Source organism: Dendrobates tinctorius, unplaced genomic scaffold (genome assembly GCF_039654945.1).
Source record: "Dendrobates tinctorius isolate UK_male_01 unplaced genomic scaffold, ASM3965494v1 ptg000022l, whole genome shotgun sequence".
Lineage (NCBI taxonomy): Eukaryota > Metazoa > Chordata > Amphibia > Anura > Dendrobatidae > Dendrobates > Dendrobates tinctorius.
The window spans coordinates 43522415-43657797 of NW_027361690.1; the positions used below are offsets into that span (position 1 = coordinate 43522415).

The 135383-nt window shown below is 44.1% G+C and overlaps 1 protein-coding gene across 1 annotated transcript; it reads right to left on the minus strand.

Moving 5' to 3' along the window:
• Positions 1-38051: 38051 nt before the first annotated feature.
• LOC141084406 (uncharacterized) lies at positions 38052-116204 on the minus strand. The gene is made up of 41 exons (XM_073569133.1): positions 116042-116204; positions 114593-114731; positions 114359-114491; positions 114045-114210; positions 113791-113892; positions 113449-113571; positions 113185-113294; positions 112791-112885; positions 112418-112485; positions 110998-111087; positions 110618-110721; positions 80904-81005; positions 79755-79848; positions 79274-79344; positions 78811-78896; positions 78177-78232; positions 76814-76952; positions 76580-76712; positions 76266-76431; positions 76012-76113; positions 75670-75792; positions 75406-75515; positions 75012-75106; positions 74639-74706; positions 73219-73308; positions 72839-72942; positions 46356-46457; positions 45207-45300; positions 44726-44796; positions 44263-44348; positions 43629-43684; positions 42266-42404; positions 42032-42164; positions 41718-41883; positions 41464-41565; positions 41122-41244; positions 40858-40967; positions 40465-40559; positions 40092-40159; positions 38432-38516; positions 38052-38199 (listed from the first exon to the last, which is right to left on the minus strand). The coding sequence occupies exons 1-41, from the start codon at positions 116202-116204 to the stop codon at positions 38052-38054; spliced, it is 4410 nt and encodes a 1469-aa protein (XP_073425234.1).
• Between the last annotated feature and the right edge of the window lie 19179 nt (positions 116205-135383).

Sequence of the window (135383 nt, forward strand, 5' to 3'; positions counted from 1 at the left end):
CAGGCAGTCAGAGAGCCCTGGACAGGAGCCATCACAGTCTCTACTTCTGTACTCTGAATCTGTTGGCTTGGAAAGAAGGGGCCAGCCAAGCAGCATTCAAGAATGTGAAGAAGAGGGAGTACGCAGTGATGCGCCACTGCTTTGTCCCTCTGAATCTGAAGAGGCAGGTGGGCCAGTGCCTATGGTCAGCACACCTCAGTACGCATCAGATGATGACGAGACTCAGGTGCCACTTTCTGGTGCGTACGGTGCTGGCGAGACAACCCAGGAGAAGCAGGTGTTTGAAGAGGGGAGTGTAGATGATGAGGTCCTTGACCCATCATGGCGTGAGGAACAGGAAGGTGGTGGGAGCAGCTCTGAGGAAGAGATTCCCCGAACGGCCAAAACAGGAGGGAGAGGGAGGGGGCAGACTTGGTTGCCTGTAGCCTCCACTTCGGCACCCGTTAGGAGCATTCCTCTTCCAAAAGCCAAAACGGGCGCTCCCAAGACTTTCAGTGCGTGGTCCTTTTTTGACACAGTTGCAGATGACATTTGCTTTTTTCAAATGCAAGCTGTGTCATCAGAAAGTCAAAAGAGGGAAAAGTGTCAGCAACCTCAATACCACAAATATATGGAAACATGTGCGGACCAAGCACGTGGTGGAGTTACAAAGACACACTGAAGACGTAGGCCAACCTACAGCACTACCTACCACCTCTTCAGCTGGTGTTGTAGCTTCTTCCTCCAGCTCACACACAGCTGGTTCGGCATCCTCACAGGATCGCCATGGAAGAACCTCTGGCACTGTTGTCCAGAGACCCAGTGACATTCCACCCACAGCACCACATTCCCGTTCATCCTCACACTCCCAGGCCACTTTACAGCCATCGGTAGCACAGGCATGGGAGAAAAGGCGGCCATACTCAGCAAACCATCCCCGAGCACAGGCTCTGAACGCTGGAATTGCCAAATTACTGGCCCTTGAAATGCTCTCATTCAGGCTGGTGGAGACTGACACCTTCCGGAGCTTCATGGCATTGGCAGTCCCACAATACACCGTGCCCAGCCGCTTTTATTTCAGTAGGCAAGCCGTCCCTGCCCTGCAAAAGCATGTGGAGGGAAAAATTAAACATGCGCTACTAAACGCCGTCAGTAGCACGGTCCACCTGACCACCGATGCGTGGGCCAGTACCCATGGACAGCGACGATACCTTTCACTCACTGCCCATTGGGTCAATGTTGTGGAGCCGGGTACAGATCTTGAGAGTGGCGCTGTACGTGTTCTGCCAACTCCAAGGATTGCAGGAATCCAGTCTGTACACATTGACTCCTCCTCATACTCCAGTTCCTCAGAATCAGCGCTGCAGGAGCCTGTTATGACGGATATGAGCACAGCCATGGCCAAACGTCAACAGGCCGTACTGAAATTAATTTCTTTGGGGAATCGAAGCCACACAGCGCAGGAGCTCTGGAATGCCATCAAGCAGGAGAGCGATGTGTGGTTTCTGCCAGCGAATCTCCAGCCAGGCTTGGTAGTTTGTGACAATGGCCTAAATCTGGTGGCAGCTCAGGGCCTAGGCAACCTCACTCACATCCCACGTCTGGTACATGTGCTCAACTTGGTCGTGCAGAGCTTTCTGAGGGACTATCCGGATCTTGATGCATTGCTGCACAAGGTCCGCATAGAGTGCGCTCACTTGCGGCGTTCCAGCACGGCAAGATCACACATTGCAGCTCTGCAGCGCCGATTACGCCTTCCAGAACATTGCATCATATGTGACCTACCCACCAGGTGGAATTCAATGTTACATATGTTGGAGCGGTTGTGTGAGCAGCAGGCAGCAGTAATGGAGTACCAGCTGCATCAGGCGCAAACAAGTCGCACTGTGCACCAGTCACACTTCAGCCCCACTGAGTGGGCCTCTATGAAGGACATCTGCCTCGTTTTGCGTGCCTTCGATGATTCCACGTGGATGGCGAGTGCAGATGATGCACTAGTCAGCATGACTGTCCCCCTTATCTGCCTGCTTCAAAAATCACTGCAAGCACTAAGGGAGGAGGTTTTGGAAGAGGTGGAGGATGAGGAGTCACAAATGCCATCTGCTTCTGGACAGTCTGCGCTATGTGGTTCCTCACAAAAGCCTAGGCAGGGGACACTTTGTGAGGAGGATGAGGAGGAGTCAATGGAGGAGGAAGACATCTCTCCAGAGGAGGGAGGTACACAATGCTCTAGTCAGTATGTAGAGCGAGGGTGGGGTGATGCAGAGCAGGCAGACATGACGCCTCAAGCAGGGGACAGCGTTTCTTGGGCAGTTGGGAGTCTGCAGCACATGGTTGATTTCATGCTGCAGTGCCTGAGAAACGACCACCGCATCGCCCAGATTCTCAACACGGCTGATTATTGGGTGTACACCCTCCTAGATCCTCGCTACCGGGACAAGTTACAAAGACTCATAACACCGTTGAAACGGGAGTGTAAAATGCGTGAGTACCAAGACACACTGGTGCAGTCCATCATGTTCTCCATTCCACCTGAGAGCAGTGCTGCTAGTGCTTTACAAAGCAGCTCTGTGCATCGAGGCAGTGGAGGAAGCTCTGCACAAAGAGGTAGCAGAGGCAGCGCCTCAGCACAAGGCAAGACCAGTATGGCCCAAATGTGGCAAAGTTTTGTGTGCCCGCCACAAATGTCTACACCATCACAGACGGCTCCAGTCAGCAGGAGGCAACGTTTCCGTCAAATGGTGACAGACTACATGTCTTGCCCTGTCAGTGTACTCCCAGATGGCTCTTCCCCCTTCAAGTTTTGGGTCTCTAAGCTGGATACATGGCAAGAGCTTAGCCAGTATGCATTGGAGGTGCTGGCTTGCCCTGCTGCCAGTGTATTATTGGAATGCGTCTTTAGTGCCGCAGGTGGTGTACAAACAGACCGTCGCACGCCACTATCCTCCGATAACGTTGACCGGCTTACTTTTCTGAAAATTAACAAGGCCTGGATCTTGCCAGAATTTGCCAGTCCTCTTCCAGAATAAATAATTGGTTGGCAACAGTATCCAGGTCTCCTGTTGTGCTCATGTTTCTACCACCTGAACTGTAATACCTGGGCTTCAACACAGCCAGTTGTTGCTCAGAAGTGCCGTCTGCACAGAGAAAAACACTAGCTCCTGTGCTAGTGGGGTTCAGAAACGCCAGCTGCTCCCCTGCTGTGTGGACGGCAATGTCTTCTGCTGCCTCCACATTCACACTACTACTGATTTCAAACTTGCTCCAGCTAGGCCTCTGGCTCCACTCTGTCTCTAGTATTTCCCCTGGCCTTCAAACCCCGCCAGTTGCTGCTCAGAAGTGGCGTCTGCACAATCAACACTTGTTCCTGTGTTACTGGGGTTCAGTAACGTCAGCTGAACCCCTGATGTGTGTCCGACTTTCTCCAAGTAGGCCTCAGCCTGCTGCATGATTGATCCTGGGCTTCAACACAGCCAGTTGTCGCTTGGAAGTGCCATCTGCACAGAGAAAAACACTAGCTCCTGTGTTAGTGGGGTTCAGTAACGTCAGCTGCTCCCCTGCTGTGTGGACGGCAAAGTCTCCTGCTGCCTCCACATTCACACTACTACTGATTTTTAACCGTGCTCCACTTAGGCCTCTGGCTCCACTGTCTCTAGTATTTCCCCTGGCCTCCAACACTGCCAGTTGCTGCTCAGAAGTGGCGACTGCACAATCCACACTGTTACTGGGGCTCAGTCACGTCAGTTGATCCCCTGATGGGTGTCTGGCAATGTCTCCTGCTCTGTCCACATTCCCATTACTAGCAGTGGGAATGTGGACAGAGCAGGAGACATTGCCGGACACACATCAGGGGACAAACTGACGTGACTAAGCCCCAGTAACACAGGAACAAGTGTGGATTGTGCAGATGCCACATCTGAGCAGCAACTGGTGGTGTTGGAGGCCGGGGGAAATACTAGAGACAGTGGAGCCAGAGGCCTAAGTGGAGCACGGTTACAATCAGTAGTAGTCTACAACCTATATAAAACGTGCTGCAATTAGGCCTCAGCCTGCTCCATGACTGATCCTGGGCTTCAACACAGCCAGTTGTCGCTCGGAAGTGCTGTCCACACAGAGAAAAACATTAGCTCCTGTGTTAGTGGGGTCAAGTAACGTCAGCTGCTCCCCTGCTGTGTGGACAGCAAAATCTCCTGCTGCCTCCACATTCAAACTACATCTGGCTTTCTACTTGCTCCAAGTAGGCCTTAGCCTGCTGCATGATTGATCCTGGGCTTCAACACAGCCAGTTGTCGCTTGGAAGTGCCGTCTGCAAAGAGAAAAACACTAGCTCCTGTGTTAGTGGGGTTCAGTAACGTCAGCTGCTCCCCTGCTGTGTGGACGGCAAAGACTCCTGCTGCCTCCACATTCAAACTACAAGCACCCCCTGTAGGACTGTGGGTTTCGGTAACTGCGGCCGGCTCGCGGCCTTGCAACTTTGATTATCATGGGTACCTTCTGCTACCCATCCGGGTTCCAGCACCGTCAGCTGGTTCTCGGCAGTGCCTTTGGCCGAGGTGCCTCCTTCTCGGTATCCGAGTTCCAGCAACGTCTGCTGGTCCTTGGTAGTGCTTTCTAGCACAGGTACCTCCTGCTTAGTAACCGGGTTCCAGCACCATCAGCTGGTCCACGGTTGTGCCATTGGCTCTTGTTCCTTCTGCTGCCCCTTCGGGTTCCAGCACCATCAGCTGGTCCTCGCTAGTTCCAGTTGCTCTTGCAGCTTCTGCTGCCCTTCCGGGTTCCAGCACCGTCAGCTGGTTCTCAGCAGTGCCTTTGGCCTAGGTGCCTCCTTCTCGGTATCCGAGTTCCAGCAACGTCTGCTGGTCCTTGGTAGTGCTTTCTAGCACAGGTACCTCCTGCTTAGTAACTGTGTTTCAGCACCGTCAGCTGGTCCACGGTTGTGCCATTGGCTCTTGTTCCTTCTGCTGCCCCTCCGGGTTCCAGCACCGTCAGCTGGTCCTCGCTAGTTCCATTTGCTCTTGTTCCTTCTGCTAACCATCCGGGTTCCAGTACCGTCAGCTGGTTCTCAGCAGTTCCTCAGCCTTCTTGTACCTTCTGCTACTTTTCCAAGTTCAAGCTTGTGGAAATGGTTTTTGGTTCTCACTCTGGATCTCCCTGACGACGACCCTGAAGACCACACTGAAGAAGACCAAAAAGATGACCCTGAAGAAGATGACCAAGAGGTCAAAGAACATGAAGACAACCACCAAGATGCAGAACAACAAGAGACAGAAGACCAAGAAGCAGACGAACAAAAAGCAGAAGAACCAAAATCAGAAGAACATTAAGCATAAGACTAAAAATCAGAGCAAAAGATATTATCTAAATTATAAGCAGAAGAAGACTAAGCAGTGTATGGGGGTGAGTCCGTTCCTTCTCGTGGTGCCCCTGGAAAATGCCTGCTGCTGCAGGCCAAACTGAACGCGGACAAATCCTGTTGTAAATCTTTTGTGATAGGCAGAACGGAAGGTGTAATCTTCAAAATTTTATAGATAACAACTACAGGAATGTCTGTCACAAATAAGAATATGATGAAGAAGAAGAATAGGAAGAAGATGAAGAAGTAGAATATGAAGAAGAATAATCGTTGAATAAGAAGAATATGAATAATGTACAAACAAAGAAAAATAGGAAGAAGGTGAAGAAGAAGAAGATGAATAAGGTGAAGAAGAAGTTGGTGAAAAAGATGCTGCTGCTGCTGCTGAGGATCATGAAGGAGAAAGTGTGGGAGAAGTAGAAAAGAAGGTGAAGAGCATGGAAGTAGTGAAACATACATATCTGACAAAATATAAAAGAGGTTAACATAGTCAATATCTTTGTAACTTCGAACGTCTTAAAAAAAATAATAATAATTCCTGCTATTCCATTTGATTGGGCTAAACCTCTATGCCTTTAATGTCTCCTCCACCTCCCCCAATACATTCTACATTATTCTTAGTTGTTTTTCTTCATGTAGAATTAACCTACAAGTAAAGAAAGGGTTTTTTTTAATTCCGATATTTCGGTCCCATTGACTTGAATGGGACTTCCGGGATCGGAATCGGCGATACCCGATACTTTTTGGATATCGGCCGACCCAATCCGATCCAATATTTCTCAATATCGGATGGTATCGCTCAACACTAGTAATCACATTTGATTTACTGATTGGTATGCATTGACTGTTAATACTATACATGTGGTAAATCATGAATTTTCTTTACAGGAACCTTCCAGTGCGTAAGATTAGGAGCAGTCAAGTGGAAATGAGTCTTCCCAGGGATGTCGGCCTCAAGTTGCTGAGGAGCAAAGACGGGGTGTAAGTAGCCTTTTTCAGAGCTGTAATTGACTTTTTTTCAGTTTTACTTACAAATTCTTTTTTTGTATTTCATCTATAGGTTCCACAACGTGAGGAAGGACAGCGTGTCGTAGATACAGTAACAACCTACTTATTCAAGCTGTGCAAGAGGGAGCAGCGTTGTGGGACCCCCATGATCAGAATCATTCTGACTCAGCCTTGATCCGACGACTCTGGGAAGAAGTGGCAACATCGATGGTGGATGATTGGGACCATGCCATACCACATGCCAGAGAGGATTTTGGTAAGTATTGCAATGTGGTCTGATGTGGGAGTGAACCTGTAGGTGCATTGCTTTACAATTAATTTTTTCCTTTTTACCCCCTTCACAGTGAGGAGAATGAAAGTCCATTGGCGACTGATGAAGGATCGCTTCAATAAGGACATTACAGAGGACATTTGGGTTCGAAGTGGTGCTGCTCGAAAAATCAGAAAATATAAGTACCATCAGCAGCTTTCTTTTTTGAAGACTGCGCTTGCTCAGCAAACGTGAGCATGTTTTGTGTTGTCTATGATTTAAACTTTTTATTTTTTTTTACTAATGTTTTTCATTTACTTTCCACACAGAACCTGGAGCAGCACAACAGAACCTGGATTGTCCTCAGTTGGAGTGGCCCTTCATCGACCAGCCAACGAACCAGCACAATCCCAAACATCCACCAGTGATGGAGCAATCAGGCAGGCTTCACAGGCTGGGGAACAGGCAGCCGGTCCAGCAGGTTTTCCCCTCTCCCAGCCCACTGCCTCTACTTTACTTGGGTCTACTCACCAGCAGCAGAGGTCCTGGGAGAGTTCACTCATTCCTGAGTTTATTCACTTAAGCTCAACTTTCCAGGATGGGATGAAGGCGGTTTTAGAAAGAATGCATAGTGGGTTCACTCAGGTGAACACACTCTGCCAGGATTTCCACAAACGCCTTGACCATCTTGAAGCTGACCTTAATAGACTGGCGTGACATTTTTTTCCTCAATAAAGCGGTGCGTGATGGAAAACATACCGCCTGTTCTCCAGTGGACGTGATGCAGACCTGCCAGGCTGCTTACAGCCAGGCATTGCAGCAATCCCGATATCAGCAGCAGGCACAAAGTTCTTTCCATACAGGTCAACAAGCTCCAGCACAGCATCAGTGACAGAATCCGCCAGCACCTTTCCCAACATCACATCACATTGGGAGCGAACCATGGCTCAGCCAAAGACAGACTTGCGCTGTGGGGACTGGTGAACAATGAAACTAAAGGACTGGTTCCCATTCGGCCAGCCAGAATGGAAGATTTTTGGGAGCTAGGACACCGGGGACTCTGTGCAGCTGGAACTGGAAGGGGAAATAGAGATGCTGGAAGCCGTACAGAAAGGAATCGTTGTGGCCATGATTCCGAGCTTGCGTGGCCGCCATGGAGGATCCTCACAGCTGGCTGCAGCGTCGGTGAGTGAAAGACCTGCACCCACCTCAGTTGCCGCACCGACTCCTGCCCCGTCACCTTCCCCGGCCCCCTGCGTCCTCCTGCAATGCCTATCCTGACGTACCCCGGGCTCCCACGACAGAGGAGGCCCAGTGGGTGAGGAACATAATCAAAGAGAAGAAATGGCGGGAGCACCGAAACCTAAAGGAGCTGCGGCACCCTGGTGGGGGAGCCATATCTGGCTGGATGACAGGCGGCCTCATCAAATACTTTAGTCCCACCTGGGGGTATGGATTTATCCAGAATGCCGAGACCGGGGACAAGGTATATGTAAACGTAGGGTCCATTGATTTTACCAGTCCGTTACAGGAGTGGGACCAAGTAACATTCATAAAGGAGCAAGGGCCCCGGGGACCATAAGCAGTGGCAGTGAAGATGGTCTCCAGCATTGAGGGGAGATGGGAACGGGAAGCACAGTATTGTGTGTGGCTGCCTGCAACGGTCACAGCCCCTGCAGTTAGCCAGGGGGACACAGTGGCCACAGTCGGGTCACGGGAGCAGGAGGCTCCGAGTACACTGAATTTGCTGCTGGAGGAGGGGAGGAGCAAAAGGAACAGTGGAGAGTCCTCCTCCAGTGGGTCATCAGGCAATACTTTTATTATTGTTCAGGGCCAGAATGCAGCCCACTACACTGGTCAACGGCCCTGCATTGATTAGAGTGACCCCTTGTATTGTGTTGTGGTAGTTGCGAGGTTTACAGCAAGGGAGAGAGACTGTTCCATGTCTCCGGAAGGGCAATGAGCCCTGGACGGCAACGGGACTGGGTGCCAGTGGTGGCCAGTACGGTCACATTTCAGTAACTTTTTGTTTCTCCCCCTCATCCAAGTTTTATATGCACATGTTTGCGCACCCCCTGCTGGATTACAGGACTGAAACCCTGAAAGGATTACTTACCCTTGAAAATGAACTGTGTGCGGCTGCTTTAAATACTGAAACTGTTTAACCCTGAACTTACCAGTTTTAACCCTGAACTGTCCTATTATAAAGCAGCCCATTTGTGTTTAAATTGTCCGTACTCCACTTAAGGAGGGAGTGGGAAGAACCTATGCAGGAGGAGCAGTGAGGGGGGTCAGGAATACATGGACTATTGCTGAATTGTCCACCAGGCCAGTGTGTTTTTTATCAGTCTTCTAGAGTAGGGATGGAGTGACCCACGGGCCTGAACTGTTGTTATTTTGGACCTTGTGTGCACGGGTCCCAGGACTATGGTCAGTCGGACCCATGTTAAAGGAACTTGAACTTTATGGTTCCAGGGTTAAACTTTATGGTTCCAGGGCTCCAACCAAGTGGAGCTGGGGTCATGGTTAACCCACAATAAGCATTGAATTGGGACTGTATTAACTTTATTGATGTTTTAATGTATGATGCTTTACAGTTTACAGGTGCTGCCATGGTCGAGGTTGACAAGATTCTAGGAAGGAAGAGTGTAAGGAGGTGGCGGGGACCCTCATGTGACTCCTCTCCCCTGGACACTGTTCACACAATTACATGCAGCACCTCATTGTTTATTAATGTGAAATGTAATACTTATCTACAGTAATGTCATGTGTCTGTGAGGTACTGTGCATAGACTTAGGTCTAGGATAGGATCTTAGATAATATAGGACAATAGGGGGATTAGAATTGAATAGTGTTAAGGGGGTTTTACACTAAGCGATATCGCTAGCAATATCGCTAAAACGTCACTGGTTTTGTGACGTTATAGCGATATTGCTAGCGATATCGCTATGTGTGATACTTACCAGCGACCGGCTCCCCCGCTGTCCATCGCTGATCGCGCGAGAATGTCCGGCTCCATTTCTCGTCAGGCGCTTCCTGCTGAGACTTCCTGCTGTGAAGACGAGCGACGCTGGAGGCGGGCGGGAGAACGCAGGATCGCTGTGTGTGAATGGTAAGTATCGTACGCTGCGTCGCTGCTGCATCGCTATGAGATCTTTCTGTATGAAAGCTCACTAGTGATCATTTAGCGATGCACCAGCGATCCTGACCGGGTCGGATCGCTGGTTGGATCGCTGGTGCATCGCTAAATGTAAAAGGGCCTTTAGTTAGCAAAGGGGTTAGCAGCTGGGAGGAGTTACAGGGCAGTGGAGTGCCGAGCCAGGGATATAGGAAAGGAACTTCCTGTTTAGGCAGCAGAGCCCGTGCAGGCTTGCCCAGGGTGAGGGAAAAGCAGCAGATGAAGCAGACAGCCGGCCATGAATGTAAAGCTGTTAAGGCAGTAAGGGGCCCAAGCGGTGAATTGTGCATCAGGTACCAGCTCTATGACCAGGGTGGGAGCAGCTGAGATGGCACTCCCGGCACCTTTCCCAATTGGAACCAGACAAGGGGCTGATCAGGAGCTGGTAATGGTGGAAGTGCGAATGGGACACAGATTGTCCAGAGTGGCTGCCTGGATGGCAGGAAAAAGGGAGACAGAGCTGCTAGTAAGGATCAAGGCTGCCCAGATGGCAGGGAGAGATAGGAAGAAGATGTGTCTGTGTTTGACCTGTGCTGCCAGTGTAATGAATACCCTCTTCATTAGTAAAATTCAACTGTTGGAAAAGAACTGTGACTCTGCGATGTTTTGTGGAACTTGGAAACGTGTGGCCGGAGTGACAGAACCGGAAAGGACTCTGACCGTGACCGTAAGATTTCTGCTGCGAGCGCTGCACATGCAGCTGGAAAGACATAATGTTTTATCTGTAGGGCGCTAGGGTGTGGACCGCCTGATACGTACAGTGTGTGGACGAGGTGGTTTATGTAAAGTGTTAACAGGTGTGAGTTTTATTGATTGGCGTGTTGCGTTGTTTGGGATTGGGGCGTGTAGTTGTGTGAAAGATAGAGTGTTATAGTTAATTATAGCCTTGTGATGGAGAGTTCATGGGATGTGAGGAGCACTTTTCAAGAGAAGCATGTACCTGTGAATGAGTGTGTTAGGGCTCATACTCACTGGTGCGAAAATCGGATGAGTGCAATCCGATTAAAAATCGGATTGCACTCTGACCAATGTTAGGCAATGTATGACATCTCATTTGCGATTTTATTCTCAGCCGAAATCGGACTGAGAAAAAAAAATCGCAGCATGCTGCGATTTGCTGCAATTTTCAGGTGAAAATCGCCAATGCAAGTCAATGGGTGCGAAAAAATATCAGACAGCACTCACACCATGCGAGTGCTGTCAGATTTATATGCACCGGTGTCCTTTGAAAAAAGCCAGCAATTCATATGCGGCTACTGTACAATCACACTGACATGTTAGAATAGAATAGATAGTATAGATATATACACATAGAATACACAGATATACATGTGTGTGTCACTGACATGTATATATATATATATATGTATTCTATGTGTATACATCTATTCTATCTATTCTTTTTTGAGCTGTCAGTGTGATTATAGCCGCATATGAATTGCCGGATTATCTATCTATCTATCTATCTATCTATCTATCTATCTAATATAAATACATATATATATATATATATATATGTGTGTGTGTGTGTCACTGACATGTATATATGTATTTATATTAGAAAGATAGATAAATAGATAAATATTAATATATTAAATATATAAAATACTAGCTGAAGAGCCAGGTGTTGCCTGGGCATAGTAACCAACTGTGGTTAGTTATAATAAATTATAATGATTATATTGCACATACAAACTGTGTATCTAATCCTATCCAGTGTGATACTGGGCTCCCCCTGCAGTCTGTGTCAGAGGGTGGTCTGTGTTGACACGGTAATAAATTGTGTTATTTCCAGCTTTACAGAAGGACGATAACACCATAGAAATGATAATAATTATAGGCCTCAGTTACCACAACTGTCTACAAAGAAAACTGTTGCTGATAGCAACCAATCACAGCTCATTTTTCATCTTTTAAACAGCTCTGGGACAGCGTGGCGAGTTTTGAGCGGCGACTTTTGTGTTTCGACTTTTATGTGGCGAGGTTGGTGTATGTGTGGTGAAATGTGTGCTGAGGGTGGTATATGTGGTGAAGAACGTGGTAGTGTGTGGTGCATTTTGTGTGTGTGTTCATATCCCCGTGTGTGGTGAGTATCCTATGTCAGGGCCCCACCTTAGCAACTGTACGGTATATACTGTTTGGCGCCATCGCTCTCATTCTTTAAGTCCCCCTTGTTCACATCTGGCAGCTGTCAATTTGCCTCCAACACTTTTCCTTTCACTTTTTCCCCATTATGTAGATAGGGGCAAAATTGTTGGGTGAATTGGAACGTGCGGGGTTAAAATTTTGCCTCACAACATAGCCTATGATGCTCTCGGGGTCCAGACGTGTGACTGTGCCAAATTTTGTGGCTGTAGCTGCGACGGTGCGGATGCCAATCCCGGACATACATACACACCCACATTGAGCTTTATATATTAGATATAATATACATTAGATATATTAGCGATATATATATATATATATATATATATATATAGTATATGTAACTATATATATCATATATCATATATATTATATGTTACATATGTTACATATATATAATATATATATATATACATATATATATATATTATGTATGTATTTATATATATTATATTACGGTAGATATATTAGATATATATATATATATGCAGTATGTTTGTGTCACTAACGTGTGTGTATATATATATATATATATATATAAATATGTACTCTATGTGTATATATGTACATATAAAAAACTAAATGAAATAAAAAGGTTTACTGTATGTCTCATATTTTGCAATTATTTTACAAAAGCCGACAAATGAATTAGTGACTATTCTGCTATCTTTCTTTATCATATATATATATATATATATATATATATATATATATATATATGTGTGTGTGTTTTGAAGGTTTTTTTTTTTTTTTTTAACGATGTGTACAGTGTTAGCTTGCAATGCTATTTTAACATGAGTTTTTACATGGAGAGAACTGCTCTATGTAAACCCTCATGTTAAAATCGCATTGCATAGGGATGTCATACTCATGTCATATTGAAAAATCACACTGAAATCGCATTACAATCGCATGACACTCGCATGACAATTGCATAGAATCGGTCCGTTTTTTCCATCCAGAAAACGGACCGGTTTTATTCTCGCAAATGGGGATGAGCCCTTAGGCTGTTCTTTTCTAGGTTATTTTTGATTTATAAATTAGACAGCAAAGGCGTTGGTGGGTTTGATAAAGAGGGCATTTAGAAGGTGAAAAAATGGCAGCACCTGATCAAATATCAGTGAGATTTATTGATGTTTAGTGATAGGGCTTTTTTCCTAGAGATTTTAGTATGACGTTTCTGTGTATGCAGTTGTGCTTAAAAGTTTACATACCCCAGCAGAATTTTTGCTTTCTTGGCCTTTTTTCAGAGAATATTAATGATAACACCAAAACGTTTTCTCCACTCTTGGTTAGTGGTTGGGTGAAGCCATTTACTGTCAAACTACTGTATTTTCTCTTTTTAAATCATAATGACAACCCAAAACATCCAAATGACCCTGATCAAAAGTTTTCATACCCCATTTGTTAATACCATGTGTTGCCCCGTCTAACATCAATGACAGCTTAAAGTCTTTTGTGGTAGTTGTGGATGAGGTTCTTTATTTTCTCAGATAAAGTTGCCCACTCTTCTTGGAAAAAAAAAACCCAGTTCCTGTAAATTCAGCAACAGTGTGTCACATCCTCCCGGGAGATCTGGGGTTAGGCGATCTTTACGTATTGTGAATTGCAGGTCTTCCATTTAGCCTGTGTTTTTCTTTTTCCTCTTATTAAACCTAGCCAAACCGTCTCATCTCTGTCTGTAAGGCCGGCATCACACTAGAGATAAATACGGACGAGTGAGAGGCGCTAAAACCATGCATTGCACACGGACCAATGATTCTCTACGGGGCAGCTCCCAACAGGCGTATATTTCTCGGTAGCATGCTGCAATTGTCAGCGTCTTCCGGCTGAAATATGCCAATGCAAGTCTATGGGGGTGCAAAAATATGGATTACACATGGACCAGACGTGTGACTTGCGAGAAATACGCACCCGGTGTCCTTTAACAAAACCCAGCAATTCAGTGCGCGATTCAGTAAAATCACACTGACATGTTTAATAAAGAAACGAAAGAATAGATATATACACATAGAATATATATATATATATATTTCATTGAGACATATATATATATCTACATTTCATAGAGTTCTACATAGCAGAATAGCCGCAAAATCAATTGCCGGCTTCTTTAAAATCATTCTAAAACCCGACATGAAATGACACATACATACAGTAAACCATATCATTTCATGTATTTTTTTATATGTCCCTGACTGATAATTACATTAGGGTTTGTGTGTAAAATTTGGGATGTCCAGGTGATAAATTAAGGGGTTAATTTGTTGGAAAAAAATGCGTGGGCTCCAGTGGCAAAATCGCAACCAGAGAGATAAAGCAGGCAGATTTTAATAGCCTTGAGAGAGACCATTGTTTTCGCCCCCCCCCACACACACCCGGGGACGTGACTGAGCAGCGGAGAGGTAAGGATATTGTTGCTTCTTTGTTTTATTTTTGTTACAGGTCGATGGTTTATTTTTTGGATTAGCAGAACAATAAATCTTGTCAAAAACTAGGTGTCTTTATTTCATGAAAAGAATTTTTAATTAATGTCTGTGTGTGTTTTTTAACCGTTTAATAGTCTAGGGTTAATAATGGATAAGAGTCTAATTGACACCTCTCCATTATTAATCAGCTCAATGTCACCTTCCCATTGCAAGGTGACATTAACCCATTAATATTAACCCATTAGCCACCACTACAGGGCAATGTGAATAGAGAGGATAAGTGCCAGAAAAAGCACATCTTATAGATGCGCCATTTCTGGGGTGTCTGGGGGCAGATTTTTTGTAGCCGGGTAGGGCCAAAATCAATGGTCTCTCTCAAGGCTATTAAAATCTGCCCTCACTCACCTGCTTTACCGCTCTGGTTGCGATTTTGCAACTGGAGCCCACGCATTTTTTTCCAACAAATTAACCCCTTAATTTACACCTAGATGTCATAAATTTTACACACAAATCCTAATCTAATTATTAGGGACATATAAAAAAATACATGAAATGAAATGGTTTACTGTAGGAAATTGAATTAGCGGCTATTCTGCTATGTAGAAGTCTATGAAATGTAAAAATATACATATACAGTATATATACTGTATATGTCTCAATGACATGTGTATATATCTAATATATAAAGCTCAAGTGTGTGTATGTATGTGTGTATGTCCGGGATTGGCATCCGCGCCTTCGCAACTACAGCCACAAAATTTGACACAGTCACATGTCTGGACCCCGAGAGCGTCCTAGGCTATGTTGTGAGGCAAAATTTTAACCCGCGCGTTCCAATTCACCAAACAATTTTGCCCCATCTACATAATGGGGAAAAAGTGTGTGTATCAAGCCTCGCCCCTCATTATGATGTCATAATGGTTGCCATGGCGACGCTGATGTTATCATAGATTGCAAGCCCCGCCGCTCATTATGATGTCATAATGGTTGACTATGGGATGGAGGATGTGTGATGGGTATATGGGCATTGGACTATGGGATGGAGGATATGTATGATGGGTATATGGGCACGGGACTATGGGATGGAGGATGTGTGATGGGTATATGGGCACTGGACTATGGGATGGAGGATATGTATGATGGGTATATGGGCACGGGACTATGGGATGGAGGATATGTATGATGGGTATATGGGCACGGGACTATGGGATGGAGGATATGTATGATGGGTATATGGGCATGGGACTATGAGATGAAGGATGTGTGATGGGTATATGGGCACTCAACTATGGGATGGCGAATATGTATGATGGGTATATGGGCATGGGACTATAGGATGGATGATGTGTGATGGGTATATGGGCACTCGACTATGGGATGGAGGATATGTATGATGGGTATATGGGCACGGGCCTATGGGATCGTGGATATGCATGATGGGTATATGGGTATGGGACTATGGGATGGAGGATAATTATAATTTGCTATAACTAACCACAGTTAGTTAATATGCCCGGGCAGCGCCGGATTCTTCAGCTAATATATATATATATATATATATATATATATATATATATATATATATATATATTTATTCTATGTGCATATATCTATTCTTTCGTTTGGGTTTTAACCTGTCATCGGCATCCATTATATGTCCATTTTGCAAGCCCACGAGAAAATCTCGGCATACGGATGCCATACAGATGTCATACGGATGCTTACATGCGCAAAATACGCGGCCACACCTTGACAACAGATGACATACGGATCACTGTTCAGGGAACATTTCTGCGTATCACGACCGTACAATATGGTCCGTATTTTTATACGTTAAGTGTGACTCCAGCCTGAAAGTTTATTTCCTGGCTTGCTGGAGTTGGTGTGCTGAAGTTCGAGTTCATAGTTGCTGCTGAGGATTGTTGTCTGCTGTTTTTGGGTGTATGCTTTCTCCATTATTCTAATCCCATTTGGTTTGTACATTGCTGTTCTTCCCCTTATTCCACTCTACCCTTGGTGAGTGTTTTTGAATGTAAGTTGCTTTTTGTTATCCCTGCTTGTCTTACGTGTACATACACTAACATATCTGTCCCAGATCTTCTGGAGGAGGCAGAGGGGACAGGTTAGAACATTAACAGGAGTATAGTAAGGTCAGAAACTTGGGCCTCTGTACCCTCAAGAGTACCCCTGGAACAGGGATAGTTAGGGACCCAGTTCCAGTGATAGTTTGAGCCCCACCCTTTCATTACCGAGGACCGTCACAGCGTGACACAGTGGAGCAGTGCTTTTTTATTCAACTCAAAACCAGCAAGCTTAAAACAACTTATAAAGAGAAGATTCTCACATGGAGACCAAATCCTGGTCTTTTAGGGCAACAGTAGTGTAGTATGGGTTAAGCATGTGTACAGCACCCCCTTACGCTGGGTTCAGATTGCATTCGGGTGCTGCGTTTAACGCATCCGTTACATAGCGGCATTAACGCTATGTAACGGATGCGTTACCGCACCCATAGACTGATATAGACGCATCACTAACGCATGTTATAATCGGCATGCGTTAGTGATGTACCGTCATTCTGTGACGGACCCTCGGACGAGGTCTGCAGCATCCAAGGGTCCGTCACTGCTAGAGCAGATGAAGCATCTGCGCTAGCGCGATCACATAACGCCATCCAAAAAGGCAGTTGCGCTAGCGCAGTCCGTTTAACGCATACGTTAAACGGACTGCCCTAACGCAATCTGAACCTGGTCTTAGCCTGCGGACCATTAGCATAAAGTACATGTATGGTATTTTAAGAAAATACTGATGTACTTATAGATTAACTTTATTTATATAATTATTTTAATAGTCTGGCCGTATGTTTACATAGGTTAGAAAAATGCATATAATTTATTATTTTGTGATAACAGACAACAATCAAACCCTATGTAGTCTTTTTATCCAGTAATCTTCCTTTTCTCTATTCCCAGTTTCTTCGTAATGTAAGCTTCAGTTGATTATCAAGGAGCATAGAATACATTTATTTGTACCAAAATACATACAGTGCCTTTAAAAAGTATTTATACCCTGTGGATTTTCTATATTTTTTTCTCATTATAGCCACAAACTTAAATATATTTTATTGGGATTTTATGTGCTATACCAACTCAAAGTAGCAAATATTGGTGAAGTGTAACGGAAACATGTTTTTCCAAATATTTTAAAAATATATATTTGAAATTGTAATGTGGATTTATATTCAGCTCCCTGTAGTTAGCCTGTTATCTCAGTAGGTGGCAGCATTGTCATAATCTTTATTATGCTATATGTGACATGGTCATGTTACCATGTAAATACCAGTCTGGTGCCTGACAATATAAATGCACCTTTGCTCAGTTCTAGGTAATATGTTATATATTGTTTAACTTGGTAAAGTTATAAACTGCTTAAAGTGAGCCTGTCACAAGTTTTGCCAATATAAACTAAAGCTACCACCTCTAATTGCTCTATTACCATGGTCCATTCACCTGTATGCCCCTTCAAATGCCAAAAAATACCTTTTTAACGTCTGGCATATGGCATGGTTCGGTCTTATAGTTATTTTTTACTTTTTTTTTCAGCACCTTCTCAATCCTTGCAGCTTCCATTCTCATGTTTTGATTAATGTGAATGAAGTGTCCTATGTAATATACAGATCGCTGTAAGCAGGGGCGCACCTACCATGAGGCAAGTTGAGCACTTTGCCTCAGGCGGCGGTGTGTGCCTGAAGAGAGGGGGCGGCAGATTTTGCCGGTGCAGTAAGTGAACTTGCATTGGAGACACAGGTTCAGTAACTACTCTATTGCCTTGTGGACCTGGGCCCGCATGGCAATGGTTAAAGCTGCCAGCCAATCGGAGGCTGGCAGCTGATGTCAGTGCGCACGTCACTGGCGTATGATGTCATTGACATTCCCCAGCGAGTGGGCGCTTGAAAAGCCTGGAGGCCGGGAGCATTGCCGCAGGAGCATCGCCAGGTAAGGGGAAAGGTTTTCTTTTTTAAATTGAAAGTGGCAAACCTCAATGCGTTTCAGAATGGAGCACAGGGGGTAGAATGGAGCACGGGGGCAGAATAAAGCATGGGGGCAGAATGAAGCACGGGAGCAGAATGAAGCACGGGGGCATAAAAGAGCACGGTGGCATAATGGAGCACAGGGGTAGAATGGAGCATGAGGGCAGAATCGAGCATGAGGGGTAGAATGGAGCACGGGGGCACAATGGAGCACGGGGGCAGGATTGGAGATGTAGGGGGCAGGATTGGAGATGTAGGGGGCAGGATTGGAGACGCAGAGGGCAGGATCATGGGGCAGGATGGAGACAGATGGGGCAGGATCATGGGCAGGATGGAGAAAGATGGGGCAGGATCATAGGGCAGGATGGATACGATGGAGACAGATGGGGTTGGATCATGGGACAGATGGGGCAGGACGGGACATCACATGGGGGCAGAATGGATACTCATGAGGGCAGGATGGGAGAACATATGGCTGGAGCCAGGAATTTGACACACGGGGGCCAGAATATACTATAGGGTCTAATTAAGGGATTATCAGTGTAGCAAGGTGGATATTAAAACTTAACCTTTGTTAGGTAAAATTGTAAAAAGCCAACTTAGTCAAGCAACAAAAACAAAGGGGTACCATAGTGAAGGAAATGCCCTATAACCAATGAACAGAAAAGGGGGGGTTGTTAAAAAGGTACTACTGGCCTCTCAGATCCTCAATGTTAATCTGACCTGATAGCAAAATGAATATAGTTGCCCATAGGATGACTAGTGTATACATGATCTCATTTATATGGTACAAATAAGTGATGCTTATAAGAAAAGGATGTTATACCCATACATTTTATTGTGACTTACTTGGGCAAGTGGATGACATATCCTATGGGCAACTATAGTCATTTTGCTATCAGGTCAGATTAATATTGAGGATCTGAGAGGCCAGTAGTACCTTTTTAACAACCCCACCCGCCCCTTTTTCTGTTTGTTGGTTATAGGGCACTACCTTCACTGTGGTACCCCTTTGTTTTTGTTTGACTAATGTGGCTTTTTACAGTTTTACCTAATAAAGGTTAAGTTTTAATATCCACCTTTGTACACAGATAATCTATTTTGTGGATTGTTCTATGCCTGCTTTATATGCTAATTAAGGGATATTATTACTGCAGTGATGCATTTATTTTATTTTTTAGGATACTGTTTTAAATGGAGGAGCAGTCCTGTTACTGTGCAGAGCGACACAGTCACTTTTTTTCTTCATCTGGTGTAGTTTAGAATTTGGGATAAAATTAAGTAACGTGTTCTGCAAGCGGTGCTCTAGATAACTGTGTTATTTCCTGCAGAGACGAGTACTGGCTGGAAGACGTGATGGCGGTCTGTGCTGAATGAAAGATGAAAAGCAAAGATGAAGGACTTCACCTAGAGATGTCACCTGTGAGTCAGTGTGTTACCTGTACACTAACACTATACACTGCATACTATATAAAGTGGTCTGGTGTATAACGTCACCAGTGATCACTGTATTACCTGTACACTGACTTTGTATACAGAGCTCCTGTGTATAATGTCACTGGTGATCACTGTATTACCTGTACACTGAAACTATATACAGAGCTCCTGTGTATAATGTCACCGGTGATCACTGTATTTCCTATACACTGACACTATATACAGAGCTCTTGTGTATAATGTCACCAATGATCACTATATTACCTGTACACTGACACTGTATACAGAGCTCCTGTGTATAATGTCACCGGTGATCACTGTATTACCTGTACACTGACTTTGTATACAGAGCTCCTGTGTATAATGTCACTGGTGATCACTGTATTACCTGTGCACTGAAACTATATACAGAGCTCCTGTGTATAATGTCACCGGTGATCACTGTATTTCCTGTACACTGACACTCTATACAGAGCTCCTGTGTATAATGTCACCGATGATCACTATATTACCTGTACACTGACACTGTATACAGAGCTCCTGTGTATAATGTCACCGGTGATCACTGTATTACCTGTACACAGACACTGCATACTAAGTACAGATCTTCTGTGTATAATGGAACTTAAGGTGAAATAGTATTGTGGGTTTTTTGTTAATGATTAGTATTGTAGTATTCAGTCACTATGTGGTGGTAATATGTTGTCCGGCCAAGGTGTGGCGATATTTGTTCCTTGTATGTGCTATTATTTGGTCACCATGTGGTGGTAATATGTGGTCTGGTCACACTGGTGGTAATATGGTGTCTGGTTATGATCTGGCGGTATTTGTTCCTTGTATGTGATATTATAGGACTCTATGTGGTTGTAATATGTTGTCTGGACATGGTGTGGTGGTATTTGTTCCTTGTATGTGCTATTATTTGGTCACCATGTGGTTGTAATATGTGGTCTGGTCACATTGGTGGTAATATGGTGTCTGGTCAGGATCTGGCGGTATTTGTTCCTTATATGTGGTATTATAGGTCACTATATGGTGGTAATATATGGTTTGGTCATTGTGTGGTGGTATTTGTCCCCTGTATGTGATATTATTGATCATTTTAAAAATTGCAAAATAAATAAAAATATACCTAAATTGTATTGGATATTTTAACAAATGTTTAATAGGTTAGAGTAGAATAGGGCCGGCCAAAAGAGTCTACCTTGTCGTTGTGGCTGCTTAAAAAAATACTTTGGCCAAAACAAAAGCTGCTGAATATATGTGTGATCTGGTGATGGGAACTGTTAATGTGTGATAGGTGAGAAGTGGAGTTTTTCCAAGAGAGAGCGGTGGCACTGTGAACAGTTCGAGGAGTGGAGGCACTAATTTATAAGATTTATCACCAGTTTTATTCCCAAGTAATTTGTGTCAGCAAAATGGCCCCAAATCCTACACCTTGGGTACTGCCGATATATCCAGGTTGTCTGCCCCCTGTGCCATGGTCCTAAATGCAGAAATACCGCATTTTTCCACATTTCGTCTTTAATATATATATTTTTTTTTTTTTTGTTCTTAACAATCTGTTCCAATTATTGGGTCATTGCTGTATTTTTTAGGTATCCCAGTGTATGTATTTTTGGTGTAGATTTAATGCTGGGATTCTGCACTCTAAGCACCACTTTTTGTTTGGGGGGGCTGCCCTGGAGTGGTGCTTCTAACCTAAGGTCCCTGTCCTGCTCCTATACTCCCTGCTGCAATCTTTACCTTTCATCGGCGCCATCTTGTGACAAGTAGCAGAGACCCTCTATCAGGCCACATTCACATGTTCAGTATGTTACCTCAGTATTTGTAAGCCAAAACCAGGAGTGGAAAAATCAGAGGAAAAGTATAATAGAAACACGTCACCACTTCTGGATTTCTCACCCACTCCTGATTATGGCTACAAATACTGATGTGAAATAGTGACCAAATACTGAACATTCATCCACTCAATGCTAACTTTTAATCCCCATTGACTTGCATTGGGGTCGGGTTTCGGACGAACCTCCGACTTTTTTTGCCCTAGTCGGACCAGCTTCATCTGAAACAAATTTTGTTTCGTGAAACCCCATCCGACCAAAGTCGCTCAACTCTAGAAAAGATAAATACCAATAAAAAAAAAACAATTATATATTTTACAACTGTTGGTAGCTTGGCGGAGGTGATGGCGGGAGGCCTTCATCTGTTTGTTGGGGGTTGGGGTACCCAGCTTGAACATCACCCTGTTGGGGTGGATGATCTTGGCCCTGTGGGAATATGTGGCCATGTTCCTGCAGCTGCGCACCAAAGAGACCATAAGGATACTGTCGATTATAATCCTGCGGCTGATTGTAGCCACGTCCATCATACCCCCCAATATGACCATGTCGTCCAAACCCAGGTTGGGGCCAGCCTCCAACACCAGGTCTGTACAAGTGGCCATATTGGGCAGGTTGGTTATAGGCTGCTATTTGGCCATGTTGTTGCCAAGATTGGTATGGGTGGGGAATGGGTGGAGGTGTAGGCACACGTGCAGGCGGACACTCAGATCCTAATTGAGCATGCACAGCTTGTTGTCGGACAAGGTGGAGACGGTTGCGGGTTGAGAGCTGCCACCTCTCAAGATACTCAAACAACTCATATGCGTCATTAAGGTGTGTAAATGCATCAATTAGGATCTGAATGGATCCTCGCACACGTAGCCTCACCTCACGGGGTAGGGGACGGAGGTACCGGGCCAGGCTTCGGGAATATGCCTCTTCACCCTCATCCTGGGCAGCCCTGGACAGGTAATTTAGGACACCTGTGTCTACATGCCTCCGGGTATCAGAGTTGTCCCTTCTCCGTCTCCCACAGTGGCCTACGGCTGCAGGCTGGGGGGACCCCTCAACACGGCCAGTAGGGCTGCTGCTGTTGCCAGGGTCTTATAAGTTGCTGGCTGCTGGTGGCTCTGCTGGGTCTGGACCAGGTGCAGAACCTGATGCTAGTCCTGATGCTGGTGGAGCTTGGGGGTTGCAAAAGCTCTTGTCAGAAGATGTGCCAGCTGTCATGATCTGCTTAGTTCATGGGATTAGGTAGTTCAGAGGTTAATCTGGACGGCCTCACTCTGAGATTCTGGGAGGCTTTTTATAGCCTCATTGTGGGCTCATTCCTCGTCGCTTATACTCAGACCCTTGGCCTAGTGTGTGTGTGACCCTGGTGTGCTTTGTGACTGTGATACTTTATGCTTATTTGGTTTTGATCCGGTTCTGTCCCTGTTACGAGTTCTGCCTGTTCCTTTTGTACTGCTCTGCTATTCCCGTATATGACTTTTTGCCTTGGACCTGACTACTCCTTGACTGCCTCCCTTGTACTGCGTTGCTATCTCTGTGTATGACTCATTGCTTACGTTCTGACTATTCTCTGCTTGCCCCTCCGGTACCGCGCTGCCCTCTCTGTGTATGACCCCCCCATTTGTCTGACCTGAGTTTCCCTAGTCTTTACTCCAGGATTCCTGTAATAGAATCCTACAGTCATCTCCTGCACCAGGACGCTAAGCCACGCCCCCTGTGGTCACATGATCATAGGTGTTATGAGTGGCGGAACACACTAAATAAAAAATATAAATAAAGTGCGTTTGCCGCTCGGGGTCCACCGTGCGGTAGTTGTTAAAACCGCTGCTAGGTGGTGGCAGAGCAATCTGGCGGTAGTGTGCACAGGGTTAGATATCACCCAGGTGCACCAAGCAAACTCTGTTGTACTCACAGAGCTATTATAACACAATGGAAAATTATAATGACGCTGAGCCTGTTAGAGGCACAGGGACTCAGCGACGCACACGCGATAATTGGTCACAGGAGAAGCCCTAGATGACGGCACTAACTCTGTCTAGACCTACCGTAATACTCGTGTGCCCAGCGTTGCCACTGCAAACGCACATTAAAGCTGCTACAGCAGCGCCGCGTAGAGAATACCGCAGTGTAACACCGCAAATAGCGCAGGCGCGATGTTGGACGCTAGCAGGTGTGTCCGTGGAGCAATAGCGCGCTGGCGCTGGTACTGGCTAAACACAATCCCTCACACATTCGTATTATCAAAGGAATGGGGTTTCAAATGAGTCATTCACCAGAACATGCATCCATCAACATACACACAGCAACAAGTATGACTATACTACACTTTTTATAGCTAACAGGATCTTCCGGAAGTCTCCAGAACTCCGAGCTGAACCAATGGAATCAGGAGCAGGACCTGAGCACCTGACTCCTGAACTCCAATGGGAGATCGTCCCACAAGCATGCTCAGAGGATGGAACGAAGGACTTAGCCTCCGGAGAGAGTTGCTGCAAAGCAATCTCCTCTGCAATCTCCTCTGCAGTAGACAAAGAGCAGGAGACTGCAGAATGTGAGGGTCTTGATTCCTGCATAGCGAGGGCAGAAATCTGACTCCTAACAGTAGGTCCTTGTACACTTTTCTACCTTTAGTGTCGTAGGTCCTGTTCTCAGAACTTTCCCTGCAGTATCGGACCCCGGGCTCTCCCGTAGTCTGGGTGAGTTACCTTGCTCAGCCGCAACAGTCAGCCGGCGCTGACAGGATCCTGATACCAGCCACCTCTTCACATCCCCCGTCCGGGTCTATAATGGGCTCAGTATCTGATCCTGTCTCCCTCTCTGTGAGGTTGGACTGAGTTCTGCTAGGAAATGTACAAAAAACAAAATGTAGCTCTGACCCTAAAAAGCATATGTGTCATGTGGTGTGATGTCTGTACTTACGGTCTGAGATCCATACTGGGTGCCAAAAATGCCAGGTGGTCAAAATATATGTATTTCCGCTTGGTTGGTGCTGCTGCCCCACTCCTGGCCCTCTGCTGTCTTTCCCGCCGGTACTGGTCGCGGATGCTGCGCCAGCGTCTCATCACATCCTCAACTGCAATGTGAATTGAAAAGGGACTGTAACCTTTGTGAATTGTGCCAAGCAATATTCCTAACATTTCACAAAGTCACGTGGCCTAGTAGGGGGTAGTGTTATCAATGGGTCACCGAGGAGGAAAAAACCTAAACATGCTAAGCCCAGAAAAACCAGAGAGGTTGGTAACTATGCAGATCCCTGATCCTACCACACAACTAGCAGCAGCCGTGGAGCGTGCCTACGATGAACCTAGACGCCTCTTCACGGCCGGAGGACTAATTAAGCCTAAAGCAAGAAAAGGGAAAACTAACTGCCCCACAGCAGACCCCAAAGGAATAGACAGCCCCCACACATGTAATGACGGTGAAACAAGATGAAAACACAAACACAGGTAGGAAAATAGGCTGAGCAAACGATGGGGCCCAAACTAACTAGACAGGAGAGGAAAGGAAAGACACTGTCTGCAATCTGCCCAAAACCCTACAAAATAATGTCCAACACTTCTGATAGCAAAATTAACCCTGAAATCACTAGACTTCTCCCACTATATCAGCACTCTGAAATATTCTGAGACAGAGCAAAAAGAGACCAAACTAGTAAGGGACAAAAAGCAAATTGGCAAAATACTGATAAATAAGAGCGGAAATTCAGCACAGCCCCCACCCGGAGCTGGCTAAACACACAAAAAACTGAATAGACCAACAAAATCAACTGTGAACATTAGCAGAAAAAACTTAGCTTTAGATAATTGGAACAGAGCTGAAAACCAAGAGCTGACAAGCCAGAATGAATCACCAGCAACTGAATAGGGCTTCGGCTGTCTTAAATCCAATCTGAGATTCCTGAGGTCCAATCGTCATCCTCATTCTCAGGTGGCAGATCTCCACCGATCAAATCAGCCTCACTACCTCCTGTTACCACCAGAGGGAGTCTGGAAGGAGAACTCACAACTGGTGAACCAGAGAATGAACTCACAACAGTACCCCCCCTTGAGGAAGGGTCACCGAACCCTCATCTACGCCACCAGGCCGATCAGGATGGGCCCGGTGAAAAGCACGAACCAATCTATTGGCATGAATATCGGAGGCAGAGACCCAAGAATTATCCTCCTGACCATAACCCTTCCATTTGACCAAATACTGGAGTCTCCGTCTAACCAAACGAGAATCCAATATTTTCTCTACCTCATATTCCACATTGCCTTCAACCAACACAGGGTCAGGAGGTGCTGCCATAGAAACCACTGGCTCAACAAACCTCTTCAACAGAGATTTGTGAAATACGTTATGGATCTTGAACGTAACTGGAAGAGCCAATCGAAACGAAACAGGATTAAGAATTTCCAAAATCTTATAAGGACCAATAAATCTTGGCTTAAATTTAAGAGATGCAACCGTCATAGGAATATTCTTAGACGACAACCAAACCATATCACCCACTTTAAACCGGGGACCAATGGTCCTATGCCGGTTGAAAAATCGCTGGGCCTTTTCCTGAGAGAGTGACAACTTATCCACCACTTGGTCCCATATCTGCTGCATTCTCTTAACCACAGTGTCCACACCTGGGCAGGACGAAGATTCCACTTGCCCTGAAGAGAATCGAGGATGAAACCAAAAATGACAGAAAAAGGGTGACATCAAAGTGTCAGAACTAGCTCTATTGTTCAGTGCGAATTCAGCCAAGGGCAAAAATGAGACCCAATCATCCTGATCAGCAGATATAAAACATCTCAAATAAGACTCCAAGGTCTGGTTTGTTCTCTCAGTCTGTCCATTGGTCTGGGGATGAAACGCGGAGAAGAAGGATAACTGAATTCCCAGATTGGAACAAAAGGATTTCCAGAATCTGGAAACAAACTGGACTCCTCTGTTGGACACAATGTTCTCAGGAATCCCATGTAACCGAACCACCTGTTGTAAAAACAAGGGCACCAACTTTGGGAAACGCGAAACGCGCGTCAGTGCTGGCACATCCCGGGGACTAAAGCAGTTAAAGAGGCATAGCACCGTGCTTGCACTTTTTGTTTATTTTGATAGCTTTATTTACCCTAAAAGTGCTGATTCACTTTATTATTTGTTGTACACTGCACTTTATTTGTGGCCATATATTTATTGCCTGTTGCTTTGCACTTTATTTGTGGCCATATTTATTGCTTTTTGCACAGGTCTAACTGCACTTTATATGATATTATGAATTATTCCTACTTTGCTGTTTACACATAGATGTTATATTGGCACTAGCACTTTCAATTTTTGTTTTATTTAGCATTGTGTGATACTATCTTTATATATAATATCAGTGATTATTATTGTCCCCTGGTTGTGCCTTTTCCTTGGCATTGGCCTCCCTTATTACTACTATTTTATCTATATATTTTTATTGGATATCTAATAAACTTTAAACATTGGACATATTTCGGTTCTTTCGTTTGTTTAATTAATATAATTACTCTAACGATATGTGCACACGTTGCGGATTTGGCTGCTGATCCGCAATGGATTTGGCCCTGCGGATCCGCAGCAGTTTTCCATGTGGTGTACAGTACCATGTAAACCTATGGAAAACAAAAACCGCTGTGCACATGCTGCAGAAAATTCAGCGCAGAAAAGCAGCGGTTTATTTTCAGCAGCATGTCAATTCTTTGTGTGGATTCCACAGCGCTTTTACACTTATTTCATTATAGGATTCCGCAGGTGTAAAAACGCAGGCGAAATCCGCAGAAAATCTGCAGAAAATCGCAGGTGATTTTACCTGCGGATTCTGCAGATTCTTTGCTGAAAAATCCGCACAGGAATCCGCAAAGTGTGCACATACCCTTAGGCTATGTGCGCACGTTGCATATTTGCTTGCAGAAATTTCTGCAAGGTTTCTGCATCTCTTGGCAGAAAAATGCAGCGGAAAATATGCACGTTTTTATGGGGTTGTTTATGGGTTTTTGCATGCGCTTTTGCATGCGTTTTTTTCCTGTCCATTTAATGGGTCAAAACGCAGGCAAAACGCAAAAAGAATTGACATGCTGCAGAAAACAGCACACTGCAAATACAGACTGAAATTTTCTGATCACGTGCACAACACTTCAGGATTGTCATTGAATTACCTTGGATAAATATTCCATTGCGTTTTTGGACCATTTACGCACGTAAAAAAACGCAACAAATATGCAATGTGCGCATATATAACCTTAATTGTAGATATTTTTCTATGCCTGTGACAATATTTTAACGAAGTCACAATAAAAAAATGTTTTTGCTTTTATTTTACTGTGATGGATTGGAAAACCTTTATCATCACTTTGAGCAAAGTTGCCTGATAGTTCACAAGTAGAGTTGAGCGACTTTAGTCGGATCGGGTTTCATGAACCAAAATTTGTTTCAGATGAAACTGGTCTGACTTGGGCAAAAAAAGTCGGAGTTTCGTCCGAAACCCAACCCCAATGCAAGTCAATGGGGAATAAAAGTCGGCATTGACCAGATGACATTCATCCACTCATTGCCGACTTTTATTCCCCATTGACTTGCATTGGGGTCGGATTTCGGACGAAACTCCGACTTTTTTTTGCCCTAGTCGGACCAGTTTCATCTGAAACAAATTTTGTTTCATGAAACCCGATCTGACTAAAGTCGCCCAACTCTACCCAAGCATTGTCTGGGCACTATGGAGTGGATTGCCCAAGAATCAGATTGAACAACACACATACATTGATTGGAGTGAGCTGTATCCACAACCTATCTGATATTACTGCTCTGATTAGTTATACTGCCTTATTAAGACTAAGATAGTGTATGCCTGGAATTGAAGGCATTCATTCAAGGGTTGTACAACTGAATGCGTGAAATTCCCACAACCATATTTAGTGTGACCAATCTGACTATACTTTTCATAAAAAGGATAAACAGAAACTGGAAAGCTAGACCCATAATCACTCTGGCGAACTTTCATAAGACTAAATTTTGAAGGTACCAAAAAATCCTATAAGTACCAAAACATATATGAAATACAAAAAAATATCAAAATATATTCAAAATTTATTATAAACAATCAGTTTATACAAATCCAAAAAAAACTTGTTTTTAAAAAAACAAAAAACTCACATAAAAGGACAAAATGAACCATGTGGTCAAGATAATAAATAGCATAAAGATATATCCATATGTCAAAATAATGGGGGCATAGGGAAGCATGCAGTGATTATAAGTCATAGAGACTTAAAATTACATAACAGTATAAAAAGTACCAATATAAGGCTAGGTTCACATTCGCGTTGAGGAAGGCTGTAAATGGCTGCCTACTTCCTCCTTTCTCCCTCCCTGAAGCTCCGCCTACTTCTGTATGCATCCTGCGTTTCCCTGCTTACCTATCTTTAACATTAGGTATGCAGGGACATGCTTTGTATGCGGATGCATCAGCATGCGGTGATTTGACATGTGCAGCGACCACACGTAAATGCAAAATTTTTGACAATACAGAAAGGCTGTACTAAGGGGCCAATAGTTGCCATAATGACATCCGAGTCACCAGAGTTAGCAAACTTGCTAAATCATGCTCAGAGCATGATGTAGCAAGTTTGTCTGTCAGCGCAGCGCTGACGTTTGTAAAGCATAAAAATTGTAACAATTTTTTTAAAAAATCACAACATAATTCAAAAAACAAAAATATATTGTACCCATCTCTATATATAAAAGTGAATAAGTGTGTGTGTGTGTATCACCAACCAATCACGAAGCATCTTTCATTTTACCAGAGCTGTTCAAAAGAAGCTGAGCTGTGATTGGTTGCTATGAGCTACAGTTTTCCTTGCAACCAATCACTAAGCATCTCTCATTTCACCAGAGCTGGTTAAAAGTAGCTGAGCTGTGATTGGTTGCTATGAGGAAGTTTTCCCACTTGACAACATCTCAGCAGACACTGACATGGTGGGAGAAATCTAGCATCTTTGGTAACATAAGCTCCCAGCCATTGTCTGCCCCCCAAAACGGAGCAGAGAGCACATTACAGAAATGAATCCCCCCTCCCTGAACATATCCCCATCACTCATCCTTCATCCCGTAGGCACATCTTCCCTCTTAAAGGGATGATTGGTATAGAAGTCAGAGCAAATCCATCCAGGGCTTTGGTTTTGACCCTAGGCCTCTTTTAAAGGGATCCCTGGTATGGAAGTTAGGACCGTTCCACTCAGCTCTGTGGTTCTGACCCCAGGGTCTCTTAAAGGGATCATTGGTATGGAAGTTAGGGCAAATCCACTCTGTGCTTTGGTACTGACCCCAGGCCTTTCTTAAAGGGATCTCTGGTATGGAAGTCTGGGCAAATCCATCCAGCGCTTTGGTTCTCACCCCAGGCTCTCTTAAAGGGATCTCCTGTATGGAAGTTAGGGCAAATCCCTCAATGCTCTGATTCTGACCCTAGAGTTCTATTAAAGGGATGATTGGTATGCAAGTCACGGCAAATTCACTCAGCGCTCTGGTTCTGATTCCAGTCACTCTTAAAGGGATCCCCAGTATGGAAGTGAGGGCAAATCCACTCTGCGCTTTGGTTCTGACCCCAGGCCTCTCTTAAAAGGATCTCCAGTATGGAAGTTAGTGTAAATCCCTCAGCTGTGATGGTCAACGTGTGACTGGACTCACCGCCTCCAGCAGGGCGAATCTATCACACACGTTACCCTGGATACACTGCATCCAGTAGGGCAAATTTAAATAATAAGGGGAAACACCAGGGAAACCAATACAATGGAGGGCCCTGTGATAGGGAACGGGGACGTGGAGACCTCCTGCACTCCCCTGAGCCAGTCTCTACACTCCTAACAGTCCCTATATAGGCTCTGCACCTGTCGCCAAGCTGGAACCTAAGAACCCTAGCTTGCCCTGCACCTAGCCCTTTCTAATGAAATGGACTGTGCAGAAACTAATCCCACCACTGCACTGAAACACACATAAGGGAAGTCACAAACAGGGAAACACCACTTAGCTTTGCTCTGTTGCTATTGCTCCCAGCAACAGAGTCCACCACCAGAATGCAGCTTTCCTCTTGAATAGCTGCTGCTTCACCAAGCTTTGTCAGAGCTGCAAGGAACTCTCTCTAGCTCCTTCCACACCAGGACTCTGACTGAGCTGCCAGGAACTCCTCTCAATAGCTCCTTCCTTCACCAGACTTGGTTGGAAATGACCAATATCACCAACACCTGCTCATAGACCATGTGACCCTATATAGGAAAAGGGAATGGTCAAATGACCAGGGGCCAAAAGCTGCTATAATCCCAGTGATCACCGGGGGCAAAAGGCAAAGCAAAGAAAACATCAAGTGCAATGACCCTAACGGCCACCGGGGCCAAAACTAGAACTGAAACCACCAGCTTAAGGAAAAAAAAAGGTTACTAGTGCTTTTGTCTGTCATGATCCTGCATGGATCATGACAATAGTGCTCTGATTCTCACCCCAGGCTTCTATTAAAGGGATAATTGGTATGGAAGTCAGGACAAATCCACTCAGCGCTCTGGTTCTGACCCCAGGCCTCTCTTAAAGGGATCCCCGGTATGGAAGTTAGGACCATTCCACTCAGCGCTCTGTGTTATGAATGAGTCACCGGAGGAGGAGAAAACAAAAATACAAGCTAAGTCCAGAAAACCGGAGAGGTTGGTAGCTATCGGATTGCAGACCCCTGATCCTATACACCACAACTAACAGTAGCCGTGGGGGTTCCTACGGTGCCCTAGCCCCCTCGTCACAGCCGGTGAACTACCTAAGCCTAAAGAAGGAAAGGGGAAATCTAAACTGCCCCAGAGCAGACCCCAAAGCAATAGACAGCCCCCAACATGTATTGTCGGTGAAAACCAGATGAAAACACAGACAGAAAGACAGGCTGAGCAAACGATGGGGCCCAACTAACTAGATAGGACAGGACAGAAAAGACGCTGCCTGCAATCTGCAAAAAACCCTACCAAAAATGTCCCAACCGTCTGATAGGGAAAAAGGCCCTGAAGTCGCTAGACTTCAAAATCACTATATCAGCACTCAGGTATATTCTGAAACCAGAGCAAAGGGATCAACTGATCAGAGACAAAAATGGAATTCAGCCAGTCCCAACCAGGACTGACTGAATACAAACAAACACTAAGGAAACCAGACAAAATCTCATGGAATAATAGCAGGGCAAAAACTTAGCTTTTAGTAGACAGGAACTAAGCTGGATGCAAGAGCTCAGAGCAGAAAGGATCACCAGCAGCCCTGCAGGGCGTCGGCTGCCTTATATCCACTCAGAAACTCCAGATGTCCAACAACACTCCACCTGTTCAGATGACAGGTTCTTCCCATCCCAATCAATTTCACTACCTCTCTTCACCAGCAGAGGGAGTTCATCAGACATCAAAGGTGAAGGGGAGAATGAACTCACAACAGTACCTCCCCCTTGAGGAGGGGTCACCGAACCCTCATCTACGCCACCAGGGCGATCAGGATGGGCCCGATGAAAAGCACGAACCAATCTTTTGGCATGAATATCGGTTGCAGGGACCCAAGAATTATCTTCCTGGCCCTTCCATTTAACCAAATACTGGAGTCTCCGTCTAGCCAGACGAGAATCCAGTATCTTCTCAACCTCATATTCCACATTACCTTCAACCAATACAGGGTCAGGAGGTGCCACCACAGGAACTACTGGCACAACAAACCTCTTTAACAGAGACTTATGAAACGTTATGGATCTTGACTGTAACAGGAAGAGCCAATCAAAAGAGACCGGATTAAGAATCTCCGAAATCTTGTAAGGTCCAATAAATCTAGGTTTAAACTTTGGAGAAGCGACCTTCATAGAGATATTCTTTGATGACAACCAAACCATATCACCCACCTTAAACCGGGGACCAATGGTCCTATGCCGGTTGGAAAACCGGTGGGCCTTTTCCTGGGAGAGAGACAACTTATCCACCACTTGGTCCCAAATCTGGTGCATTCTCTCCACCACAGTATCAACACCTGGGCAGGCAGAAGACTCCACCTGCCCTGAAGAGAATCGAGGATGAAACCCAAAGTTACAAAAAAAAGGTGACATCAAAGTGGCAGAACTAGTTCTATTATTTAAAGCAAATTCGGCCAAGGGCAAAAATGAAACCCAATCATCCTGATCAGCAGAAATAAAACATCTCAAATATGACTCCAAAGTCTGGTTTGTTCTCTCCGTCTGCCCATTGGTCTGAGGGTGAAACGCAGAGGAGAAGGACAACTGAATTCCCAGCTTGGAACAGAAAGTCCTCCAAAATCTAGAAACAAACTGAACTCCTCTATTAGATACAATGTTCTCAGGAATCCCGTGCAAGCGAACCACCTGTTGCAAAAACAAGGGCACCAACTCTGAGGAAGATGGCAACTTAGGGAGTGATACAAGATGGACCATCTTAGAGAATCTATCACAAATCACCCAAATAACAGTCATTCTCTGAGAGACAGGCATATCAGAGATAAAAATCCATTGAAATATGGGTCCATGGCCTCCTGGGCACCGGCAAAGGCATCAACAACCCACTAGAGCGAGAACAAGGTTTAGACCGGGAGCAAGTCCCACAGGACTGCACAAAATTCCTGACATCACGAGACAAGGCGGGTCACCAAAAAGACCGACTCACCAAATCTCTAGTACCAAAAATACCTGGATGACCAGCCAATGCGGAGCAATGAACCTCAGACATCGCTCTCTTCTTCCACTGGTCAGGAACACACAATTTTCCAATGGGACAACGCTCAGGTTTGTCCTCCTGAAACTCTTCCAGAACACGTCTCAAATCGGGCAAGATGGCAGAAAGAACTACCCCCTCACCTAAGATGGTAGCAGGCTTGGTCACAATAGGAGAATCAGCAAAGAAACTCCTAGAGAGGGCGTTTGCCTTGACATTCTTAGTGCCCGAAAGAAAAGAGACCACAAAATCAAAACGTGTGAAAAACAAGGCCCACCTAGCCTGTCTAGGATTCAAGCGTTTGGCCGACTCCAGGTAAATCAAATTCTTGTGGTCAGTAAGGACCACGACTTGATGTTTAGCTCCCTCCAACCAATGTCTCCACTCCTCAAATGCCCATTTCATGGCTAACAGTTCCCGATTCCCCACATCATAGTTACGTTCGGATGGGGAGAACTTTCGGGAAAAGAAAGCACAGGGATTCATTTTAGATGTTACAGGATCTTTTTGGGACAAAACAGCTCCTGCACCAATCTCAGAAGCGTCCACCTCTACCTGAAATGGGAGTGAGACATCAGGTTGCCGCAAAACCGGAGCAGAAGTGAACCTTTGCTTCAGCTCCTGAAAAGAAGAAACAGCCTCCGGAGACCAATTCAGCACATCAGCCCCCTTCTTAGTCAAATCAGTCAATGGTTTGGCAATACCAGAAAAATTAGCTATAAATTTACGATAAAAATTCGCAAAACCCAAAAACTTCTGGAGGGCCTTCAAAGAAGTGGGCTGAACCCAATCATAAATGGCCTGTACCTTGGCCGGGTCCATTTCAATACTTGACAGAGACAAAATAAATCCCAAAAATGAAATCCTCTGTACACCAAAAAGGCATTTCGATCCCTTGGCATACAGGGAATTCTCCCTCAAAATTCAGAACACAATCCGAACATGTTCCACATGAGAGTCCCAATCCTTGGAAAAGATCAAAATATCATCCAGATGGATGATCAAAAATGTATCCACAAAGTCTCAGAAAATATCATTCATGAAGCACTGGAAGACAGAAGGGGCATTAGTGAGCCCAAAAGACATCACCAGGTACTCAAAATGTCCCTCCGGAGTATTAAACGCCGTCTTCCATTCATCCCCCTGCTTACTGCGATTAAGATTATACGCCCCCCTAAGGTCAAGCTTGGTAAACCAGCAAGCACCTTTAACTCTGGAGAATAGATCAGAAATCAGGGGTAACGGATACTGATATTTAACAGTAATTTTGTTGAGGGAACGATAGTCAATACAAGGCCTTAATGAACCATCTTTCTTGGCCACAAAAAAAAACCCAGCACCTAAGGGTGAAGAGAATGGTCTAATATGACCCTTCTCCAATGACTCCTTAATATAGGATCGCATAGCCTCGTGCTCGGGTACAGATAAATTGAAAAGTCGACCCTTGGGAAATTTACACCCAGGGCTCAGCTCAATTGCACAGTCATAACTCCTATGAGGAGGCAAAAACGCAGACTCATTCTCACTAAATACATCATAAAAATCAGCCAAATAGTCAGGAACATCATGCGACTGGGGAGAGGTGGAGAAAATAGGAGCGTCACTAAGGGCACACCAACAACCCCAACTCACCACAGACACAGATTTCCAATCCAAAACTGGATTATGGATTTGCAAACAGGGAAACCCCAGAACGATGGTATCATGCAAATTATGCAACACCAAAAATCTGCAATTTTCTTGATGGTCTGGGGCGACCCGCATTACCACCTGGGTCCAAAACTGAGGTTGATTCTTCGCCAAAGGAGTAGCATCAATACCCCTCAAAGGGATAGACATCCGCAGAGGTGTCATCGGAAATCCACAACGTTTAGCAAAATCCAAGTCCATCAGGTTCAATCCTGGGGATCGTGGTGCAGCAAAGAGATGACAATTTTAACCTGCTGCGCGGAGCTTCCCGATGAGTTAGGCTTCAAGGCAAAAAATAATTTACAATTATTCTTAAAATTCAGAAATTTAGACCGATCCCCAAAAACACATCAGGAGTAGGGATCTTTGGTTCAGCAGCATGTGTATGAGCAAGATAGGGGGAAATTCCCCACACTTCAGCAGTAAGCTGCTCCACACGATCAGACAATTGCTTAATCTCCATTGAGAAAAAATTCCCCCTACGGCCTCAGAGAAATAGAGGAAAAAATATACACACACAAAAAAAAAAAATTCTAACACTTTTTTTTTTATTTTTTATTTTTTTTTACAATTCTAAAAGATCATGTTTGTGGAAAAAATAGGATTTTTTTTATTTTCATGCCCGGGCATTGTAAACTTCTGTGAAGCACTTGGGGGTTCAAAGTGCTCACCAGACATCTAGGTTCCTTGGGAGGTTTAGTTTCCAAAATAGGGTCATTTGTGGGGGTTTCCACAGTTTAGGCACATCAGGGGCTCTCCAAAGGCAACATGACACCCGCAGACCATCCCATCAAAGTCTGCATTCCAAAACGTCACTATTTCTCTTCTGAGCCCTGATGTGTGCCATACAGTAGTTTTCTCCCACATATAGGATATCAGCATACTCAGGACAAATTGTACAACAGCTTTTGGGGTCCAATTTCTCCTGTTACCCTTGGGAAAAGAAAAAAATTGGGGACTAAAAGGTCATATTTGTGGAAAAAATATGATTTTTTTATTTTCATGCCCAGGCGTTATAAACTTCTGTGAAGCATTTGGGGGTTTAAAGTGCTCATCACACATCTAGATAAGTTCCTTGGGGGCTCTAGTTTCCAAAATGGTGTCATTTGTGGGGGGTTTCCAGTGTTTAGGCACATAAAAGGCTCTCCAAATGTAACATGGCGTCAGATCTCAATTCCAGCCAAAAAAGTCAAATGACGCTGCTTCCCTTCTGAGCTCTGCCATTCGCCCAAATAGTGGTTTACCCCGACATATGGGGTATCAGCATACTCAGGACAAATTGCACAATAACTTTTGGGGTCCTGTTTCCCTTGGGAAAATAAAAATTGGGGGTGAAAAATTCATTTTTGTGGAAAAAATATGATTTTTTTTATTGTACGGCTGTACGTTATAAACTTCTGTGAAGCCCTTGAGTGTTCAAAATTCTCACCACACATCTAGATAAGTTCCTTGAGGAGTCTAGTTTCCAAAATGGGGTCACTTGTGAAGAGTTTCCACTGTTTAGGCACATCAGGAGCTCTCCAAACGTGACATGGCTCCCAATCTCAATTCCAGCCAATTTTGCGTTGAAAAAGTCTAACGGCGCTCATTCCCTTTCGAGCTCTGCCATGTGCCGAAACAGTGGTTCCCCCCACATATCAGGTATCAGCATACTCAGGACAAATTGCACAATAACTTTTGCAGTCCATTTTCTCCTGTTACATTTGGTAAAATAAAAAAAAAATTGGATCTGAAGTAATTTTTGTGAAAAAAAGTTAAATGTTCATTTTTTTTAAACATTCAAAAAATTCCTGTGAAGCACCTGAAGGGTTAATAAACTTCTTGAATGTGGTTTTGAGCACCTTGAGGGGTGCAGTTTTTAGAATGGTGTCACTTTTGGGAATTTTCTATCATATAGACCCCTCAAAGTGACTTCAAATGTGCTGCGGTTCCTAAAAATAAAATGGTGTTGTAAAAATGAGAAATCACTGGTCAACTTTTAACCCTTATAACTTCCTAACAAAAAAAATTTTGGTTCCAAAATTGTGCTCATGTAAAGTAAACATGTGGGAAATGTTACTTATTAAGTTTTTTGTGTCCCATATCTCTGTGATTTAAGGGCATAAAAATTCAAAGTTGGAAAATTGCAAAATTTTCAAAATTTTTGCCAAATTTCCATTTTTTTCACAAATAAACGCAAGTTACATGAATGAAATTTTACCACTAACATGAAGTACAATATGTCATGAGAAAACAATGTCAGAATCACCAGGATCCACGGAAGCGTTCCAGAGTTATTACCTCATAAACGGACAGTGGTCAGAATTGTAAAAATTGTCCCAGGCATTAACATGCAAACCACCCTTGGGAGTAAAGGGGTTAAAGTGTCTCAGTTCTTATAAAACCAGTGAATCAGAACATGTTTCCTCTAGATTGGTTGCCACTCTTATGGTCTGTGCACATGGATAACGGAAATGATTGCTCATTCTGCTGGTTGCTTCTTTTTAGAAGACGTTCCCTACTGTATATAGTTAAAAAAACACCAACTGCAAAAACTACAAAAAAAAGACACCTGAGGAAAAACACTGCTTACGTTTTCCTACAGTGTCTACTTAGAAAAAACTATGTGGGCATGCTGGCATCTGTAAAGTGCTATGTACATGTACGCTTAGGAATAACGGAATATGTGTTACTCTCCTCCACTATTGGCCTGAGTTTAGAGGGTTAATGGGAAATATAGAACCAATCTTCTCATGTTTTGGTCCTACCCTTGAGACATTTATGATGTGTATCGTATTGATATGCCATTACTATCACCATTATAATTAGATTCAAAATGACATTAATCAATTTTATATTTTTATTTATTGATATTTTTAAATTAAGCATTGAAGGAAAGGATCAAGAGATATTCTTGAAGATGCCTTCGTCTTTTGAAGTTGTTTTGTGCTGGTCAGAAGGCCACAAGTAGATGTACAAGTCCTTCCATATAGGTACAGCACTGATGGTGGACATGCCGCACTTTCTTCAGGGCTCTAGATGTGGGGGTCTTCTGTCCATGCGATGTCTCTGGTGCTCTGGGAATAGCAGGCAAAAATGCAGCTTTCTCTGACAGCGCGAGCAGCCCTGGAGAATCCACGACGACACGATGATATCATCCGGCGGAAGATCGAACCTATGAGAAAAGATGTAAAACTCATGTAAGTAATGGGACTCCATTTTAGAGGATACCACTGTGGTGTCACTGAGAGAGGACGGTAGAGGGATGTTCTCCATACATGGGTAAGGGGATCATTGTCAGTCGTCATACATGTGACAATCCCACCACTGACAGATGACATCTGCTCCACATGAATTCTTCTCACTTACATAATAAAACATGGACCCTGTTGTCACACTTACCTCGCCTCCTTTCCCCCTCTTCTACTATCTCTGTTTTTTGTTGTTTTTTCAATTTTCGTGCAGATTTTCTTCTCTTCTGAGCAGGAGAATCTAATCAAAAATTCAGAAACAGATGTTGATGATAAACTTCTATAAGATTAGCTTTGTACCTTTATAGATTATGCAAACTGATTAAGGCCTGTTTCACACATCAGTTCTTTCCCGTCAGTCAAGATCCGCCAATTTTTTTAAAAAACGGATCTGCCAAAAAAGGATCCGTTTTTTACACCCATAGACTTACATTATTGGCGGATCTTGACTGACGGTCGTCCGGCACACCCGTTACTTTACGGATCAGCCAAGATTTTGGTTGCTCCCGGGCGGATGAGACGGACCCTGCAACGTTTTTTTGCAGTGACCGTCCGCTATTTTCTCTCCGGGAAGCATTTTAACCCTTAACTACCGTCCCGGGAGCCGCTAAAATCTCTCTGTCTCTCCACACCGGCACCAACATCCCGATCTTGAATACCAGACCGGCCTGCCACAAGCGATCGCGCCCATGGTTGGAGTCGCCTGGCCTCCCGTGAGATCGATGGGGACGCCCGGCCTCCCATGAGATCGCGACCATGGGGACGCCCGGCCTCCCATGAGATCGCGACCATGGGGACGCCCGGCCTCCCGCGAGATCGCGGCCATGGGGATGACCGGCCTTCCGCGAGATCGCAGCCATGGGGACGACCGGCCTCCCGCGAGATCGAGGCCATGGAGACGACCGCGGGCACTTTAAATCAAGCCGCATTGCTTCTTCCACGGATCCGTTCTCCTACGTGGTCCAATGTCATCCGACAACGCTAAACGGAGACGGATCAGTTTCTTTCCACCTTTGGCGGATTTCAGCTGACCGCCGACGACGGAGGTATGAAACAGGCCTTAATATGCACCTGTAGCTTCTCTGTGTGCCGCCATGTGGGGTCTCCCAAAGGAAATATGTCCCCTTATTAACATGACATTACTTGCAGCTAGCCACAATGTTATTATGTAATCAGTTAGATAAAACGTCAGAGTAACTTCTACGAGGACCTGTCACTAGGTCAAAAGTGTCCAGGATTCACTCTACTTTATTTCCACTGATCCCTTGACTATTCTGTTTCTTTTAGATTTGTTAAAATCCCCCATAGGGTTCTGAAGATTTGGGCCTTTTTATTTAGTGCTAATTGTAATTATCTTTACCATGGAGGCGTGACTCACAGGTAATTTTTGCCTGTAAACATGCCTCCAGAGAATCCCGTGAGCCATGCCCCATTGGTAAAGGCCGTAAGTGTTAGCACTAAATAAAAAGTCCCATATCTCTGGAACCATATGGAAGCATTTTAACCCTTAACTACCGTCCCGGGAGCCGCTAAAATCTCTCTCTCTCTCCTCACCGGCACCAACCTCCCGATCTTGAATACCGGACCGGCCTGCCACAAGCGATCGCGCCATGGTTGGAGTCGCCTGGCCTCCCGTGAGATCGATGGGGACGCCCGGCCTCCCATGAGATCGCGACCATTTTAACGAAACAAAAAACGGAATACTAAGGGGGACAATGGGAATAAAGAAAGTAATTTTCTGAGTCTTTAAGAGCTGATCCACATTTTACTTTTTTATTATAGCTTATAATAGTATGGCCTATAAATCTGTACATACCTGACAATGAGAGCGAGGATGACTCGCTGATTTTGTCACCATCAAGTTTGGAAGAAGACTCTCTCTGCCTGTTTGGTAGAAGAAAGACAAGTAAATTCAAAGTAAAAACAATAGAAAAATGGAAGAACATCTGTCTGTAATCCCAATTCTACCAGCAGGAATAGAGTGTAACTAGTAATATTGGTCTGTAGTGAACTGGAAATGAATGGCTGGTCACATTGATCAGTTATTACTACAGTGATATCACAAGCCAGACCCACAGAAATCAGAAATCATTAAGAGCTGGATGCTGGACCTATATTTGTGTTCTCGTGTCTTATATTTGGATCTGAACATATATCAGACCTAAATCTCATGATAATAATCTACTCACATGTCTGGGCTTTTTTCGCTATTCTCTGGGAAACACTTTGAAGATAACATACGCTCTTCTACATTGTTCATCATCCCGGTACTTTTTGTATATAGCTGAAACAAGCAGAGAAATATAAAATTTGTATGGAGTTTGTATGTTCTCCCCTTGTTTGTGTGGGTTTCCTCCGTGTACTCCAGTTTCCTCCCACATTACAAAGACATATTGATAGGGAATTTAGATTGTGAGCCCCATCGGGGAAGTGTTGATAATGTGTGCAATTTGTAAAGCGCTGCAGAGTATGCTAGCGCTATATAAAAATAAAGATTATTATTATTTATTTTTATAAGATATCTTATATTTAAACTTTTTTCTAATTATAGGTTTTATACATTTTATTGTCCACATACTTACTTTAGAAAACCTTTGAGAAGATGACACAAAATTTTGGACTTCTGGACAGTCATTGTCCTCACTTGTGTTCTCCTCATCTGAATCCATATGTTGGTGTTTCTTAAAGCTAGCTGCAAAGTACAAAAGTTATAAAAGATTATTAGTATAAGACCATGGTCAGACAGTCACCATGCTATGACTAATAATAATGGGAAATAATTGACACATAACATGAAAGACAAGACACACTGCAGTTTCAGGCAGATGACGTCTCATTTTACTTACTATTAAAGTAGCAGGTGTCCTCATCTGATGCTAGATCAAGACATAACAGGGGCTTCTGACTTGGAAGGTTGAGAAAACTTAAGCAACATAGAAATGGATGAATTTTTATCTCATTTGCTCCTCCTGGAAAAGGAAGACAAGAAAGAAAGCAATACAGTCATTGTCAAAGAAGCTGGTCCAGATCTCTATTGTTTATATTAAAAACTGACGATGTAATGTAGCCGACATGAAGGAATTGTACTGAAAGTAGGAAGAAAACCTCAGTGCTGATCCTCACAGACACAACCATTTGTCCGGTCAGAGAGGTATAATAAGTCATTAATAATACTATTATAATATTACCTGTCCCAAGTCTCTGTGCTGGATTTTTTTGGAGCAGCCCAGTTATCAGGTTCCGAGCATCATGTGGAGCAATGTATTCATTATATGTCCAAGTTATGTCATCTGTTATATAAAAAGCAAATATTACAGGAAATTCAACCTTTACATTTAATTTCATATAAACCATTTTCCTTAACAAAGCTAGAAACTAAATCACAAAACTAAATAAACCAAATAACTGTGACATCACACAGCATTCAGAATATTTTACTTACCCCTGATGACACTGAGTAAAATCTCCCTTTGAGAATCTCCATAAAATGGTGTAAATCCATAAAGAAATTCATATAGGATGATCCCTACTGACCACCAGTCAATAGGCCTGCCATATGCTTTCCTTAAGATGACTTCTGGAGCCATGTAATGAGGGGTGCCACCAGTCTGGAATACAACAGAATAATTAGATGATGATCAATAAATATAAATGTGATACATAACATCAATGGAAGCATTTTCCAGATGAGAAATTATCAGAGAAGGAGAAAGAGATGAGATTTCTGAAGTAGAAGGTCCGGTAAGTAAAGCTGACCTCATTATCATCGAACTCGCTGGTGATGTCCTCAATTGGAGCTCTGTAGATGTCTGATGTTGGTCTCATGATGCCGAGTGTTGAAAGTCCAAAATCCGTGACTTTAATATGTCCTGTTGATGTTATCAGGAGGCTGTGAAAGAAAAAAATGAAGTTAGCCCCGAGTAATAACCCATATACTGTAAGAGAAACTTTAACCTTCTTCCCCATTATTATACTATAAGGGTCACTTACTTCTCGGGCTTCAGGTCTCGGTGGACCACACCATAGCTGTGCAGGTATTCCACAGCAAAAATCGTTTCCGCTATGTACATACGGGCCAGGGGGACAGGAAAACGACCTATGTCCTTTAAAAGATTGTCACAGCCTCCTCCTACAGTAGAAAGCAAATATGACAGGTGAGGGTTTGTTACAATGCAAATTACACATGATTAAGGTGAAAAAGAAATAGGCGGACACATTGGGGCAGGATCTCATACATAGAGATGGACTGAATAATATAGTGTGTATACTGTGAAACAGTGCCCAGGGTGGTAGCCGTAGGCGAGTGTCATGAGTCAGACACCTTAGCACATTACCGAAAACAGGGGCCTGTTTCCAGTGTGCGTGATGCTGTTGTAGCTGTTGACACCTCTCGGCTTCTCTGGTCTGTCACACAGCGTGGCTGGGGTTCCCCGTGACTCCACGAATGAGAGATCACAACGGTGTATAAAAACAAGTTTGACTTTACTGTTCATTTCATTGATCAAAAAAAGCACAGCAGGAGACACAGACATCTTTCTTTAGGTTACAATACAGTGGCATGTCTTCAACAAACATTTTTCACCAGCACAAGTGGTGAAACTTTTCACTATCAGAGTTAGGGGCTTTTACATTTCTTAGATAGCTAGAAATCTTCAGCTGCATCTTCCTACTTTCTCTAGCATTAGCCCACTTTCATGTACCACTTAGAAAAAACGTCTGTGGCTAACTTCTTTACTATATGTGCCCCCAGCCTCGCCGACTTGTCTCTTCTTAGACCCACAGCTCTCAAGCCTTGGCTAACACTTTGCATTCCCGGAGTCTCATAGGATCTCTCACAAGTTGCTGAACCAGAGTTCCCTTCACTAACTGGCCTACTAGGAGTATTCCACCGATGAGCGAGCCATGGATGCGGGCGGAAGACGGTCATCATCGCTGCGTCTGACAGGTGAGTATCGACCACCAAGCACTGCTGCGTCACTTGTGAGATCTGCCTATTTGGCAGCTAACTAGCAACCATTTAGCGATGCACAAGCGATCCTGACCTGGTCGTATCGTGGTCGGGATCGCTGGTGCATCACTAAATGTAACGGGGCCTTAACCCACAACTGTATACTACACAGTGACCCTACAAAGAGGCCTAGCCGGACCTCATCTACTATTCTCTAAATTATTTCTCTGTGAAAGTTCCTATTTATAAAAATTGTTCAAGTAAAGAGAAATCTTCCGTTTATCCATAGTGGAAATTGCTGCCATGCTCAGTGAGGGCTTACAGGGGAGACGTTCACAGAGATCAATGGTTTTTCCGGCATCTTGGTAACAGATACATTATAGTAATTGCAGTGTGGACATGTACCCGTCCTAGTGGGCACATTCTGGTTATATATAGGTTCTAGGATTAAGCCATTGAGGCTGGATATAGATACAATGGATGTGTCCTACCTGGCAAATACTCCATGACCATACACAGATGAATTTTAGTAGGAAAGGAGCAGAACATGGAGGCCACAAAGGGACAATCAGCGAAGATTGAGATGTCCCTCTCCAGAAAGGCTCGTTCAAGTCTCCTTGGCTCTTTAAGGTTCTGTATGTCTATTTTCTTCATAGCACATACTTGGTTTGAGTCTTTATGGCGCACTAGGTGGACGGCCCTGGAGAAAAGTAAAATCCAAGATTTATTATGAATTCTTACTAATAATGTGTCTATAGACCCCATCTAATGATCTCCTGACCAAATGGTTAATACTAGATGTGAGGCCATCACTAGAAAGCCATGTCTAGAATTACATAAAATAACACTCCATAAATGAACACTAGTGGGGGTCCTCTTCCCCGTCACATCCTACCTGACCTGAATATTGACTGATGTGGACAGTGATGTGGACTCATATAATTTCTCTATGGGAGCATTGCAGGGGCAAAGCACAGAGACATAGGCATCGTCATAAGGAGCCCTGGGAAATAAATTATTATACCAAAATAAAGCTCACCCAAAAGATCCAGAGCTGATCAGTTTGATCGGCTTATAGTCGTTCTTACAAGGTAACCTCCAGGGGTTATATGATCCGATCAAGGCCTATAGAGGAATAAGAAATGACAGTAAGACACAGAAGCTGGAGAAACATGTCAGCTCCAGATGCAGGAAGGTCTCACTTCTACATTATGTCCCTGCTCATTACACTACAGCAGATGTAGAGGAGGTGATACAAGCCGGACCCTCCACAGACACTATTATATTATAGGGGGATATCCCCCATACACATATGTCATTGTACTGCAAGGTAGGATAGGGGACATCACACAGAGGAGGTAAAATAGTAACGTCATCATCACACACAATAGGTCTGATCTACATGAAAAACAGCGATATCCCATTATCATATGGGGTATAATATGGGATGTGTAATTCACACCCGTCATCAGATGATACACAGACGTCCCTCTGATACTTACACTGTCAGATTCCTGGATGATCTCTGGTGTCTCACATATTCCTCCATCAGTATTTGCCGACACAGTTATTCCTAAAGTAATGATGAAATAATGAAGAGACGTCATGTATTAGTCTATATCAGCACTTATTATATAACATCCATATAGTGAAGGAAATGCCAAGACCCCTGTACATGGAGTAATACAAGGTGTATGGATATTCTGCACACACTGTGTATAGTTATGGCATATCTATATACTGTATACTGTACCATAAATGTGTGCTTCTTCAGGATCTAATCGAGTCACATCAATGACGTGATTGGGGGCTGAGAAAAGCCCAGAGGGGAGAAGCCAAATTACATCAGCCCCCTCCATTATAGTCTATAGGGGTTCATGAGCCGTCACCGGCCTCATACAGAGGATGAGGAGTAAATCTCCATATTCTCTACCGTTCTCTATAACTTGATATTGAATGTAAAATATTAGATGATCGGCTTACCTTCCATCAGATCAGGGTTTAGCCCCAGCTGACGGGTATCAGGGTCAGCAATATGGAGGTTTTGTGTCTCTTTGGAGTCATCTTCTGATGTTTCCTGATGGATATAATATATACAATTAATATAACATTTCACAGACACTAAATGACTGTATATATAAGGCAGGAAGGAGTAATACTGGATTTACATGATAATTTCGGTATAGGTCGGACTATACACGGCGAATCTCTCCAGTAAGTCCATATTAATATATAAGGGACTTGTATGTACCACTGTTCTCTAATAACGTCTATCAGAACTGCAGCATTTACAAGAAGGAAGATTGAGATAATCGCGTGAGACAGAGGCGGAAATACAAACTCTGCACTGCTGAGTACAGACTGTCATCACAGATGATGGAGCCGCAGAGACAGGCTGCCATAAAATATCCTGTGTCTGCCTGGAGCGGACAGAGAGGCGTCTGATATCACACATCTGACCTTCTGCTATATGACTGGTAATCTGGGGAAGAATAAAACCAAGAATGTGTGCTTGTGCTAACTGATGTAGACGGGTTATTAACCACATAATACAGAATAATGACAGGATTGCAGGTACAATATAGATAAAATACCATATTTTTCGGATTACAAGGCGCACTTTTTCAAAAATATGGTGCACATGTATGAGGACAGGAGCAAACAATTATTAATAAGCATGAAAATCAGATGCCGCTGATAGGAACAGTTGCCGCCTATAGTCGTCGGAGATTGAGCCACAATTCAATATGTGTCAGGTAAGGGGTAAACTGCACATATAGCGATGAATCCGGGACGTGGAGTGTGACAATAACTGCAGGTATATTCTCCTGCTGTACTGATGGCTGCTGGAAATATAGAATCTTATCTACGGTATATAACTGTTTGCCTCTGTCCTCATATACGGCATTTATCTACATTACACCTGCACTCCTGTCACCATACTTTATTATAAGGCTAATAACCCGCCTATGTCAATTAGTACAAGTACTCATATTTGGGGTTACTCTGATTTACCGCATTATTCGCTGCTTGTGCAGTCGGCAGTTTTTAGCACCATTGTGGACATTTATTGTTAATCTGGAGACGATCAGACAACATGGACATGAGATGAAGAAGATGACGGATCCTTACCAGACGCTCCGGTGAGTAGGCCGGATACTCCAGTACTAGCAGGACATTTTGGGCCAATTGTTTAATAAAGGCCAATTCTCCATTGTGGGATTTTTCTTCGGCCTATAGAAATGAGAAGAAACAAGAAAAGAAAATCATCAGATAAAGTGCAGAATGGAGGAGGCCATTTATGTCACCATGTTACCCCTGCTATCGGCACTACAAGTACTACATGACCGCTGCCGATGGAACCGGTCGCCTGAGAACCTTTACATTTCCATGTCCTTCCTCCGCACCCAGTGTATGGAAATAACGCATATGGCTGACTGGGACTTGTGGAAAATGGCCACAGCAGCCTCACACTCCAAACACGGGGTGACTGCAACACCGGACCAGAAAAAAACAAAACCTAATTCAGAATTAGCCCCTACACGCACCACACAGGCTCAAGGAGTAAGGAGTTAATATCCCATAATAATACCTCTATCTTCCCAGGACATAAGTCCACTCATTATATTGGGATGTATCCGAAGTCACTATTTCCCCAGCAGTAACCTCCGTCCAAAGGACCTCACATTTAACAGCCCCATACCCAGACCCATCCCCCACTTCTGTGATGATAGGAACACAATCCTACCTCCCCAAGACCCCTACTTATCAAGTACCATCTTTTACATCCTGCTTCCTTTCCTCCCCATCTCTTCATATATATATATATAAGGGCTGGTTGGTTAGATGCTGGAACATGAAACTGCAAAAAGTAGGAATATCCCCAACCTTCTTCCATTTATTGTCCTCCATAACTCCTTCCCGTGAATGGAGTCCTCCCATGTGGAGGGGGGTCCAGAGCTGAGCTTCCTAATCACACGGAATATACAGGTATATTACATAACGGCAGCCGTCTGTAATAGCCGCGGACGGAGCTGAGTTCTGGCAGCGGCTGTTTTTCTGCTAACCATTTAAATGATGCAGTCAATGTCTGACAGCAGCATTTATATGGTGGGCACACCGCTGTCTAGCTCTCATCCACCCTCTATGATGTGATCGCAGGGGACCACTTACTGTGACACCTGGGGGTCTGCTGAAGATCCCCATCACTTTAATACAAGTCCTTCCATGTCTATGTCAATGGGAAAATAACAGTTATGGCTCTTGAAAGAAAGTTATGAAAAGATGAGAGCAGAAAAGCAAAAAATAATCCTGATCCTTAAATTGTTATCTATCCAATCCCCCATGTCCATAATCCACAACCTTCTCACCCTACTTCTATTAACCCTTTATATCCCACCTTTTCCCTTGTCATGTAGCTTGTAGGCCCTATTTCATCTCCCTGGTTATTCTGGGTATTGCATTCAGGTTAAACTTAATCTTGTATTCCATTATTATTATATTTATATGATTTGTGCAGATTATCTGCTACTTACCTGTTGGACCAATGTCCAGATGTTCTGCTGTAAATGCTCTAGGTATTCTAGGCTTATGCGACCTTGGTGGTATTTGGTCAGGCAGTCTCTCACTAGCTCCATAACCAGCCGGTAAGTGAAGCTGAGGACGCCATCGGGTAGTGGTAGCACAATGTCAGGGTCATAGGTGGTAAGAATCCCCTGGAGTAGTGCTAACACCTGAAGTTTGTCTGAAGAAATTCCAGACATTGAAAATAAATCCAATCGCAAATAGTGTATGACTCGCTATGCAGCTTATCACAAACAGCAATGACAACAGGTTGTCAAAGTGATGATCGGAGTGTAAACACTTGTGTAAGTAGTGATGGTCAATTGTGATGTCATAATGATGTCACAATGGAATCTTGTGTTCTGATTCTAAAGGGGCCTCTTACCTTATAAGGAAGTTGCCTAGTATCTCTTAAGGAGGCAACAATATAGGCTCAGCATCAGTACCAGATGCAGGCGTGGAGGAAAGGGCAATGGGTGCTTTACTTTTCTGATCAGTTAGTCTATTTTCATGTTGTAAGAAATTATTTATATTTGTTAAACAGAATAAATATTATAACAATTTGTGTCAATAATAAATTCAGATTGCAGTGATAAATTATGTATCTTTATTGTGGGAGCAGGGACAGACTGGGACTGCATCCAGCCCTGGCATATGAAGCACACAGACCCATGCTGCTCTCCCACACCCACTACTATTACAAAGATGACCCTGCCTACCATTGGAGCAAATCAAAATGTATTACTATCAATAATACAAATATATGAGCGTTCTCACTAAGGTCTCTTTATAATATTAATATTACTGGGTCTCCTTATAATATTAATAGTTCTGCTATTAGTCTCCTTATAAGGGAATCTGTCAGGAGGATCAACCCTCCTAAACCATCTATAAGGGCTTTGTAGGGAATCTCTCAGGTAGTGCTTGAGGTCGGCATTAGGTCGTGTTCACACAGGCAACAATTTAGTTTAGCAAAGAAGGGTTTATTAGCTCCAGAATCCCAGGTAGGACACAAAACAGCCATGCTCCAACCAAAAGGTAAAAACCGCAGGAAAGTATAGTACATAAGGCAGGTGAATACTCCAGCAGTCGTACATCCAGTACTCCGGCAGGTATATGTCCTATACTGCAGGTATACTTCCAATACTCCAGCAGGTATACATCCAATATTCCGGCAGGTATACATCCAATACTCCAACAGGTAAACGTCCTAAACTCCGGTAGGTACTTGTCCAGGGCCGTACTGGGACTGAAAATCAGCCCTGGCACACAAACCAAAGCAGCCCACATACAAATCGCTATTCTTAACCCCTTTCTGACATCAGATGTACTATCCCATCCATGGGACCGGGCCCCTATGCCCATGGACGGGATAGGACGTCTAGCGCGATCAGCGGCGCCCACGTGGTGAGCGTCGCTTATCGCGGCTGGGTGTCAGTTGATTATCGCAGCTGACACACGGCACTATGTGTCAGGGGCGTCACGGACCGCCCCCGACACGTTAACCCCTTGCACACCGCACTCAAACACGATCGCGGTGTACAGGGGGTTAAAGGGAAGCATCGGCAGGGAGGGGGCTCCCTCCGTGCTTCCCTGAGCCCCCCACAGCAGCGCAATATGCAGCGCTCCTACGGGGGGCTCTTTCCCTGCAGGTCACCGGATCCAAGATGGTGACGGGGACCTTCGGGGGCCTGCAGGGAGCTGGCTTCCTCAGTGCCTGCAAAGCGCAGGCACGAGGAAGCCTTGTGCAGTGATCTGTGATGTGACAGGACAGTGATGTCCCCCTGGGACAACCTAATAAAGTAAAAAAGAAAAAAAAATGTAAAAATAATTTTTAAAAAATCGCTAAATAAATTTAAAAAAAAAAATATTCCCTAATAAATTCATTTTTTGGAAATAAAAAAATTTAAAAAAATAAAAGTACACATATTTGATATCACCACGTCCGTAACGACCTGCCCTAAAAAACGATCCCATTAGTTAACCCCTTTAGCGAATCCCTTAAAAAATAAAAATAAAAAATGAAGCAAAAAATAATAATTTATTATCATACCGCCGAACCAAAAGTGCAATAACGCGCGATCAAAAAGATGCATATAAACATCCATGGTACCACTAAAAACGTCATCTTGTCCCGCAAAAAATGAGCCATGACACATCATCATCAGAGAAAAAATAAAAAAGTTATAGCTCGCAGAAAAAAGCGATGCAAAAATAATTATTTTTTATATAAAATTGTTTTTATTGCATAAAAGCGCCAAAACATAAAAAATGACATAAATGAGGTATTGCTGTAACCATACTGACCTGAAGAATAAAACCACTTTATCAATTTTACCGCACGCGGAACAGTGTAAACGCACCCCCCAAAAGAAATTCATGAAACGCTGGTTTTTGTTCATTCTGCGTCCCAAAAATCGGAATAAAAAGCGATCAAAAAATGTCACGTGCCCGAACATGATACCAATAAAAACATCAACTCATCCCGCAAAAAATAAGACCTCACATGACTCAATCCGTCAAAATACGAAATATTATAGCTCTCGATATGTGGTGATGCAAAAACTATTTTTACAATAAAAAGCGTCTTTTAGCGTGTGACAGCTGCCAAAAATAAAAACCGCCAAAAATAGTAAATCAAATCCCCCGTTATCACCCCCTTAGTTAGGGAAAAATAATAAAATTTAAAAAATGTATTTATTTCCATTTTCTCATTAGGGTTAGGGCTAGAGTTAGGGCTAGGGTTAGGGCTAGAGTTAGGGCTAGGGTTAGGGCTGAGATTAGGGTAAGGGGTGTGTTGGGGTTAGGGTTGGAGTAAGAATTGGGGGGTTTCCACTGTTTGGGCACATCAGGTGCTCTCCAAACGCAACATGGCGTCTGATCTCAATTCCAGCCAATTCTGCGTTGAAAAAGTCAAATGGTGCTCCTTCCCTTCCAAGCTCTGCCATGCACCCAAACAGTGTTTTACCCCCACATATGGGGTATCAGCCTACTCAGAAAAAATTGCAAAATAATTTTGGGGTCCTATTTCTCCTGTTGCCCTTAGGAAAATAAAAAATTGGGGGCCAAAATATCATTTTTGTGTGAAAAAAATATGATTTTTTTTATTTTCACGCCCGGGCGTTATAAACTTCTGTGAAGCCCTTGGGGGTTCAAAGTGCTCACCACACATCTAGATAAGTTCCTTAGGGGGTCTAGTTTCCAAAATGGTGTCATTTGTGGGGGGTTTCCACTGTTTAGGTACATCAGGGGCTCTCCAAAGGCAACATGACACCGGCAGAGCATTCCATCAAAGTCTCCATTCCAAAACGTCACTACTTCCCTTCCGAGCCCCGAAGTGGGCCCATACAGTAGTTTTCTCCCACATATGAGGTATCAGGGTACTCAGGACAAATTGCACAACAACTTTTGGGGTCTATTTTCTCCTGGTACCCTTGGGAAAATAAAAAAATTGGGGACTAAATGATCATGTTTGTGGAAAAAATACGATTTTTTTATTTTCACGCCCGGGCATTATAAACTTCTGTGAAGCCCTTGGGGGTTCAAAGTGCTCACCACATACCTAGATAAGTTCCTTAGGGGGTCTAGTTTCCAAAATGGTGTCATTTGTGGGGTGTTTCCACTGTTTAGGTACATTAGGGGCTCTCCAAAGGCAACATGACACTCGCAGACCATTCCATCAAAGTCTGCATTCCAAAACATCACTACTTCCCTTCCGAGTCCCGACGTGTGCCCACACAGTAGTTTTCTCCCACATATGTGGTATCAGTGTACTCAGGACAAATTGTACAACAACTTTTGGGGTCCATTTTCTCCTGGTACCCTTGGGAAAATAAAAAAAAATGGGTACTAAATGATCATGTTTGTGGAAAAAATACGATTTTTCTATTTTCACGCCCGGGCGTTATAAACTTCTGTGAAGCACTGGGGGAGTTCAAAGTGCTCACCACTAGAGTTGAGCGATACCGTCCGATACTTCAAAGTATCGTATCGGATGGTATCGGCCGATCTTTAAAAAAAGTATCGGTATCGCCGATTCCGATACCGGAAGTCCCATTCAAGTCTATGGGACTTCCGGTATCGGAATAAGAAAAACCCTTTCCTGCCCTTGTACAGCCTCTCTGGGGTCTGTACGGGCCTTTCGGGGGGCTGTGCCGGCCTGCCAGGGGGTCTGTGCAGGCTCCGGTGGTCTGTGCCGGCCTGCCGGGGGGCTGTGCCGGCCTGCCGGGGGGCTGTGCAGGCTCCGGGGGGCTGTGCCGGACTGCAGGGGGGCTGTGCCGGCCTGCCGGGGGGCTGTGCCGGCCTGCCGGTGGTCTGTGCAGGCTTCGGGGGTCTGTGCAGGCATCGTCCGATGGGACTACAAGTCCCATCGGGCGATGCCTGCTACCATGACAGTGATTGACACATTAGCCAATGATGGGACAGTAGTAGTCCCATCATCCGGCTAATGTGTTGAATGTAAAAAAAAAAAAAAAAATTACATGCTACATACATACAACATGCATACTACATACATGCTACATTCATACTACATACTACATACATGCTACATTCATACTACATACTACATACATGCTACATTCATACTACATAAATACTACATGCAACATACATACTACATATATACTACATACATACTACATATATACTACATGCATGCTACATACATACTACATATATACTACATGCATGATACATACATACTGCATGCTACATACATACTACATGCTACATACATACCACATATATACTACATACATACTACATACATACTACATGCATGCTACATGCTACATACATAACACATATATACTACATGCATGCTACATACATAGTACATGCTACATACATACCACATACATACTACATGCATGCTACATACATAGTACATGCTACATACATACCACATACATACTACATGCATGCTACATACATACTACATGCTACATACTACATATATACTACATGCATGCTACATACATACTACATGCTACATACATACCACATATATACTACATACATACTACATACATACTACATGCATGCTACATGCTACATACATAACACATATATACTACATGCATGCTACATACATAGTACATGCTACATACATACCACATACATACTACATGCATGCTACATACATAGTACATGCTACATACATACCACATACATACTACATGCATGCTACATACATACTACATGCTACATACTACATATATACTACATGCATGCTACATACATACTACATGCTACATACTACATATATACTACATGCATGCTACATACATACTACATGCTACATACATACTACATATATACTACATGCATGCTACATACATACTACATATATACTACATACATACTGCATGCTACATGCATGCTACATACATACTACATACATACTACATGCTACATACATACCACATATATACTACATACATACAATACATTCATACAATACATACATAGACATACAGTACATATAACATAGAGTAACATACTTACCAATACTTGTCACATTGTTCCCCGAAGCCATTGTCTTTTCCGGAATAAATATTAACATAACAAACCACAAAAATACTCACCCACGATCCGAAGCAGTCCACGAGTGTGTCCCACGACGATCTTGGGTAGAGAACTGCAGCATCAGATGATGCTGCCGTTCTCTACGGGCTGCAGGAATCCAATGACGGAAGGAAGGTATCCTTCCGCACTGTATTCCTCCGCCACTTAAAAAAAAAAAAAGTCCCTAGTCTCACTTTATGCCATTGCTGTGTGGGAAATTCCCACACAGCAATGGCATAAAGTGAGACTAGGGACTTTTTTTTTAAGTGGCGGAGGAATACAGTGCGGAAGGATACCTACCTTCCGTCATTGGATTCCTGCAGCCCGTAGAGAACGGCAGCATCATCTGATGCTGCAGTTCTCTACCCAAGATCGTCGTGGGACACACTCGTGGACTGCTTCGGATCGTGGGTGAGTATTTTTGTGGTTTGTTATGTTAATATTTATTCCGGAAAAGACAATGGCTTCGGTGAACAATGTGACAAGTATTGGTAAGTATGTTACTCTATGTTATATGTACTGTATGTCTATGTATGTATTGTATGAATGTATTGTATGTATGTAGTATATATGTGGTATGTATGTAGCATGTAGTATGTATGTAGTATGTATGTAGCATGCATGTAGCATGCAGTATGTATGTAGTATATATGTAGTATGTATGTAGCATGCATGTAGTATATATGTAGTATGTATGTAGCATGTATGTAGTATGTATGTGGTATGTATGTAGCATGTAGTATGTATGTAGCATGCATGTAGTATATATGTAGTATGTATGTAGCATGTAGTATGTATGTATGTAGTATGTATGTGGTATGTATGTAGCATGTAGTATGTATGTAGCATGCATGTAGTATGTATGTAGCATGCATGTAGTATGTATGTAGCATGCATGTAACATGTATGTAGCATGCATGTAGCATGCATGTAGCATGCATGTAGTATGTATGTAGCATGCAGCATGTATGTAGCATGTATGTAGTATGTATGTAGTATATATGTAGTATGTATGTAGCATGTAGTATGTATGTAGCATGCATGTAGTATGTATGTAGTATTTTTTTTTTTTTTTTTTAACATTTAACACATTAGCCGGATGATGGGACTACTACTGTCCCATCATTGGCTAATGTGTCAATCACTGTCATGGTAGCAGGCATCGCCAGATGGGACTTGTAGTCCCATCGGACGATGCTTGCACAGACCCCCGGACATCAGCACAGCCCCCCGGCTGGCCGGCACAGCCCCCCGGCAGGCCGGTACAGACCCCCACAGGGTGCACAGACCACCGGCAGGCCGGTACAGACCCCCACAGGGTGCACAGACCACCGGCAGGCCGGCACAGCCCCCCGGCAGGCCGGTACAGACCCCCACAGGGTGCACAGACCACCGGCAGGCCGGCACAGCCCCCCGGCAGGCCGGTACAGACCCCGGGCAGTCCACACAGCCCCCCGGCAGGCCGGCACAGCCCCCCGGCAGGCCGGCAGAGACCCCCGGAAGGCCCGAAATGACGGCGCATCATGATGCGCACACACCGCGCATCATGATGACGTCAGGCTGTCAATCAACTGAACATCCGATTCCGATGCCGAATTCCGATATTGAAAAAATATCGGAAGTCGGTATCGGAATTCCGATACAGCAAGTATCGGCCGATACCCGATACTTGCGGTATCGGAATGCTCAACACTACTCACCACACATCTTGATAAGTTCCTTAGGGGGTCTAGTTTCCAAAATGGTGTCATTTGTGGGGGTTTCCACTGTTTAGGTACATCAGGGGCTTTCCAAACGCGACATGGTTTCCGATCACAATTCCAGCCCAAAAAGTCAAATGGCGCTGCTTCCCTTCCGAGCTCTGCCATGCGCCCAAATAGTGGTTTACCCCCACATATGGGGTATCAGCATACTAAAGATAAATTGCACAATAACTTTTAGGGTCATGTTACCCTTGGAAAAGTAAGAATTGAGGGTGAAAAGATCATTTTTGTGGAAAAAATATGATTTTATAATTGTACGGCTGTACGTTATAAACTTCTGTGAAGCCCTTGGGGGTTCAAAGTTCTCACCAAACATCTAGATAAGTTCCTTGGGGGGTCTAGTTTCCAAAATGTTGTCATTAGTGGGGGGTTTCCACTGTTTTGGTACATCAGGGGCTTTCCAAACGCGACATGGTGTCCGATCTCAATTCCAGCCAAAAAAGTCAAATGGCGCTGCTTCCCTTCTGAGCTCTGCCATGCGCCCAAATAGTCATTTACACCCAAATATGGGGTATCAGCGTACTCAGGACAAATTGCACAATAACTTTTAGGGTCCTGTTACCCTTGGGAAAATAAAAATTGGGGGTGAAAAGATCATTTTTTGTGGAAAAAATATGATTTTTTAATTGTACCGCTGTACGTTGTAAACTTCTGTGAAGCCCTTTTGGGTTCAAAGTTCTCACCACATATCTTGATAAGTTCCTTGGGGGGTCTAGTTTCCAAAATGGGGTCACTTGTGGGGGATTTCCACTGTTTAGGTACATCAGGGGCTCTCCAAACGTGACATGGTGTCCGATCAGAATTCCAGCCAATTTTGCACTGAAAAAGTCAAACGGCACTCCTTCCCTTCTGAGCTCTGCCATGCGCCAAAATAGTGGTTCCCCCCACATATCAGATATCAGCGTACTCAGGGCAAATTGCACAATAACTTTTCCAGTCCAATTTCTCCTTTTACCCTTGGTAAAATAAAAAAATTGAACCTGAAATTTTTTTTTGTGAAAAAAAGTTAAATGTTCATTTTTTTTTTAAATATTCAAAAAATTCCTGTGAAGCACCTGAAGGGTTAATAAACTTCTTGAATGTGGTTTTGAGCACCTTGAGGGGTGCAGTTTTTAGAATGGTGTAACTTTTGGGTATTTTCTATCATATAGACCCCTCAAAGTGGCTTCAAATGTGATGTGGTCTGTAAAAATAAAATGGTGTTGTAAAAATGAGAAATCTCTGGTCAACTTTTAACCCTTATAACTTCCTAAAAAAAAAAATTTTGGTTCCAAAATTATGCTGATGTAAAGTAAACATGTGGGAAGTGTTACTTATTAAGTTTTTTGTGTGCTGTTTCTCTGTGATTTAAGGGCATAAAAATTCAAAGTTGGAAAATTGCAAAATTTTAAAAATTTTCGCCAAATTTCTGTTTTTTTCACAAATAAACGTAAGTTATATGAATGAAATTTTACCACTAACAAGAAGTACAATATGTCACGAGAAAACAATGTCAGAATCACCGGGATCCATGGAGGCATTTCAGAGTTATTACCTCATAAACGGACAGTGGTCAGAATTGTAAAAATTGGCTCGGTCATGAACGTAAATGTATCTTCCATGCAACCTTTTCTGTACAGCTTGTAGGTGAGAATAGTAAGGCCTCTTTCACACTTCAGTTGTTTGACGTCAGTCAAAATCCACCAGGTTTATAAAAAAACGGATCCGCCTTTTTTTGGTGGATCCGTTTTTTTTTTTCCCATAGACTTGCATTAGCGGCGGATTATGACTGATGGTCGTCCGTTGCATCTGTTTTTTGACGGATTTGTTTGTTTTTTAGCATCTGCCATCTGGAGTAGACAGACTAGGGAACGTATTTTTCAGTGGTGGACCCACTTTTTTAAACTGCGCATGCCCAGAACATTTATTCTGTCATGCATTTTAACCCCAAATGCCGTTCTGGCAGTGGCGAATCTCTCTCTTCTCTCTTCCGGTGCATTCTTTTTTTGCATAGCGGAAACGGATCCGCTTTTTCACACTTTGGGGGTTTGCAACTGACGTCAAACAACTGAAGTGTGATACAGGCCAAAGGGAGTTCAATAGGTGAAAAATGACTTTTTCTTTAAAAGTTGGGAGATACAGCATTCTGTGACCGCGCCTATGCCCCGCGACCCCACTGGCAATTTTTGGTTTTGGAAGGGGGAATCATAATTAAGACGTCTTCAATGCCTTCCCTAGGTGCAGGAGGACCTAACGTCACTACATCTTATTTATACACTCAGCCCATACTCCAACATTGTTAAAGGGGTTTTCCACCCAGTGCACATTGTTAGCAGTGCAGCTTGCTGAACATTAACAGAGTGTAATGTTGGGATTCGTGGTGGTGCAGACAGTTGTTACGTAACCATAACGTTGTGATTTGCCAAACACATTCTCATTACTTCTCCTCCAATTCTCTTACTTTTCTATTGATGGAGGCAGACGAGAACTTGTTTGGCGCAGCGAGGGCTCGCTCACACTGGCGTATAATACGGCAGAGTGCTGTGTGATGTTTTATCAGATAGCACTCAGCCCAATGTTATACTATGGGGCAGAGCAGATCTGCGTTATTTTCTTCAGTCCAAATAGGTCTGAAATTTGCAGCATGCGGCGAGTGACTTTGGAATTTGGATCACCCGTACAAGTCTATGGGTGCGTGTGACACATTGGACTTCACTCTGACGTCATTCAACTACAGTCTGATTTTAGCTGATGTAGACAATGGAGAAGGTGGCGACATTAAGTTCTCCGTCTCTTCCACACCTGTGATACCATACTCTCATGCGAGAGAAGCAGATCACAGTAAACTGACACTGATCAGACGTGGATCAGAGTGTGACCAAAGTCATTACCATAATCCATCTGATCCTCTGGTAATCAGCAATCATGTGAACAAGCCCTTAATATGATCACCACAAAGAAAATTAAAGCAGTTGTCGCCCTACTAAAAACGGACAATCCTCAAGCCAGACCTCCACCAGGAGCTTATTTGGCCTAAAAGATCTGATTTATATAGGGACTGATTGTCCAGCACTGATAGTAATCATATGTTCTTGGCCAAATAAGCTCTATGTGCAAAACCAGTTGGAGGATTGGCCATTTTAGTAGGGAGAAAACGTAATTATCATCAGCACCAAAAGTTAGCGACGAGCCAGGTTTGTACCAGAGGAGGGAAACATGAGTATTTAAAGGGGTTGCCCACTGCTTTAACACTGATGACCTATCCTTAGGACAGGTGATCAATGTCTAACTGGCGTTGCTGCGACACTTGGCACCATTGGCAGATCAGCTGTTCTCAGTGCCGGCGGGAACTGCTCAGTTACAGAACTGCACAGCAAAGCTCAATCTACTGTAAAGTGGCCACAACCGGGTTCTGCACATCCGCCCCTTATTGATTTGAATAGGTCACGAATGTGCAGTACGCGGCCGTGGCCAGTATACAGTAGACAGCTGTGCCGTAGCTGAGCAGTTCCAGCCATCACCGAGAACAGCCAATTGGAAGGGATGCCAGGAGTCACACCCACACAGATCAGACATAAGAGAGATAGAACAGATCAGAACGAAGGAGAATAGAAGGATGGTGGGAAGCTGGTTGAGAAAGAGAGAGAACCCTTCCAGTCCAGAGAGCGCAAAGGCCGGGGACCGGTCCCCGAGGTTGATTGGATCTTTATGTCCGGCAACAGACACCGGAGGAGTAGTGAGCCGCTAACGCCTTGCTCCCATCATAGACTTGGGACACAACAGCAACTGAATAGAGAGCCAGGACGCCGTGAGGAGTCCCCGAAGCAGGCTACAGCTGTCTGTCATACAAGTAAAGACTAGGAACACCTAGAGAGAGGCATTCCAGGGTAACTAAGTACTGGAGTGCTTCACACCTAAAGGCGCATTGGAGAAGTCGTTCAGTGAAGGTACATATTGGCGGAGTGTGGAAGGGAGAACTCTATCTGGCCGGGAGGTTGGCTGGAGCCCTGACCTGGAGAACACAGTGCGGAGGCAGGCGTGTGTGTGAACTGCAAACAGTGAGTAAAGCTTTGGAACCGCACACCCTGGTGTCCTCCAGTTATTCCAGCACGGCTACACCTGGGTAACAACATCTATACCATCCTGCACCTATCCTCATCCATTGCACCTACACTGCCCTGGGACTACAGCTCCACCTGTGGGGAGCTACACCATCTCTGCTGCACTACACCATCAGTCCCAGCGGATTTGCATGCAGCGTTGGTTCAACACCTTACTTGCCAAACACCACGGGTGGCGTCACGAACTATCCAAATAAACTATTACACCATTAACATCACCGCCATTGATATTGGGCGACCAGGGCCACGGACCGGGTCACCACTGCTGTGACACATCATCCCCCTGACACTGGCCCGATACCGAGTACCCCGCTGCCCTGGGTGTGACGCGAGGGCGACCCACACTGGCCCTACCTGTGTCATCCCCCATATAGTACATTGGCCCCACCTATGTCATCCACCATATAGTACACTGGCCCCACCTGTAGTCCCCAATATAGTACGATGGTCCCACCTGTCATCCCCCAAAAAGTACACTGGCCCCACCTGTGCCATCCCCCATATAGTACACTGGCCCCACCTGTGTCATCCCCCATATAGTACACTGGCCCCACCTGTGTCATCCCCCATATAGTACACTGGCCCCACCCGTGTTGTACCCCATGTAGTACACTGGCAAACCTGTGTCATTCCCCATATAGTATGCTGGACCCTGATGTAGTCCCCCATACAGTACACTGGCCCCACATGTCATCCCCCATACAGTACACTGGCCCCACATGTCATGCCCCAAACAGTACACTGACCCCGCATGTCATCCCCCATAAAATACACTGGCCCCACACATGTCATCCCCCATACAGTACACTGGCCCCACATGTCATGCCTCATACAGTACACTGGCCCCACATGTCATCCCCCATACAGTACACTGGCCCCACATGTTATCCCCCACACAGTACACTAGCCCCACATGTGGTCCCCTACATAATACTGTTTGATTTATAAAAAAAGAATAAAAAAAGACACTGACCTTGTTCCCTGCCGCTCTGGCTCGGCCATGGCTGCAGCGTAACAAGGGCCGTGGCTGCAGCATCACCAGGGCCGCACCGTCGCCAACTCGCCCACGCCACGCGCTCAAATTAAAAATGGCCGCGGCCGCAAGGTTTCCTCCTGCTGCGGTCCGGGGGCGGTGCCTTGTCGACCGACGACGTGCAGCGTCACCACGTCGTGGCACGTTTTTAACCCCCGCTGCCTGCCGCCTTGCCACAAAATTTAAAAGGCCGATGGCAGGCAAAAAGAGGCCGACCGGCCGCCACCATCAGCGGGCCATAACCTCACGAAAATGGTGGCCCAGCGGGAAAATGCCCGGTTGGGTAAGTGGCCAATCCGGGCCTGTACTTGTCCTATGTTCCGGCACGTATACATTGAATACTCCGGCAGGTGTACTTTCTATACTCTAGCACATATACGGTCAATACTCCCGCAGGTATACATCCCATAGTTTAGAAGGTATACTTCCAATACTCCGGCAGGTATACATCCCATACTCTGATACGTACACATCCAATACTCCAGCAGATATAAGTCCAATACTCCGGCAGATATAAGTCCAATTCTCCTGCAGGTATACATTCAACACTCTGACGCGTAAACTTCCATTACTCCAGCAGGTATACGTCCAATATTCCAGCAGGTATACGTTCAATACTCCAGCAGGTATACATCCTATACTCTGACACATGTACATCCAATACTCCGGCAGTTTCATATCTAATACTCTGACACGTATGCGTCCAATACTCTGGCAGTTATACGTCTAATTTTCCTGCAAGTATGCATCCAATACTCCTGATGGTGTATATCCAATTCTCTGGCAGGTAAACATCCAATACTCTGGCAGGTATATATCCAATACTCTGACACATATCTGTCCAATACTCCGGCATTTATATGTCTAATTCTCCTGCAGGTATACATCCAATACTCTGATACATATACATCCAATACTCTGGCAGGTATACATCCAATTCTCCTGCAAGTATACATCCAATACTCCGACAGGTATACACCATGTTCCAAATTATTATGCAAATTGTTTTTAAGTGTCATAGCGTTTTTTTTGCTTGTTTTAAAGAAACGCATTGATGGTATTGTGTCTCAGGGTTCTTTGGATCACTGAAATCAATCTCAGATACCTGTGGAAATTAGTTTGCTGTGTGAGCCCAATAAAAGGAAAACTGGATGTTCCACACTACTGAGCAGGACACAGTTTTCAAGTAACATGGAAAAGAAAAAGGATCTCTGCTGCGGAAATGCATCAAATAGTGCAATGCCTTGGTCAAGGGATGAAAACATTAGATATTTCCCGAAAACTTAAGCGTGATCATCGTACTGTTAAGAGATTTGTGGCTGATTCTGAGTACAGACGTGTTAGTGCTGATAAAGACAGAATGAGGAAGGTTTCTGCCAGGCAAGTTGATCGGATTAAGAGAGCAGCTGCTAAAAAGCCATTATAAACCAGCAAACAGATAGTTGAAGCTGCTGGTGCCTCTGGAGTCCTTCGAACCTCAAGGTGTAGGATCCTTCAAAGCAGAGGCGTAGCTAGGGTTTTGGTTCAGGGGGGGCGAAACTTCTGAGTGGGCCCCTAACTAGGTAACGTTGTTTACAACTCGGCGACGCACCCTAATAGTGGACGTAGGAGATGACCGCGCGGTTACTGTAAATAATCTCTATATAAAAACCAACATGGTTATTACCACCATATGGTCAGTGGTAAATACCAGTCCTACAAAACATATGTGATTCCTGGACAATTATAGTTGGTGTCTTACCACTGACGATCTTTCTAATGGAATTGTTCTCTTTTCACGTCTTTTCCATCTGGCCCAGACCGACATGACTACTCCTCCAGCCAGGACTCGGCTACAGAGAATACAACAACGACATGTTCCACTTCTCATATTCCAGCTCCATCACCATGTATCCCCAACCTGCACAAACCCCTCATCCTGCTGATACCCCAATGCTGAGCCGCTGCTGCCGTATGTGTCCCTATTACTGCACCTGATACCCCAATGCTGAGCCGCTGCTGCCATATGTGTCCCTACTACTGCACCTGATACCCCAATGCTGAGCCACTGATGCCGTATGTGTCCCTATTACTGCACCAGATGCCCTAATGCTGAGCCACTGCTGCTGCCGTATGTGTCCCTATTACTGCACCAGATGCCCTAATGCTGAGCCGCTGCTGCTGCATGTGTCCCTATTACTGCACCTGATACCCCCTATACACACATGGCTCCGCTCCGCACCCCCTATACACACGCGGCTCCGCTCCGTACACGTTGTACACACGTGGCTCTGCTCTGTACACGCTGTACACACGCGGCTCCGCTCCGTACACGCTGTACACATGCGGCTCCGATCCGTACACGCTGTACACACGCGGCTCCGCTCCATACACGCTGCACACATGCGGCTCCACTCCGTACAACTTGTACACAAACAGCTCCGCTCACCCCATAACACACGGCTCCATACAACTTGTACACCTCATACATGCATATCTCTGCTGTGTACACGTTCTACACACACGGCTCCGCTCCTCCGTTCACCTCATACATGCATATCTCTGCTCCGTACACAGTCTACACACACTGCTCCGCTCTGTACACCTCATACACACAGTTCTGCTACATCCACCCTGTAAACCCCTCCTGAGCCCACACAGAAACTTCACCTCATCCAGCCAGCACCATGACAACCAGCACAGCAGAGTCCTGCAGCCACTGAAGCCCCTGATCATGTGACCCCTGACTCCACCCCTCCTGTGACCTCATCACAGGTCCTGTGCACACAGAATAGCCCAGGACGACATTGCTGGCTGAGAGATGGGGGGCCCACTGCTGGCACCTAGGCCCCCCCACCGCCTTCTCTGGGGCCCATAGCAGCCGGGCAGCAGAGTAGGGAGATCGATTCTCCCTGCTCTGCCACAGAATAGTGGTGTAGTGTAGCTCCGGTGTGTCCCCTCAGAGCGCGGGGCCCGGGGCCACCGTCCCCTGCCCCCCCCCCCCCGGTAGCTACGCTACTGCTTCAAAGGCTTGCTGTGGTGCAAAAGCCTAATATTCGGCCACCCCTAAACTGTATTCACAAGCAGAAATGGTTGCAGTGGGCCCAGACATACATGAAGACAAATTTTCAGCCTTGTTTTCTGATGAGTGTCGAGCAACCCTGGATGGTCCAGATGGATGGACCAATGGATGGTTGGTGGATGGCCACCACATCCCAACAAGGCTGTGATGTCAGCAAGGAGGTGGAGGAGTCATGTTTTGGGCCGGAATCATGGGAAAACAGCTGGTAGGGCCCTTTAAGGTTCCTGAAGGTGTGAAAATGAACTCTGCAAAGTATATAGAGTTTCTGACTGACAACTTTCTTCCATTCTATAAAAAGCAGAAATGTGCCTTCAGGAGCAAAATCATCTTCATGCATGACAATGCACCATCTCATGCTGCAAAGGATACCTCTGAGCCATTAGCTGCCATGGGCATAAAAGGATTTATACTCATGGTGTGGCCACAATCTTCCCCTGACCTCAACCCTATAGAGAACCTTTGGAGTATCCTCAAGCAACAGATCTATGAGGGTGGGAGGCAGTTCACATCAAAACAGCGGCTCTGGGAGGCTATACTGACTTCATACAAAGAAATACAAGCAGAAACTCTCCAAAAACTCACAAGTTAAATGGATGCAAGAATTGTGAAGGTGATATCAAAAAGGGTTGCTATGTTAACATGTAACTCGGCCTGTTAGGATGTTTTGGAGTTAAATAGCTTTATTGTTCAGTGAATGTGACCTCCTAATGCTGCAAATTCCACAAATGAGCATTTTCAGTTCTTTAAAACATATTAAATGTTTAGAAATTCTACTGTGCCTAATAATTTGGAACAGTGCATTTTGAGTTTTTATTCATTTTGGAAATTATACTGTTATCATTGGGAGGTTTCTTCAATAAAATTGATGTATACTCTAATGCAGGGATCCCCAACCTGTAGCTCGGGAGCCACATGTGGCTCGAGTTCCCATGAATTGTGGCTTGCGACTCTCTGCCAGCTTGGTGCATTAGGTCTAGCAAACAGGTATGAAGAGCACATCTCAAAATGGTGAATTTTGTGAGTAGCCCTGCACAGAAGAGCAGATCTGGATCCACATTTATTGGTCTAAAGGTAATGTCACACTTAGCGATGCACCAGCGATCCCGACCAGCGATATGACGCGTTCAGGATCGCTGGTACATCGCTAAGTGGTCGCTAGTGAGTTGCCACACAGGCAGATCTCACCAGCGACATCGCAGGGGACGGGGGTCGCTACTTACCTGTCACACTAGGCGATCCTGACGTCCTCCCGCCCGGCTCTACGCTCGTCGCTTGTCTCTCCACAGGAAGCGCCGCAGGAACCTGACGATGAGAAACGGTCCAGGACGTTCTCGCGCGATCAGCGATAACCAGCGGGGGAGCGGGTCGTAGGTAAGTATCAGACACAGCGATATCGCTAGCAATATCGCTATAACGTCACAAGTTATAGCGATATTGCTAGTGATATCGCTTAGTGTGACAGGCCCTTTAGGGGTTTAGAGATGTTTTAGATATGGTACGCTGGAGAATGGTACTACCTGTTAGAGGAGGAGCTCAAAGCTGGATGTGACATTGTGTTGGGAGTCCTTGATGGGAGAATACTGAATGGGGGTATTGTGGGAACCCCTGGATCTCAGTGCACTGCTTTGGAGTGATTTCTGTGGAAAAGCTTTGGTTATTTATACCTGTAATGGGGGCTTTGGTTGACACTTCTTTGAAGGGGGTGGGAGCTAGATGTGGCTTGCGACCCTCTCTCAGTGCTGAATGTGGCTCGCGACCCTCTCTCTAAGCTGAATGTGGCTCTCAAGGTCAGAAACGTTGGGGACTACTGCTCTAACGGGTGATGACTTTTATTAGACTGACTGTCATTTGCACTGACCATTAATTTAGGAAAATCAGAGAAAAATATCATTTGCATAATAATTTGGAACATGGTGTATTTGTCAGACATTTGTGGACAGTGCCCCTTCAATTTCTTCCCATACTCTTTTCTTATCACTATTTAAAGGGAGCCTGTCAGCAGGATTGTGCTGAGTAACCTACACACAGTGTCAGGTCGGTGCCGTAATTTGATTAAAATGATACCTTGGTAGATGAAATCTGTCTTGTGGTTGTTCTTTAATCTTTATTTTCAGTTTGTAATTAATGAAATTATCGTGCCCTAAGGCAGAGTTCATGTATGTGGTGCTCTGATTAGATATTGATAATGCAGAATGCTGACAGGTCACTGATCCCTCACTGACCTGACCCCTAGCTTACATAATAAATACCTAACATACTGACGAAAGAGACAAAAAACGCTTCTACAGGCAGGTGCCAGCCATGGCACCTCCTCTGCAGCATAATCGCATTTTTAGTGTGTCAATAATACATGGGCGGCATCATCCTGGAGGAGGATTTTTTTTTCTTCTCCAGTAAGATGGCGCCGCCGGGGCATGCTGAGTAGCAGCTATCAGATCACAGCTAGACACTGATAGTTGCTACTGTGCAGGTGCAGCAGGCGCCATTTTCAAATTGTTTTTTTTTCCCTTGCTGGATATGGGTCGCCCTCCCAGGGCTGTGGGGTACTCGGTACCGGGCCCGATGTGCTTCAATGGGAGATGTCACGGCAACTGGGACCTGTCTGTGGCCCTGGGCGCCCATTGTAAACAGGGGAATGTTTATGAATGGTTCGTGACGCCACCTGTGGTGTTCGGCAATGAAGATGTAAGCCGACGCTGCAGACAGATCCTCTGGGACAGATGGTGTGGTGCAGCAATGATGTTATAGCCCTCCACAGGCAGGGCTGTAGTCCCAGGGCAGAGTCGGTGAAGTGACACTTAGATGGTGTAGTGTCTGGTGCAAGGGATGTAGCAGTGCTGGGCAGGTTGGCACAGGAATAAGTGGAGGACACCAGGGCATGTAGTTCCAAAGCTTTACTCACAGTCTGTTGTAGGTACAGGTGCCCGCATCCGTACCGTGTCCTTCAGGTCAGGAGCTCAGCCAACTTCCAGGCAAGATGAAGTACTCCTTTCCAACACTCCGCCAACATATTTGCCTTTTCTGAACATCTCCCTCTTAGTGCCTTTGAGTGAAGTACTCACAGTACTGAGTTACACTGGAGTTCCTCCTGTCAGATGTTCCTATGAACTCTACTTGTACGGCAGACAGCTGTAGCCTGCTTCGGGGACTCCTTACTACCTAGTCCCGGCTCACTATCGTTGCTGTTGTGCCCCCAAGTCTTGTGTGGGAATAAAGTGGTGACAACTTCTATTCCTCCGGTGTCTGCTGCAGGACCATTAGTATCCGTACAAGCTCGGGGACCGGACCCCGGCCTTGCGCTGTGAACTTGGGAAGGGTTCTCTCTTCCAACCCTGATCCTTAGTCCTCCTATTCTCCTTACGTTCCGTATTAATCCTTCTTCCCAATGGAGAATCAAGCTTCCTTTCTCTGTCTCTTTCCTGTGCCAGCAGACCCAGATCACTGTGGCCTGCTGCAGCACTTCCTTCTTCCATCCCTCTCCAAGGGATCTTCTCTGTCTCTCTCTCTGTCCTTCTACATCCTCACTCACTCACTGAATGACTGAACTACTGAACGACTGACTCAACTCTTCCCGCTCTTTTATGTATACTCAGCTCCACCCACCTCCCAGCACATTTCGTGTTCCAAGCAGGGAGCCACCAAGGGGTGCTATGCTACACTCCAAGCAGGGAGCTGCCGAAGGTGCTTTGCTACACTACTTTGTGGTGTGGGGTGCAGGTGTTGGAGTGTGGTCAGGTGCCTCCACTTTACCTGGATGGTGGGGTACCACACCTCAGGAGGAGGTGCAGTACCTCTGTGGTGACTGAACCCTCAGGGGCGCCACAGATAACATCAAGAAAATGTATTATTGGCACACTAATCAAGTGATTAAGCGTTTTTGTCTCTTTCTTCAGTATGTTAGGTATTCATTATGTAAACTAGGGGGCAGGTCAGTGAGGGATCAGTGACCTGTTAGCAGTCTGCATTATGAATACTTAGAGCACCGCATACACCAACCCCAGCCTAGGGCCCGAGAATCTCATTAACTACAAACTGAAAATAAAGATTAAAGAACAACCATTTAGATGAATTTTATCCACCAAGGTATCATTTTAATCACTAGAAGTGCACCGACCTGACACAGTGTATAGGTTACTGTGCACAATCCTGCTGACAGGTTCCCTTTAACCCCTTTCTGACATGAGACGTACTATCCCATCCACGGTACCCGGGTCCGTATGACCGGGGACGGTATAGTACGTCTAAGCGATCAGCGGCGCTCTCGGGGGGACGGGGGGGCGCCACTGATCGCGGTCGGGTGTCAGCTGATTATCACAGCTGACACCCGGCACTATGTGTCAGGGGCGGTCACGGACCGCCCCGGCACGTTAACCCCTGGCACACTGCGATTAAACATGATCACAGTGTACCGGGGGATTAGGGAAGCACCAGGCAGGGAGGTGGCTCCCTCCATGCTTCCCTGAGACCCCCGGAGCAGCGCGATGTGCTGCGCTGTCCGAGGGTCTCCTTCCCAAGATGGCTGCGGGGGTCTCCGGGGGCCTGCAGGGAGGCAGCTTCCAGGCACGGAGGAAGACTGTGCAGCACTTGTCAGATCGCTGATCTGACAGAGTGCTGTGAAAACTGTCAGATCAGCGATCTGACACATTACAGTAATGTCCCCCCCTGGGACAATAAAATAAAGTAAAGAAAAATTTAAAAAAAAGTGTAAAAATAACTTATAAAAAATCCCTAAATAAATTTAAAAATAAATAAATAAATATTCCCTAATAAATTCATTTTTTGGAAATAAAAAAACAAAAACAATAAAAGTACACATATTTAGTATCGCTGCATCCGTAACGACCCGCCCAATAAAACTGTCCCACTAGTTAACCCCTTTAGTGAACCCCTTAAAAATAAAAATAAAAAACAAAGCAAAAAACAATGCTTTATCATCATACCGCCAAACAAAAAGTGCAATAACGCGCGATCAAAAAGACGGATATAAATAACCATGGTACCGCTGAAAACGTCATCTTGTCCTGCAAAAAACGATCCAGAACACAGCGTCATCAGCAAAAAATAAAAAAGTTATAGCTCGCAGAATAAAGCGATGCAAAAATATTTTTTATATAAAATTGTTTTCATTGCATAAAAGCGCCAAAACATAAATGAGGTATCACTGTAATCATACTGACCCGAAAAATAAAACTGGTTTATCAATTTTACCACACGCAGAATGATGTAAATGCACCCCCCAAAAGAAATTCATGAAATGCTGGTTTTTGTTCATTCTGCGTCCCAAAAATCGGAATAAAAAGCGATAAAAAAAGTCACGTGCCCGAAAATGGTACCAAAAAAAATGTCAAATCGTCCTGCAAAAAATAAGACCTCACATGACTCGGCGGGTTAAAATATGGAAAAATTATAGCTCTCAAAATGTGGTGATGCAAAAATTATTTTTACAATAAAAAGCGTCTTTTAGTGTATGACTGCTGCCAAACTTAAAAACCCGCCATAAATAGTAAATCAAACCCCCCTTTATCACCCCCTTAGTTAGTGAAAAATAATAAACTTTAAAAAAAAGGAATTAATTTCCATTTTTCCATTAGGGTTAGGGCTAGGGTTAGACTTAGGGCTAGGGTTAGGGCTGACATTAGGGTTAGGGGTGTGTTGGGGTTAGGGTTGGAGTTAGAATTGGGGGTTTTTCACTGTTTAGGCACATCAGGTGCTCTCCAAACGCAACATGATGTCTGATCTCTTCCAGCCAATTCTGCGTTGAAAAAGTCGAACGGTGCTCCTTCCCTTCCAAGCTCTGCCATGCGCCCAAACAGTGGTTTACCCCCACATATAGGATATCAACCTACTCAGGACAAATTGCACAACAATTTTTGGGGTCCAATGTCTCCTGTTACCCTTGGGAAAATAAAAATTGGGGCAAAAATATCATTTTTGTGGAAAAAACAATATTATTTTTTTTATTTTTATTGCTCTACGTTATAAACTTCTGTGAAGCACTTAGGGGTTCAAAGTGATCACCACACATCTAGATAAGTTCCTTGTGGGGGTTTAGTTTCCAAAATGGGGTCCCTTGTGGGGGGTTTCCACAGTTTAGGCACATCAGAGGCTCTCCAAACGCGACATGACACCCGCAGACCATTCCATCAAAGTCTGCATTCCAAAACGTCACTACTTCCCTTCCAAGCCCTGACGTGTGCCCATACAGTAGTTTTCTCCCACATATGAGGTATCAGCGTACTCGGGACAAATTGGACAATAATTTTTGGGGTCGAATTTCTCCTGTTACCCTTGGGAAAATTAAAAAAAATGGGGACTAAAAGATCATGTTTTGGGAAAAATATGATCATTTTATTTTCACGCCCGAGTGTTATAAAATTCTGTGAAGCATTTGGGGGTTCAAAGTGCTCACAACACATCTAGATAAGTTCCTTGGGGGGTCTAGTTTCCAAAATGGGGTCACTTGTGGGGGAATTCCACAGTTTAGGCTCATCTGAGGCTCTCCAAACGCAACATGACACCTGCAGACCATTCCATCAAAGTCTGCATTCCAAACGTCACTACTTCCCTTCCAAGCCCTGACGTGTGCCCATACAGTAGTTTTCTATCATAAAAGGGGTATTAGCGTACTCAGGACAAATTGGACAACAATTTTGGGGGTCCAATTTCTCCTTTTACCCTTTGGAGAATAAAAAAATTGGGGACTGAAAGATCATGTTTGTGGAAAAAATAGGATTTTTTTTATTTTCACGCCCGGGCGTTATGAACTTCTGTGAAGCACTTGGGGGTTCAAAGTGCTCACCAGACATCTAGATAAGTTCCTTGGGGGGTCTAGTTTCCAAAATAGGGTCATTTGTGTGGGTTTCCACAGTTTAGGCACATCAGTGGCTCTCCAAAGGCAACATGACACCCGCAGACCATTCCATCAAAGTCTGCATTCCAAAACATCACTCTTTCCCTTCCGAGCCCCGACGTGTGCCCATACAGTAGTTTTCTCCCACATATAGGATATCAGCATACTCAGGACAAATTATACAACAACTCTTGGGGTCCAATTTCTCCTGTTACCCTTGGGAAAATAAAAAAAAAATGGGAACTAAAAGATCATGCTTGTGGAAAAAATAGGATTCTTTTATTTTCACGCCTGGGCGTTATAAACTTCTGTGAAGCACTTGGGGGTTCAAAGTGCCACCACACATCTACATACGTTCCTTGGGGGGTCTAGTTTCCAAAATGGGGTCTCATGTGGGGGTTTCCAAAGTTTAGTCACATCAGGGGCTCTCCAAAGGCAACATGACACCCACAGACAATTCCATCAAATTCTGCATTCCAAAACGTCACTACTTCCCTTCCAAGCCCTGACGTGTGCCCATACAGTAGTTTTCTCCCACATACGGGGTATCAGCGTACTCAGGACAAATTGGACAACAACTTTTATGGTCCAATTTATCCTGTTACCCTTGGGAAAATAAAAGATTGGGGACTAAAAGGTCATATTTGTGGAAAAAATGTGATTTTTTTATTTTCACGCCCAGGCGTTATAAACTTCTGTGAAGCATTTGGGGGTTCAAAGTGCTCATCACACATCTAGATAAGTTCCTTGGGGAGTCTACTTTCCAAAATGGTGTCATTTGTGGGGGGTTTCCAGTGTTTAGGCACATAAAAGGCTCTCCAAATGTAACATGGTGTCCGATCTCAATTCCAGCCAAAAAAGTCAAATGGCGCTGCTTCCCTTCTGAGCTCTGCCATTCGCCCAAATAGTGGTTTACCCCCACATATGGGGTATCAGCATACTCAGGACAAATTGCACAATAACTTTTGGGGTCCTGTTTCCCTTGGGAAAATAAAAATTGGGGGTGAAAAGATCATTTTTGTGGAAAAAATATGATTTTTTAATTGTACGGCTGTACGTTATAAACTTCTGTGAAGCCCTTTGGGGTTCAAAGTTCTCACCACACATCTAGATAAGTTCCTTGGGGAGTCTATTTTCCAAAATGGGGTCACTTGTGAAGAGTTTCCACTGTTTAGGCACATCAGGAGCTCTCCAAACGTGACATGGCTCCCAATCTCAATTTCAGCCAATTTTGCGTTGAAAAAGTCTAACGGCGCTCATTCCCTTCCGAGCTCTGCCATGCGCCGAAACAGTGGTTCCTTCCACATATCAGGTATCAGCATACTCAGGACAAATTGCACAATAACTTTTGCAGTCCAATTTCTCCTGTTACCTTTGGTAAAATAAAAAAAAAATTGGACCTGAAGTAATTTTTGTGAAAAAAAGTTAAATGTTTATTTTTTTAAAACATTCAAAAAATTTCTGTGAAGCACCTGAAGGGTTAATAAACTTCTTGAATGTGGTTTTGAGCACCTTGAGGGGTGCAGTTTTTAGAATGGTGTCACTTTTGGGTATTTTCTATCATATAGACCCCTCAAAGTGACTTCAAATGTGCTGCGGTCCCTAAAAATAAAATGGTGTTGTAAAAATGAGAAATCACTGGTCAACTTTTAACCCTTATAACTTCCTAACAAAAAAAAATGTTGGTTCCAAAATTGTGCTGATGTAAAGTAAACATGTGGGAAATGTTACTTATTAAGTTTTTTGTGTGCCATATCTCTGTGATTTAAGGGCATAAAAATTCAAAGTTGGAAAATTGCAAAATGTTGAAAATTTTCACCAAATTTCCGTTATTTTTTTCACAAATAAACGCAAGTTATATGAATGAAATTTTACCACTAACATCAAGTACAATATGTCCTGAGAAAACAGTGTCAGAATCACCAGGATCCACGGAAGCGTTCCAGAGTTATTACCACATAAAGGGACAGTGGTCAGAATTGTACAAATTGGCCCGGGCATTAACATGCAAACCACCCTTGGGAGTAAAGGGGTTAAAGTGTTTCAGTTCTTATAAAACCAGTGAATCAGAACATGTTTCCTCTAGATTGGTTGCCACTCTTATGGTCTGTGCACATGGATAACGGAAATGATTGCTCATTCTGCTGGTTGCTTCTTTTTAGAAGACGTTCCCTACTGTATATAGTTAAAATAACACCAACTGCAAAAACTACAAAAAAAAGACACCTGAGGAAAAACACTGCTTACATTTTCCTACATTGTCTACCTAGAAAAAACTATGTGGGCATGCTGGCATCTGTAAAGTGCTATGTACATGTACGCTTAGAAATAACGGAATATGTGTTACTCTCCTCCACTATTGGCCTGTGTTTAGAGGGTTAATGGGAAATATAGAGCCAATCTTCTCATGTTTTGTGTCCTACCCTTGAGACATTTATGATGTGTATCGTATTGATATGCCATTACTATCACCATTATAATTAGATTCAAAATTACATTAATCAATTTTATATTTTTATTTACTGATATTTTTAAATTAAGCATTGAAGGAAAGGATCAAGAGATGTTCTTGAAGATGCCTTCGTCTTTTGAAGATGTTTTGTGCTGGTCAGAAGGCCACAAGTAGATGTACAAGTCCTTCCATATAGGTACAGCACTGATGGTGGACATGCCGCACTTTCTTCAGGGCTCTAGATGTGGGGGTCTTCTGTCCATGCGATGTCTCTGGTGCTCTGGGGATAGCAGGCAAAAATGCAGCTTTCTCTGACAGCGCGAGCAGCCCTGGAGAATCCACGACGACACGATGATATCATCCGGCGGAAGATCGAACCTATGAGAAAAGATGTAAAACTCATGTAAGTAATGGGACTCCATTTTAGAGGATACCACTGTGGTGTCACTGAGAGAGGACGGTAGAGGGATGTTCTCCATACATGGGTAAGGGGATCATTGTCAGTCGTCATACATGTGACAATCCCACCACTGACAGATGACATCTGCTCCACATGAATTCTTCTCACTTACATAATAAAACATGGACCCTGTTGTCACACTTACCTCGCCTCCTTTCCCCCTCTTCTACTATCTCTGTTTTTTGTTGTTTTTTCAATTTTCGTGCAGACTTTCTTCTCTTCTGAGCAGGAGAATCTAATCAAAAATTCAGAAACAGATGTTGATGATAAACTTCTATAAGATTAGCTTTGTACCTTTATAGATTATGCAAACTGATTAAGGCCTGTTTCACACATCAGTTTTTTCCCGTCAGTCAAGATCCGCCAATTTTTTTAAAAAACGGATCTGCCAAAAAAGGGGCGGATCCGTTTTTTACACCCATAGACTTACATTATTGGCGGATCTTGACTGACGGTCGTCCGTCACACCGGTTATTTTACGGATCCTCCAAGATTTTAGCGGCTCCCGGGCGGATGAGACAGACCCTGCAACGTTTTTTTGCAGTGACGTTCTGCTATTTTCTCTCCGGGAAGCATTTTAATCCTTAACTACCGTCCCGGGAGCCGCTAAAATCTCTCTCTCTCCTCACCGGCACCAACCTCCCGAACTTGAATACCGGACCGGCCTCCCGCAAGCAATCGCGCCCATGACTGGGGTCGCCTTGCCTCCCGCGAGATCGATGGGGACGCCCGGCCTCCCGCAAGATCGCGACCATGGGGACACCCGGCCTCCTGCGAGATCGCGGCCACGGGGACGACCGGCCTCCTGCGAGATCGCGGCCATGGGGACGACCGCGGGCACTTTAAATTAAGCCGCATTGCTTCTTCCACGGATCCGTTCTCCTACGTGGTCCGACGTCATCCGACATCGCTAAATGGAGACGGATCAGTTTATTTCCACCTTTGGCGGATTTCAGCTGACCGCCGATGACGGAGGTATGAAACAGGCCTTAATATGCACCTGTAGCTTCTCTGTGTGCCGCCATGTGGGGTCTCCCAAAGGAAATATGTCCCCTTATTAACATGACATTACTTGCAGCTAGCCACAATGTTATTATGTAATCAGTTAGATAAAACGTCAGAGTAACTTCTAAGAGGACCTGTCACTAGGTCAAAAGTGTCCAGGATTCACTCTACTTTATTTCCACTGATCCCTTGACTATTCTGTTTCTTTTAGATTTGTTAAAATCCCCCATAGGGTTCTGAAGATTTGGGCCTTTTTATTTAGTGCTAATTGTAATTATCTTTACCATGGAGGCGTGACTCACAGGTAATTTTTGCCTGTAAACATGCCTCCAGAGAATCCTGTGAGCCACGCCCCATTGGTAAAGACAGTAAGTGTTAGCACTAAATAAAAAGTCCCAAATCTCTGGAACCATATGGGGTATTTTAACAAAACAAAAAACGGAATACTAAGGGAGACAATGGGAATAAAGAAAGTAATTTTCTGAGTCTTTAAGAGCTGATCCACATTTTACTTTTTTTATTATAGCTTATAATAGTATGGCCTATAAATCTGTACATACCTGACAATGAGAGCGAGGATGACTCGCTGATTTTGTCACCATCAAGTTTGGAAGAAGACTCTCTCTGCCTGTTTGGTAGAAGAAAGACAAGTAAATTCAAAGTAAAAACAATAGAAAAATGGAAGAACATCTGTCTGTAATCCCAATTCTACCAGCAGGAATAGAGTGTAACTAGTAATATTGGTCTGTAGTGAACTGGAAATGAATGGCTGGTCACATTGATCAGTTATTACTACAGTGATATCACAAGCCATACCCACAGAAATCAGAAATCATTAAGAGCTGGATGCTGGACCTATATTTGTGTTCTCGTGTCTTATATTTGGATCTGAACATATATCAGACCTAAATCTCATGATAATAATCTACTCACATGTCTGAGCTTTTTTCGCTATTCTCTGGGGAACACTTTGAAGATAACATGCGCTCTTCTACATTGTTCATCATCCCGGTACTTTTTGTATATAGCTGAAACAAGCAGAGAAATATAAAATTTGTATGTTGTTTGTATGTTCTCCCCTTGTTTGTGTGGGTTTCCTCCGTGTACTCCAGTTTCCTCCCACATTACAAAGACATATTGATAGGGAATTTAGATTGTGAGCCCCATCGGGGACAATGTTGATAATGTGTGCAATTTGTAAAGCGCTGCAGAATATGTTAGCGCTATATAAAAATAAAGATTATTATTATTTATTTTTATAAGATATCTTATATTTAAACTTTTTTCTAATTATAGGTTTTATACATTTTATTGTCCACATACTTACTTTAGAAAACCTTTGAGAAGATGACACAAAATTTTGGACTTCTGGACAGTCATTGTCCTCACTTGTGTTCTCCTCATCTGAATCCATATGTTGGTGTTTCTTAAAGCTAGCTGCAAAGTACAAAAGTTATAAAAGATTATTAGTATAAGACCATGGTCAGACAGTCACCATGCTATCACTAATAATAATGGGAAATAATTGACACATAACATGAAAGACAAGACACACTGCAGTTTCAGGCAGATGACGTCTCATTTTACTTACTATTAAAGTAGCAGGTGTCCTCATCTGATGCTAGATCAAGACATAACAGGGGCTTCTGACTTGGAAGGTTGAGAAAACTTAAGCAACATAGAAATGGATGAATTTTTATCTCATTTGCTCCTCCTGGAAAAGGAAGACAAGAAAGAAAGCAATACAGTCATTGTCAAAGAAGCTGGTCCAGATCTCTATTGTTTATATTAAAAACTGACGATGTAATGTAGCCGACATGAAGGAATTGTACTGAAAGTAGGAAGAAAACCTCAGTGCTGATCCTCACAGACACAACCATTTGTCTGGTCAGAGAGGTATAATAAGTCATTAATAATACTATTATAATATTACCTGTCCCAAGTCTCTGTGCTGGATTTTTTTGGAGCAGCCCAGTTATCAGGTTCCGAGCATCATCTGGAGCAATGTATTCATTATATCTCCAAGTTATGTCATCTGTTATATAAAAGGCAAATATTACAGGAAATTCAACCTTTACATTTAATTTCATGTAAACCATTTTCCTTAACAAAGCTAGAAACTAAATCACAAAACCAATTAAACCAAATAACTGTGACATCACACAGCATTCAGAATATTTTACTTACCCCTGACGACACTGAGTAAAATCTCCCTTTGGGAATCTCCATAAAATGGTGTAAATCCATAAAGAAATTCATATAGGATGATCCCTACTGACCACCAGTCAATAGGCCTGCCATATGCTTTCCTTAAGACGACTTCTGGAGCCATGTAATGAGGGGTGCCACCAGTCTGGAATACAACAGAATAATTAGATGATGATCAATAAATATAAATGTGATACATAACATCAATGGAAACATTTTCTAGATGAGAAATTATCAGAGAAGGAGAAAGAGATGAGATTTCTGAAGTAGAAGGTCCGGTAAGTAAAGCTGACCTCATTATCATCGAACTCGCTGGTGATGTCCTCAATTGGAGCTCTGTAGATGTCTGATGTTGGTCTCATGATGCCGAGTGTTGAAAGTCCAAAATCTGTGACTTTAATATGTCCTGTTGATGTTATCAGGAGGCTGTGAAAGAAAAAAATGAAGTTAGCCCCGAGTAATAACCCATATACTGTAAGAGAAACTTTAACCTTCTTCCCCATTATTATACTATAAGGGTCACTTACTTCTCGGGCTTCAGGTCTCGGTGGACCACACCATAGCTGTGCAGGTATTCCACAGCAAAAATCGTTTCCGCTATGTACATACGGGCCAGGGGGACAGGAAAACGACCAATGTCCTTTAAAAGATTGTCACAGCCTCCTCCTACAGTAGAAAGCAAATATGACAGGTGAGGGTTTGTTACAATGCAAATTACACATGATTAAGGTGAAAAAGAAATAGGCGGACACATTGGGGCAGGATCTCATACATAGAGATGGACTGAATAATATAGTGTGTATACTGTGAAACAGTGCCCAGGGTGGTAGCCGTAGGCGAGTGCCATGAGTCAGACACCTTAGCACATTACCGAAAACAGGGGCCTGTTTCCAGTGTGCGTGAAGCTGTTGTAGCTGTTGACACCTCTCGGCTTCTCTGGTCTGTCACACAGCGTGGCTGGGGTTCCCCGTGACTCCACGAATGAGAGATCACAACGGTGTATAGAAACAAGTTTGACTTTACTGTTCTTTTCATTGATCAAAAAAAGCACAGCAGGAGACACAGACATCTTTCTTTAGGTTACAATACAGTGGCATGTCTTCAACAAACATTTTTCACCAGCACAAGTGGTGAAACTTTTCACTATCAGAGTTAGGGGCTTTTACATTTCTTAGATAGCTAGAAATCTTCAGCTGCATCTTCCTACTTTCTCTAGCATTAGCCCACTTTCATGTACCACTTAGAAAAAGCGTCTGTGGCTAACTTCTTTACTATATGTGCCCCCAGCCTCGCCGACTTGTCTTTTCTTAGACCCACAGCTCTCAAGCCTTGGCTAACACTTTGCATTCCCGGAGTCTCATAGGATCTCTCACAAGTTGCTGAACCAGAGTTCCCTTCACTAACTGGCCTACTAGGAGTATTCCACCGATGAGCGAGCCATGGACGCAGGCGGAAGACGGTCATCATCGCTGCGTCTGACAGGTGAGTATCAACCACCAAGCACTGCTGCGTCACTTGTGAGATCTGCCTATTTGGCAGCTAACTAGCAACCATTTAGCGATGCACAAGCGATCCTGACCTGGTCGTATCGTGGTCGGGATCGCTGGTGCATCACTAAATGTAACGGGGCCTTAACCCACAACTGTATACTACACAGTGACCCTACAAAGAGGCCTAGCCGGACCTCATCTACTATTCTCTAAATTATTTCTCTGTGAAAGTTCCTATTTATAAAAATTGTTCAAGTAAAGAGAAATCTTCCGTTTATCCATAGTGGAAATTGCTGCCATGCTCAGTGAGGGCTTACAGGGGAGACGTTCACAGAGATCAATGGTTTTTCCGGCATCTTGGTAACAGATACATTATAGTAATTGCAGTGTGGACATGTACCCGTCCTAGTGGGCACATTCTGGTTATATATAGGTTCTAGGATTAAGCCATTGAGGCTGGATATAGATACAATGGATGTGTCCTACCTGGCAAATACTCCATGACCATACACAGATGAATTTTAGTAGGAAAGGAGCAGAACATGGAGGCCACAAAGGGACAATCAGCGAAGATTGAGATGTCCCTCTCCAGAAAGGCTCGTTCAAGTCTCCTTGGCTCTTTAAGGTTCTGTATGTCTATTTTCTTCATAGCACATACTTGGTTTGAGTCTTTATGGCGCACTAGGTGGACAGCCCTGGAGAAAAGTAAAATCCAAGATTTATTATGAATTCTTACTAATAATGTGTCTATAGACCCCATCTAATGATCTCCTGACCAAATGGTTAATACTAGATGTGAGGCCATCACTAGAAAGCCATGTCTAGAATTACATAAAATAACACTCCATAAATGAACACTAGTGGGGGTCCTCTTCCCCGTCACATCCTACCTGACCTGAATATTGACTGATGTGGACAGTGATGTGGATTCATATAATTTCTCTATGGGAGCATTGCAGGGGCAAAGCACAGAGACATAGGCATCGTCATAAGGAGCCCTGGGAAATAAATTATTATACCAAAATAAAGCTCACCCAAAAGATCCAGAGCTGATCAGTTTGATCGGCTTATAGTCGTTCTTACAAGGTAACCTCCAGGGGTTATATGATCCGATCAAGGCCTATAAAGGAATAAGAAATGACAGTAAGACACAGAAGCTGGAGAAACATGTCAGCTCCAGATGCAGGAAGGTCTCACTTCTACATTATGTCCCTGCTCATTACACTACAGCAGATGTAGAGGAGGTGATACAAGCCGGACCCTCCACAGACACTATTATATTATAGGGGGATATCCCCCATACACATATGTCATTGTACTGCAAGGGAGGATAGGGGACATCACACAGAGGAGGTAAAATAGTAACGTCATCATCACACACAATAGGTCTGATCTACATGAAAAACAGCGATATCCCATTATCATATGGGGTATAATATGGGATGTGTAATTCACACCCGTCATCAGATGATACACAGACGTCCCTCTGATACTTACACTGTCAGATTCCTGGATGATCTCTGGTGTCTCACATATTCCTCCATCAGTATTTGCCGACACAGTTATTCCTAAAGTAATGATGAAATAATGAAGAGACGTCATGTATTAGTCTATATCAGCACTTATTATATAACATCCATATAGTGAAGGAAATGCCAAGACCCCTGTACATGGAGTAATACGAGGTGTATGGATATTCTGCACACACTGTGTATAGTTATGGCATATCTATATACTGTATACTGTACCATAAATGTGTGCTTCTTCAGGATCTGATCGAGTCACAACAATGACATGATTGGGCGCTGAGAAAAGCCCAGAGGGGAAAGCCAAATTACATCAGCCCCCTCCATTATAGTCTATAGGGGGTTCATGAGCCGTCACCGGCCTCATACAGAGGATGAGGAGTAAATCTCCATATTCTCTACCGTTCTCTATAACTTGACATTGAATGTAAAATATTAGATGATCGGCTTACCTTCCATCAGATCAGGGTTTAGCCCCGGCTGACGGGTATCAGGGTCAGCAATATGGAGGTTTTGTGTCTCTTTGGAGTCATCTTCTGATGTTTCCTGATGGATATAATATATACAATTAATATAACATTTCACAGACACTAAATGACCGTATATATAAGGCAGGAAGGAGTAATACTGGATTTACATGATAATTTCGGTATAGGTCGGACTATACACGGCGAATCTCTCCAGTAAGTCCATATTAATATATAAGGCACTTGTATATACCACTGTTCTCTAATAATGTCTATCAGAACTGCAGCATTTACAAGAAGGAAGACTGAGATAATCGCGTGAGACAGAGGCGGAAATACAAACTCTGCACTGCTGAGTACAGACTGTCATCACAGATGATGGAGCTGCAGAGACAGGCTGCCATAAAATATCCTGTGTCTGCCTGGAGCGGACAGAGAGGTGTCTGATATCACACATCTGACCTTCTGCTATATGACTGGTAATCTGGGGAAGAATAAAACCAAGAATGTGTGCTTGTGCTAACTGATGTAGACGGGTTATTAACCACATAATACAGAATAATGACAGGATTGCAGGTATAATATAGATAAAATACCATATTTTTCGGATTATAAGATGCACTTTTTCAAAAATATGGTGCACATGTATGAGGACAGGAGCAAACAATTATTAATAAGCATGAAAATCAGATGCCGCTGATAGGAACAGTTGCCGCCTATAGTCGTCGGAGATTGAGCCACAATTCAATATGTGTCAGGTAAGGGGTAAACTGCACATATAGCGATGAATCCGGGACGTGGAGTGTGACAATAACTGCAGGTATATTCTCCTGCTGTACTGATGGCTGCTGGAAATATAGAATCTTATCTACGGTATATAACTGTTTGCCTCTGTCCTCATATACGGCATTTATCTACATTACACCTGCAATCCTGTCACCATACTTTATTATAAGGCTAATAACCCGCCTATGTCAATTAGTACAAGTACTCATATTTGGGGTTACTCTGATTTACCGCATTATTCGCTGCTTGTGCAGTCGGCAGTTTTTAGCACCATTGTGGACATTTATTGTTAATCTGGAGACGATCAGACAACATGGACATGAGATGAAGAAGATGACGGATCCTTACCAGACGCTCCGGTGAGTAGGCCGGATACTCCAGTACTAGCAGGACATTTTGGGCCAATTGTTTAATAAAGGCCAATTCTCCATTGTGGGATTTTTCTTCGGCCTATAGAAATGAGAAGAAACAAGAAAAGAAAATCATCAGATAAAGTGCAGAATGGAGGAGGCCATTTATGTCACCATGTTACCCCTGCTATCGGCACTACAACTACTACATGACCGCTGCCGATGGAACCGGTCGCCTGAGAACCTTTACATTTCCATGTCCTTCCTCCGCACCCAGTGTATGGAAATAACGCATATGGCTGACTGGGACTTGTGGAAAATGGCCACAGCAGCCTCACACTCCAAACACGGGGTGACTGCAACACCGGACCAGAAAAAAACAAAACCTAATTCAGAATTAGCCCCTACACGCACCACACAGGCACAAGGAGTAAGGAGTTAATATCCCATAATAATACCTCTATCTTCCCATGACATAAGTCCACTCATTATATTGGGATGTATCCGAAGTCACTATTTCCCCAGCAGTAACCTCCGTCCAAAGGACCTCACATTTAACAGCCCCATACCCAGACCCATCCCCCACTTCTGTGATGATAGGAACACAATCCTACCTCCCCAAGACCCCTACTTATCAAGTACCATCTTTTACATCCTGCTTCCTTTCCTCCCCATCTCTTCATATATATATATATAAGGGCTGGTTGGTTAGATGCTGGAACATGAAACTGCAAAAAGTAGGAATATCCCCAACCTTCTTCCATTTATTGTCCTCCATAACTCCTTCCCGTGAATGGAGTCCTCCCATGTGGAGGGGGGTCCAGAGCTGAGCTTCCTAATCACACGGAATATACAGGTATATTACATAACGGCAGCCGTCTGTAATAGCCGCGGACGGAGCTGAGTTCTGGCAGCGGCTGTTTTTCTGCTAACCATTTAAATGATGCAGTCAATGTCTGACAGCAGCATTTATATGGTGGGCACACCGCTGTCTAGCTCTCATCCACCCTCTATGATGTGATCGCAGGGGACCACTTACTGTGACACCTGGGGGTCTGCTGAAGATCCCCATCACTTTAATACAAGTCCTTCCATGTCTATGTCAATGGGAAAATAACAGTTATGGCTCTTGAAAGAAAGTTATGAAAAGATGAGAGCAGAAAAGCAAAAAATAATCCTGATCCTTAAATTGTTATCTATCCAATCCCCCATGTCCATAATCCACAACCTTCTCACCCTACTTCTATTAACCCTTTATATCCCACCTTTTCCCTTGTCATGTAGCTTGTAGGCCCTATTTCATCTCCCTGGTTATTCTGGGTATTGCATTCAGGTTAAACTTAATCTTGTATTCCATTATTATTATATTTATATGATTTGTGCAGATTATCTGCTACTTACCTGTTGGACCAATGTCCAGATGTTCTGCTGTAAATGCTCTAGGTATTCTAGGCTTATGCGACCTTGGTGGTATTTGGTCAGGCAGTCTCTCACTAGCTCCATAACCAGCCGGTAAGTGAAGCTGAGGACGCCATCGGGTAGTGGTAGCACAATGTCAGGGTCATAGGTGGTAAGAATCCCCTGGAGTAGTGCTAACACCTGAAGTTTGTCTGAAGAAATTCCAGACATTGAAAATAAATCCAATCGCAAATAGTGTATGACTCGCTATGCAGCTTATCACAAACAGCAATGACAACAGGTTGTCAAAGTGATGATCGGAGTGTAAACACTTGTGTAAGTAGTGATGGTCAATTGTGATGTCATAATGATGTCACAATGGAATCTTGTGTTCTGATTCTAAAGGGGCCTCTTACCTTATAAGGAAGTTGCCTAGTATCTCTTAAGGAGGCAACAATATAGGCTCAGCATCAGTACCAGATGCAGGCGTGGAGGAAAGGGCAATGGGTGCTTTACTTTTCTGATCAGTTAGTCTATTTTCATGTTGTAAGAAATTATTTATATTTGTTAAACAGAATAAATATTATAACAATTTGTGTCAATAATAAATTCAGATTGCAGTGATAAATTATGTATCTTTATTGTGGGAACAGGGACAGACTGGGACTGCATCCAGCCCTGGCATATGAAGCACACAGACCCATGCTGCTCTCCCACACCCACTACTATTACAAAGATGACCCTGCCTACCATTGGAGCAAATCAAAATGTATTACTATTAATAATACAAATATATGAGCGTTCTCACTAAGGTCTCTTTATAATATTAATATTACTGGGTCTCCTTATAATATTAATAGTTCTGCTATTAGTCTCCTTATAAGGGAATCTGTCAGGAGGATCAACCCTCCTAAACCATCTATAAGGGCTTTGTAGGGAATCTCTCAGGTAGTGCTTGAGGTCGGCATTAGGTCGTGTTCACACAGGCAACAATTTAGTTTAGCAAAGAAGGGTTTATTAGCTCCAGAATCCCAGGTAGGACACAAAACAGCCATGCTCCAACCAAAAGGTAAAAACCGCAGGAAAGTATAGTACATAAGGCAGGTGAATACTCCAGCAGTCGTACATCCAGTACTCCGGCAGGTATATGTCCTATACTGCAGGTATACTTCCAATACTCCAGCAGGTATACATCCAATATTCCGGCAGGTATACATCCAATACTCCAACAGGTAAACGTCCTAAACTCCGGTAGGTACTTGTCCAGGGCCGTACTGGGACTGAAAATCAGCCCTGGCACACAAACCAAAGCAGCCCACATACAAATCGCTATTCTTAACCCCTTTCTGACATCAGATGTACTATCCCATCCATGGGACCGGGCCCCTATGCCCATGGACGGGATAGGACGTCTAGCGCGATCAGCGGCGCCCACGTGGTGAGCGTCGCTTATCGCGGCTGGGTGTCAGTTGATTATCGCAGCTGACACACGGCACTATGTGTCAGGGGCGTCACGGACCGCCCCCGACACGTTAACCCCTTGCACACCGCACTCAAACACGATCGCGGTGTACAGGGGGTTAAAGGGAAGCATCGGCAGGGAGGGGGCTCCCTCCGTGCTTCCCTGAGCCCCCCACAGCAGCGCAATATGCAGCGCTCCTACGGGGGGCTCTTTCCCTGCAGGTCACCGGATCCAAGATGGTGACGGGGACCTTCGGGGGCCTGCAGGGAGCTGGCTTCCTCAGTGCCTGCAAAGCGCAGGCACGAGGAAGCCTTGTGCAGTGATCTGTGATGTGACAGGACAGTGATGTCCCCCTGGGACAACCTAATAAAGTAAAAAAGAAAAAAAAATGTAAAAATAATTTTTAAAAAATCGCTAAATAAATTTTAAAAAAAAAATATTCCCTAATAAATTCATTTTTTGGAAATAAAAAAATTTAAAAAAATAAAAGTACACATATTTGATATCACCACGTCCGTAACGACCTGCCCTAAAAAACGATCCCATTAGTTAACCCCTTTAGCGAATCCCTTAAAAAATAAAAATAAAAAATGAAGCAAAAAATAATAATTTATTATCATACCGCCGAACCAAAAGTGCAATAACGCGCGATCAAAAAGATGCATATAAACATCCATGGTACCACTAAAAACGTCATCTTGTCCCGCAAAAAATGAGCCATGACACATCATCATCAGAGAAAAAATAAAAAAGTTATAGCTCGCAGAAAAAAGCGATGCAAAAATAATTTTTTTTATATAAAATTGTTTTTATTGCATAAAAGCGCCAAAACATAAAAAAATGACATAAATGAGGTATTGCTGTAACCATACTGACCTGAAGAATAAAACCACTTTATCAATTTTACCGCACGCGGAACAGTGTAAACGCACCCCCCAAAAGAAATTCATGAAACGCTGGTTTTTGTTCATTCTGCGTCCCAAAAATCGGAATAAAAAGCGATCAAAAAATGTCACGTGCCCAAACATGATACCAATAAAAACATCAACTCATCCCGCAAAAAATAAGACCTCACATGACTCAATCCGTCAAAATACGAAATATTATAGCTCTCGATATGTGGTGATGCAAAAACTATTTTTACAATAAAAAGCGTCTTTTAGCGTGTGACAGCTGCCAAAAATAAAAACCGCCAAAAATAGTAAATCAAATCCCCCGTTATCACCCCCTTAGTTAGGGAAAAATAATAAAATTTAAAAAATGTATTTATTTCCATTTTCTCATTAGGGTTAGGGCTAGAGTTAGGGCTAGGGTTAGGGCTAGAGTTAGGGCTAGGGTTAGGGCTGAGATTAGGGTAAGGGGTGTGTTGGGGTTAGGGTTGGAGTAAGAATTGGGGGGTTTCCACTGTTTGGGCACATCAGGTGCTCTTCAAACGCAACATGGCGTCTGATCTCAATTCCAGCCAATTCTGCGTTGAAAAAGTCAAATGGTGCTCCTTCCCTTCCAAGCTCTGCCATGCACCCAAACAGTGTTTTACCCCCACATATGGGGTATCAGCCTACTCAGAAAAAATTGCAAAATAATTTTGGGGTCCTATTTCTCCTGTTGCCCTTAGGAAAATAAAAAATTGGGGGCCAAAATATCATTTTTGTGTGAAAAAAATATGATTTTTTTTATTTTCACGCCCGGGCGTTATAAACTTCTGTGAAGCCCTTGGGGGTTCAAAGTGCTCACCACACATCTAGATAAGTTCCTTAGGGGGTCTAGTTTCCAAAATGGTGTCATTTGTGGGGGGTTTCCACTGTTTAGGTACATCAGGGGCTCTCCAAAGGCAACATGACACCGGCAGAGCATTCCATCAAAGTCTCCATTCCAAAACGTCACTACTTCCCTTCCGAGCCCCGAAGTGGGCCCATACAGTAGTTTTCTCCCACATATGAGGTATCAGGGTACTCAGGACAAATTGCACAACAACTTTTGGGGTCTATTTTCTCCTGGTACCCTTGGGAAAATAAAAAAATTGGGGACTAAATGATCATGTTTGTGGAAAAAATACGATTTTTTTATTTTCACGCCCGGGCATTATAAACTTCTGTGAAGCCCTTGGGGGTTCAAAGTGCTCACCACATACCTAGATAAGTTCCTTAGGGGGTCTAGTTTCCAAAATGGTGTCATTTGTGGGGTGTTTCCACTGTTTAGGTACATTAGGGGCTCTCCAAAGGCAACATGACACTCGCAGACCATTCCATCAAAGTCTGCATTCCAAAACATCACTACTTCCCTTCCGAGGCCCGACGTGTGCCCACACAGTAGTTTTCTCCCACATATGTGGTATCAGTGTACTCAGGACAAATTGTACAACAACTTTTGGGGTCCATTTTCTCCTGGTACCCTTGGGAAAATAAAAAAAAATGGGTACTAAATGATCATGTTTGTGGAAAAAATACGATTTTTTTATTTTCACGCCCGGGCGTTATAAACTTCTGTGAAGCACTGGGGGAGTTCAAAGTGCTCACCACTAGAGTTGAGCGATACCGTCCGATACTTCAAAGTATCGTATCGGATGGTATCGGCCGATCTTTAAAAAAAGTATCGGTATCGCCGATTCCGATACCGGAAGTCCCATTCAAGTCTATGGGACTTCCGGTATCGGAATAAGAAAAACCCTTTCCTGCCCTTGTACAGCCTCTCTGGGGTCTGTACGGGCCTTTCGGGGGGCTGTGCCGGCCTGCCAGGGGGTCTGTGCAGGCTCCGGTGGTCTGTGCCGGCCTGCCGGGGGGCTGTGCCGGCCTGCCGGGGGGCTGTGCAGGCTCCGGGGAGCTGTGCCGGCCTGCAGGGGGGCTGTGCCGGCCTGCCGGGGGGCTGTGCCGGCCTGCCGGTGGTCTGTGCAGGCTTCGGGGGTCTGTGCAGGCATCGTCCGATGGGACTACAAGTCCCATCGGGCGATGCCTGCTACCATGACAGTGATTGACACATTAGCCAATGATGGGACAGTAGTAGTCCCATCATCCGGCTAATGTGTTGAATGTAAAAAAAAAAAAAAAAAAATTACATGCTACATACATACAACATGCATACTACATACATGCTACATTCATACTACATACTACATACATGCTACATTCATACTACATACTACATACATGCTACATTCATACTACATAAATACTACATGCAACATACATACTACATATATACTACATACATACTACATATATACTACATGCATGCTACATACATACTACATATATACTACATGCATGCTACATACATACTGCATGCTACATACATACTACATGCTACATACATACCACATATATACTACATACATACTACATACATACTACATGCATGCTACATGCTACATACATAACACATATATACTACATGCATGCTACATACATAGTACATGCTACATACATACCACATACATACTACATGCATGCTACATACATAGTACATGCTACATACATACCACATACATACTACATGCTTGCTACATACATACTACATGCTGCATACTACATATATACTACATGCATGCTACATACATACTACATGCTACATACATACCACATATATACTACATACATACTACATACATACTACATGCATGCTACATGCTACATACATAACACATATATACTACATGCATGCTACATACATAGTACATGCTACATACATACCACATACATACTACATGCATGCTACATACATAGTACATGCTACATACATACCACATACATACTACATGCATGCTACATACATACTACATGCTACATACTACATATATACTACATGCATGCTACATACATACTACATGCTACATACTACATATATACTACATGCATGCTACATACATACTACATGCTACATACATACTACATATATACTACATGCATGCTACATACATACTACATATATACTACATACATACTGCATGCTACATGCATGCTACATACATACTACATACATACTACATGCTACATACATACCACATATATACTACATACATACAATACATTCATACAATACATACATAGACATACAGTACATATAACATAGAGTAACATACTTACCAATACTTGTCACATTGTTCCCCGAAGCCATTGTCTTTTCCGGAATAAATATTAACATAACAAACCACAAAAATACTCACCCACGATCCGAAGCAGTCCACGAGTGTGTCCCACGACGATCTTGGGTAGAGAACTGCAGCATCAGATGATGCTGCCGTTCTCTACGGGCTGCAGGAATCCAATGACGGAAGGTAGGTATCCTTCCGCACTGTATTCCTCCGCCACTTAAAAAAAAAAAAAGTCCCTAGTCTCACTTTATGCCATTGCTGTGTGGGAAGTTCTTGGACAGAGCAGAATTATCTCTTCATGTTACAGAAAGAGAAGAAATTCGAAGTGCACCTGAAGAAACAGAGGATTGGAGACATGTGACCCAGAGAAGCAGGAGGATCAGGAGGCAGTCAGCACCCATACTGCTCAGAAACCAGTACCAGGCTCTCACGCAGGAAAACGATGAAGAACTACATCAGGATAAGACTTTGCCAACAAACAGCAACCTTGTACGCCTTCAGAGTCCTCCTGGATGGAGAAAGAAAAATGTTGTGAAGAAGAAACGGAGAGTGGTGGTCATGGGGGATTCCCTGTTGAGAGGAACAGAGGCCGCTATCTGCAGACCGGATATAACTTCAAGAGAAATGTGCTGTCTTCCAGGTGCAAAAATTAAAGATGTGTCTGACAGGATATCAGGACTCTTCAGACCTACAGATGACTACCCATTCCTGCTACTACATGTGGGGACAAATGACACCGCAAGAAACGACCTGGAAACCATCTGCAGAGACTTTGAAGACTTAGGCAAGAAAGTGAAAGAACTGGGAGCGCAGGAGGTCTTCTCTTCCATCCTCCCAGTGGATGGCCATGGAACAAGGAGGTGGAATAAGATTCTGCAGGTGAACAACTGGCTACGTCGATGGTGCCGTCAGCAACGATTTGGATTTCTGGATCACGGAGTGAACTACTTATACGATGGACTACTTGCTAGAGATGGGGTGCACCTTACGAAGACTGGAAAGCAGGTATTTGGAAGTCGCCTTGCTACACTTGTAAGGAGAGCTTTAAACTAGAACAACATGGGAAGGGAAGCAAAAGACCAGAAAAAGCCATACACCTGACAAATGCTACTGAGAACTCTGCTATTAGAAGTGGAAAGGAAGAACAAAGACGAAAGAATCTAATTAAAAAAAATATTGGAGAAAGAGAAACCAATCACAAACTAAAATGTTTCTATACTAATGCACAAAGCATGGGCAACAAACAAGGAGAATTGGAACTACTAACACAGGAAAAGAAATATGATGTCATTGGAATCACTGAAACTTGGTGGGACAATACACATGATTGGAATACAAGACTAGAAGGATACAACTTATTTGCAAGAAACAGACTTGATAAACGAGGAGGGGGTGTCGCATTGTATGTTAGAAATGCGTATATCTGCACAGAGATTGAAGCTTCAGAGACTGGGAGTTCTGTGGAAACTGTTTGGGTAAGAATACAAGGACAGAACAATGGAAAGGACACCATTGTAGGCATTTACTACAGGCCGCCTGTGCAAGCTGAAGATATGGATGAACTCTTTATGCATCAAATGGCCAAGTTCTCCAAAAAATATGACATAGTTGTCATGGGAGATTTCAACTATCCAGACATTTGTTGGGAATCTCTCTCAGGCAAAACTAACAGGTCAAGGAAATTCTTATCCTCTCTTGCTGACAACTTTATCTTCCAAAAGGTAAAGGAGAAAACAAGGGGAACTGCTACCTTGGATCTAATCCTTATAAACAGGGAGGAAATGGTTGAGGAGGTAAAAGTGGCTGGGACCCTAGGAGGTAGCGACCATGCTATTTTAGAATTTTGGATAACTAGAGGCGGAAGACCTGTGAAGACTCAGACGTCAAGGTTAGATTTCAGAAAGGCAGATTTTAAGGGATTCAGAAAGAGAATTGGAGGGATCCAATGGCTGGATATCCTTAAAGACAAAAATGTCCAGGAAGGATGGGAAATCTTGAAAAATGAAATTCTCAAAGCACAGTTGTTAACAATTCCGAAAAGAGGGAAGAATAGGAAGCATTTAAGGAAACCAGGATGGATGAACACAGAACTTAAGCACATGCTAAAAAGGAAGCAAAAAATGTTTATAAAATGGAAAGAAGGAGGCATATCTAAAGAAGAATATAATGCTGTCTGCAGAACCTGCAAGGCACAAATCAGATTATCTAAAGCTGAAAATGAATTGAGGCTTGCAAGAGATGTCAAAAGCAATAATAAAGGATTTTGGGGATATGTCAAAAGTAAAAGAAAAGTCAAAGATGCTATAGGATTTTTACAGGATGAAAATGATGAAATGGTAAGACAGGATGTTGAGAAGGCTGAACTTTTAAATTCCTATTTTGCATCTGTTTTCTCTCAGAAAGGAAATGTAACATCAACTGTTATTCACTGTCCTATTAAGGGAATAGAAGAATCCAGGATATCTATAAACAGAAAGATAGTGAGGAAACACTTAGTTAACCTAAATGTATTCAAGTCTCCAGGTCCAGATGAATTACACCCCAGAGTACTGAAGGAGATAGCAGAAGAAATTTTTGAACCCCTCTCCATAATCTTTGAAAATTCTTGGAGAACAGGAGAAGTGCCAGAAGACTGGAGAAGAGCAAATGTTGTTCCTATCTTCAAAAAGGGGAAGAAGGTGGACCCAGGCAACTATAGGCCGGTGAGTCTGACTTCTATACCAGGAAAGATCTTTGAACAAATTATTAAACAACATGTATGTCAATACCTGGATAAGAATGAAGTGATTAAACAGAGTCAGCATGGGTTTGTAACTAATAAGTCATGTCAGACTAATTTAATTTCCTTCTATGATGGTATTACTGATTGGGTGGATCAAGGAAATGCTGTAGATATAGTATATCTTGACTTCAGCAAAGCATTTGACAAAGTCTCTCATACAATCCTTATTGAAAAAATGACTAAGTATGGAATGGACAAGGCAACTGTTAGGTGGATTCATAACTGGCTTAGTGATCGGACCCAAAGAGTGGTCGTAAATGGCTGCACATCCAGTTGGAAGAATGTCTCAAGTGGGGTACCACAGGGCTCTGTCCTGGGCCCTGTATTGTTCAACATCTTTATCAACGATTTAGATGAAGGAATTGAGGGTAAACTGATTAAATTTGCTGATGACACAAAGCTAGGAGGGATAGCTAATACTAGAGAAGAGAGAGAGAGGATTCAAAAAGATTTAAATAAACTGGAGAAGTGGGCAGCAACTAACAGAATGGTTTTTAACAGGGAGAAATGCAAAGTACTACATCTGGGCAATAAAAATGAAAAAAGCATATATAGAATGGGAGGAATAGGGCTAAGTGACAGCACATGTGAAAAAGACTTGGGTATACTAATAGATCACAGACTGAATATGAGTCAACAGTGTGATGCAGCAGCAAAAAAGGCAAATGCAATTCTAGGATGTATTAACAGAAGCATACAGTCTAGATCACGTGAGGTAATTATTTCCCTCTACTCCTCTTTGGTCAGACCTCATCTGGAATATTGTGTCCAATTTTGGGCACCACATTTTAAAAAAGACATCAACAAACTGGAGCAAGTTCAGAAAAGAGCGACCAGAATGGTGACCGGTCTGCAAACCCTGTCTTATGAGGAAAGGTTGCAGGATTTGGGAATGTTTAGTTTGCAAAAGAGAAGACTGAGAGGAGACTTAATAGCTGTCTACAAATATCTAAAGGGCTGTCACATTGTAGAAGGATCAACTTTATTCTCATTTGCACAAGGAAAGACTAGAAGCAATGGGATGAAGCTGAATGGGAGGAGACACAGATTAGATATTAGAAAAAACTTTTTGACAGTTAGAGTGATCAATGAGTGGAACAGGCTGCCACGAGAAGTGGTGAGTTCTCCTTCAATGGAAGTCTTCAAACAGAGGCTGGACAGACATCTAACTGGGATGATTTAGCGAATCCTGCTTTGAGCAGGGGGTTGGACCAGATGGCCCAGGAGGTCCCTTCCAACTCTACGATTCTATGATTCTATGATTCTATGATTCTATGTAGTATGTATGTAGCATGTAGTATGTATGTATGTAGTATGTATGTGGTATGTATGTAGCATGTAGTATGTATGTAGCATGCATGTAGTATGTATGTAGCATGCATGTAGTATGTATGTAGCATGCATGTAGCATGTATGTAGCATGCATGTAGCATGCATGTAGCATGCATGTAGTATGTATGTAGCATGCAGCATGTATGTAGCATGTATGTAGTATGTATGTAGTATATATGTAGTATGTATGTAGCATGTAGTATGTATGTAGCATGCATGTAGTATGTATGTAGTATTTTTTTTTTTTTAACATTTAACACATTAGCCGGATGATGGGACTACTACTGTCCCATCATTGGCTAATGTGTCAATCACTGTCATGGTAGCAGGCATCGCCAGATGGGACTTGTAGTCCCATCGGACGATGCTTGCACAGACCCCCGGACATCAGCACAGCCTCCCGGCTGGCCGGCACAGCCCCCCGGCAGGCCGGTACAGACCCCCACAGGGTGCACAGACCACCGGCAGGCCGGTACAGACCCCCACAGGGTGCACAGACCACCGGCAGGCCGGCACAGCCCCCCGGCAGGCCGGTACAGACCCCCACAGGGTGCACAGACCACCGGCAGGCCGGCACAGCCCCCCGGCAGGCCGGTACAGACCCCGGGCAGTCCACACAGCCCCCCGGCAGGCCGGCACAGCCCCCCGGCAGGCCGGCAGAGACCCCCGGAAGGCCCGAAATGACGGCGCATCGTGATGCGCACACACCGCGCATCATGATGACGTCAGGCTGTCAATCAACTGAACTTCCGATTCCGATGCCGAATTCCGATATTGAAAAAATATCGGAAGTCGGTATCGGAATTCCGATACAGCAAGTATCGGCCGATACCCGATACTTGCGGTATCGGAATGCTCAACACTACTCACCACACATCTTGATAAGTTCCTTAGGGGGTCTAGTTTCCAAAATGGTGTCATTTGTGGGGGTTTCCACTGTTTAGGTACATCAGGGGCTTTCCAAACGCGACATGGTTTCCGATCACATTTCCAGCCAAAAAAGTCAAATGGCGCTGCTTCCCTTCCGAGCTCTGCCATGCGCCCAAATAGTGGTTTACCCCCACATATGGGGTATCAGCATACTAAAGATAAATTGCACAATAACTTTTAGGGTCATGTTACCCTTGGAAAAGTAAGAATTGAGGGTGAAAAGATCATTTTTGTGGAAAAAATATGATTTTATAATTGTACGGCTGTACGTTATAAACTTCTGTGAAGCCCTTGGGGGTTCAAAGTTCTCACCAAACATCTAGATAAGTTCCTTGGGGGGTCTAGTTTCCAAAATTTTGTCATTGGTGGGGGGTTTCCACTGTTTTGGTACATCAGGGGCTTTCCAAACGCGACATGGTGTCCGATCTCAATTCCAGCCAAAAAAGTCAAATGGCGCTGCTTCCCTTCTGAGCTCTGCCATGCGCCCAAATAGTCATTTACACCCAAATATGGGGTATCAGCGTACTCAGGACAAATTGCACAATAACTTTTAGGGTCCTGTTACCCTTGGGAAAATAAAAATTGGGGGTGAAAAGATCATTTTTTGTGGAAAAAATATGATTTTTTAATTGTACCGCTGTACGTTGTAAACTTCTGTGAAGCCCTTTTGGGTTCAAAGTTCTCACCACATATCTTGATAAGTTCCTTGGGGGGTCTAGTTTCCAAAATGGGGTCACTTGTGGGGGATTTCCACTGTTTAGGTACATCAGGGGCTCTCCAAACGTGACATGGTGTCCGATCAGAATTCCAGCCAATTTTGCACTGAAAAAGTCAAACGGCACTCCTTCCCTTCTGAGCTCTGCCATGCGCCAAAATAGTGGTTCCCCCCACATATCAGATATCAGCGTACTCAGGGCAAATTGCACAATAACTTTTCCAGTCCAATTTCTCCTTTTACCCTTGGTAAAATAAAAAAATTGAACCTGAAATTTTTTTTTGTGAAAAAAAGTTAAATGTTCATTTTTTTTTTAAATATTCAAAAAATTCCTGTGAAGCACCTGAAGGGTTAATAAACTTCTTGAATGTGGTTTTGAGCACCTTGAGGGGTGCAGTTTTTAGAATGGTGTCACTTTTGGGTATTTTCTATCATATAGACCCCTCAAAGTGGCTTCAAATGTGATGTGGTCTGTAAAAATAAAATGGTGTTGTAAAAATGAGAAATCTCTGGTCAACTTTTAACCCTTATAACTTCCTAAAAAAAAAAATTTTGGTTCCAAAATTATGCTGATGTAAAGTAAACATGTGGGAAGTGTTACTTATTAAGTTTTTTGTGTGCTGTTTCTCTGTGATTTAAGGGCATAAAAATTCAAAGTTGGAAAATTGCAAAATTTTAAAAATTTTCGCCAAATTTCTGTTTTTTTCACAAATAAACGTAAGTTATATGAATGAAATTTTACCACTAACAAGAAGTACAATATGTCACGAGAAAACAATGTCAGAATCACCGGGATCCATGGAGGCATTTCAGAGTTATTACCTCATAAACGGACAGTGGTCAGAATTGTAAAAATTGGCTCGGTCATGAACGTAAATGTATCTTCCATGCAACCTTTTCTGTACAGCTTGTAGGTGAGAATAGTAAGGCCTCTTTCACACTTCAGTTGTTTGACGTCAGTCAAAATCCACCAGGTTTATAAAAAAACGGATCCGCCTTTTTTTGGTGGATCCGTTTTTTTTTTTCCCATAGACTTGCATTAGCGGCGGATTATGACTGATGGTCGTCCGTTGCATCTGTTTTTTGACGGATTTGTTTGTTTTTTAGCATCTGCCATCTGGAGTAGACAGACTAGGGAACGTATTTTTCAGTGGTGGACCCACTTTTTTAAACTGCGCATGCCCAGAACATTTATTCTGTCATGCATTTTAACCCCAAATGCCGTTCTGGCAGTGGCGAATCTCTCTCTTCTCTCTTCCGGTGCATTCTTTTTTTGCATAGCGGAAACGGATCCGCTTTTTCACACTTTGGGGGTTTGCAACTGACGTCAAACAACTGAAGTGTGATACAGGCCAAAGGGAGTTCAATAGGTGAAAAATGACTTTTTCTTTAAAAGTTGGGAGATACAGCATTCTGTGACCGCGCCTATGCCCCGCGACCCCACTGGCAATTTTTGGTTTTGGAAGGGGGAATCATAATTAAGACGTCTTCAATGCCTTCCCTAGGTGCAGGAGGACCTAACGTCACTACATCTTATTTATACACTCAGCCCATACTCCAACATTGTTAAAGGGGTTTTCCACCCAGTGCACATTGTTAGCAGTGCAGCTTGCTGAACATTAACAGAGTGTAATGTTGGGATTCGTGGTGGTGCAGACAGTTGTTACGTAACCATAACGTTGTGATTTGCCAAACACATTCTCATTACTTCTCCTCCAATTCTCTTACTTTTCTATTGATGGAGGCAGACGAGAACTTGTTTGGCGCAGCGAGGGCTCGCTCACACTGGCGTATAATACGGCAGAGTGCTGTGTGATGTTTTATCAGATAGCACTCAGCCCAATGTTATACTATGGGGCAGAGCAGATCTGCGTTATTTTCTTCAGTCCAAATAGGTCTGAAATTTGCAGCATGCGGCGAGTGACTTTGGAATTTGGATCACCCGTACAAGTCTATGGGTGCGTGTGACACATTGGACTTCACTCTGACGTCATTCAACTACAGTCTGATTTTAGCTGATGTAGACAATGGAGAAGGTGGCGACATTAAGTTCTCCGTCTCTTCCACACCTGTGATACCATACTCTCATGCGAGAGAAGCAGATCACAGTAAACTGACACTGATCAGACGTGGATCAGAGTGTGACCAAAGTCATTACCATAATCCATCTGATCCTCTGGTAATCAGCAATCATGTGAACAAGCCCTTAATATGATCACCACAAAGAAAATTAAAGCAGTTGTCGCCCTACTAAAAACGGACAATCCTCAAGCCAGACCTCCACCAGGAGCTTATTTGGCCTAAAAGATCTGATTTATATAGGGACTGATTGTCCAGCACTGATAGTAATCATATGTTCTTGGCCAAATAAGCTCTATGTGCAAAACCGGTTGGAGGATTGGCCATTTTAGTAGGGAGAAAACGTAATTATCATCAGCACCAAAAGTTAGCGACGAGCCAGGTTTGTACCAGAGGAGGGAAACATGAGTATTTAAAGGGGTTGCCCACTGCTTTAACACTGATGACCTATCCTTAGGACAGGTGATCAATGTCTAACTGGCGTTGCTGCGACACTTGGCACCATTGGCAGATCAGCTGTTCTCAGTGCCGGCGGGAACTGCTCAGTTACAGAACTGCACAGCAAAGCTCAATCTACTGTAAAGTGGCCACAACCGGGTTCTGCACATCCGCCCCTTATTGATTTGAATAGGTCACGAATGTGCAGTACGCGGCCGTGGCCAGTATACAGTAGACAGCTGTGCCGTAGCTGAGCAGTTCCAGCCATCACCGAGAACAGCCAATTGGAAGGGATGCCAGGAGTCACACCCACACAGATCAGACATAAGAGAGATAGAACAGATCGGAACGAAGGAGAATAGAAGGATGGTGGGAAGCTGGTTGAGAAAGAGAGAGAACCCTTCCAGTCCAGAGAGCGCAAAGGCCGGGGACCGGTCCCCGAGGTTGATTGGATCTTTATGTCCGGCAACAGACACCGGAGGAGTAGTGAGCCGCTAACGCCTTGCTCCCATCATAGACTTGGGACACAACAGCAACTGAATAGAGAGCCAGGACGCCGTGAGGAGTCCCCGAAGCAGGCTACAGCTGTCTGTCATACAAGTAAAGACTAGGAACACCTAGAGAGAGGCATTCCAGGGTAACTAAGTACTGGAGTGCTTCACACCTAAAGGCGCATTGGAGAAGTCGTTCAGTGAAGGTACATATTGGCGGAGTGTGGAAGGGAGAACTCTATCTGGCCGGGAGGTTGGCTGGAGCCCTGACCTGGAGAACACAGTGCGGAGGCAGGCGTGTGTGTGAACTGCAAACAGTGAGTAAAGCTTTGGAACCGCACACCCTGGTGTCCTCCAGTTATTCCAGCACGGCTACACCTGGGTAACAACATCTATACCATCCTGCACCTATCCTCATCCATTGCACCTACACTGCCCTGGGACTACAGCTCCACCTGTGGGGAGCTACACCATCTCTGCTGCACTACACCATCAGTCCCAGCGGATTTGCATGCAGCGTTGGTTCAACAACTTACTTGCCAAACACCACGGGTGGCGTCACGAACTATCCAAATAAACTATTACACCATTAACATCACCGCCATTGATATTGGGCGACCAGGGCCACGGACCGGGTCACCACTGCTGTGACACATCATCCCCCTGACACTGGCCCGATACCGAGTACCCCGCTGCCCTGGGTGTGACGCGAGGGCGACCCACACTGGCCCTACCTGTGTCATCCCCCATATAGTACATTGGCCCCACCTATGTCATCCACCATATAGTACACTGGCCCCACCTGTAGTCCCCAATATAGTACGATGGTCCCACCTGTCATCCCCCAAAAAGTACACTGGCCCCACCTGTGCCATCCCCCATATAGTACACTGGCCCCACCTGTGTCATCCCCCATATAGTACACTGGCCCCACCTGTGTCATCCCCCATATAGTACACTGGCCCCACCCGTGTTGTACCCCATGTAGTACACTGGCAAACCTGTGTCATTCCCCATATAGTATGCTGGACCCTGATGTAGTCCCCCATACAGTACACTGGCCCCACATGTCATCCCCCATACAGTACACTGGCCCCACATGTCATGCCCCAAACAGTACACTGACCCCGCATGTCATCCCCCATAAAATACACTGGCCCCACACATGTCATCCCCCATACAGTACACTGGCCCCACATGTCATGCCTCATACAGTACACTGGCCCCACATGTCATCCCCCATACAGTACACTGGCCCCACATGTTATCCCCCACACAGTACACTAGCCCCACATGTGGTCCCCTACATAATACTGTTTGATTTATAAAAAAAGAATAAAAAAAGACACTCACCTTGTTCCCTGCCGCTCTGGCTCGGCCATGGCTGCAGCGTAACAAGGGCCGTGGCTGCAGCATCACCAGGGCCGCACCGTCGCCAACTCGCCCACGCCACGCGCTCAAATTAAAAATGGCCGCGGCCGCAAGGTTTCCTCCTGCTGCGGTCCGGGGGCGGTGCCTTGTCGACCGACGACGTGCAGCGTCACCACGTCGTGGCACGTTTTTAACCCCCGCTGCCTGCCGCCTTGCCACAAAATTTAAAAGGCCGATGGCAGGCAAAAAGAGGCCGACCGGCCGCCACCATCAGCGGGCCATAACCTCACGAAAATGGTGGCCCAGCGGGAAAATGCCCGGTTGGGTAAGTGGCCAATCCGGGCCTGTACTTGTCCTATGTTCCGGCACGTATACATTGAATACTCCGGCAGGTGTACTTTCTATACTCTAGCACATATACGGTCAATACTCCCGCAGGTATACATCCCATAGTTTAGAAGGTATACTTCCAATACTCCGGCAGGTATACATCCCATACTCTGATACGTACACATCCAATACTCCAGCAGATATAAGTCCAATACTCCGGCAGATATAAGTCCAATTCTCCTGCAGGTATACATTCAACACTCTGACGCGTAAACTTCCATTACTCCAGCAGGTATACGTCCAATATTCCAGCAGGTATACGTTCAATACTCCAGCAGGTATACATCCTATACTCTGACACATGTACATCCAATACTCCGGCAGTTTCATATCTAATACTCTGACACGTATGCGTCCAATACTCTGGCAGTTATACGTCTAATTTTCCTGCAAGTATGCATCCAATACTCCTGATGGTGTATATCCAATTCTCTGGCAGGTAAACATCCAATACTCTGGCAGGTATATATCCAATACTCTGACACATATCTGTCCAATACTCCGGCATTTATATGTCTAATTCTCCTGCAGGTATACATCCAATACTCTGATACATATACATCCAATACTCTGGCAGGTATACATCCAATTCTCCTGCAAGTATACATCCAATACTCCGACAGGTATACACCATGTTCCAAATTATTATGCAAATTGTTTTTAAGTGTCATAGCGTTTTTTTTGCTTGTTTTAAAGAAACGCATTGATGGTATTGTGTCTCAGGGTTCTTTGGATCACTGAAATCAATCTCAGATACCTGTGGAAATTAGTTTGCTGTGTGAGCCCAATAAAAGGAAAACTGGATGTTCCACACTACTGAGCAGGACACAGTTTTCAAGTAACATGGAAAAGAAAAAGGATCTCTGCTGCGGAAATGCATCAAATAGTGCAATGCCTTGGTCAAGGGATGAAAACATTAGATATTTCCCGAAAACTTAAGCGTGATCATCGTACTGTTAAGAGATTTGTGGCTGATTCTGAGTACAGACGTGTTAGTGCTGATAAAGACAGAATGAGGAAGGTTTCTGCCAGGCAAGTTGATCGGATTAAGAGAGCAGCTGCTAAAAAGCCATTATAAACCAGCAAACAGATAGTTGAAGCTGCTGGTGCCTCTGGAGTCCCTCGAACCTCAAGGTGTAGGATCCTTCAAAGCAGAGGCGTAGCTAGGGTTTTGGTTCAGGGGGGGCGAAACTTCTGAGTGGGCCCCTAACTAGGTAACGTTGTTTACAACTCGGCGACGCACCCTAATAGTGGACGTAGGAGATGACCGCGCGGTTACTGTAAATAATCTCTATATAAAAACCAACATGGTTATTACCACCATATGGTCAGTGGTAAATACCAGTCCTACAAAACATATGTGATTCCTGGACAATTATAGTTGGTGTCTTACCACTGACGATCTTTCTAATGGAATTGTTCTCTTTTCACGTCTTTTCCATCTGGCCCAGACCGACATGACTACTCCTCCAGCCAGGACTCGGCTACAGAGAATACAACAACGACATGTTCCACTTCTCATATTCCAGCTCCATCACCATGTATCCCCAACCTGCACAAACCCCTCATCCTGCTGATACCCCAATGCTGAGCCGCTGCTGCCGTATGTGTCCCTATTACTGCACCTGATACCCCAATGCTGAGCCGCTGCTGCCATATGTGTCCCTACTACTGCACCTGATACCCCAATGCTGAGCCACTGATGCCGTATGTGTCCCTATTACTGCACCAGATGCCCTAATGCTGAGCCACTGCTGCTGCCGTATGTGCCCCTATTACTGCACCAGATGCCCTAATGCTGAGCCGCTGCTGCTGCATGTGTCCCTATTACTGCACCTGATACCCCTATACACACATGGCTCCGCTCCGCACCCCCTATACACACGCGGCTCCGCTCCGTACACGTTGTACACACGTGGCTCTGCTCTGTACACGCTGTACACACGCGGCTCCGCTCCGTACACGCTGTACACATGCGGCTCCGATCCGTACACGCTGTACACACGCGGCTCCGCTCCATACACGCTGCACACATGCGGCTCCACTCCGTACAACTTGTACACAAACGGCTCCGCTCACCCCATAACACACGGCTCCATACAACTTGTACACCTCATACATGCATATCTCTGCTGTGTACACGTTCTACACACACGGCTCCGCTCCTCCGTTCACCTCATACATGCATATCTCTGCTCCGTACACAGTCTACACACACTGCTCCGCTCTGTACACCTCATACACACAGTTCTGCTACATCCACCCTGTAAACCCCTCCTGAGCCCACACAGAAACTTCACCTCATCCAGCCAGCACCATGACAACCAGCACAGCAGAGTCCTGCAGCCACTGAAGCCCCTGATCATGTGACCCCTGACTCCACCCCTCCTGTGACCTCATCACAGGTCCTGTGCACACAGAATAGCCCAGGACGACATTGCTGGCTGAGAGATGGGGGGCCCACTGCTGGCACCGAGGCCCCCCCACCGCCTTCTCTGGGGCCCATAGCAGCCGGGCAGCAGAGTAGGGAGATCGATTCTCCCTGCTCTGCCACAGAATAGTGGTGTAGTGTAGCTCCGGTGTGTCCCCTCAGAGCGCGGGGCCCGGGGCCACCGTCCCCTGCCCCCCCCCCGGTAGCTACGCTACTGCTTCAAAGGCTTGCTGTGGTGCAAAAGCCTAATATTCGGCCACCCCTAAACTGTATTCACAAGCAGAAATGGTTGCAGTGGGCCCAGACATACATGAAGACAAATTTTCAGCCTTGTTTTCTGATGAGTGTCGAGCAACCCTGGATGGTCCAGATGGATGGACCAATGGATGGTTGGTGGATGGCCACCACATCCCAACAAGGCTGTGATGTCAGCAAGGAGGTGGAGGAGTCATGTTTTGGGCTGGAATCATGGGAAAACAGCTGGTAGGGCCCTTCAAGGTTCCTGAAGGTGTGAAAATGAACTCTGCAAAGTATATAGAGTTTCTGACTGACAACTTTCTTCCATTCTATAAAAAGCAGAAATGTGCCTTCAGGAGCAAAATCATCTTCATGCATGACAATGCACCATCTCATGCTGCAAATGATACCTCTGAGCCATTAGCTGCCATGGGCATAAAAGGATTTATACTCATGGTGTGGCCACAATCTTCCCCTGACCTCAACCCTATAGAGAACCTTTGGAGTATCCTCAAGCAACAGATCTATGAGGGTGGGAGGCAGTTCACATCAAAACAGCGGCTCTGGGAGGCTATACTGACTTCATACAAAGAAATACAAGCAGAAACTCTCCAAAAACTCACAAGTTAAATGGATGCAAGAATTGTGAAGGTGATATCAAAAAGGGTTGCTATGTTAACATGTAACTCGGCCTGTTAGGATGTTTTGGAGTTAAATAGCTTTTTTGTTCAGTGAATGTGACCTCCTAATGCTGCAAATTCCACAAATGAGCATTTTCAGTTCTTTAAAACATATTAAATGTTTAGAAATTCTACTGTGCCTAATAATTTGGAACAGTGCATTTTGAGTTTTCATTCATTTTGGAAATTATACTGTTATCATTGGGAGGTTTCTTCAATAAAATTGATGTATACTCTAATGCAGGGATCCCCAACCTGTAGCTCGGGAGCCACATGTGGCTCGAGTTCCCATGAATTGTGGCTTGCGACTCTCTGCCAGCTTGTTGCATTAGGTCTAGCAAACAGGTATGAAGAGCACATCTCAAAATGGTGAATTTTGTGAGTAGCCCTGCACAGAAGAGCAGATCTGGATCCACATTTATTGGTCTAAAGGTAATGTCACACTTAGCGATGCACCAGCGATCCCGACCAGCGATATGACGCGTTCAGGATCGCTGGTACATCGCTAAGTGGTCGCTAGTGAGTTGCCACACAGGCAGATCTCACCAGCGACATCGCAGGGGACGGGGGTCGCTACTTACCTGTCACACTAGGCGATCCTGACGTCCTCCCGCCCGGCTCTACGCTCGTCGCTTGTCTCTCCACAGGAAGCGCCGCAGGAACCTGACGATGAGAAACGGTCCAGGACGTTCTCGCGCGATCAGCGATAACCAGCGGGGGAGCGGGTCGTAGGTAAGTATCAGACATAGCGATATCGCTAGCAATATCGCTATAACGTCACACGTTATAGCGATATTGCTAGTGATATCGCTTAGTGTGACAGGCCCTTTAGGGGTTTAGAGATGTTTTAGATATGGTACGCTGGAGAATGGTACTACCTGTTAGAGGAGGAGCTCAAAGCTGGATGTGACATTGTGTTGGGAGTCCTTGATGGGAGAATACTGAATGGGGGTATTGTGGGAACCCCTGGATCTCAGTGCACTGCTTTGGAGTGATTTCTGTGGAAAAGCTTTGGTTATTTATACCTGTAATGGGGGCTTTGGTTGACACTTCTTTGAAGGGGGTGGGAGCTAGATGTGGCTTGCGACCCTCTCTCAGTGCTGAATGTGGCTCGCGACCCTCTCTCTAAGCTGAATGTGGCTCTCAAGGTCAGAAACGTTGGGGACTACTGCTCTAACGGGTGATGACTTTTATTAGACTGACTGTCATTTGCACTGACCATTAATTTAGGAAAATCAGAGAAAAATATCATTTGCATAATAATTTGGAACATGGTGTATTTGTCAGACATTTGTGGACAGTGCCCCTTCAATTTCTTCCCATACTCTTTTCTTATCACTATTTAAAGGGAGCCTGTCAGCAGGATTGTGCTGAGTAACCTACACACAGTGTCAGGTCGGTGCCGTAATTTGATTAAAATGATACCTTGGTAGATGAAATCTGTCTTGTGGTTGTTCTTTAATCTTTATTTTCAGTTTGTAATTAATGAAATTATCGTGCCCTAAGGCAGAGTTCATGTATGTGGTGCTCTGATTAGATATTGATAATGCAGAATGCTGACAGGTCACTGATCCCTCACTGACCTGACCCCTAGCTTACATAATAAATACCTAACATACTGACGAAAGAGACAAAAAACGCTTCTGCAGGCAGGTGCCAGCCATGGCACCTCCTCTGCAGCATAATCGCATTTTTAGTGTGTCAATAATACATGGGCGGCATCATCCTGGAGGAGGATTTTTTTTTCTTCTCCAGTAAGATGGCGCCGCCGGGGCATGCTGAGTAGCAGCTATCAGATCACAGCTAGACACTGATAGTTGCTACTGTGCAGGTGCAGCAGGCGCCATTTTCAAATTGTTTTTTTTTCCCTTGCTGGATATGGGTCGCCCTCCCAGGGCTGTGGGGTACTCGGTACCGGGCCCGATGTGCTTCAGTGGGAGATGTCACGGCAACTGGGACCTGTCTGTGGCCCTGGGCGCCCATTGTAAACAGGGGAATGTTTATGAATGGTTCGTGACGCCACCTGTGGTGTTCGGCAATGAAGATGTAAGCCGACGCTGCAGACAGATCCTCTGGGACAGATGGTGTGGTGCAGCAATGATGTTATAGCCCTCCACAGGCAGGGCTGTAGTCCCAGGGCAGAGTCGGTGAAGTGACACTTAGATGGTGTAGTGTCTGGTGCAAGGGATGTAGCAGTGCCGGGCAGGTTGGCACAGGAATAAGTGGAGGACACCAGGGCATGTAGTTCCAAAGCTTTACTCACAGTCTGTTGTAGGTACAGGTGCCCGCATCCGTACCGTGTCCTTCAGGTCAGGAGCTCAGCCAACTTCCAGGCAAGATGAAGTACTCCTTTCCAACACTCTGCCAACATATTTGCCTTTTCTGAACATCTCCCTCTTAGTGCCTTTGAGTGAAGTACTCACAGTACTGAGTTACACTGGAGTTCCTCCTGTCAGATGTTCCTATGAACTCTACTTGTACGGCAGACAGCTGTAGCCTGCTTCGGGGACTCCTTACTACCTAGTCCCGGCTCACTATCGTTGCTGTTGTGCCCCCAAGTCTTGTGTGGGAATAAAGTGGTGACAACTTCTATTCCTCCGGTGTCTGCTGCAGGACCATTAGTATCCGTACAAGCTCGGGGACCGGACCCCGGCCTTGCGCTGTGAACTTGGGAAGGGTTCTCTCTTCCAACCCTGATCCTTAGTCCTCCTATTCTCCTTACGTTCCGTATTAATCCTTCTTCCCAATGGAGAATCAAGCTTCCTTTCTCTGTCTCTTTCCTGTGCCAGCAGACCCAGATCACTGTGGCCTGCTGCAGCACTTCCTTCTTCCATCCCTCTCCAAGGGATCTTCTCTGTCTCTCTCTCTGTCCTTCTACATCCTCACTCACTCACTGAATGACTGAACTACTGAACGACTGACTCAACTCTTCCCGCTCTTTTATGTATACTCAGCTCCACCCACCTCCCAGCACATTTCGTGTTCCAAGCAGGGAGCCACCAAGGGGTGCTATGCTACACTCCAAGCAGGGAGCTGCCGAAGGTGCTTTGCTACACTACTTTGTGGTGTGGGGTGCAGGTGTTGGAGTGTGGTCAGGTGCCTCCACTTTACCTGGATGGTGGGGTACCACACCTCAGGAGGAGGTGCAGTACCTCTGTGGTGACTGAACCCTCAGGGGCGCCACAGATAACATCAAGAAAATGTATTATTGGCACACTAATCAAGTGATTAAGCGTTTTTGTCTCTTTCTTCAGTATGTTAGGTATTCATTATGTAAACTAGGGGGCAGGTCAGTGAGGGATCAGTGACCTGTTAGCAGTCTGCATTATGAATACTTAGAGCACCGCATACACCAACCCCAGCCTAGGGCCCGAGAATCTCATTAACTACAAACTGAAAATAAAGATTAAAGAACAACCATTTAGATGAATTTTATCCACCAAGGTATCATTTTAATCACTAGAAGTGCACCGACCTGACACAGTGTATAGGTTACTGTGCACAATCCTGCTGACAGGTTCCCTTTAACCCCTTTCTGACATGAGACGTACTATCCCATCCACGGTACCCGGGTCCGTATGACCGGGGACGGTATAGTACGTCTAAGCGATCAGCGGCGCTCTCGGGGGGACGGGGGGCGCCACTGATCGCGGTCGGGTGTCAGCTGATTATCACAGCTGACACCCGGCACTATGTGTCAGGGGCGGTCACGGACCGCCCCGGCACGTTAACCCCTGGCACACTGCGATTAAACATGATCACAGTGTACCGGGGGATTAGGGAAGCACCAGGCAGGGAGGTGGCTCCCTCCATGCTTCCCTGAGACCCCCGGAGCAGCGCGATGTGCTGCGCTGTCCGAGGGTCTCCTTCCCAAGATGGCTGCGGGGGTCTCCGGGGGCCTGCAGGGAGGCAGCTTCCAGGCACGGAGGAAGACTGTGCAGCACTTGTCAGATCGCTGATCTGACAGAGTGCTGTGAAAACTGTCAGATCAGCGATCTGACACATTACAGTAATGTCCCCCCCTGGGACAATAAAATAAAGTAAAGAAAAATTTAAAAAAAAGTGTAAAAATAACTTATAAAAAATCCCTAAATAAATTTAAAAATAAATAAATAAATATTCCCTAATAAATTCATTTTTTGGAAATAAAAAAACAAAAACAATAAAAGTACACATATTTAGTATCGCTGCATCCGTAACGACCCGCCCAATAAAACTGTCCCACTAGTTAACCCCTTTAGTGAACCCCTTAAAAATAAAAATAAAAAACAAAGCAAAAAACAATGCTTTATCATCATACCGCCAAACAAAAAGTGCAATAACGCGCGATCAAAAAGACGGATATAAATAACCATGGTACCGCTGAAAACGTCATCTTGTCCTGCAAAAAACGATCCAGAACACAGCGTCATCAGCAAAAAATAAAAAAGTTATAGCTCGCAGAATAAAGCGATGCAAAAATATTTTTTATATAAAATTGTTTTCATTGCATAAAAGCGCCAAAACATAAATGAGGTATCACTGTAATCATACTGACCCGAAAAATAAAACTGCTTTATCAATTTTACCACACGCAGAATGATGTAAACGCACCCCCCAAGAGAAATTCATGAAATGCTGGTTTTTGTTCATTCTGCGTCCCAAAAATCGGAATAAAAAGCGATAAAAAAAGTCACGTGCCCGAAAATGGTACCAAAAAAAATGTCAAATCGTCCTGCAAAAAATAAGACCTCACATGACTCGGCGGGTTAAAATATGGAAAAATTATAGCTCTCAAAATGTGGTGATGCAAAAATTATTTTTACAATAAAAAGCGTCTTTTAGTGTATGACTGCTGCCAAACTTAAAAACCCGCCATAAATAGTAAATCAAACCCCCCTTTATCACCCCCTTAGTTAGTGAAAAATAATAAACTTTAAAAAAAAGGAATTAATTTCCATTTTTCCATTAGGGTTAGGGCTAGGGTTAGACTTAGGGCTAGGGTTAGGGCTGACATTAGGGTTAGGGGTGTGTTGGGGTTAGGGTTGGAGTTAGAATTGGGGTTTTTTCACTGTTTAGGCACATCAGGTGCTCTCCAAACGCAACATGATGTCTGATCTCAATTCCAGCCAATTCTGCGTTGAAAAAGTCGAACGGTGCTCCTTCCCTTCCAAGCTCTGCCATGCGCCCAAACAGTGGTTTACCCCCACATATAGGATATCAACCTACTCAGGACAAATTGCACAACAATTTTTGGGGTCCAATTTCTCCTGTTACCCTTGGGAAAATAAAAATTGGGGCAAAAATATCATTTTTGTGGAAAAAACAATATTATTTTTTTTATTTTTATTGCTCTACGTTATAAACTTCTGTGAAGCACTTAGGGGTTCAAAGTGATCACCACACATCTAGATAAGTTCCTTGTGGGGGTTTAGTTTCCAAAATGGGGTCCCTTGTGGGGGGTTTCCACAGTTTAGGCACATCAGAGGCTCTCCAAACGCGACATGACACCCGCAGACCATTCCATCAAAGTCTGCATTCCAAAACGTCACTACTTCCCTTCCAAGCCCTGACGTGTGCCCATACAGTAGTTTTCTCCCACATATGAGGTATCAGCGTACTCGGGACAAATTGGACAATAATTTTTGGGGTCGAATTTCTCCTGTTACCCTTGGGAAAATTAAAAAAAATGGGGACTAAAAGATCATGTTTTGGGAAAAATATGATCATTTTATTTTCACGCCCGAGTGTTATAAAATTCTGTGAAGCATTTGGGGGTTCAAAGTGCTCACAACACATCTAGATAAGTTCCTTGGGGGGTCTAGTTTCCAAAATGGGGTCACTTGTGGGGGAATTCCACAGTTTAGGCTCATCTGAGGCTCTCCAAACGCAACATGACACCTGCAGACCATTCCATCAAAGTCTGCATTCCAAACGTCACTACTTCCCTTCCAAGCCCTGACGTGTGCCCATACAGTAGTTTTCTATCATAAAAGGGGTATTAGCGTACTCAGGACAAATTGGACAACAATTTTGGGGGTCCAATTTCTCCTTTTACCCTTTGGAGAATAAAAAAATTGGGGACTGAAAGATCATGTTTGTGGAAAAAATAGGATTTTTTTTATTTTCACGCCCGGGCGTTATGAACTTCTGTGAAGCACTTGGGGGTTCAAAGTGCTCACCAGACATCTAGATAAGTTCCTTGGGGGGTCTAGTTTCCAAAATAGGGTCATTTGTGTGGGTTTCCACAGTTTAGGCACATCAGTGGCTCTCCAAAGGCAACATGACACCCGCAGACCATTCCATCAAAGTCTGCATTCCAAAACATCACTCTTTCCCTTCCGAGCCCCGACGTGTGCCCATACAGTAGTTTTCTCCCACATATAGGATATCAGCATACTCAGGACAAATTATACAACAACTCTTGGGGTCCAATTTCTCCTGTTACCCTTGGGAAAATAAAAAAAAAATGGGAACTAAAAGATCATGCTTGTGGAAAAAATAGGATTCTTTTATTTTCACGCCTGGGCGTTATAAACTTCTGTGAAGCACTTGGGGGTTCAAAGTGCCACCACACATCTACATACGTTCCTTGGGGGGTCTAGTTTCCAAAATGGGGTCTCATGTGGGGGTTTCCAAAGTTTAGTCACATCAGGGGCTCTCCAAAGGCAACATGACACCCACAGACAATTCCATCAAATTCTGCATTCCAAAACGTCACTACTTCCCTTCCAAGCCCTGACGTGTGCCCATACAGTAGTTTTCTCCCACATACGGGGTATCAGCGTACTCAGGACAAATTGGACAACAACTTTTATGGTCCAATTTATCCTGTTACCCTTGGGAAAATAAAAGATTGGGGACTAAAAGGTCATATTTGTGGAAAAAATGTGATTTTTTTATTTTCACGCCCAGGCGTTATAAACTTCTGTGAAGCATTTGGGGGTTCAAAGTGCTCATCACACATCTAGATAAGTTCCTTGGGGGGTCTACTTTCCAAAATGGTGTCATTTGTGGGGGGTTTCCAGTGTTTAGGCACATAAAAGGCTCTCCAAATGTAACATGGTGTCCGATCTCAATTCCAGCCAAAAAAGTCAAATGGCGCTGCTTCCCTTCTGAGCTCTGCCATTCGCCCAAATAGTGGTTTACCCCCACATATGGGGTATCAGCATACTCAGGACAAATTGCACAATAACTTTTGGGGTCCTGTTTCCCTTGGGAAAATAAAAATTGGGGGTGAAAAGATCATTTTTGTGGAAAAAATATGATTTTTTAATTGTACGGCTGTACGTTATAAACTTCTGTGAAGCCCTTTGGGGTTCAAAGTTCTCACCACACATCTAGATAAGTTCCTTGGGGAGTCTATTTTCCAAAATGGGGTCACTTGTGAAGAGTTTCCACTGTTTAGGCACATCAGGAGCTCTCCAAACGTGACATGGCTCCCAATCTCAATTTCAGCCAATTTTGCGTTGAAAAAGTCTAACGGCGCTCATTCCCTTCCGAGCTCTGCCATGCGCCGAAACAGTGGTTCCTTCCACATATCAGGTATCAGCATACTCAGGACAAATTGCACAATAACTTTTGCAGTCCAATTTCTCCTGTTACCTTTGGTAAAATAAAAAAAAAATTGGACCTGAAGTAATTTTTGTGAAAAAAAGTTAAATGTTTATTTTTTTAAAACATTCAAAAAATTTCTGTGAAGCACCTGAAGGGTTAATAAACTTCTTGAATGTGGTTTTGAGCACCTTGAGGGGTGCAGTTTTTAGAATGGTGTCACTTTTGGGTATTTTCTATCATATAGACCCCTCAAAGTGACTTCAAATGTGCTGCGGTCCCTAAAAATAAAATGGTGTTGTAAAAATGAGAAATCACTGGTCAACTTTTAACCCTTATAACTTCCTAACAAAAAAAAATGTTGGTTCCAAAATTGTGCTGATGTAAAGTAAACATGTGGGAAATGTTACTTATTAAGTTTTTTGTGTGCCATATCTCTGTGATTTAAGGGCATAAAAATTCAAAGTTGGAAAATTGCAAAATGTTGAAAATTTTCACCAAATTTCCGTTATTTTTTTCACAAATAAACGCAAGTTATATGAATGAAATTTTACCACTAACATCAAGTACAATATGTCCTGAGAAAACAGTGTCAGAATCACCAGGATCCACGGAAGCGTTCCAGAGTTATTACCACATAAAGGGACAGTGGTCAGAATTGTACAAATTGGCCCGGGCATTAACATGCAAACCACCCTTGGGAGTAAAGGGGTTAAAGTGTTTCAGTTCTTATAAAACCAGTGAATCAGAACATGTTTCCTCTAGATTGGTTGCCACTCTTATGGTCTGTGCACATGGATAACGGAAATGATTGCTCATTCTGCTGGTTGCTTCTTTTTAGAAGACGTTCCCTACTGTATATAGTTAAAATAACACCAACTGCAAAAACTACAAAAAAAAGACACCTGAGGAAAAACACTGCTTACATTTTCCTACATTGTCTACCTAGAAAAAACTATGTGGGCATGCTGGCATCTGTAAAGTGCTATGTACATGTACGCTTAGAAATAACGGAATATGTGTTACTCTCCTCCACTATTGGCCTGTGTTTAGAGGGTTAATGGGAAATATAGAGCCAATCTTCTCATGTTTTGTGTCCTACCCTTGAGACATTTATGATGTGTATCGTATTGATATGCCATTACTATCACCATTATAATTAGATTCAAAATTACATTAATCAATTTTATATTTTTATTTACTGATATTTTTAAATTAAGCATTGAAGGAAAGGATCAAGAGATGTTCTTGAAGATGCCTTCGTCTTTTGAAGATGTTTTGTGCTGGTCAGAAGGCCACAAGTAGATGTACAAGTCCTTCCATATAGGTACAGCACTGATGGTGGACATGCCGCACTTTCTTCAGGGCTCTAGATGTGGGGGTCTTCTGTCCATGCGATGTCTCTGGTGCTCTGGGGATAGCAGGCAAAAATGCAGCTTTCTCTGACAGCGCGAGCAGCCCTGGAGAATCCACGACGACACGATGATATCATCCGGCGGAAGATCGAACCTATGAGAAAAGATGTAAAACTCATGTAAGTAATGGGACTCCATTTTAGAGGATACCACTGTGGTGTCACTGAGAGAGGACGGTAGAGGGATGTTCTCCATACATGGGTAAGGGGATCATTGTCAGTCGTCATACATGTGACAATCCCACCACTGACAGATGACATCTGCTCCACATGAATTCTTCTCACTTACATAATAAAACATGGACCCTGTTGTCACACTTACCTCGCCTCCTTTCCCCCTCTTCTACTATCTCTGTTTTTTGTTGTTTTTTCAATTTTCGTGCAGACTTTCTTCTCTTCTGAGCAGGAGAATCTAATCAAAAATTCAGAAACAGATGTTGATGATAAACTTCTATAAGATTAGCTTTGTACCTTTATAGATTATGCAAACTGATTAAGGCCTGTTTCACACATCAGTTTTTTCCCGTCAGTCAAGATCCGCCAATTTTTTTAAAAAACGGATCTGCCAAAAAAGGGGCGGATCCGTTTTTTACACCCATAGACTTACATTATTGGCGGATCTTGACTGACGGTCGTCCGTCACACCGGTTATTTTACGGATCCTCCAAGATTTTAGCGGCTCCCGGGCGGATGAGACAGACCCTGCAACGTTTTTTTGCAGTGACGTTCTGCTATTTTCTCTCCGGGAAGCATTTTAATCCTTAACTACCGTCCCGGGAGCCGCTAAAATCTCTCTCTCTCCTCACCGGCACCAACCTCCCGAACTTGAATACCGGACCGGCCTCCCGCAAGCAATCGCGCCCATGACTGGGGTCGCCTTGCCTCCCGCGAGATCGATGGGGACGCCCGGCCTCCCGCAAGATCGCGACCATGGGGACACCCGGCCTCCTGCGAGATCGCGGCCACGGGGACGACCGGCCTCCTGCGAGATCGCGGCCATGGGGACGACCGCGGGCACTTTAAATTAAGCCGCATTGCTTCTTCCACGGATCCGTTCTCCTACGTGGTCCGACGTCATCCGACATCGCTAAATGGAGACGGATCAGTTTATTTCCACCTTTGGCGGATTTCAGCTGACCGCCGATGACGGAGGTATGAAACAGGCCTTAATATGCACCTGTAGCTTCTCTGTGTGCCGCCATGTGGGGTCTCCCAAAGGAAATATGTCCCCTTATTAACATGACATTACTTGCAGCTAGCCACAATGTTATTATGTAATCAGTTAGATAAAACGTCAGAGTAACTTCTAAGAGGACCTGTCACTAGGTCAAAAGTGTCCAGGATTCACTCTACTTTATTTCCACTGATCCCTTGACTATTCTGTTTCTTTTAGATTTGTTAAAATCCCCCATAGGGTTCTGAAGATTTGGGCCTTTTTATTTAGTGCTAACTGTAATTATCTTTACCATGGAGGCGTGACTCACAGGTAATTTTTGCCTGTAAACATGCCTCCAGAGAATCCTGTGAGCCACGCCCCATTGGTAAAGACAGTAAGTGTTAGCACTAAATAAAAAGTCCCAAATCTCTGGAACCATATGGGGTATTTTAACAAAACAAAAAACGGAATACTAAGGGGGACAATGGGAATAAAGAAAGTAATTTTCTGAGTCTTTAAGAGCTGATCCACATTTTACTTTTTTTATTATAGCTTATAATAGTATGGCCTATAAATCTGTACATACCTGACAATGAGAGCGAGGATGACTCGCTGATTTTGTCACCATCAAGTTTGGAAGAAGACTCTCTCTGCCTGTTTGGTAGAAGAAAGACAAGTAAATTCAAAGTAAAAACAATAGAAAAATGGAAGAACATCTGTCTGTAATCCCAATTCTACCAGCAGGAATAGAGTGTAACTAGTAATATTGGTCTGTAGTGAACTGGAAATGAATGGCTGGTCACATTGATCAGTTATTACTACAGTGATATCACAAGCCATACCCACAGAAATCAGAAATCATTAAGAGCTGGATGCTGGACCTATATTTGTGTTCTCGTGTCTTATATTTGGATCTGAACATATATCAGACCTAAATCTCATGATAATAATCTACTCACATGTCTGAGCTTTTTTCGCTATTCTCTGGGGAACACTTTGAAGATAACATGCGCTCTTCTACATTGTTCATCATCCCGGTACTTTTTGTATATAGCTGAAACAAGCAGAGAAATATAAAATTTGTATGGAGTTTGTATGTTCTCCCCTTGTTTGTGTGGGTTTCCTCCGTGTACTCCAGTTTCCTCCCACATTACAAAGACATATTGATAGGGAATTTAGATTGTGAGCCCCATCGGGGACAATGTTGATAATGTGTGCAATTTGTAAAGCGCTGCAGAATATGTTAGCGCTATATAAAAATAAAGATTATTATTATTTATTTTTATAAGATATCTTATATTTAAACTTTTTTCTAATTATAGGTTTTATACATTTTATTGTCCACATACTTACTTTAGAAAACCTTTGAGAAGATGACACAAAATTTTGGACTTCTGGACAGTCATTGTCCTCACTTGTGTTCTCCTCATCTGAATCCATATGTTGGTGTTTCTTAAAGCTAGCTGCAAAGTACAAAAGTTATAAAAGATTATTAGTATAAGACCATGGTCAGACAGTCACCATGCTATCACTAATAATAATGGGAAATAATTGACACATAACATGAAAGACAAGACACACTGCAGTTTCAGGCAGATGACGTCTCATTTTACTTACTATTAAAGTAGCAGGTGTCCTCATCTGATGCTAGATCAAGACATAACAGGGGCTTCTGACTTGGAAGGTTGAGAAAACTTAAGCAACATAGAAATGGATGAATTTTTATCTCATTTGCTCCTCCTGGAAAAGGAAGACAAGAAAGAAAGCAATACAGTCATTGTCAAAGAAGCTGGTCCAGATCTCTATTGTTTATATTAAAAACTGACGATGTAATGTAGCCGACATGAAGGAATTGTACTGAAAGTAGGAAGAAAACCTCAGTGCTGATCCTCACAGACACAACCATTTGTCTGGTCAGAGAGGTATAATAAGTCATTAATAATACTATTATAATATTACCTGTCCCAAGTCTCTGTGCTGGATTTTTTTGGAGCAGCCCAGTTATCAGGTTCCGAGCATCATCTGGAGCAATGTATTCATTATATCTCCAAGTTATGTCATCTGTTATATAAAAGGCAAATATTACAGGAAATTCAACCTTTACATTTAATTTCATGTAAACCATTTTCCTTAACAAAGCTAGAAACTAAATCACAAAACCAATTAAACCAAATAACTGTGACATCACACAGCATTCAGAATATTTTACTTACCCCTGACGACACTGAGTAAAATCTCCCTTTGGGAATCTCCATAAAATGGTGTAAATCCATAAAGAAATTCATATAGGATGATCCCTACTGACCACCAGTCAATAGGCCTGCCATATGCTGTCCTTAAGACGACTTCTGGAGCCATGTAATGAGGGGTGCCACCAGTCTGGAATACAACAGAATAATTAGATGATGATCAATAAATATAAATGTGATACATAACATCAATGGAAACATTTTCTAGATGAGAAATTATCAGAGAAGGAGAAAGAGATGAGATTTCTGAAGTAGAAGGTCCGGTAAGTAAAGCTGACCTCATTATCATCGAACTCGCTGGTGATGTCCTCAATTGGAGCTCTGTAGATGTCTGATGTTGGTCTCATGATGCCGAGTGTTGAAAGTCCAAAATCTGTGACTTTAATATGTCCTGTTGATGTTATCAGGAGGCTGTGAAAGAAAAAAATGAAGTTAGCCCCGAGTAATAACCCACATACTGTAAGAGAAACTTTAACCTTCTTCCCCATTATTATACTATAAGGGTCACTTACTTCTCGGGCTTCAGGTCTCGGTGGACCACACCATAGCTGTGCAGGTATTCCACAGCAAAAATCGTTTCCGCTATGTACATACGGGCCAGGGGGACAGGAAAACGACCAATGTCCTTTAAAAGATTGTCACAGCCTCCTCCTACAGTAGAAAGCAAATATGACAGGTGAGGGTTTGTTACAATGCAAATTACACATGATTAAGGTGAAAAAGAAATAGGCGGACACATTGGGGCAGGATCTCATACATAGAGATGGACTGAATAATATAGTGTGTATACTGTGAAACAGTGCCCAGGGTGGTAGCCGTAGGCGAGTGCCATGAGTCAGACACCTTAGCACATTACCGAAAACAGGGGCCTGTTTCCAGTGTGCGTGAAGCTGTTGTAGCTGTTGACACCTCTCGGCTTCTCTGGTCTGTCACACAGCGTGGCTGGGGTTCCCCGTGACTCCACGAATGAGAGATCACAACGGTGTATAGAAACAAGTTTGACTTTACTGTTCTTTTCATTGATCAAAAAAAGCACAGCAGGAGACACAGACATCTTTCTTTAGGTTACAATACAGTGGCATGTCTTCAACAAACATTTTTCACCAGCACAAGTGGTGAAACTTTTCACTATCAGAGTTAGGGGCTTTTACATTTCTTAGATAGCTAGAAATCTTCAGCTGCATCTTCCTACTTTCTCTAGCATTAGCCCACTTTCATGTACCACTTAGAAAAAGCGTCTGTGGCTAACTTCTTTACTATATGTGCCCCCAGCCTCGCCGACTTGTCTTTTCTTAGACCCACAGCTCTCAAGCCTTGGCTAACACTTTGCATTCCCGGAGTCTCATAGGATCTCTCACAAGTTGCTGAACCAGAGTTCCCTTCACTAACTGGCCTACTAGGAGTATTCCACCGATGAGCGAGCCATGGACGCATGCGGAAGACGGTCATCATCGCTGCGTCTGACAGGTGAGTATCAACCACCAAGCACTGCTGCGTCACTTGTGAGATCTGCCTATTTGGCAGCTAACTAGCAACCATTTAGCGATGCACAAGCGATCCTGACCTGGTCGTATCGTGGTCGGGATCGCTGGTGCATCACTAAATGTAACGGGGCCTTAACCCACAACTGTATACTACACAGTGACCCTACAAAGAGGCCTAGCCGGACCTCATCTACTATTCTCTAAATTATTTCTCTGTGAAAGTTCCTATTTATAAAAATTGTTCAAGTAAAGAGAAATCTTCCATTTATCCATAGTGGAAATTGCTGCCATGCTCAGTGAGGGCTTACAGGGGAGACGTTCACAGAGATCAATGGTTTTTCCGGCATCTTGGTAACAGATACATTATAGTAATTGCAGTGTGGACATGTACTCGTCCTAGTGGGCACATTCTGGTTATATATAGGTGCTAGGATTAAGCCATTGAGGCTGGATATAGATACAACGGATGTGTCCTACCTGGCAAATACTCCATGACCATACACAGATGAATTTTAGTAGGAAAGGAGCAGAACATGGAGGCCACAAAGGGACAATCAGCAAAGATTGAGATGTCCCTTTCCAGAAAGGCTCGTTCAAGTCTCCTTGGCTCTTTAAGGTTCTGTATGTCTATTTTCTTCATAGCACATACTTGGTTTGAGTCTTTATGGCGCACTAGGTGGACGGCCCTGGAGAAAAGTAAAATCCAAGATTTATTATAAATTCTTACTAATAATGTGTCTATAGACCTCATCTAATGATCTCCTGACCTAATAGTTAATACTAGATGTGAGGCCATCACTAGAAAGCCATGTCTAGAATTACATAAAATAACACTCCATAAATGAACACTAGTGGGGGTCCTCTTCCCCGTCACATCCTACCTGACCTGAATATTGACTGATGTGGACAGTGATGTGGATTCATATAATTTCTCTATGGGAGCATTGCAGGGGCAAAGCACAGAGACATAGGCATCGTCATAAGGAGCCCTGGGAAATAAATTATTATACCAAAATAAAGCTCACCCAAAAGATCCAGAGCTGATCAGTTTGATCGGCTTATAGTCGTTCTTACAAGGTAACCTCCAGGGGTTATATGATCCAATCGAGGCCTATAAAGGAATAAGAAATGACAGTAAGACACAGAAGCTGGAGAAACATGTCAGCTCCAGATGCAGGAAGGTCTCACTTCTACATTATGTCCCTACTGATTACACTACAGCAGATGTAGAGGAGGTGATACAAGCCGGACCCTCCACAGACACTATTATATTATAGGGGGATATCCCCCATACACATATGTCATTGTACTGCAAGGCAGGATAGGGGACATCACACAGAGGAGGTAGAATAGTAACGTCATCATCACACACAATAGGTCTGATCTACATGAAAAACAGCGATATCCCATTATCATATGGGGTATAATATGGGATGTGTAATTCACACCCGTCATCAGATGATACACAGACGTCCCTCTGATACTTACACTGTCAGATTCCTGGATGATCTCTGGTGTCTCACATATTCCTCCATCAGTATTTGCCGGCACAGTTATTCCTAAAGTAATGATGAAATAATGAAGAGACGTCATGTATAAGTCTATATCAGCACTTATTATATAACATCCATATAGTGAAGGAAATGCCAAGACCCCTGTACATGGAGTAATACAAGGTGTATGGATATTCTGCACACACTGTGTATAGTTATGGCATATCTATATACTGTATACTCTACCATAAATGTGTGCTTCTTCAGGATCTAATCGAGTCACATCAATGACGTGATTGGGGGCTGAGAAAAGCCCAGAGGGGAGAAGCCAAATTACATCAGCCCCCTCCATTATAGTCTATAGGGGTTCATGAGCCGTCACCGGCCTCATACAGAGGATGAGGAGTAAATCTCCATATTCTCTGCCGTTCTCTATAACTTGATATTGAATGTAAAATATTAGATGATCGGCTTACCTTCCATCAGATCAGGGTTTAGCCCCGGCTGACGGGTATCAGGGTCAGCAATATGGAGGTTTTGTGTCTCTTTGGAGTCATCTTCTGATGTTTCCTGATGGATATAATATATACAATTAATATAACATTTCACAGACACTAAATGACTGTATATATAAGGCAGGAAGGAGTAATACTGGATTTACATGATAATTTCGGTATAGGTCGGACTATACACGGCGAATCTCTCCAGTAAGTCCATATTAATATATAAGGGACTTGTATGTACCACTGTTCTCTAATAACGTCTATCAGAACTGCAGCATTTACAAGAAGGAAGATTGTGATAATCGCATGAGACAGAGGCGGAAATACAAACTCTGCACTGCTGAGTACAGACTGTCATCACAGATGATGGAGCCGCAGAGACAGGCTGCCATAAAATATCCTGTGTCTGCCTGGAGCGGACAGAGAGGCGTCTGATATCACACATCTGACCTTCTGCTATATGACTGGTAATCTGGGGAAGAATAAAACCAAGAATGTGTGCTTGTGCTAACTGATGTAGACGGGTTATTAACCACATAATACAGAATAATGACAGGATTGCAGGTACAATATAGATAAAATACCATATTTTTCGGATTACAAGGCGCACTTTTTCAAAAATATGGTGCACATGTATGAGGACAGGAGCAAACAATTATTAATAAGCATGAAAATCAGATGCCGCTGATAGGAAGAGTTGCCGCCTATAGTTGTCGGAGATTGAGCCACAATTCAATATGTGTCAGGTAAGGGGTAAACTGCACATATAGCGATGAATCCGGGACGTGGAGTGTGACAATAACTGCAGGTATATTCTCCTGCTGTACTGATGGCTGCTGGAAATATAGAATCTTATCTACGGTATATAACTGTTTGCCTCTGTCCTCATATACGGCATTTATCTACATTACACCTGCACTCCTGTCACCATACTTTATTATAAGGCTAATAACCCGCCTATGTCAATTAGTACAAGTACTCATATTTGGGGTTACTCTGATTTACCGCATTATTCGCTGCTTGTGCAGTCGGCAGTTTTTAGCACCATTGTGGACATTTATTGTTAATCTGGAGACGATCAGACAACATGGACATGAGATGAAGAAGATGACGGATCCTTACCAGACGCTCCGGTGAGTAGGCCGGATACTCCAGTACTAGCAGGACATTTTGGGCCAATTGTTTAATAAAGGCCAATTCTCCATTGTGGGATTTTTCTTCGGCCTATAGAAATGAGAAGAAACAAGAAAAGAAAATCATCAGATAAAGTGCAGAATGGAGGAGGCCATTTATGTCACCATGTTACCCCTGCTATCGGCACTACAAGTACTACATGACCGCTGCCGATGGAACCGGTCGCCTGAGAACCTTTACATTTCCATGTCCTTCCTCCGCACCCAGTGTATGGAAATAACGCATATGGCTGACTGGGACTTGTGGAAAATGGCCACAGCAGCCTCACACTCCAAACACGGGGTGACTGCAACACCGGACCAGAAAAAAACAAAACCTAATTCAGAATTAGCCCCTACACGCACCACACAGGCACAAGGAGTAAGGAGTTAATATCCCATAATAATACCTCTATCTTCCCATGACATAAGTCCACTCATTATATTGGGATGTATCCGAAGTCACTATTTCCCCAGCAGTAACCTCCGTCCAAAGGACCTCACATTTAACAGCCCCATACCCAGACCCATCCCCCACTTCTGTGATGATAGGAACACAATCCTACCTCCCCAAGACCCCTACTTATCAAGTACCATCTTTTACATCCTGCTTCCTTTCCTCCCCATCTCTTCATATATATATATATAAGGGCTGGTTGGTTAGATGCTGGAACATGAAACTGCAAAAAGTAGGAATATCCCCAACCTTCTTCCATTTATTGTCCTCCATAACTCCTTCCCGTGAATGGAGTCCTCCCATGTGGAGGGGGGTCCAGAGCTGAGCTTCCTAATCACACGGAATATACAGGTATATTACATAACGGCAGCCGTCTGTAATAGCCGCGGACGGAGCTGAGTTCTGGCAGCGGCTGTTTTTCTGCTAACCATTTAAATGATGCAGTCAATGTCTGACAGCAGCATTTATATGGTGGGCACACCGCTGTCTAGCTCTCATCCACCCTCTATGATGTGATCGCAGGGGACCACTTACTGTGACACCTGGGGGTCTGCTGAAGATCCCCATCACTTTAATACAAGTCCTTCCATGTCTATGTCAATGGGAAAATAACAGTTATGGCTCTTGAAAGAAAGTTATGAAAAGATGAGAGCAGAAAAGCAAAAAATAATCCTGATCCTTAAATTGTTATCTATCCAATCCCCCATGTCCATAATCCACAACCTTCTCACCCTACTTCTATTAACCCTTTATATCCCACCTTTTCCCTTGTCATGTAGCTTGTAGGCCCTATTTCATCTCCCTGGTTATTCTGGGTATTGCATTCAGGTTAAACTTAATCTTGTATTCCATTATTATTATATTTATATGATTTGTGCAGATTATCTGCTACTTACCTGTTGGACCAATGTCCAGATGTTCTGCTGTAAATGCTCTAGGTATTCTAGGCTTATGCGACCTTGGTGGTATTTGGTCAGGCAGTCTCTCACTAGCTCCATAACCAGCCGGTAAGTGAAGCTGAGGACGCCATCGGGTAGTGGTAGCACAATGTCAGGGTCATAGGTGGTAAGAATCCCCTGGAGTAGTGCTAACACCTGAAGTTTGTCTGAAGAAATTCCAGACATTGAAAATAAATCCAATCGCAAATAGTGTATGACTCGCTATGCAGCTTATCACAAACAGCAATGACAACAGGTTGTCAAAGTGATGATCGGAGTGTAAACACTTGTGTAAGTAGTGATGGTCAATTGTGATGTCATAATGATGTCACAATGGAATCTTGTGTTCTGATTCTAAAGGGGCCTCTTACCTTATAAGGAAGTTGCCTAGTATCTCTTAAGGAGGCAACAATATAGGCTCAGCATCAGTACCAGATGCAGGCGTGGAGGAAAGGGCAATGGGTGCTTTACTTTTCTGATCAGTTAGTCTATTTTCATGTTGTAAGAAATTATTTATATTTGTTAAACAGAATAAATATTATAACAATTTGTGTCAATAATAAATTCAGATTGCAGTGATAAATTATGTATCTTTATTGTGGGAGCAGGGACAGACTGGGACTGCATCCAGCCCTGGCATATGAAGCACACAGACCCATGCTGCTCTCCCACACCCACTACTATTACAAAGATGACCCTGCCTACCATTGGAGCAAATCAAAATGTATTACTATCAATAATACAAATATATGAGCGTTCTCACTAAGGTCTCTTTATAATATTAATATTACTGGGTCTCCTTATAATATTAATAGTTCTGCTATTAGTCTCCTTATAAGGGAATCTGTCAGGAGGATCAACCCTCCTAAACCATCTATAAGGGCTTTGTAGGGAATCTCTCAGGTAGTGCTTGAGGTCGGCATTAGGTCGTGTTCACACAGGCAACAATTTAGTTTAGCAAAGAAGGGTTTATTAGCTCCAGAATCCCAGGTAGGACACAAAACAGCCATGCTCCAACCAAAAGGTAAAAACCGCAGGAAAGTATAGTACATAAGGCAGGTGAATACTCCAGCAGTCGTACATCCAGTACTCCGGCAGGTATATGTCCTATACTGCAGGTATACTTCCAATACTCCAGCAGGTATACATCCAATATTCCGGCAGGTATACATCCAATACTCCAACAGGTAAACGTCCTAAACTCCGGTAGGTACTTGTCTAGGGCCGTACTGGGACTGAAAATCAGCCCTGGCACACAAACCAAAGCAGCCCACATACAAATCGCTATTCTTAACCCCTTTCTGACATCAGATGTACTATCCCATCCATGGGACCGGGCCCCTATGCCCATGGACGGGATAGGACGTCTAGCGCGATCAGCGGCGCCCACGTGGTGAGCGTCGCTTATCGCGGCTGGGTGTCAGTTGATTATCGCAGCTGACACACGGCACTATGTGTCAGGGGCGTCACGGACCGCCCCCGACACGTTAACCCCTTGCACACCGCACTCAAACACGATCGCGGTGTACAGGGGGTTAAAGGGAAGCATCGGCAGGGAGGGGGCTCCCTCCGTGCTTCCCTGAGCCCCCCACAGCAGCGCAATATGCAGCGCTCCTACGGGGGGCTCTTTCCCTGCAGGTCACCGGATCCAAGATGGTGACGGGGACCTTCGGGGGCCTGCAGGGAGCTGGCTTCCTCAGTGCCTGCAAAGCGCAGGCACGAGGAAGCCTTGTGCAGTGATCTGTGATGTGACAGGACAGTGATGTCCCCCTGGGACAACCTAATAAAGTAAAAAAGAAAAAAAAATGTAAAAATAATTTTTAAAAAATCGCTAAATAAATTTTAAAAAAAAAATATTCCCTAATAAATTCATTTTTTGGAAATAAAAAAATTTAAAAAAATAAAAGTACACATATTTGATATCACCACGTCCGTAACGACCTGCCCTAAAAAACGATCCCATTAGTTAACCCCTTTAGCGAATCCCTTAAAAAATAAAAATAAAAAATGAAGCAAAAAATAATAATTTATTATCATACCGCCGAACCAAAAGTGCAATAACGCGCGATCAAAAAGATGCATATAAACATCCATGGTACCACTAAAAACGTCATCTTGTCCCGCAAAAAATGAGCCATGACACATCATCATCAGAGAAAAAATAAAAAAGTTATAGCTCGCAGAAAAAAGCGATGCAAAAATAATTATTTTTTATATAAAATTGTTTTTATTGCATAAAAGCGCCAAAACATAAAAAATGACATAAATGAGGTATTGCTGTAACCGTACTGACCTGAAGAATAAAACCACTTTATCAATTTTACCGCACGCGGAACAGTGTAAACGCACCCCCCAAAAGAAATTCATGAAACGCTGGTTTTTGTTCATTCTGCGTCCCAAAAATCGGAATAAAAAGCGATCAAAAAATGTCACGTGCCCGAACATGATACCAATAAAAACATCAACTCATCCCGCAAAAAATAAGACCTCACATGACTCAATCCGTCAAAATACGAAATATTATAGCTCTCGATATGTGGTGATGCAAAAACTATTTTTACAATAAAAAGTGTCTTTTAGCGTGTGACAGCTGCCAAAAATAAAAACCGCCAAAAATAGTAAATCAAATCCCCCGTTATCACCCCCTTAGTTAGGGAAAAATAATAAAATTTAAAAAATGTATTTATTTCCATTTTCTCATTAGGGTTAGGGCTAGAGTTAGGGCTAGGGTTAGGGCTAGAGTTAGGGCTAGGGTTAGGGCTGAGATTAGGGTAAGGGGTGTGTTGGGGTTAGGGTTGGAGTAAGAATTGGGGGGGTTTCCACTGTTTGGGCACATCAGGTGCTCTCCAAACGCAACATGGCGTCTGATCTCAATTCCAGCCAATTCTGCGTTGAAAAAGTCAAATGGTGCTCCTTCCCTTCCAAGCTCTGCCATGCACCCAAACAGTGTTTTACCCCCACATATGGGGTATCAGCCTACTCAGAAAAAATTGCAAAATAATTTTGGGGTCCTATTTCTCCTGTTGCCCTTAGGAAAATAAAAAATTGGGGGCCAAAATATCATTTTTGTGTGAAAAAAATATGATTTTTTTTATTTTCACGCCCGGGCGTTATAAACTTCTGTGAAGCCCTTGGGGGTTCAAAGTGCTCACCACACATCTAGATAAGTTCCTTAGGGGGTCTAGTTTCCAAAATGGTGTCATTTGTGGGGGGTTTCCACTGTTTAGGTACATCAGGGGCTCTCCAAAGGCAACATGACACCGGCAGAGCATTCCATCAAAGTCTCCATTCCAAGACGTCACTACTTCCCTTCCGAGCCCCGAAGTGGGCCCATACAGTAGTTTTCTCCCACATATGAGGTATCAGGGTACTCAGGACAAATTGCACAACAACTTTTGGGGTCTATTTTCTCCTGGTACCCTTGGGAAAATAAAAAAATTGGGGACTAAATGATCATGTTTGTGGAAAAAATACGATTTTTTTATTTTCACGCCCGGGCATTATAAACTTCTGTGAAGCCCTTGGGGGTTCAAAGTGCTCACCACATACCTAGATAAGTTCCTTAGGGGGTCTAGTTTCCAAAATGGTGTCATTTGTGGGGTGTTTCCACTGTTTAGGTACATTAGGGGCTCTCCAAAGGCAACATGACACTCGCAGACCATTCCATCAAAGTCTGCATTCCAAAACATCACTACTTCCCTTCCGAGTCCCGACGTGTGCCCACACAGTAGTTTTCTCCCACATATGTGGTATCAGTGTACTCAGGACAAATTGTACAACAACTTTTGGGGTCCATTTTCTCCTGGTACCCTTGGGAAAATAAAAAAAAATGGGTACTAAATGATCATGTTTGTGGAAAAAATACGATTTTTTTATTTTCACGCCCGGGCGTTATAAACTTCTGTGAAGCACTGGGGGAGTTCAAAGTGCTCACCACTAGAGTTGAGCGATACCGTCCGATACTTCAAAGTATCGTATCGGATGGTATCGGCCGATCTTTAAAAAAAGTATCGGTATCGCCGATTCCGATACCGGAAGTCCCATTCAAGTCTATGGGACTTCCGGTATCGGAATAAGAAAAACCCTTTCCTGCCCTTGTACAGCCTCTCTGGGGTCTGTACGGGCCTTTCGGGGGGCTGTGCCGGCCTGCCAGGGGGTCTGTGCAGGCTCCGGTGGTCTGTGCCGGCCTGCCGGGGGGCTGTGCCGGCCTGCCGGGGGGCTGTGCAGGCTCCGGGGGGCTGTGCCGGCCTGCAGGGGGGCTGTGCCGGCCTGCCGGGGGGCTGTGCCGGCCTGCCGGTGGTCTGTGCAGGCTTCGGGGGTCTGTGCAGGCATCGTCCGATGGGACTACAAGTCCCATCGGGCGATGCCTGCTACCATGACAGTGATTGACACATTAGCCAATGATGGGACAGTAGTAGTCCCATCATCCGGCTAATGTGTTGAATGTAAAAAAAAAAAAAAAAAAAATTACATGCTACATACATACAACATGCATACTACATACATGCTACATTCATACTACATACTACATACATGCTACATTCATACTACATACTACATACATGCTACATTCATACTACATAAATACTACATGCAACATACATACTACATATATACTACATACATACTACATATATACTACATGCATGCTACATACATACTACATATATACTACATGCATGATACATACATACTGCATGCTACATACATACTACATGCTACATACATACCACATATATACTACATACATACTACATACATACTACATGCATGCTACATGCTACATACATAACACATATATACTACATGCATGCTACATACATAGTACATGCTACATACATACCACATACATACTACATGCATGCTACATACATAGTACATGCTACATACATACCACATACATACTACATGCATGCTACATACATACTACATGCTACATACTACATATATACTACATGCATGCTACATACATACTACATGCTACATACATACCACATATATACTACATACATACTACATACATACTACATGCATGCTACATGCTACATACATAACACATATATACTACATGCATGCTACATACATAGTACATGCTACATACATACCACATACATACTACATGCATGCTACATACATAGTACATGCTACATACATACCACATACATACTACATGCATGCTACATACATACTACATGCTACATACTACATATATACTACATGCATGCTACATACATACTACATGCTACATACTACATATATACTACATGCATGCTACATACATACTACATGCTACATACATACTACATATATACTACATGCATGCTACATACATACTACATATATACTACATACATACTGCATGCTACATGCATGCTACATACATACTACATACATACTACATGCTACATACATACCACATATATACTACATACATACAATACATTCATACAATACATACATAGACATACAGTACATATAACATAGAGTAACATACTTACCAATACTTGTCACATTGTTCCCCGAAGCCATTGTCTTTTCCGGAATAAATATTAACATAACAAACCACAAAAATACTCACCCACGATCCGAAGCAGTCCACGAGTGTGTCCCACGACGATCTTGGGTAGAGAACTGCAGCATCAGATGATGCTGCCGTTCTCTACGGGCTGCAGGAATCCAATGACGGAAGGAAGGTATCCTTCCGCACTGTATTCCTCCGCCACTTAAAAAAAAAAAAAGTCCCTAGTCTCACTTTATGCCATTGCTGTGTGGGAAATTCCCACACAGCAATGGCATAAAGTGAGACTAGGGACTTTTTTTTTTTTTAAGTGGCGGAGGAATACAGTGCGGAAGGATACCTACCTTCCGTCATTGGATTCCTGCAGCCCGTAGAGAACGGCAGCATCATCTGATGCTGCAGTTCTCTACCCAAGATCGTCGTGGGACACACTCGTGGACTGCTTCGGATCGTGGGTGAGTATTTTTGTGGTTTGTTATGTTAATATTTATTCCGGAAAAGACAATGGCTTCGGTGAACAATGTGACAAGTATTGGTAAGTATGTTACTCTATGTTATATGTACTGTATGTCTATGTATGTATTGTATGAATGTATTGTATGTATGTAGTATATATGTGGTATGTATGTAGCATGTAGTATGTATGTAGTATGTATGTAGCATGCATGTAGCATGCAGTATGTATGTAGTATATATGTAGTATGTATGTAGCATGCATGTAGTATATATGTAGTATGTATGTAGCATGTATGTAGTATGTATGTGGTATGTATGTAGCATGTAGTATGTATGTAGCATGCATGTAGTATATATGTAGTATGTATGTAGCATGTAGTATGTATGTATGTAGTATGTATGTGGTATGTATGTAGCATGTAGTATGTATGTAGCATGCATGTAGTATGTATGTAGCATGCATGTAGTATGTATGTAGCATGCATGTAACATGTATGTAGCATGCATGTAGCATGCATGTAGCATGCATGTAGTATGTATGTAGCATGCAGCATGTATGTAGCATGTATGTAGTATGTATGTAGTATATATGTAGTATGTATGTAGCATGTAGTATGTATGTAGCATGCATGTAGTATGTATGTAGTATTTTTTTTTTTTTTTTTTTAACATTTAACACATTAGCCGGATGATGGGACTACTACTGTCCCATCATTGGCTAATGTGTCAATCACTGTCATGGTAGCAGGCATCGCCAGATGGGACTTGTAGTCCCATCGGACGATGCTTGCACAGACCCCCGGACATCAGCACAGCCCCCCGGCTGGCCGGCACAGCCCCCCGGCAGGCCGGTACAGACCCCCACAGGGTGCACAGACCACCGGCAGGCCGGTACAGACCCCCACAGGGTGCACAGACCACCGGCAGGCCGGCACAGCCCCCCGGCAGGCCGGTACAGACCCCCACAGGGTGCACAGACCACCGGCAGGCCGGCACAGCCCCCCGGCAGGCCGGTACAGACCCCGGGCAGTCCACACAGCCCCCCGGCAGGCCGGCACAGCCCCCCGGCAGGCCGGCAGAGACCCCCGGAAGGCCCGAAATGACGGCGCATCATGATGCGCACACACCGCGCATCATGATGACGTCAGGCTGTCAATCAACTGAACATCCGATTCCGATGCCGAATTCCGATATTGAAAAAATATCGGAAGTCGGTATCGGAATTCCGATACAGCAAGTATCGGCCGATACCCGATACTTGCGGTATCGGAATGCTCAACACTACTCACCACACATCTTGATAAGTTCCTTAGGGGGTCTAGTTTCCAAAATGGTGTCATTTGTGGGGGTTTCCACTGTTTAGGTACATCAGGGGCTTTCCAAACGCGACATGGTTTCCGATCACAATTCCAGCCCAAAAAGTCAAATGGCGCTGCTTCCCTTCCGAGCTCTGCCATGCGCCCAAATAGTGGTTTACCCCCACATATGGGGTATCAGCATACTAAAGATAAATTGCACAATAACTTTTAGGGTCATGTTACCCTTGGAAAAGTAAGAATTGAGGGTGAAAAGATCATTTTTGTGGAAAAAATATGATTTTATAATTGTACGGCTGTACGTTATAAACTTCTGTGAAGCCCTTGGGGGTTCAAAGTTCTCACCAAACATCTAGATAAGTTCCTTGGGGGGTCTAGTTTCCAAAATGTTGTCATTGGTGGGGGGTTTCCACTGTTTTGGTACATCAGGGGCTTTCCAAACGCGACATGGTGTCCGATCTCAATTCCAGCCAAAAAAGTCAAATGGCGCTGCTTCCCTTCTGAGCTCTGCCATGCGCCCAAATAGTCATTTACACCCAAATATGGGGTATCAGCGTACTCAGGACAAATTGCACAATAACTTTTAGGGTCCTGTTACCCTTGGGAAAATAAAAATTGGGGGTGAAAAGATCATTTTTTGTGGAAAAAATATGATTTTTTAATTGTACCGCTGTACGTTGTAAACTTCTGTGAAGCCCTTTTGGGTTCAAAGTTCTCACCACATATCTTGATAAGTTCCTTGGGGGGTCTAGTTTCCAAAATGGGGTCACTTGTGGGGGATTTCCACTGTTTAGGTACATCAGGGGCTCTCCAAACGTGACATGGTGTCCGATCAGAATTCCAGACAATTTTGCACTGAAAAAGTCAAACGGCACTCCTTCCCTTCTGAGCTCTGCCATGCGCCAAAATAGTGGTTCCCCCCACATATCAGATATCAGCGTACTCAGGGCAAATTGCACAATAACTTTTCCAGTCCAATTTCTCCTTTTACCCTTGGTAAAATAAAAAAATTGAACCTGAAATTTTTTTTTGTGAAAAAAAGTTAAATGTTCATTTTTTTTTTAAATATTCAAAAAATTCCTGTGAAGCACCTGAAGGGTTAATAAACTTCTTGAATGTGGTTTTGAGCACCTTGAGGGGTGCAGTTTTTAGAATGGTGTAACTTTTGGGTATTTTCTATCATATAGACCCCTCAAAGTGGCTTCAAATGTGATGTGGTCTGTAAAAATAAAATGGTGTTGTAAAAATGAGAAATCTCTGGTCAACTTTTAACCCTTATAACTTCCTAAAAAAAAAAATTTTGGTTCCAAAATTATGCTGATGTAAAGTAAACATGTGGGAAGTGTTACTTATTAAGTTTTTTGTGTGCTGTTTCTCTGTGATTTAAGGGCATAAAAATTCAAAGTTGGAAAATTGCAAAATTTTAAAAATTTTCGCCAAATTTCTGTTTTTTTCACAAATAAACGTAAGTTATATGAATGAAATTTTACCACTAACAAGAAGTACAATATGTCACGAGAAAACAATGTCAGAATCACCGGGATCCATGGAGGCATTTCAGAGTTATTACCTCATAAACGGACAGTGGTCAGAATTGTAAAAATTGGCTCGGTCATGAACGTAAATGTATCTTCCATGCAACCTTTTCTGTACAGCTTGTAGGTGAGAATAGTAAGGCCTCTTTCACACTTCAGTTGTTTGACGTCAGTCAAAATCCACCAGGTTTATAAAAAAACGGATCCGCCTTTTTTTGGTGGATCCGTTTTTTTTTTTCCCATAGACTTGCATTAGCGGCGGATTATGACTGATGGTCGTCCGTTGCATCTGTTTTTTGACGGATTTGTTTGTTTTTTAGCATCTGCCATCTGGAGTAGACAGACTAGGGAACGTATTTTTCAGTGGTGGACCCACTTTTTTAAACTGCGCATGCCCAGAACATTTATTCTGTCATGCATTTTAACCCCAAATGCCGTTCTGGCAGTGGCGAATCTCTCTCTTCTCTCTTCCGGTGCATTCTTTTTTTGCATAGCGGAAACGGATCCGCTTTTTCACACTTTGGGGGTTTGCAACTGACGTCAAACAACTGAAGTGTGATACAGGCCAAAGGGAGTTCAATAGGTGAAAAATGACTTTTTCTTTAAAAGTTGGGAGATACAGCATTCTGTGACCGCGCCTATGCCCCGCGACCCCACTGGCAATTTTTGGTTTTGGAAGGGGGAATCATAATTAAGACGTCTTCAATGCCTTCCCTAGGTGCAGGAGGACCTAACGTCACTACATCTTATTTATACACTCAGCCCATACTCCAACATTGTTAAAGGGGTTTTCCACCCAGTGCACATTGTTAGCAGTGCAGCTTGCTGAACATTAACAGAGTGTAATGTTGGGATTCGTGGTGGTGCAGACAGTTGTTACGTAACCATAACGTTGTGATTTGCCAAACACATTCTCATTACTTCTCCTCCAATTCTCTTACTTTTCTATTGATGGAGGCAGACGAGAACTTGTTTGGCGCAGCGAGGGCTCGCTCACACTGGCGTATAATACGGCAGAGTGCTGTGTGATGTTTTATCAGATAGCACTCAGCCCAATGTTATACTATGGGGCAGAGCAGATCTGCGTTATTTTCTTCAGTCCAAATAGGTCTGAAATTTGCAGCATGCGGCGAGTGACTTTGGAATTTGGATCACCCGTACAAGTCTATGGGTGCGTGTGACACATTGGACTTCACTCTGACGTCATTCAACTACAGTCTGATTTTAGCTGATGTAGACAATGGAGAAGGTGGCGACATTAAGTTCTCCGTCTCTTCCACACCTGTGATACCATACTCTCATGCGAGAGAAGCAGATCACAGTAAACTGACACTGATCAGACGTGGATCAGAGTGTGACCAAAGTCATTACCATAATCCATCTGATCCTCTGGTAATCAGCAATCATGTGAACAAGCCCTTAATATGATCACCACAAAGAAAATTAAAGCAGTTGTCGCCCTACTAAAAACGGACAATCCTCAAGCCAGACCTCCACCAGGAGCTTATTTGGCCTAAAAGATCTGATTTATATAGGGACTGATTGTCCAGCACTGATAGTAATCATATGTTCTTGGCCAAATAAGCTCTATGTGCAAAACCGGTTGGAGGATTGGCCATTTTAGTAGGGAGAAAACGTAATTATCATCAGCACCAAAAGTTAGCGACGAGCCAGGTTTGTACCAGAGGAGGGAAACATGAGTATTTAAAGGGGTTGCCCACTGCTTTAACACTGATGACCTATCCTTAGGACAGGTGATCAATGTCTAACTGGCGTTGCTGCGACACTTGGCACCATTGGCAGATCAGCTGTTCTCAGTGCCGGCGGGAACTGCTCAGTTACAGAACTGCACAGCAAAGCTCAATCTACTGTAAAGTGGCCACAACCGGGTTCTGCACATCCGCCCCTTATTGATTTGAATAGGTCACGAATGTGCAGTACGCGGCCGTGGCCAGTATACAGTAGACAGCTGTGCCGTAGCTGAGCAGTTCCAGCCATCACCGAGAACAGCCAATTGGAAGGGATGCCAGGAGTCACACCCACACAGATCAGACATAAGAGAGATAGAACAGATCGGAACGAAGGAGAATAGAAGGATGGTGGGAAGCTGGTTGAGAAAGAGAGAGAACCCTTCCAGTCCAGAGAGCGCAAAGGCCGGGGACCGGTCCCCGAGGTTGATTGGATCTTTATGTCCGGCAACAGACACCGGAGGAGTAGTGAGCCGCTAACGCCTTGCTCCCATCATAGACTTGGGACACAACAGCAACTGAATAGAGAGCCAGGACGCCGTGAGGAGTCCCCGAAGCAGGCTACAGCTGTCTGTCATACAAGTAAAGACTAGGAACACCTAGAGAGAGGCATTCCAGGGTAACTAAGTACTGGAGTGCTTCACACCTAAAGGCGCATTGGAGAAGTCGTTCAGTGAAGGTACATATTGGCGGAGTGTGGAAGGGAGAACTCTATCTGGCCGGGAGGTTGGCTGGAGCCCTGACCTGGAGAACACAGTGCGGAGGCAGGCGTGTGTGTGAACTGCAAACAGTGAGTAAAGCTTTGGAACCGCACACCCTGGTGTCCTCCAGTTATTCCAGCACGGCTACACCTGGGTAACAACATCTATACCATCCTGCACCTATCCTCATCCATTGCACCTACACTGCCCTGGGACTACAGCTCCACCTGTGGGGAGCTACACCATCTCTGCTGCACTACACCATCAGTCCCAGCGGATTTGCATGCAGCGTTGGTTCAACACCTTACTTGCCAAACACCACGGGTGGCGTCACGAACTATCCAAATAAACTATTACACCATTAACATCACCGCCATTGATATTGGGCGACCAGGGCCACGGACCGGGTCACCACTGCTGTGACACATCATCCCCCTGACACTGGCCCGATACCGAGTACCCCGCTGCCCTGGGTGTGACGCGAGGGCGACCCACACTGGCCCTACCTGTGTCATCCCCCATATAGTACATTGGCCCCACCTATGTCATCCACCATATAGTACACTGGCCCCACCTGTAGTCCCCAATATAGTACGATGGTCCCACCTGTCATCCCCCAAAAAGTACACTGGCCCCACCTGTGCCATCCCCCATATAGTACACTGGCCCCACCTGTGTCATCCCCCATATAGTACACTGGCCCCACCTGTGTCATCCCCCATATAGTACACTGGCCCCACCCGTGTTGTACCCCATGTAGTACACTGGCAAACCTGTGTCATTCCCCATATAGTATGCTGGACCCTGATGTAGTCCCCCATACAGTACACTGGCCCCACATGTCATCCCCCATACAGTACACTGGCCCCACATGTCATGCCCCAAACAGTACACTGACCCCGCATGTCATCCCCCATAAAATACACTGGCCCCACACATGTCATCCCCCATACAGTACACTGGCCCCACATGTCATGCCTCATACAGTACACTGGCCCCACATGTCATCCCCCATACAGTACACTGGCCCCACATGTTATCCCCCACACAGTACACTAGCCCCACATGTGGTCCCCTACATAATACTGTTTGATTTATAAAAAAAGAATAAAAAAAGACACTCACCTTGTTCCCTGCCGCTCTGGCTCGGCCATGGCTGCAGCGTAACAAGGGCCGTGGCTGCAGCATCACCAGGGCCGCACCGTCGCCAACTCGCCCACGCCACGCGCTCAAATTAAAAATGGCCGCGGCCGCAAGGTTTCCTCCTGCTGCGGTCCGGGGGCGGTGCCTTGTCGACCGACGACGTGCAGCGTCACCACGTCGTGGCACGTTTTTAACCCCCGCTGCCTGCCGCCTTGCCACAAAATTTAAAAGGCCGATGGCAGGCAAAAAGAGGCCGACCGGCCGCCACCATCAGCGGGCCATAACCTCACGAAAATGGTGGCCCAGCGGGAAAATGCCCGGTTGGGTAAGTGGCCAATCCGGGCCTGTACTTGTCCTATGTTCCGGCACGTATACATTGAATACTCCGGCAGGTGTACTTTCTATACTCTAGCACATATACGGTCAATACTCCCGCAAGTATACATCCCATAGTTTAGAAGGTATACTTCCAATACTCCGGCAGGTATACATCCCATACTCTGATATGTACACATCCAATACTCCAGCAGATATAAGTCCAATACTCCGGCAGATATAAGTCCAATTCTCCTGCAGGTATACATTCAACACTCTGACGCGTAAACTTCCATTACTCCAGCAGGTATACGTCCAATATTCCAGCAGGTATACGTTCAATACTCCAGCAGGTATACATCCTATACTCTGACACATGTACATCCAATACTCCGGCAGTTTCATATCTAATACTCTGACACGTATGCGTCCAATACTCTGGCAGTTATACGTCTAATTTTCCTGCAAGTATGCATCCAATACTCCTGATGGTGTATATCCAATTCTCTGGCAGGTAAACATCCAATACTCTGGCAGGTATATATCCAATACTCTGACACATATCTGTCCAATACTCCGGCATTTATATGTCTAATTCTCCTGCAGGTATACATCCAATACTCTGATACATATACATCCAATACTCTGGCAGGTATACATCCAATTCTCCTGCAAGTATACATCCAATACTCCGACAGGTATACACCATGTTCCAAATTATTATGCAAATTGTTTTTAAGTGTCATAGCGTTTTTTTTGCTTGTTTTAAAGAAACGCATTGATGGTATTGTGTCTCAGGGTTCTTTGGATCACTGAAATCAATCTCAGATACCTGTGGAAATTAGTTTGCTGTGTGAGCCCAATAAAAGGAAAACTGGATGTTCCACACTACTGAGCAGGACACAGTTTTCAAGTAACATGGAAAAGAAAAAGGATCTCTGCTGCGGAAATGCATCAAATAGTGCAATGCCTTGGTCAAGGGATGAAAACATTAGATATTTCCCGAAAACTTAAGCGTGATCATCGTACTGTTAAGAGATTTGTGGCTGATTCTGAGTACAGACGTGTTAGTGCTGATAAAGACAGAATGAGGAAGGTTTCTGCCAGGCAAGTTGATCGGATTAAGAGAGCAGCTGCTAAAAAGCCATTATAAACCAGCAAACAGATAGTTGAAGCTGCTGGTGCCTCTGGAGTCCCTCGAACCTCAAGGTGTAGGATCCTTCAAAGCAGAGGCGTAGCTAGGGTTTTGGTTCAGGGGGGGCGAAACTTCTGAGTGGGCCCCTAACTAGGTAACGTTGTTTACAACTCGGCGACGCACCCTAATAGTGGACGTAGGAGATGACCGCGCGGTTACTGTAAATAATCTCTATATAAAAACCAACATGGTTATTACCACCATATGGTCAGTGGTAAATACCAGTCCTACAAAACATATGTGATTCCTGGACAATTATAGTTGGTGTCTTACCACTGACGATCTTTCTAATGGAATTGTTCTCTTTTCACGTCTTTTCCATCTGGCCCAGACCGACATGACTACTCCTCCAGCCAGGACTCGGCTACAGAGAATACAACAACGACATGTTCCACTTCTCATATTCCAGCTCCATCACCATGTATCCCCAACCTGCACAAACCCCTCATCCTGCTGATACCCCAATGCTGAGCCGCTGCTGCCGTATGTGTCCCTATTACTGCACCTGATACCCCAATGCTGAGCCGCTGCTGCCATATGTGTCCCTACTACTGCACCTGATACCCCAATGCTGAGCCACTGATGCCGTATGTGTCCCTATTACTGCACCAGATGCCCTAATGCTGAGCCACTGCTGCTGCCGTATGTGCCCCTATTACTGCACCAGATGCCCTAATGCTGAGCCGCTGCTGCTGCATGTGTCCCTATTACTGCACCTGATACCCCCTATACACACATGGCTCCGCTCCGCACCCCCTATACACACGCGGCTCCGCTCCGTACACGTTGTACACACGTGGCTCTGCTCTGTACACGCTGTACACACGCGGCTCCGCTCCGTACACGCTGTACACATGCGGCTCCGATCCGTACACGCTGTACACACGCGGCTCCGCTCCATACACGCTGCACACATGCGGCTCCACTCCGTACAACTTGTACACAAACGGCTCCGCTCACCCCATAACACACGGCTCCATACAACTTGTACACCTCATACATGCATATCTCTGCTGTGTACACGTTCTACACACACGGCTCCGCTCCTCCGTTCACCTCATACATGCATATCTCTGCTCCGTACACAGTCTACACACACTGCTCCGCTCTGTACACCTCATACACACAGTTCTGCTACATCCACCCTGTAAACCCCTCCTGAGCCCACACAGAAACTTCACCTCATCCAGCCAGCACCATGACAACCAGCACAGCAGAGTCCTGCAGCCACTGAAGCCCCTGATCATGTGACCCCTGACTCCACCCCTCCTGTGACCTCATCACAGGTCCTGTGCACACAGAATAGCCCAGGACGACATTGCTGGCTGA

Excerpts from the sequence above, each read along its gene's own strand:
- LOC141084406 (XM_073569133.1), bottom strand. The coding sequence starts at position 116,204 with ATGAAGAAAATAGACATACAGAACCTTAAAGAGCCAAGGAGACTTGAA. Across the intron at positions 76,432-76,579 it reads GCGAGTTCGATGATAATGAG|ACTGGTGGCACCCCTCATTA; the intron begins GTCAGCTTTACT and ends GTTGTATTCCAG. Across the intron at positions 76,114-76,265 it reads TTTACTCAGTGTCGTCAGGG|ATGACATAACTTGGAGATAT; the intron begins GTAAGTAAAATA and ends TTTATATAACAG.